General features: G+C 39.1%; 1 protein-coding gene and 1 long non-coding RNA gene across 4 annotated transcripts; one reads left to right on the forward strand and one right to left on the reverse strand.

Annotated features, from left to right (window-relative positions):
* Window positions 1–24580: 24580 nt before the first annotated feature.
* On the reverse strand, window positions 24581–43635 carry LOC142361566 (uncharacterized). Its single transcript, XR_012764178.1, has 3 exons — window positions 43394–43635; window positions 39672–39826; window positions 24581–26012 (listed from the first exon to the last, which is right to left on the reverse strand). It is a non-coding gene; the product is annotated as an uncharacterized LOC142361566 (long non-coding RNA).
* Window positions 43636–45989: 2354 nt separating this feature from the next.
* On the forward strand, window positions 45990–119821 carry OLFM3 (olfactomedin 3). 3 transcript variants are annotated; one of them, XM_075422265.1, is made up of 6 exons: window positions 45994–46343; window positions 100804–100950; window positions 103488–103643; window positions 107515–107734; window positions 116512–116618; window positions 118473–119821. In XM_075422265.1, exons 1-6 carry the CDS (start codon window positions 46275–46277, stop codon window positions 119148–119150), a joined length of 1377 nt encoding a protein of 458 aa, XP_075278380.1. In that variant the 5' UTR covers window positions 45994–46274; the 3' UTR covers window positions 119151–119821. The 3 variants fall into 3 exon arrangements, with proteins under 3 accessions (XP_075278381.1, XP_075278380.1, XP_075278379.1); XM_075422264.1 differs by lacking the exon at window positions 45994–46343 and adding an exon at window positions 95165–95334 and having other exon boundaries at window positions 100815–100950; XM_075422266.1 differs by lacking the exon at window positions 103488–103643 and having other exon boundaries at window positions 45990–46343.
* The last annotated feature ends 11432 nt before the right edge of the window (window positions 119822–131253 follow it).

Below are 131253 nucleotides of genomic sequence, written 5' to 3' on the forward strand. Positions count from 1 at the left end.
CCAGGATCATTATCACTCGAGTGAAAAGGTTGTCACAGCAGCAGCAGGTCCAGCCTAGAGTAAGGCATGACATATTAAGCTAGCAAATTAAACACAGTCCGAGCAAAGAGGTTTTCTCATTTTCAGGAATGCCCAATCAGGTTATGAGTGTGATAAAGTATATTAAAGCCCCACAAATTCAGTTTGCTATAAGACTTTATGCATTTTGTCATTTGGAGTATCTTCTGTCATTAACGTTCTACCCAGCACCTTGTCTGTCAGAGTGTCTGCCAGGTAAATGGTGATGGCTGTTCAGTGCAGATCTAGACACACAAGTTAGAGCACAATCATAGTAACTGGAGTTCTAAAGATGGCATGCACGTGCAAAAGTTTTGATGAACTATCCATTCTGGAGGGGAAACATGGCCTTTGTTTAATGTGCCTTATAAAGAAGTTCAGAAAATAACTGTTTCTCTTCCACTGTAGCCAGCATGATCTGCAGCCAGTTGCCATGATTTATACATTGAATTGGGAAACTAAATCAAGATGAGCTTTCCAGCCCTCCCTTCAGTTGCCTGAGTAACAATTCAAAGAGGTCAAATCATATCTGCAGGGCATGTAGTAAAAAGCCCTCTTAAAACTGCCTCTGCAGTGGAAGAAAACCAGAAACAAATACAGAAGAGAATCTATATTTTCCACAATTTTCCTCTATTGATTTGCTTTAGGTGAAACACCTGACTTCCATGGGCTTGAAGAAGCCAAAAGTTTGCAATAAGTCTGGTCTCTCAGGAGCAAAAGAGAAATAAGAGTGAAAATTAAAATAAAGTTAAAAGGTCATTCACTTTTTCTTTCTATTTTTTTGGCTATGAACACAAAGGGTTTTTCTATCTCAATCTATTATGTCCATAACCTACTATGTTATCTTTTTTCCTAAGTTTTTCCAGCAGGAAAAAAGGAAGAAAAGTCATTCAACAATATTCTTTGAGTTGTTTCCAGTATTCTAACAAGCTTCGCTTGTCTGTGAGAAGTATAATTAATAATAGTACCCTATTATCTAAGTCCATTCAGCTTCTGACACTGCTTTCTACTTTGGAAAGCTTACAACTTGTAATCCAGAGGTACTAAATACATCAGAAATAGACATATAACAACTTCCCAGAAAAGTGGACGTTTATATATATTAATATAACTATACATTAGTAATAAACATATCTATTACTAAGTATGCATATGATGCTTAAATATGTACAAGAGCTCCAAAGAAATTGTACTTGATTCATACACTTTGATAGATGGATAGAAAAATACCTGTTCATAGCAGGAATACAAGGAGGAACATGATTTTATAGAACTCTAGAAGTGAACTATGTATCATGACACAACCAGATTTATCTGCCTTTCCTTGCACTTTCACTACATAAAATTTTACACATCTCGCTGTCAAAGTCATTGCTGGACTGTTTTCTGTCATTCATTCCTGCTATCAGATTAAGAAACAGTTTTGATTGTCTAAATTCCTTGGCTAAATACCCGTTAATTCTTAGATCAGCAGTTCCTGTCAAACTTTCCAAAAAATGGCTGATCATTGCAAATAGAAACACACTGCAAGACATGAAAGTCTTTTCTTCATAGAAAAGCGATCAGTTATGTAGCTGTATTCACAGGCCTGAGTAAATTCTTAGCATTTAAATATAGTACAAATAATCATTATGCTTTAGAAACTGAAAAAATCTGAGTTTAAAGACAAAGTCACCTTTTCCTTTATTCCTGAATATTACTCTCAAAAATATCTGGGAGCTTAATGGAGCTTAATTTAGGAATACAAACAAGGAATTGAAGTTGAAACTACGAATCCAGAAGACAATGTTCGTAGGATTTCATAATATATGCGTATGCATACACAGTCCTTGCAATATGCTCTAGTAGATCCTTTCTGATGCAAGTGGTGGAGGAACCAACAAGGAAAGGAGCGCTGCTGGACCTTGTGTTAACAAACAAGGAGGGACTGGTGGAGGATGTGAAGGTTGGAGGTAGACTCGGCTGCAGTGACCATGAAATGGTTGAGTTCAGGATCCTGCGTGGAGGAAGCAGGGCGATAAGCAGGATCAAAACCCTGGACCTCAGGAGGGCTGACTTTGCCCTCTTCAAGCAGCTACTGGGAGGAATCCCGTGGGCCAGGGCTCTCGAAGGCAGGGGGGTCCATGAGTGCTGGTCGCTCTTTAAACAACACTTCCTCCATGCTCAGGAGCAATGCATCCCTCTGAGAAAGAAATCTAACAAAGGAGGCAGGAGACCTGCATGGTTAAACAAGGAGCTTCTAGCGGAGATCAGGCAGAAGAGAAAGGTCCATGGAATGTGGAAAGAGGGACAGGTTACTTGGGAAGAGTACAGAAACGTGGTGAGAGCATGCAGGGATGCGACGAGGAAGGCCAAGGCTCACCTGGAATTGAAGCTGGCAAGGGATGTCAAAAACAACAAGAAGGGCTTCTTCAACTACATCAGCAGCAAAAGGAAGGCTAGGGACAACGTGGGGCCGCTGCTGAATGAGGCGGGTGTCCTGGTGACGGAGGATGCGGAGAAGGCAGAGCTAATGAATGCCTTCTTTGCTTCAGTCTTCAGTGCTAAGACTGGCCCTCAGGAATCCCAGGGCCTGGAGGTAAGAGAAGAAGCCTACAAAGATGACGACTTTCCCTTGGTCGAGGAGGACTGTGTGAGGGATCGCTTAAGTGATCTGGACGTCCACAAATCCATGGGCCCAGATGGAATGCACCCACGAGTGCTGAGGGAGCTGGCGGATGTCATTGCTGAGCCACTCTCCATCATCTTTGAGAGGTCCTGGAGGACAGGAGAGATGCCCGAGGACTGGAGAAAGGCCAATGTCACTCCAATCTTCAAAAAGGGCAAGAAGGAGGACCCAGGGAACTACAGGCCGGTCAGCCTCACCTCCATCCCAGGAAAGGTGATGGAGCAGCTTATCCTGGAGGCCATCATGAAGCAAGTGGAAGAAAAGAAGGTTATCAGGAGTAGTCAGCATGGATTCACCAAGGGGAAATCATGCCTGACCAATCTGATAGCTTTCTACGATGACATGACTGGCTGGGTAGACGAAGGGAGAGCCGTGGATGTTGTCTACCTTGACTTCAGCAAGGCTTTCGACACTGTCTCCCATGATATCCTCCTAGGGAAGCTCAGGAAGTGTGGCCTGGATGAGTGGTCGGTGAAGTGGATAGAGAACTGGCTGAATGGCAGAGCTCAGAGGGTTGTCATCAGCGGCGCGGAGTCTAGTTGGAGGCTGGTGACAAGTGGTGTCCCCCAGGGGTCAGTACTGGCCCAGTCTTGTTTAACTTCTTCATCAATGACCTGGATGAAGAGTTAGAATGTAGCCTCAGCAAGTTTGCTGACGACACCAAACTGGGAGGTGTGGTAGATACACCAGAAGGCTGTGCTGCCATTCAGTGTGACCTGGATAGGCTGGAAAGCTGGGCAGAGAGGAACCTGATGAGGTTCAACAAAGCCAAATGCAGGGTCCTGCACCTGGGGAGGAACAACCTCATGCACCAGTACAGGCTTGGGGTGGACCTGCTGGAGAGCAGCTCTGCGGAGAGGGACCTGGGTGTCCTGGTAGATGACAGGTTAACCATGAGCCAGCAGTGTGCCCTGGCTGCCAAGAAAGCCAGTGGGATCCTGGGGTGCATCAAGAAGAGTGTGGCCAGCAGGACGAGGGAGGTTCTCCTTCCCCTCTACACTGCCCTAGTGAGGCCTCATCTGGAGTACTGTGTCCAGTTCTGGGCTCCCCAGTTCAAGAAAGATGAAGAGCTACTGGAGAGAGTCCAGCGGAGGGCTACGAGGAGGACGAGGGGACTGGAACATCTCCCCTACGAGGAGAGGTTGAGGGAACTGGGCTTGTTCAGCCTGAAGAAGAGAAGGCTGCGAGGGGACCTAATAAATGCTTACAAATATCTGAAGGGTGGGTGTCAGGAGGATGGGGCCAAGCTCTTTTCAGTGGTGCCCAGTGACAGGACAAGGGGCAATGGGCACAAACTGAGGCACAGGAAGTTCCGTCTGAACATGAGGAAGAACTTCTTCCCTCTGAGGGTGACAGAGCACTGGAACAGGCTGCCCAGGGAGGTTGTGGAGTCTCCTTCTCTGGAGATATTCAAGACCCGCCTGGACAAGGTCCTGTGCAGCTTGCTGTAGGTGACCCTGCTTCGGCAGGAGGGTTGGACTAGATGACCCACAGAGGTCCCTTCCAACCCCTACTATTCTGTGATTCTGTGATTCTGATTCTGTTAACTCCACCTACAATTTTGGAATGCTGCTGGATTCCATACTGACATAATGTTTTGCATAGTTACAATCAATTACTAATAAGTTATCCTTTCTAATATTCCTGTTGGTTTGGAGATAGTCCTCATCCTAGTGACTGATGATCCTTGTTTACTCATACCTCTGTCATTTTCCATCTGGATTACAGAAATTCAACAAATCAAAATAAGGCACAAACAACCCTCAGGAAATTCTATCCAGGAAAACTGTCATTCTCCTCCTCTGTCAGGCAGGATGCACAATCACACCAGACATATCCTGAATCTTTTTATATACTCTACACAAGATTTTCATAGGACATATATTTAATTTCAAAGCCTAGTCATGTCTTCAGATTACTCAACAGCCTGGACCAAATGCGTCAATGAATCAGCTGTTTGAGGCTGAAGGCTGTGATAGACCTAACTAACCCTAAGCCAACATCAACAAAGCAGGAGACTGAACTTTCTTAGGAGTCACATTAAAGCTGTGGTACCAGCCGCTACAAAGCCACGTATGATACGGATGCCTAGAAAGCTGCCTCCCACCAATTCTCTTATTTAACACAAAAGATATGCATACCTACAAAAAAGTCCCTTGTTCTCAAAAGATGAGACAAAAAGCAAAACCCTTTAAAAAAACCCTTTGTATTACACAAGCTTTTCTCCCCTGTAGAAAAGAGAAAATAAACTACCCGTGGCAGATCTTCATTCTGCTGTTTCATCAGTGATTTATGGAAGTGATCCCAAATGCTGTAGAGATGAAGCAGAGGGTGTTACATATTTCTGTTTTGTTTCATTTTACCATGTGCTGTTGAAAACATAAGACTAAAATTGCCTGTACTTTCTCAAGAACCCAGGACAGGTTTTCCTCATTTACATAAAGCTGAATGTAGTCTTTGGGCACTGACAAAGCCAACAAACACTCACCCCAACCACGAAGAGTCAAGAAGAGCTAATAATGAGCCACACTCACTGTCCTCTTTACAGATATATATGAAGTGAATTTTTAGCATATATGTTGTATGGGGTTAGAAAAGAGTTTAAATCTCAGTACCAGCTGTCTGCAGGACAGTTATCACAGCTAAGAAATTTGTTTACAGTCATTTTAAGTATGAAATCCACCAGTAGCTGTTAGACTCATCTCTGGTAAAAGATTGTTTACTGTCTTGCCAGATTAAAACTCTGTCTAGCTGTGCCTATCAGATATCACAATTTAAAGAGCATCTGTGTATGTCAAGACAAGGCAAAACTGTAGTAGCTAATGGTGTTCTAGAAGCATTAGAAACTAATATCATAATTACCAAGCTGCAAAATTACAAGTAAATGGAAATAAATACAAATAGTTTCATTTCAAAAGAATTTTACTTTCTAATGTATTTTGGCCTTGCTCTGATACAGAGACAGCTTTTAGGATAGTACTGAACACTGTGAGCGTGAGGACACAGTTCAGAACAGCCCTGATTGCCCAACACTACCTATATTACTTGTGCACTGAGCAGGAGCTATGTATTTCATACACTATTCACAACTTGCTGCAGTCATTTAGCAAGGTCAGTACATGCATATCCCTACCGTACAGTAATGGAAAAAGTTGACATGTATCTAGGGAATAAGACCATACAAAAACGTGAGCTGTTCTTCTCTGCATCAATTTCAAAGCCTCAAATTGCTCTTGGAGCCTGGTTCTGTGAATGATAGAATGATTACAATGGATACCCAGTAACAACCTGCGAGTGACTGGTGGGTGAGTCCGTTGATCTGACTGATGGGGGTTACTGTTTGTCTACCAGCTCCAGGCACTTAATAACAAGAATAACCAAATACACCCCAGTTATAAATCAAGGTCCACTTACATACCAGGCAATAAGTTCACACTGTGCTATACTTTTATTTATACTTTAATTCACTTCTATCTGATTTCGTTCTCCAACGTCCTTTGTTACTGTAGGGCTCATTCTAACCTCAAGTACTCTCTTTATTCTCCTGCCAGTTTAGATTTACACATATTTTTCTCAGAGATCACCAAAGCATTTTCTACTGTCTTCCCAAGTTCAAGAGAATTCCGATCTGCCTCTCCCAGTTTCTTCCAAGTCTCACTTTCTGTCACACCTAACAGGAATACAATACTCTTTACCTGCCAACACATCTCAGCTTTGAATCCTTAGGGGTGAAAGGATACCCTGATCTCACTGGCTGTTTCAGAGTGAGGATTCTGCTACCAAAGGAACTGATTACCATCATTTCTAGTATAGTTTCACTGTGATGAGAAATAACAAGTGGAATCGACTGCTGCAAAAATGACCGATTACATATCACGGATGGAACAAGACAGGTTCCTTTTCCCTCACTTCTAACATTAATACATTTTGTTCAGGTATCTTTTCAGTACTTTAAGAAATTTCAAAGCATAAAAGAGGACAGACTTTTACATGGCTTAACCAGCATGCTTAGCACAGACTATGTGTCACCACTTAATAATAAGCCATTTGAGCTTATCTGAGGTTGCAACGGGAGGTTGAAGTGAGTCATAAGTACTACAACGCATTCTGCAGACTATACCAGAAGGGATTTTTATTCAGAGGTTTCTGGGATTATTACACGAGCTGTCTCTTAACTGATAAGCAAACTTTTAAAATAAATGAGAGAATAAGTTTACTAAAGAGTTAGCATGACAATAGAGACAAGCAAGAAAAATCAACCCCATCCTCCACTTAAGTCGCCTCATGTGTAGTGAGGTGGATGTTTGTCTCTTCTCCCAAGTAACTAGCAATAGGACAACAGTAAATGGCCTCAAGTTGCATCAGGGGAGGTTTAGATTAGATATTAGGAAAAAGTTCTCTACTGAAAGAGTGGTCAGACATTGGAACAGGCTGCCCAAGGAAGTGGTGGAGTCACCATCCCTGGAGGTGTTCAAAAAACATGTAGATATGGCACTTCAGGACATGGTTTAGCAGGCATGGTGGTGATGGGTTGACAGTTGGATTTGACATTCTTAGAGGTCTTTTCCAACCTTAATGATTCTATGAGTCTACGTCTTTCTCTTCAGGGTGAACTTCTGGTAAACGCATTTTACAGAACGTTGTACTATATGAATTCCTCCAGGACTGATTTAGAGACGGTATATTAATGCTTTGCAATTTGTAGCAAGAGTACAAAACCTGAGACACTTTAGACTTCAGAGCATAAAGTTTTTTGTGTGACCTAACAATGGCTATTATTCTGAACTAACTTTTTCATAGGAAATATGCTAGTTGCATATTTTAAGTTTTGAAAGAAAAACAACCCCTTTGACTGCAAGCCTACTACCACCACTAAATTTTCCTTTAGATTGTTGTGTAGTGTTTTTTATAGACCTGCTAATTAATTCTGCATGGATTTTAATTCTTAAAAGACTTCAGAAGATACACTTTCCTCTAAAACTTCTCTTCATGTAGCAGTAATTTCCCTCCTATTTATTTCCACAATTTCTTCATTTTTATACAAAAATTTGTATTTTCCTAATAAACCCTGCAGAGCTAACTCTTCAGGCATTATACCACCAAATAATCCATAAGGACATATTCTAGTTTTCGATAAACTGACGTAAATCTGGAAGGAGTTTACTGACAGCCTTTACTTATATTTTGTACCTTCTTTACCCTACTATCGTGATTTTAAGAACCTTCTTAGACACACTAAATCATTCTAGTTTTATCACAAGTGCATTTCTTTCAAACAATAGAGTTTGTATTCAAGGTGCATGTGCAAGTAGAACTGATATTATATATACATATGTATATATTTGCCACGGTCCATCTTCTCTTTTCTCTTTCTGTTCTCAGAGGGTAAGATCCACCTATGTTCAAAGATCCATGGTCAAACCTAAAAATTATTTATAATATATTTGAACTTAGATCCACTGCAATAAAAACAAGAACGAGGAAAAAAAGCCCAAACAATGCAAGAAATTAGAAATAACATTTTTGCAGATCCAAACAATGTGCTGAAATTAGATCAGGCAAATAAATGCCAGTGCAATTCCAAATAAGATAAGCATCGAGTAAAAGGATAAAATAAAAATGACTAAAGTTTCTTCAGATTGCCCCTTTATTTTTACATTATTATTTCCTACTATTATTAGTCCTGCAAGTTTAATTAGGAAAGGCATGATGGTGTCAGTGCAAGGTTTTAAGAATATGACATAAACTGATGTTAAATCTTTAAAAATACAATACTTATTTTTCAGGCTAGATATTTCTCCACAATATTCTACAACCAAAATAATTTTTGTTGTCAAAGAAACGAATATTAGCTGAGATAGATAGTTAAAACGCTGCCATATTATAGTAAAGTAGAACTGCTCTTATAAATAGGATGGATACTCGCTTAACAACTAACTGACTATTTTTCTAAGCTTTCTAAATGACATGTGTTGTCCTAAAAAGTGGTCAGTACATTAATATATTATTTCCTGGGATATAGGCATTTAAATGCAGGCAGAGTCGGTGTTCTGGAAGGCAATAGAGCACTGTTAATTAACCTCCCCAATACTAATGAACTTCTTGGACAAAAAAAGGACTTTTCTCTATTTTCTTCACTTTTACTCATTTCTACATTTTTTTCTGTACTATGAATAAGCATTACTCCTAGACAGGTACAGTACCACAAAGTCCCTTCTTTCCTTCTATCCCCAGGCTCCTGGGCCCAGTTCCAACGCAGTTCCTGCTGCGATAATTTGTGCAGCTTTCACGTAGTATTTTAGTGTGGACAGAAAAAAACAGCTATAGAGAAAAACACTTCCCAGCATCTTTGAGGAGGTTCATTATTGTTGCTTTAAAATTATTATACGTTACACAGGAAATTGAGGCATTATGAAGATTTTAAGTCAGATTTGATATGCTGTTATGTCACAGAAGGAAGACCTGAAGCACATTTAAGTGTCCCGTACGACTCAATGCTAACGGGAGTGGTGCACTCTGCAACACATAAAGGGTAGCTTGCTTTATGAGAGTTAGAGAACAGCTTCTTTGGCACATTTTCTTTTGTCTTTTGAAAGAACACAGGAAAAACTACTTATAAAAGGAGGATACAAAAAGAACTTCACAGCTCATCCTGCAGTTCCACTACATTTTATGTTTGATTTTCAATTCCACTGCAATTTTGAAGTAATAGTAAAACAAAGAGGAAGTATTTAACATTTAAAATAGAAATAAAAATTTGTTTCAAAATCTACCTTAATTTGTGCTCTATATGTAGACACTGAAACATACAACTGGAATATTACCTACACGATGATAGTCAAAATATCACTATACACATTCTACTGGATTAGTATATCTTTTATCACTACTTTTAAAGGGCTTCCAACAAAGACACCTATGGACTGGATACAAATTTTTTTTTTAAATTTAAAAACATCCCCAGTACTAGTATGCTGCTTTCGTAATTGAGAATATAATTTATTTCATGAAAACGAATAGTGACACTGAAAGACAAATGTTTTATTTTATATAATTTGGTGGATAACTTCAAAAGATTACTAAGCCGTCACTGCATGATCATCTTCAGCTGATATATAAAATAGGTAAACAGGTTTATCTTCAAAGCAGGCGACACTGATGTTGTGACTATATTTTTTCTTTATCATTTTATTTCTACTGTATACAATGACTTACGTCAATCTTACCATTTCTTTAATGAACTAATGCTGGAGCAGTAAAGTGACAGTTGCTTACTGCTCTCTTGTGTCCTGAGTGATGTACAGAACACAAACATCACGGGTGTTTCAGTCTTCTGTATTTTACCTGATTTTAAAAATTACTTTTTAGATTCCTTGTGTACTGTTGTAATGTACTTGCTCTGCCTAAGTGAAGGGGTGGGAGGCACAGTTCTTTTAATTCTTTAGCCCAAATACAGATCAGCTCTCCAAAACTTTGGTGGATTAGATAAATGTCTTTTGGTGAACTAAAGTGATCATCTTCAAGCAGTAAGCCCATGATTTCTTTAGAAAAGAGAGAACGAGAAGATGTAAATGTAAATGACTGCAGGTTAAAAATGCTGATGCCTGTAAAACTAATTTCTACATTTAGTTTTTCCATCAGTGCTGCAGACATTTTATTAACTTAGAATCATAGAATCATAGAATCATAGAAAGGGAAATATCTTTAGAAAATCTCCACAACTAACAAAATGAATGGTATATACAAGAAATCATGAAACTCATCTATGGCAGCATGTTGCTTTTCCAGACATGAGACTCCTGAACAATGGACAACATGAGAAAGATTCCTAGGTAAGAATTACATGTGCCACCGAAGAAAATAAAAATAAATAAAAAAAAAAAAAAACAAATAAAAATAAATTAGAAAAGATAGATGAAAGGTTATTAACTTAGTATTGACCTAATCAAGAATTGAGGTGGGGCAGGGTATTTACTAAACGGAATTTTCTTTCATGATTTTTTTATTGAGAGTTCTCCACAGTAGCCTTTCCTGTCAGTTACACAGACAGTGAAGAGGTCCAAGATGAATTCCTAGCAAGCAGGCTCACTGGCTCTCTCATGCACCAGAATCCCCAGGGAGGTGGTGAAGACATCTGCTTTGCATTCTCACATCACTGTCTGAGGACAGCACTGATCATAATGTAGCAGATACCATTATGCCACATAACCATCTGACTCCAAGCAGTAATACCCCATTCCCTAGCATTTCCATTCAACTCTTTAGCAAATTTCTAGTTAGAAATAACAACATCAGCTCTGCTTTTTTTCAGTCCAACTAGAAGTCTAAATAAGCACTTCACTTACATAAAATAAAATGCTTCATAAAATATAACAAAATCCAGCACAGTTTGCTATGACTGGCCTCCCTGATTCATATAATTTGAATATTTGCAATTAAAGAGCTCATTTACAAAAAATATTTTAAAGAGCATCGCTGATTCCAGTGACAGTGTCACAATATTCTAAAACAAACAAAAACCCAACATATATATGTATATATATAAACGCGGCTAGATATAACACAACGTAATACAGTGGGAAATATACTTGTCAGAAACATTGTGTCATAAGCTGACACATTCGGCCTTGTCACTCTGTTGGTTATCACCCTAAATTACTTGCTATTTCAAGGCATTTAACAACTCATATTCTTTATTGACACCATCATTCCTCTAAAAGGAATAAAGCTGTGATTGTAACAGGGGCCTCAAGCGAGCAGACCACTGACTCCAGTAACATGAATGAGACCTCAGGAAGCAGGAAAAATAAGGCATGTAGCTTTCATATTTTGACATATTTCACTTTTTGCTAAAATGCTCTTTCTCTTGGAGACCATACAAAATTTGGGAAATTTGTAATTAGACTAAAATATGGAAATTCACAGTCAGAACATAATAACAAAGCCTGTTTGTGTTTGCAACAAAATGGGTTAGTTCCATACCTTGACATATTAGCCCCAGGAATGAAAGAATACTATTCAGCCTGACTGTCAGATCTGCCTGCAATAAATCTCACCGACAGGTAAGCCATGAGCTCACAGGGATATGTGTTCCCTCACTGCCTTCCAGCAGTGATCTGAGGTCATGCTAATTGGACAAGCAGAAAGTTCTAAACATCTACATACACTCACTGCACATGACTGTAACCAGAGGTGACTAAAAACTAACTGATTTTCACTGGCAAGTGGCTAGCAAGTGTTCCCATTTTTTTCTAAAAAAGAAACTGAGAGCACATGAAGGAAGATTTTTCTTTGTGATTTCAGGGTATTTGCAGAATTGAAGAATTTGTGGGCTAGGTAAAGTATTAGGGAATTTGTTGCCTCTTTAGTTTTGTCTTTTTTAGCTATTGGTTGGTAATATTGAGGCATTCATTCCTCTTTTTTAGGCTAAAATAAGCATTATTTAAAAAAAAACAACAACATGCAATGACAACAAAAAAATAACCAAAACATTTGGGAAAGCTGCTATTCAAAGAACAGTGATATAAACCACAGAATGAGACAGCCGAGCTGAGAAAATGACCAATTTTTCAGGGGGCAGGTAAGAAAAATGAAAACTGGGAGGAAAAAATAATGGTACAAGAATTAGTCATAGGAAGTACTGAGGTGAAGATCTAAAAATGCATTTGCTGTTCTTACACACAAAAGTTGTGTCTGAAGGTGATATCAAAGCTGTGTTTGCTCTAGATCTCATTTAGCAGTCGTCAAGCTAAAGGAATATAAAACGATCTCATTTTAAAATGTGACAAAGTTCAGGACACTCCATGGTTTAAAGAAGCTTTCAGTTGGATATAGATGAACAAGTCTAAGCAGGTAAAAAATACTACTCCTTTGTGGAACAGCTCCTTCCCCATGTCTTTGCCATACCTTTCTATGTAAATATCTTTACAATGTGTTTTAGGAGAGGCTGTAATTAAAACAAACCAAGTAGAGTCAAAATAATTACAATCTCACCAGCATTTAACACAATTAAGTAAAGTAAGTGATGACCGTAAGGCTAGTAATTTGTATTTATTAAATAAGAGCACTGCATTGGAGATACAATGAAACAAGCAGTAAAAGAAACAACAGAATATTGTTTCAGACTATTAAAATATTCAGTTAGAGGCAATGTTTTGAGACATCTATATCAGAAATACACAGAGGTCAAACAACCATCTGGTTCTGAATTTTACCTCTGTATCCATAAATATCTACTTGTTCCATGGGAAGCCCTTTTTGCATGGATCCAGGCATGGCTTTTGCTAGCTATGAAACATATACTAGAGCAGTTCCTATTATTATTCATCTAGACTGTAAAGTAGCTGTTTGTTCTCTAAGGAAACAGGAGGCCAATTCAGGTGCCAACAGACCAGCCCATGGCAAAATCATTGTTCCTTAGATGCCCAGAAAGCCATACACCAGCAAATTAAAGCCCCCATGTAGTCCAAAACTTCAGTGGTGTAAGGCACTAAGTAGCACAAGCCCATAGAAAGTAAAAAATGAAACACTTCATAATTTAATGAGATTATGAAAGGCAGGAAATATGCAGGAAGACAAGACAAAATGGCTGTTCTTTTCTTGGGACCTAATGAACAAGGTCCAGAATTCAAACTATAATGAGAAGTTAGCAGCACCTAGTGATTCTCAAGGCCTGAGTCTTCTCTTTCGCACTTCCCAGTCAGCTCATTTGAACAGCCTCTGCTTGACAGGGGCTAGAAAGGAGGGGAAATATTTTTTTCCTTCAGGAGTGAAGCTCTTTCCCTGCTTGAACCCAGGGAATCCATGTAGGTCTCCCATGAGGTGTTCCCTAACTATCACAGAGGATCTCTGCTGTTCCCAGACACTGACATCAGCTGAGTATGTACTATTTTTTAAAGAATAAGTACTTAAAAATTTTACATTAGAAAAGCTTAGACTGTGAGAAAATAAAATTTTTCTCATGGACTACATTTGCTAGCTATGAAAATAAATGAAGAAAAAGATGCTACAACGCTGTAGCAAGAGCAGAAGCCTGTTGCACCCACAAAGTAGAAATATATTAAGCAGGATACAATTAATATTTGCTTTTCTTGAATTCAGGCATAGGTATTCTAAATTAACATAAACATACACTGTCATCATGTATAGGCATTTGATAACACAGCTAAGTGTAATACATAACAATAAAAGGGGCAGGGAATACAGAAACACCAACAGTGTGAGAGCAAAAACAGGGAAGAATGGCTTTACCCACAACAATTCTGTCTTCCCTCGGCGAAGAGCTCTGCAGCCTGATCATCTCTACCTCAGTGATTAAGACCAAGGACCATATCCATCAGCACTAACTACACAGCTCTGTGGTACTGCCATTAATCTAGGATAAGCTTGTTAATAAGAATCGACTGCTTTGAAGTGGTGATAATGATTAATAATTTTAAGAACTAACGACTGGCAGTTTGTATTGTTACCAAATGTCAGTCTAGTGCAGTTCTGTTTCGAAGCTTCAAGCTGGCTGATTTATCAGATTCTAAATACTCTCATTGCTGCAATCTCTCACTCTCTTATTCTCTACCTTGCACATACTCACATTCACTTGCAGTTGGGCAGATAAGAAAAATATTGCTGCAAAATAAACTGTGATAATACTGAAGTTGCAGGCTTGGAAACAAATTTTTATCTCACCAAAGTTTACAAGTCTGCACTTCTAGAATTTAAAAGGAATATACTGACGTTATTTACCATTAGCTCCGTCAAGTCTCAATATACCAGTAAGAGACCTTTACTACGTTCTGATCTTCTACCTGCAATACTGGCATCAGCTGAATCTATAACAGAGTGCAGCGGTGTCTCTTCTGCTTTGTGACTCCACACACCAGCAACAGCCACAGCACAAAGCCACAGTACCGTGCATCCCACCAGGGTCTGTGCTCAGAGGAGCTTTGCTGGGAAGCAAAGCCCCTTCCCATCAAACAACCTTACCTCCTTCCTCAGGCATTCCTCTGTCAAACTCCAGGGCATCTTCACACCTCCCCACAAAATGCAGTCTAAAGCACTGGATTCACACTATTGACACATCTGTGCTGTTATTCCCCACAGCTACTGCCTTAGGGCTTGGCATAAAGTGGAAACTTTACATAATAGCCCATCTTGTTTCAGGAAAATATCAATAACATTGTGGGAACAGATTTTTTTTACCAGGCAGGTCTAAGGAATTTAAAAAGAGGAAAAAGATTATTACTGATATAAGCCTGTTAATTTAAAGGTCAGGTTAAGCCTGCAGGATATAGGATATTTACTGTCCTAGACCAGCTTACTTTGCTGCTGAACTTCTAATGGAGCATTTACCATGAGGGAAAAGGAGAATGTTTGTGCAACTGTTTTAACATAGAGCAGTTTCCTTAGAGCATGAAGTTAGACCCCAGACTTATTCTGTGCTACATCGTCAGTACACACTTGCTGTAAAAGACTGGAAATAATTATGTAGTACTGCCCCTCCCCACTGTGACCCTGACCTCTCCATTTCATGAGCATGTTCCTTCAATGTACAGCAGGCAAAATCCTTCCTACAGCAATCAGTCAATTTATTACAGCAGTAGCAAAAAAGAGAAAGGGCAAGCGGACTTATTACTCCCATCTTGGGCTGCACGGTACAGCTATTTGTGGCTCAGACACAGCGTTCTGACAAGCGTGGCCTCTGGATACCTCTGTATAGTGAAGGAAGAACATATGAAGTAGTAAAGAGTTCAAGGACATATGGCTTCAAAAAGTTTGCACTATGGCTTATGCTGTTTCCTGTGGAGCCTGTATTTGATCATGATACTGTTTACCCTTCTGTGCAAACAACACTTTAATGACAACGTTATGAATAGTGAGAGTCATTAGAAGCAGAGAGAATAAATGAATTTAAAAAAATTAATAAAGAAGCAAAGGCAAGAGACCATTCCACTGGAGAAAAAGCAGAGCTTTGCTCACTGATGCCTTTCTTTTCTAGGCGCAAGGAGCTTCTATATCACTTTATTCCCTTTTAAATGGCCCCTGAAACATGGAAGAAAAAAATGCAGAAAAGCTTTACACCGGAACAGTAGTGGACTAGTTGCACAGATGGTATTTATTTCTTGCACCTACTCATCTCTAAAATACCTCTTGCATGTAATGTGCTCAATCAATGCCGTTTACAGAATGCTATTGTTTTATTCTTGATAAATCTGCAAAGAAATTCTGTTTAATCCTAATGACGATACACAGTTCAGCAGCTTCTGCATTCCATATTCCTTTAGAATTAGGATTTCTATTTAAAGCAGAGGAAACACTGTTAAAGAGAATGTATGTTTCCTGCTTTTAGGGGTAGTCCTTCCCATGCAAGGCAGCAGCAATAAAACAACAAAACCCAAACTCAAACAAGCATAAGGAACTGTGGTTCCAATTAAAATTGTATCAGGGTGGCATTGAGAGAGAGTGAGATAGCACTGAGAGCCCAAGGATATAGGAGGTCAGCTTATACATAATTAATTTGTTAGTCTTCCATGGCATTTCATTAAAATGTGTTTCTTTCTCAAATACATCCAGGAGAATGACAAGCCATCTTTTCAAGTGGTTTAATGTCCATGTGCTCTGCATTCCATATTTCAATAATAAATATAACAGGATGACAATGTTTTAACCACTTTTTAACACCTCTACTAGCATTCTGGGATTTGTTTACCCTGTCATATGCTATTTAGTGGCACATTTATGATCAATCAGAATGTTCAATCACGAGAATCTAAATCATCAAATGGCTTCTTTTTCTTCACAAAGAAATCTCAGGAAACTGACTCTTCAGAAGTAATTCAGTGTGATCCTTCATGTGTTTGATGTTACAGAAATTTTCAGTGCTTGGGGTTTAATTCAAAGTTCAAGGGTAAAAATACAAGCCTTTTGATTAATTTAACAGATCTGCATTTTTTTGTTTCACTAATTATAAACTAAAATTTGTTCAAGGTGTGCTTTAAAATGTAGAATTAGATAATCCCTTAATACAGTGGAGTGTTAAAACTATTTTGTGTATTGAATACCGTAAGGGGATCATCACTTATGACGAGACAGATTTTATGAGGAACACTTCAATAAATGCATGCACTCCTGGGCTGCTTTGCTGTTTTGTGTGACACTTTTCTACCTTGTATTTCCCAAACACTCTCTGAGAAAAGAATAATTATCAAGATGCTTTAAAAAAAATAATCTCCAAAGAGGAGCCATATTATAAAGTGGTTTTACTCAGATTGCAAATGCTAAAACACTTATTTAACTGAAATGATACTCCAGCTCAGAAAGCTCTTGGTCTGCATGTGGTGTCAAAAGAAATATCTTGCTACAAGTACAAGAAGCAAAGCCAGTGCCTCACTAAATACTGTGAACAATATTAACAGGAAGAACTTGATGCTGACCTTGAACAGATAAAAACATCCAGTGCTGTATGTCAGTGCTGACTAGTGTGATATTGTTGACCTACATTAACATTTGATTACCTTTTGGCACTGTTTTTAAGCTGAGCCAAGGTAACATTCAGTTGTTACTAATTTCTTTATTGTGCCTGTTTAAAATAGAGCCATCCAGATGAAAATCAGATAAAGGAAGAAGAAATGAAATAAACAACAAAATGTACGTAAATTTAGATTGAAGAGGTATGTTAAATATTCATCATGGAGAATTTATTTATAATAACAGCACATTTTTCTACTGTCAGCTGCTGTGATCTTTAGTTACACAAAATGTGAAGTTACACAAGATTTTCATTAAATCTTTACCAAGTAGCTATTTTCAGTATTCCCTACAGCTAATACCAGAAGGTGAAGGTAGTACAAATCATTTCAAAGACATATATATCTATATATATATGGAGAGAGAGAGTTTCAGGATCATTTAGTATATTACCTCCTTCTAAGGCATAATGTTTTGGATTCTGCAGCATCTTTTAACTGGTTTGGTAAATTACCAAATGACTTCATACCTAGCATGGCAATTGCATTACTGCCAGGCTGTTAAGAAAGTGAAGAGCTTCAGGAAGCCAGAAGTCAATGTCCTCAAAATCAAACAAGCGTTTCAGCAAAAGGGGGAGTCCAGTGGGCATAATCTGGCCATTGTCATATTCTTAACCTAACAGTTTCCTCAGCCTTCAGTCCAATGTCAACAGCAGAAAACTGTCGTGTACAGACTTTCCTCCTTCCTCACTGAGCTTGCCATCAAATACTCATACCATTCTAGACTCAGAAAACGAAAAGGAGATTCAAGGAGCAAACTAAATAATAGTGACTAGGGCAAGTATATCCACCAGACATAGAATCCTAACCTAAAACCCCAAAATACTCAACACTTAGCTTCAACAGCCAATTATCAGCTCCCCTGTTCTTTCAGTATAGCTTTAGCCCCTTCCGTGTTGAAACCATTTTTGTCCCACTACATTTAGACCTGCTTATTTAGGACATCTATAGCTCCAATGTGAGAAAGTGAACTTAATCTATAAAAGATACTTCATAAGCTTTTAAAAGCCTGTGTACAGAAGAAAAAGGAACAAATGCTTACATTGAGAAACTCTTTTGCAAAGGGAAGAGCCAGTTTGAAATTAACATTATTATATCCATTACACAAGGAATTACAATACTAAAGCTTCTGTGATTGATGAATAAAACCACTACTACACTACTATAAACATATAAACATTATTAGAAGTGAATTTTTCTCCTTTTTCTTTCTCTATCTAAAATTAATTTCATAAGCAAATGGATTGTATTTAGAAGGGAAAAGGAGTAAAAGTAAAACTACCTTTGAGTACCAAAGATTTTCAGTCTTTGTTGATGAAAGAGCAAAGAAGATGGAAGACAAGAAGAGACAGGGGAGAGAAGGGGAAAGGAATAGTTTTATGTTATAACAAATAAACTTTTAGACACAATAATATAAGCTGATAGGTGTTGAATTTAAATACAGGCAGACACACTGCTTGGAGCCCTGTGATCAGCTTCCAAATGATATGGTAGAATGCTAGGGTGAAACAGATATCAAAAACAATGCTCGCATAGAGAAAAATCAATTCCCCTGTAAGGACAGACCTATTACTTAGTAAACTTTCTTTAAAAGCCCTAGAAAGAATAAAACGATAGTTCTTAAATTTCTGGATAATAACAATCAATATTTCAGTACACAGAATACAGCACTACAAAATACAACTATCTTAAAGCTCATTCTTTGTTTTAGTCTAGTCTTGTGTCCTGGGTTTGGCCAGGACAGGGTTAATTTTCACCGGACTCCAGGAAGGGGCACAGCCGCGGGGTGGGGGCTGACCCCACCTGGCCAAAGAGAGCCCGGTATTCCATACCATGTGCCGTCATGCTGGGTTCCAGTGGGGGAGGGCGGCGCGGTGGGAACTCACTCGCGGCTCGGGAGCGTGCGGCGCCAGTGTGGTCCGAGAGAGAGCGGGTCTGTTTTTGTCGTGTTTTCTCCTTATCTGTATCGTTGTTGTTCCTGTTTCCCTCTGTTTGCTGTTCTGTTAAACTGCCCTTATCCCGACCCACCAGTTTCTGCCTCTTTCTTTCCATTCTCCTCCGCACGCCGGCGGGGGGAGGGGCGGCCGCGTGGTGCTTTTGTTGCCGGCGGCAGCCGAAACCAAAACATCTTGAAATTTGTAACCAAGCTGTTCCTTTCTTCACGGCTACAAAAATATTTAATTTGTGAACTATAGTTTATGTTATTGTATGGCTGCTAAGGAGCTTTTTTAGTTGGCCTTTCCTACTGATGATACCACAGGAAAAGTAAATTTCAAGTCACCTAATTAGACTTGAACTAGGTTGTGGACAATTAAACAACTCTAATAAAGTAATTTTACCTCTTCTCAGCCTGAAGACTATTTCTTCCAAAAAGATCATAGAGAAAATGACCTTTAACAGGTATTCCCTTCTCTCAAATTTACCACAGTTGCTGTGCTTGTTCAGCAATGTCAGCGGAGCTGAACCAGAGATAAAAATGGTACACAATGGAAAGGGAAAAAGATTGGCTATGCACACAGAGAAGCATGACTACATCTTGCAACTTTTTAATTTATTTACTGTATTTTGAGATATCTACATGGCTCGTTTAGTATCCACACTCTTTTTTCGTAGCACACTACACTTACAATCTTTAATCTTTACTACAGTACTGGTGGTGTTATAGGGAGTTGGTTCAGAGCACACAGCATAAGTATCCTTTGAGTCTTTTTGAACTGGTCCTCAGACCGTGCCTATGTCTATAATTTTGAGCACTAGAATTGATGCTCCCTTCAAACATGCTCACTTCTAGTCCTGTGTTCCTATCAAGTACAAAGAAATGACCGAATATAATAAAAACTATGATGTATGATTTTATCCCATCCATCTTCTATTGTTTTATCCATGTTACATCTATGATTTTATTTCTTCCTTTCAAAGTTCAAAAATTATTTTAATAATTGTAAATGATGATGGGAGAAGAGTAGGAATTTGAAACAATTTGCACCCCAGAAAGTTTTGCCACTTGAGATGATCAGTAGTTAATATTTAAATTATAGAAGAGATGTATTCCATATACAAACTAATTAAACAATCAACACAGAATTAAGTTTATAATGAAATAATGAGAAATTTAGAAGTAAAAAAATCAATACAAGAGAAACAGAATGGCATTTAATAAAAAGAACATTCTCAATACTTATCCAATAATTTTTCAAGCTCAGAGACAACTATTCTGCCATGTATATTGTAGTTCAGAAGTCTGGTATATCACAGCCCAAATGAGAAGGAAGACACTGAAGCATGGACACCACAGTCAGTTTCTGTGAATGGAAACTGCCAGAGAGAGAAACCTGGAAATACTTGGGCAAAGCAAATGAGGCAGGGAGATAAAGCAGGGGCACAGACTGAGAAATGCAAGGATGACTGACAGACTTTAAACCCTATAGTATGTATAGGAATTGCCTAGGGTGACCACAGGTATTCCTGAACCCCACAGCATTGTTCCTACAGGCAAATAAGCTGCATGGTGGTATGCATCTTGTGGAGGTCACTGTAAAGCACACAGTGCCCCAGTCTTGTATAATCTGGGAATGGATCTTCTTCTACCTAACAGCTGAGTTGCTCCAGAGCTACTACAGAGAATCCTCCTCCAGAAAACAGTCCTGGCCTCAGGCCTGGCTTTGTATCTGCACAAGCTGCCATTGTAAATGACTCGACAAGGATCCAGGGAGATAGTGAGATGGGAAACCAAGAGCAGACAGGGAACCTGGAGCTGAAGAAAAACTAGAATTCAGGCACTAGCAAGTGGAAGAAATGCAGTTATCCAAGAAGACCAAGCCCCGGAATGAATACAGCTTAGGTAGCAGTCAAGGAAAGAGAATAAATCTAGCAGATGACTGTAATTCTGGAACAATGGATTTACCCCTGTGGAAAAAGCTCAAATGTGAGAATGTGCAAGTCACTTCAAACAGACTGCCACATAGCTAACAATTGCATACTTTGTATATTCTGGGTATATAAATGCTCTGTCTTGAGATCTGCAGAAGTGCCAAATTCTCACAGCTGCAACTGAAATTAATGGGAGTTATGCTTTAAGCATACTAAGTGATCATACAATAAGAAGTCTGAAAAACAAGACCCTAGACATACAAATTAGACACCTACAGGAAGCGCAAATTTTTTACTTTCAAATTCTATATTGTCTCTGCATATCTACAAAAATAAGGTTAACTCTGCTACCCCACTCTGCAAGCACATTGTGGAAATGTATGTAATTTTTAAAGCACTCATATTTTAGTTATGAACATCATTTAGAAGCTCATAAATAAATTAGTAATAAAAATGCCATGTTTAAGTAGTGTGCATGATGTATTTGGGGGAAAAAGGTGCCAAAATATTAGAGAAAATATTAGGCAGATGCTCAGTGAGTACTGTCCATATTGCACCTTGAACAAGGAATGTGCTCTGCAGCTGGGTAAAGGAGCATAATGGGCAGGCGTACCAAGCTCGGGCTATGCCACTGTTGGTAAGTTCGTCAGGTAGCAATATTGACATTTCCCAGCATACTAAATAGTTGCAGTCTTACAGTCTTCTTTCAATGTAATTTCTAGGGTGTGTCCGCACATATCATTCATACTGCACAGTGCTTCTTCCTCATAAGCACACCAGTGACACTCCAAGAAAGGACCTCTTCACATCCCTCTCCGATAGACAGAGATCTACCTCTCCAAAGCACTTCTAACCTCCATCATTTCCATGACACGGTACAATTTTTAAAAATAATGTATTCAAGAAGACACTGCCAACAGAAATGCTGATTCAGAACACTGAATAACAATACAAAACTTTTCTGGAAGAGAAAACCAGGCACACTACTATGCATAATACCATAATTCTGGAGGGACTGGGAATCTTTTTTTAATCTATTAAACTGTAGAAATTAAAATCTAATGAATTTTACATTTCTGAATGGGTCATACAGGCAACGAATCAAATGCCTTGTTGCTTTTCATGTCTTTAATTGTTGTGAATTAGTGGGGTTAGATATCCCGTTAAAAACATAAAACCTGGTTTGATTCAGTGAACTGTCTGCAGAGAAAAAAAATATAGAAAGGACTATGCATTTCATTTTACAAGCTGCCCTAAACAAAACAAACAGAAAAACACAGTCCACCACGCATGTTTATCACATGAAGATATTAAGGCAATTTCCCACAGGAAAATTTTTCTACCACCATCTACCCATACACACAGTCCTATGCAAAACTCTCTTGTAAGGAAAGTGGTATAAGTCTGCACAAAAGCAGAACTGGGAAGCAAAAAATCACACAACAAGCAAATATATATTGATATGGCATTGGTTCTTCCATGTAACACTGAACTAGCACAGCTTTAAAGAAGTCTTAAAGACTGTACCTCACAGTGCATCAGAAATGTCAAAGAATACCAATGACAGAAGTAATTAGAAGCAGGGTAGTTTTTGTTAGCAGGTAGAATTTTAGAAATGACTGCATGATCAGTAGTCAGTATGAGGAGTATTAGTATATAGTAGTATTAGCAGCAGCAGTAGCACAGTATTACTATATCGTAGCAGACAATCTCAGTCAGATCAGTAGTATTTTCATCATGGGTGGATTTCAGCTTGAACTACCACGTGGCAATCAAGCTAAAGAACTGTATTGCACTCAGATTCTGCAACATAATATTTGTAGAGTATATGGTTTTCAGTATTTGCTCACATCTATGTAAATCAATGTGCAGGCTGCTATTTGCTTCTTGGCACCCTTCAGTTGACCTCTTAGGCATAATTATGATCACTCTAATCAACAAACATAAAAAGCACTTTCAAGACCTTAACACACGCTTGCAGACATTAGGCAGAGAGCTTAGCTAGCAAGTACGCACTATGGTCCTTTAGGAACAAAGTCTTAATGTTGAAATACAGAAATTATGAATCAGTTTTAAATTAAAAAAAAAAAGAATACTAAATGATAAAAATACTACCAGAAATAGCACAGGTTACTTCATTAGTAACTCAGAGTTACAGTCAATGGCTTGATGTCCAGGTGGAGACCAGTGACGAGTGGTATGCCTGAGGGGTCGATACTGGGGTCGGTGCTGTTTAATGTCTTTGTCGGCAACATGGACAGTGGGACTGAGTGCACCCTCAGCAAGTTTGCCAACAACACCAAGCTGTGTGCTGTGGTTGACACGCTGGAGGGAAGGGATGCCATTCAGAGGGACCTTGACAGGCTGGAGAGGTGGGCCTGCGTGAACTGCATGAAGTTCAACAAAGCCAAGTGCAAGGCCCTGCACGTGGGTCGGGGCAGTCCCAAACACATGTACACACTGGGCGGAGAGTGGCTCAAGAGCAGCCCTGACGAGAAGGACTTGGGGGTACTGGTGGATGAGAAGCTCAATATGAGCCAGCAATGTGCGCTTGCAGCCCAGAAGGCCAACCGTATCCTGGGCTGCATCAAGAGAAGTGTGACCAGAAGGTTGAGGGAGGTGATTCTGCCCCTTTACTCCGCTCTCATGAGACAACACCTGGATTACTGCGTCCAGCTGTGGAGCCCACAACTTCAGAAGGACATGCATGTGTTGGAGTGGATCCAGAGGAGGGACAAGAAGATAATCAGAAGGCTGGAGTACCACTCCTACAAGGACAGCCTAAGAGAGTTGGGGCTGTTCAGCCTGGAGAAGAGAAGGCTCCAGAGTGCCTTCTAGCAGCCTTCCAGTACCTGAAGGCGGCCTACAGGAAGGATGGAGAGGCACTTCTCACAAGGGTGCGCAGTGATAGGACAAGGGGGAATGGCTGTAAACTAAAAGAGGGCAGATTTAGATTAGATATTAGGAAGAAATTCTTCACCATGAGGGTGGTGAAACACTGGAACAGGTTGCCCAGAGAAGCTGTGGCTGCCCCCTCCTTGGAAGTGTTCAAGGCCAGGTTGGATGGAGCTCTGAGCAACCTGGTCTAGTGGAAGATGGCCCTGCTTATGACAGGGGGGTTGGAACCAGATGATCTTTAAGGTCCCTTCCAACCCTTACCATTCTATGATTCTACGATTAGTTAAACCTCTTCTCACATTGCGTTCAGTGTGGCCACCATATATTGGGAACTGAATTTCTTCTGCAAGATCGATTCAAAACAGCTGAATATTTGACTGGAGAAGATCAAGATTTTAGTCAGGAATTACTTGCATTGTATACCAGATGCATTTTCATAAGAATTAAATAACATTTCATTACTCGTAAGTGTACTTAAAACTACTAGAAAAAATAGACATTAATTTGTATGAGATATCAGCATTTAATGGTGTATTCGGTCAATAGACACTTAGGGGAGGTTGGACAGTTGCACTGCCTAATCTTGCATACTTAAATTAGGCGCCCAGTTTAGCAGGCTAGCCTCCAAAGTTCATGTACATATTGATCCAATCCAAAAAGGCTTCCACAGAGGACTACGCAAAAAAAAAAAAAAAAAAATCAGATCAGCATAGATTGTTATTCCTTATGCTGATTTCCAGAAGTTTGCCTTTAATACAGGCCAACTTCTGATAAAGGCTTTAAATCATCCACGCAAACATCTGGATTCCTTAAAGTGATGTTACACCATATTGCTCACTAAAGTCCTGTGCAGATTCCTCTTCCCATCAGTAGTTTTTTTTCTGATTTCTCAGGTGTTGTACAGCTGGTCTGCTTGAAGTCTGACTAGAAACCAGTATTGTCTTCAGTGCCTTGAGCATGGTTCATGAACAGCCAGCAGAAAACAGTGCTGAGGTCTACCATGTGAGCTACTGTTAGGTAGGAAATGAACAGAATAACGATTGGCCCTCAGGGGGACAATAAAGCTAAAAATAAACTATAGTGGCAGCTTGGGTATATTTTATAGCTAGATTGTTTAATGTGCTGCAAGATGTTGGTGTCTAAGTTTCGATCAAGAGAACACACTTTGAATATATATGTCAGATGACATGAATACCTTTTTCTCGTCCTTGGCAAAAATAAGAATACTGTTATCGTGGGAGGATTTTTACTCATAAAGTTTTCATTACAGAGGACAATCAAAGATTTCTTCTCTGTGGTTTCCTTCCTCTGTCTGTCATGAATGTCAAGCATTTCAGAGTCATTATGAGAATCAATAATATCCTGCAGAAAAGGCAGCTAAGTGTGTTAATCACACCACCTTCCTCACTCAGTGCCTCTTGATGCCTTCAGAGATACCATTCAATTACAGGTTTTTTTTTTTTGTTTTGTTTTGTTTTTTAGGAGAGGCATTGTTGTGACTGTTGCTGGAATAATTAAGTGTTGAGGAAAGAGCCCGTGAACTCCAAAGGCATTCTTTCAGTTGAAAAGGAGGCAGCTGGTACATGGTAACTAGGTAACTAAGAATGTATGAACATTAATTCCAATGATTCCATAATTTTGGGTAACACAACACATACTGCTTTAAAGCAAACTGTCACTGTAATCTCTTCCTTATTTCAACCTAAAAATGCTACTACCTGAATGACTTCTGTTTAGTCGTTATTTTTACATTCTTATTGTATACGTACTTCTTATATGCTTCAGATATAACATTTCCTTGCAGACAAGTAGAAAAAATGTGTTATTTTTTTCATAAAAGTGTATAAAAATCACTTTTAAGCTTCTCAAAAATTTATCTTAGGGCTGTCTTATATCTGGACCTCTGATTAAAATTGTCACTTTGGGGAATAATGTTAATGATGATAAGCTTCTTTAATTTTTCCAGTATGTTCCTTCTTTGCTTGGGAAGTTTTTTCTTCCTGCATAAGAAGAGAGATGGGGATGAAAGGAGCAATATGATTATATTTAAATAATTGTTTGTATGAAATACTGTTTAGGGAAGTATGACAAAAGGGATTTTCTAAATAATTAAGTTACTCAATTAAAAATAACTTAATGTGCTGGATTAGCAGGGTGTTGGGAAAAGACTGAAACAGTAACCTGGCAATTGATCAAGGAGCCTTGTCTTATAGAACAATACTAGCATAAAAATAGCTCATAAATCTGAAAGGCTGATTACTAAAACTGTTGTGGGAGCTTTATTTTTTAGAAGAATATTGAATTAATGAGAAATAATACAAAGAGGGAATTCAATGATTCTGAATAGAATATTTTTCTACACTAGCATCTCAGGATGGGTATGATTATGTAGGTCACATATCTAAAATGACTTTTATGCATATTTCATTAAAAGCCACATTTTTTCATGAAGGATAGCAAGCAATAAGCCCTCTTCAGACAGGACTCTCTCTATAGTGCCTTCAATAGCTATTTCCTTTGTGGTTATGGAGCTGTTAAGATGAGCAGTCAATAAATTCAAAACCATATCTTATTTTTAGGTTATTGTTTTCACATAATAGTAAGTTGTTTTCTTTCTCACTCCCTCTAAACTCCCACCATCATTCTGAATATATAGCTGTGAGACACTGGCCAGGATTCCTCGTCTGCTTGTCTGGAGGGTTACTATCAAACTGATGAGAATACTAGATAAGCATTTTCACATTCATCCAAGCAATGAGATTCTGATTCTGAGTTGCTTTGTAAGATTTCAGAACAAATTTTACAAATGCGAATGAAACTAAAGAACATCAATAATGAAATCACTGATCAAAGACATTGAATTTTCTTTGTTGGCACCCATTTTTGCTGTTTTCAGATAGGAAAAATTTTTACATCTCATTTTAGTACACATTTTAGTGTTTTTCTACTTTATCTTTTAACTAGATTACAGATTTTTTTTTCATTGTAATAAAACATTCCTTGCCAGATTTACACATGTAAATGCTTTCAGTGTAATATGTGCACAGTCTTTTAGTCATTGTTGTCACCTTTTCTTAGCTGCAAGACTGAGATTTAGTGTATTCTATGTACTTACAAGGAATGGTAGAAATATTTGGTCTGTTAGCATCAGAAAGACTAATTACAATTTAAATGATCATTTGCTGCTTAATCTTAAAAAGCTAATGTGCATAGGGCAGGATCAGAGGGTTTATCTGGTGATGTCATACATAATACTAAAATTTAGATCTCTCAGCTCAGTAACTGAATATGTATAAAGTCCTAGTTTATCCAACGTATTCTACTGGTGAACTGAACTGTACTTCATTGCATGTCTTCAGAAGAAAGGTCTATGTATCGATTTACTACACTACCATGTCTACTCAGAGTACTAAATAATTGCTTGTAATACTTTAGGAGAAATAAATTCCTGGATATTCCTATACTCCCACTTTCATATACACGCAAGCCTAGATATAAATAACAATAAAGATCAAACTGTGTTCTTGTTCAATTATGAAGACAATTTCTATCACATTTTGGTATATGTCTTGGCTGTAGTACTTTTGTGTCTGAAATGTTTGATGGAGCTTCTGAAGCATTCTTCCAAACTTCAAATAATATCAAAATTAATTCCATGGCTATTTCCATAGCTGAGTTATTTTGATCTTCAATGAGTAGTGGATGAAATAAACGGTTGTTGGGGTTAAACTGTTAACCAGACATGAGAAAGCACAACATGCAAGGGATATTGCTTACCTAAGGAGAAACATTATCAATTGACCAAGGAACTGCTCAGCACTGCCTCATACAGCACAGATCATGGTTTATTACTTGATTGTTTCCCACGGTTAGAGAATTGTCATCATTCCCTTTACCCACTGCCAAGACTGAGCAGCCCTTCCCTTGGAACTTTTTACCTTTGTTTTTTCTTCCTCAGTGTACTGACTCTACTTGCCATCTTCTTTAATGCCACTGTGCTCTGGCTTATTAAGGCTCCAGACCCCTTCTGACCAAACTGTGTCAGCCATCTGTTACCTGATGAACTGTGGCATTCTGAACTATCCTTTTACCACACCAGATAGTGCTTTGGTTGGTGTGAAGTTCCAAGCTGTACTAAACTGGGCATGAGAGGAAAAGCCTCCCATTCTCCAGCAAGGCTAACACACTTGCAGCTGACAAAAAACCCAGGCATACTAAATCAGGAAGAGGAAGGGTGGAAGCTACACTCTTAGTGTGGGATAGATCTCAAACTAGAGTGTATACAAAACCTGTTTTGTACACACTCCATCTTGTGTGCAGAAACTTATTCGCTTATATCAACAACATTATTCTGCTTCCCCACACTACCAACTCCTGCAAAGTCAGAGTAAAAAAACAGAGAAAATGTTCCTTATCTACCCCTGACATCAACGACATTTTTGACCTTCCTCCTACAGGTGCATGCTAAAATCTTCATGTCTGGAAGTGTAAGAGCCCCTGGGACTGGCTCCCAAGCAAGAAGTGACATCTTCCAAAGGACCCTGGCATCCTTCCACAAGAATTCACAGAGCAAGAATAGGCAGTGTCTACAGTTGAGTCTAATACAACCAAGATACGCTGGATTCAGCACTTCTCCGGACCTATTTTTTCCCATAGGAATTCATACTACTTCACAGATCCCATACTAGCACAGCCCTGCAATGATTCATATACAACACAGTTGGAACAGGCAAGAAATATGAACTGCTTCAGAGTTGCAAGTGATTCACGAGCTAAAGCTTGGTTCCCCTAGGGCCATTAAGCATCTATAAGAGACTGAAAAAATGTAAGGATTTTCACACGTCTGCTAATGCAAAGACTCTAATGCTATGTGCTTAAGCTTATGAATACGTTGTGCTTAACTTTCCATTTTGTTTGGGATAATAAGCTTTTTTTTTGTTTAGTTTTCATATGCTGTCTGTATTTAGGGTATTTAACCTAGCATAGAAATTACTCCTAGTCTGCACAAGACCATATGCCGCACTTACAGGGCACAGCAAATACAAATAAGGAGCTTTCATTTAATCTCTTGTTTTAATTTCATTTGCAATGATCTAGATCACTGTAATCTGGAGTACCAGACCAACACCAACATATAAAATCAGAAAAACAGTACAGAGAGCACACCTGCTACATCTACAAGATTGTGCCTGACCTCACCCATATATAAATTGTGACTGGACATGATATGGACAGCTTACCACAGGGGTCATAGAAAATTAACATTTTTCCAGCAATTGCTCCTCTGAAATGAATACAAGAAACAAACTGATAACCAGGATCTGTGCACTCCACTGTTTTTAACTGGCAAAAGCTTTCCCCAATTCTTATAAACAGACTAAGTCTCAATGTTCCCAAAATATTAGTTGATAGCTGTTCGTCTGAGCGTAGGAGAGAAACCAGATGACAAAACTGCACTGCTCTTATATACACAATTATAAATGCAGAGGTAAAATCATTAGCTTGGTACCACAGGTAAAAAGTAAGGATTGAGTAAACTTTACATTGCCCAAGGAAACTGGGTAAATTCCAGCTAGTTATTCTTTGCTACACCTAACTGAGGTTCCTTCTTTGACAGTTTAGCTCATACATATTTTCTGACACTACTTCATGATAGCAATACAGCGGGTGTGCTTTTGTGCAGAGCAACTGCTGCTTCAAGACATCTTCTCAAACAGCATTTGTACCCTACGAGACAGTCTTTCTTTGGTTCTGACTATGACTCAGAGGCTGAGACATAACAGGGACAACAAAAACATCAACACTGGAATATTTTCCAGTATACCGGGTACTTAATCATCATGTGAGCAATTAAACTAACTTTTAAGATCATTGTAGATGGCGGGGGGGGGAGGAAAGGGGGGGGAAGAAAGAACCGTATTCTAAGGGTTTGTTTCCTTCTGTCTGAAAGTTAAGTGACATTAAACATTTCTAAGTCGCTGTGTTAGTTCCACAATAGATAGAGCTCTCTTAGCCATTTATGCATGTTATATATGTCATTTACACCGAGTGACAGTGACTTCAATGTAAGCAACAGGTGTATGAATACAAGCAAACCAAGATTCTTGGGAACAGCATACTACAAATTAATGACACGTAACTATCAGAAGGTTCCTAAATTTCAAGTCAGCTCACCATTTATAATTATTAAACGCCTTATACATAGAAAAGAACTATGCCTATGCAACAGGGTTACATCACAATACAGTAAGTCCCTTCTTAATCAGAAGAGAGTTGATTAAGAGCTGATTAGAAATATTATAAATACAATGCTATGGGAGTATTTTTGCATTTTCAGTTTTAGTTAGTTGAAACTCAAAATGTGTAACAACTCAAAATAATACAAATTTAGTAAAGCATGTGCTTTTAGGATGTGCTTATGGCTGGGGCTTTTTAGTCTAAGCAGGTAAGGAGAAGTTAATTTTAAGTAATTGGTTTCGATTTGTTTCTTTTTCTATATTGTTTTGTGACTCAACATTTTTGGTTTAGTCACTTTCTCTCTTTTTACACCTCTGTTCACAGTCGCTCCCCTTCTTTTACCTTCATTCCACTTCCACTGCTACATGTATAATTAATAAATATTGGCAACGTAAACATTTTCTAAGCTACCACTCCAAACTTTCAAAAAATCTATAACTGACCAGGTTAGAAAGTATCAGGACCAGCAGAAAAGATTTCCTTAAGTCATATTCTCTTAATCACCAAACAAACACCATTTTTTCTTACAAAGATTGAAAACTGTTTACCAAAAACTGTTTACCAAAAACAGGAAAACTGTTCCATTTAGTCTTCTCTGTGTGTACGTAAGTTCTACACATACAAAAACAAATTAATACAAACAGTTTCATATGCAACTTTTCAACCAAGTTTACTGAATATTATTCTGAACACTACAGTTTGAAGTTCTAAAATACACATAGCAAAATTTTACATAAGCACTTCTAATACCTTCCTTTACTAGCCTGGATAGCTGTGCCATCTTTACAAATCTTTATCGTCTTGTGCAAAGCTTCTTGAGAAAGCCCCTACTGCTTATATCTGATTTTTCTCTTGTATGAGTGCCTTTGATCCTGCTTTGATCTTCTTGTTTCAGTCAGTCTCACAGAATGAGAGATTCAAGTCACATTGAAATGCTTAGCATTTTTTTAAAAGCTATCATTTAATACTTTGGAAAGAGCAAGACTGTTAAAAAACTTTTAGCGAGATTTCTATAGAGCTTTGATTGAAATTTCTTAATTTTTAGAGTAATGTCAATATATTTCAAAGAATTAATTTCCTAAATCTATTTAGGCAAAATATTTTCTCAGTTTAGAAGGCTGAATAATAAAATAAAGAGCTTCTAGTTTGATGTTTTCAAACAATCAAACTCTGCAGAATGCCTTTAATTTCATTTAGGTGAAGACAATTCATCATGAAAGTATATTTTAGAACATAGCTAACCACTTTCTGCAGAATCTAACAGAGTAAGGGAGCCGTGTCTGTATGCTAGCCCAGTCAGGCTGCTCTTCCAACTGTGATGTTACTCTTCTAAAGTATGACTTAAAAGCGTTTGAACACAAATTATAGCTACAGGTCTACCAGGTAATACAATTTAGTACTATATTCTAACATATTTTGTCACAGAACTACACAGTACACATACAGGTATTTATCTGTGTGAAAACTGGTAAATTCCAGATATTCTTCTTCCAAGTTTTTGTACATAGAAACTGGATTACTCAACAAGGAACCCTCAAACTGATGTCAGCTCTAACTGAAGATTTTCCTGTCTGGAGACATCATAATAAAAGATTCAGAACCTTCCTCTTCTCAAAGTATGCTCACCTTGTCCAAGAACTTCTAAATATCAGATGTGCAACAGATTCCTTTGGCCCATGACTGGTTCAGAAGTAAAGATATGCTGATTACGTAGCTAGCAACTGAAACAGAACTGTAAAATACAAGACCTGTTCTCGGAGGGCAGTGCTAATGTAGGTCTGTCCTCTGTACCACCACTAACTACTTTTTTCCCTAAAGCCAGTATGAAATTAATTTCTTTGACACGTCTATCCCTCTCTTGAATTTGGATAAAATTAGCCAACATCTAATTTCAAAAAGATAACAGGAAGTTGAAGAAGTAAGCAAACATTGTGATTGCTTTATTTCCCCCTGTAGGAAACAGGATCACAACCAGCTAGTCAACCCAAAGACCTTCCAACATAGTTCATCTCTTGTCAGTCTGTGACTGTCAAAGCAGTTCTCCAAAAAGCATAATTTTTTTTTCCTAGACAATTATTTTCAAGTATTTAACATTCTGTTGAACTTAAGTCTCATATCGTAGCAACAGAAGCCCTATAAAAACAACATCTTCTCAAATAACGATTCAAGGTTTTATCTCTGCCCCTGTCAGAAGTTTTGTCTGGAGCCATTATATTTCTTCTTTGTGATGTCTAGCATCCGGTTATTAAATTAAACCAACAGATGCCCACAGCAAATATTTTACTAACACAGTAAGCACCTCAGTAACTTTTCAAATAACTAATTCACATACAGAATTTGTAAGCCATTATAGATTTATAAGCTTTTATCATTCTCTTCCTGTTTCATCTCACAGTTCTATCCAATCAGAAATTTTTCTTCTTTTCCATACTATGCCTAACTGCATCAATGTATAAAACGTCTATGCACAAAAACCGACTATAATAATTTTTGACAGTTTTTACCACTTCTATAAGGTAAACAGAATTTCCACTGCAATGGATTTATATGCAAAATATTCAGTACTTTTGCCCTAGACAGTGCCAATAACCTGTGATTTGATTGTAAGCATCTCAGCACAGCTGAGTGACAGCTATAATGGAATCAAATTGAAAGCTTACAGTGGTACGAACTGTTGGTTTTCTTGGCTCAATGAATTAGCCAAACCTAATGTTTAAAGTCTGACTCTGAAAAGACTTTAAGAATTCCTAGCCTACACGTAATTGTTTTTCTTTCTTCAAATTATTCTTCTAGTGCTACGTTAATATTCTGAGCTGTGGTTTTACATTGGTATTTATTTTGTAACAAGCTCAAATATGAGAAAGCAAATGTTTGCCTTTAAACACAAATAAAAGAAAAACAGAAGTTATATGAATAAAGCTTTCCTTTCTCTCCAGTTTTCTTTAATCAGTTAAGAAACTAATACACTTGAAAAAAGACAGGAACATTGACTTGTGCATTAACCAAATCCTGTGAAATATATCATAATAGTTTGTTCTTGACTTTTACAGAAGATCCACCTGAACTCACACTCCATATTAACATCAGAAATCAATTAGTTGAGAAAAAAACAATACATCCTATATTACAGGAGTACAGTTCTCAAAGCACAGGTGTAGAAGGGAAGCGTCCATGATATGAAACAGAACAGAATGATTTTTTTATGACTGTGCTGGTTTTACTGGAGGATGGCAAGAGAGCATAGGCCCTATTATAAGTCTGGCAGTAAAATCAGGCTCTTTTTTGATTCAGGCTGAAGACTTCAATTATAACTAGATTGTCTGCTAGATAAGGAGAGATGTGAATCAATGAGCAAATTAGTTGAGCCACTGCACTGCCAAATTGGAACCAAGAGTGACCAAGTGGAGAAGTATATTACAGTTGAAAATATCTTCTGCATCCATACTTAACATGAAGAATCCGCCAGATGCAAGTGACTGCCAACGCAAAGATGCAGGCTGTTCATGACAAAAATAGTTATCTCTACTAAAAACAAAACAAAACAAAAAGAAAACCCAAACCGTATTTCTTTTTTGTAATATTGACTGGAAATTTAAAAAAAAAGAAAAAAAAAACAAAAAAACAGTATTACATCATTATTTGAACTGCAGTAGTGCTTAGGATCCTGTGATGGTTCTAAATGCTATAAAGTGCTACAGTATTATTCCACTTCCTAAATCAGTGAACTCCAAACTCAGTGTGTTTTTAGAGTTGGTTGAAATATAGGGAAAAATAAATTGCTTTTTAAAATGCATACTCAAATTAATTATTTAGTTTTTTTCTTTTTTTTAGGTACTAGTTTCCATTTTATAAACATGTTTTACTCAGAGTTTGCAGGGTACTTCATGTTTTTGCTTTGTTAGGGTTAAAAACGTCACTTAACAGAACTTTTAAATAAAATTTTTAAATAAGTCACAACTTGACTGAAATGAACACTCAAAATGTACCACAATCTAGCACGCCAGATTAACAACATAAAAACTTAAAAATATTCTGCTGACACACAAAGTAATTAATCCACTGAAAGCTTTCACTAAAATCTTTTAAGATGGAAAATATTATTTTAATATTTTTTTTAAACAATGCTAACTCAAGAAGAGTGATTTTGACAAATTTCAGTAAATAGCTGTTTCTTGCAAGTTCAACATACATATTTCTCAAAACGTTTATAAAGATTTTCAAAACACAATGCAGATTGTTACTTGTACTCATACTGTCAAATTAGACTCAAATTATTTTTTTAATATAATATTCCTTCCAAGGTCAGTATTTAAAAGCATGATATAATAGCTGGTTTTTAAATCATTACAGAGAAGAACTATTTCAGCTATTCTTCATCTTTTCACTCAGAAATATGTCTGAGAAGGATTATTAAAATTACAAACTTCACTGGAAAATTAAGGAATTAAAAGGAAGTGCCTAACAATACAAATTCCATGAAAGTTATTCATTAAAAATCTTCAAAAAGTCTCAGGAATATCAATAATAGTATAAAATTGTACCTGTTTGCTGAAATGTAGTTTTGAATGAAATGTTTTGCATAAATTTTGACTGATTCAGAATGAAACAAATGTCAAAAATATCAACTCTCCATGAAACAGAAATTTAAAAGTTTCAATTTTTTCTCATGTAAATGTCAGTATTTATCACAGAGTGATAGTAGCAATGCAGTAACACACACGGATTTCCAGAGTGCTCTCAATTACTTCACTCTGAGGTCACTGGCAGATCAAAAACTCATGTATTACAAAAATATCATTATGTCCACCATTTCAATGTTGCATTTTCAGTACCAATTGCAAATATTGAAGTAGTAAACAGTGTGATTTACAAAGGAAAGGATATTAAGGTTACACACATACACAATCACAAACTCACAAAATCAATTTATATCCTGTTCATCAGGACTTCATATAGTCCACATACTTCTTCATGATTGTTGCAAAATGCAACCATGCTCCAAAACAAGAATAAGAGAGTCATTTTGGGGTCATATTTTCTCCTGCAACTTCAATCTTCTATTTGCATACTATAGAAAAAAAGTTTAGGGATGAAGAGCAAGCAAATACAAAGTGAGTGTGAAATTCAAAATGTAATGTAAGTAAAACGAAGCTCTTCAGTAAATCATTCACCTACCACGTCTCTTGTCTAACATGTTAAATTGGATTTAAGAGACATGCTACTCTTTAGAGATATTTAATGTTTAGAATGGATTTCTTAGAGTCTATTACTTTATACAGTTCCTCCTACGTTTTGAGAGAGATCATTACAGTAGTAGGCTTGTATTTATCATCAAGCTTCTTAATGTTGCGGAGAAAGCCAGTTGACAATATAAAGAGAAAGCAAGGTAAACATAAGTAATAACTTAGTATGAGACAAGCATGACTTTATACAAGTGTAGAAGAGTCTAGGACTAATATAAATCAAGACGAAACAAATACCTTTTTATCTGAGACCAGAAAATCATATAAAATTGTTGGGAAAAAATTGTTGGGAAAAAAGATAATTGAAACTTGCTTTTATGTTTAAAGAAAATAAAGTATTGTGAAATTAAAGTTTATGTGGACCCTTTATTTTGTAAGGTTCCACAAACAACATAGAACTAAGTGTGTCTAAGAGTCAGCAAAGAAAAAGCAAATTAAATGAAGACCCTATTTCCCAAAGAGCTACAAACACATTTCATTTGATACATAATAAGCGTCACAACTTCACACTGATGGAAATACAGACAAACAACATTCCTACCAACTTCAATGGATTTTATCCATGTTTATAACTATGCATATAAATCTCTCCAGGATCGGGAACTTAGGCTGCTGCAGAAAGTGCTTAAATTCCAACAAACAATTTTTTCAGCAAATTACTGAGCCAAATTAGCATTTTCCTATGTTGCCAATTATCTGTAACTAGATAATAAGATCTACTCCTTGAGAAATTTTCACACAATTTTATGAACAAATTTTAGCTTTAAGATTTCTTGTGAGAAAGAACTAAGCAATATACACTAATAAATTAATAGTAGCTTGTGTGATTGGTTTTTTAGATCACATGATAATGATCCTTTTTTGGTAGATGATGCAATATTTCTTAACCTTTCTTAAAAGAATGTAAGATAGTAAGATACCAATTTCTGTTCATATTTACACAAGTATCATCAATAGGCCTTAAAATTCAGTTCCTACAAACTTACACAGATAGAAAAAATGCTGCTTGAATAGTTAGAAAGGAATAAAAAGAAACACAGATAAGATAAAATAAGACATAGAAAATAATGGCAAATTCCATTCTTACAATATGTTCAGCTCTAGATAAAGTCCAAATTTTCAATATTCAGTAACAACCAAAAGCCTATCACATTTTTCACCCATGTTCACTTTAAGAGCCCTGGCCAAAATTCAGCATAGCTGAAAAATTCAGATAGCATTCTAGATTTTGTCCTCAGTACCCCATTATTCATACTTCTGCAAGTCTGATAAGAACACTACCATGGAAAACATCATCCTTGCAATCTCCTGTGTAGACTGGAAAATCAAGGTTTTTTTCTACCTGACATGGCAATTTGTCTTACGCAGTTATCATATGCCTTCATTGCTCATATTCAGGGGTTTGATAATATGGCATCTACAACACACTTGATCTGATATCAGAAAAAAAAATGGCCAAATTCAAACGACAGGAGTATTGCTATTGAAAAGTCCCACACAAACATTTGCTTGGTCATGGCATTGTTTTTTTTTTCGCATGACCTTTCATGAACTAATCCTCAGGCCCTGATCCTTGTACCACTCTCATACGCACGTGAGGAAATGTTAAATCTGTGCTTTAATGTTTTAAACACCAGGGTCCTGAACTGCACTCTGTTGGTATTATATGTTTTCCTTCTTCTAACACAGTTGTATTCTAGGAAGAAAGCAACAGAATTCCACAATTAATTCCTACCTGCTGTGACAGTGCCCCCTCAGGGTAAAGATGATTTTTTACATTAACACACTGAAAGCTTCCACTGTGATTGACCTTAAAGACACTGACAAATTAATTACTTTGCTAGTCAATATGGCAGCTTAAAGATTTGAGCAGATACCCAGCCAGTTAACATGCATGCTGCCATCTGCTGAATATGACAGCAAGGGATTTGTACTACTCTCTCTGAAAGAAAAGCTGTGTAGAGCGTTCCAAGAAATATGTTACCAAACTCCCCATTCATAGCTTATTTCACAAAGACTTTCATAAGGACTGCTCAGGTTCTGTAAGAGAACTGGTAGTATCTTACGTTTCTTTGACCCACAGGTTTAAAATTAAAAAGGAGGCTATCCCAAAAAATTCATTAAAGCTTTGGTTTTGAGCCCACTGCTTCACAGGTGGAGCTAGGGTATATTCAAAAAGATCACGAGATTTATGTGAACACTTATGCAGAGCATATGTGAGCAAGGGAATTCATAGTTTATGTACCTCACCACAAGACTCAGTGTTACCCTGATTTATAGAGCTCTCCTCTGGCTTGACCCTAAAAAAGAAGCAAAAATGTATAATCTGAAGTTCCTCCAAAACAACGGTCCGGGTCCAGCACAGAGAAGTGACTTTAAAAAAAAAATTATGAGAAAGCTTGATAACATTCTTAGAAAGGCTACAGCTATCTTCTGAAAAAAAATGAAGGCCTACCAAAACTCCATCCATATTTTTCTTTCTGATTTTCAATAAAACCACATCAAATTAGAAAATGGAGTAATTTGTACACTACTGTTCCTGTAAATAAAAACACACAAACTATATACATATGTATATACGTAAAACTATATAATATACATCACATTGGTCCAAAAATATGTACTGATCGGAAACACAGCACCTATTTTTTCTCAGATATGTTGAGGGCTAAGATGCAGACTCCAAGTCCCACACATAGCAGAAGAGGCAAGCCATTTGTGCGGATCACAGGATAATTCAGGTGGTCTCCAGTCCAAACGGCTCTCAAAGCAGAGTCAGCTGTGAAGTCAGACTTGGTTATTCAGAGTTTTATTCGATCTGGTATAGAAAACCTCCAAGGATACAAACTGTACTACCTTGCTAGGCAACCTGTTCCGCTGCTTGACTGTCCTAATGGTGAAAAAGGATTTCCTTATGTCTTGAAACATGTGGTATTTATACCTTCTATGCTTCGTAAATATCAGATATTGTAGGTATGATTCACTTTTCAGATATACTAGTTCTAAACGAGGGATAGCTGTTCAAAAGACCAACAAAATTACTGGAACGTAAATCACAGTATGAGGGAAAACAAGACCTTTTTGCCTCAAAAATTAATTTTATTACGATTATTTACTATGAATGAACTAATCCAGTTATTCATTCTGGAATTTACATGCGGGCTGATATCCCACAGAAAATTGAAGAAAAAATTGATAAATTTTCTTCTCTATACAAGAGATACCGTGTTTACTTTGACTAAGTATCATAGTCAAAACTATGAGTGAGTGGAATTTGAATGAATGGAATTATTTCATGTGTCCCTCTGTTGCTGCGTACAACAGGATAGGAGTAAAATCAAACAAAACTAGAGGCAACTCTCAAGCATTTGGGGTAACACTAGGCAAATCAAATATGATAAAAAAGGGATAATATGTCCACATGCAAGCTACAGTCTCCTAAATTTTACATTGTAATTAGAAAATAGAAAACAAACAACACCGTACGTTGTGGAATGCAGAATTTGCTCAGCTGTTAAGACTACCCAGTGCAACTCTCAGTAAGCACACCCATGCAGCTTCAAGACTTGGACAGATCTAGTTTGGAGGTCTCTTCCATCATGACAAATAGTGTACAACCTGGATAATCTCTTCACAGATTAAGAAGAGTAGATACCATTTGATAATTCTCAAGAGACACACCAACTTACTTTTTAGAAAGACTTACTTTAGAACCTAACAAATGCTGTATGAAGTAAACTGAAATAGCTTTTTAATATTCCTCTTCCTGAAGTTTACCTTTTAAAAGCTGTCTTCCTAGTTCTACTGATCTCAGAGAGAATGCTCACACATATCTTTCACAGCGACAATCCCACATCAGTATTCAAAATCTAATTCTACAAAAGCACCAGGGGAATATCAGTAAGCACCAGCTTAGACAATCACTTTTTTTCAGATCAGTTGTATTCTAGCATCCAGTTGGAATTAAAATATCAAATACATGTCACCTAACAAAAAATGATCATAACAGTGCCTGAGTCTATGTCATCATCTATAACAAGTGTCCTTCTTGGCCATATGTGACAGAATCACAAATATTGCAGTAGTACCACAAATAGCACCATACTACGAAGTTCTTTTGAAGACTGAAACTGATCAAGAATCAACACAATGAGCTACCGTATTGCAGAAAATACCCACCTCTTCAATTGATTTGTCTTTGTGGTAAGTTCTTACACAAACTTTTCTTTCTCCATTCCAGCAGAAATTTCTGCACAGAAGACAGACATAAGATACTAGATAACCTGATTCCTCATCTGGGGAAAAATATCAGGTATGAAGGTAACACTCACAACCTTAAAACAGAACAGAACATTAAATCCATCAGACTGTTTGCACCATAATCATGACCTAATCTTTCTTCTAAGTACTTGTGCCCTGAAGTGATTATGACAAAAGCTGACATTGCAATTGAACTTTTAGTAGTGATTCCTTGTTATTATTTATATTCTGAAAGCCAGTTCTGTGGGGTGCTGAGCCCCAGGAACTCCCCAATGATCAACGGCTGAGGATACTCAGGTCCTTTCAATTCCCACGAACGTCATATTGTTACACAGGAATATTGCAAGAAGCCTCTTTACTATGACACTCTGGTCAATAAATATCCATATACATGGTATGAGACACAAACTACTTTTGCTTCCATATAAATGCTTAGAGAATTAAAATTACTATAAAAATAAATTCATAAATGTGTCACCATACAGCACACTGTATGTATTTGCAAAGTCCATGATGTTCTAAATTAGAACAAATATTTACTATTAAAACATTCTACAGAGTCCTAAAACTTAGCCAGGGAATTAATTTTCTGATCATCAGCAACTTAGATCAACTTTAACTACAACTTGACAGGCTGCAAATGGTGTATTTTAAGAGGTAATATTCAATTTTAAATTATGCCAACTGAATATTTTACTGTTTAAAAATAATATTGTTCCTAAACTTACTGAGTAAAAGTATCTTCTTTATTTTCAAAATCTGTCAACAAAACCAAATTTCTATTAAACATATGACTAGATTTTACTATCTGCACTAGAATTCTGAAATAAAACATATTTCAACCTTGGTTCTCCAAGTTTCAGTTATTCTACGTGATCATGCAATTTTAAGAACATCAGAGAGTTCATCGAAAATACATTTATTGTCCTTGTGATCTTTCAAAAAAGATTCTTAGTCCTTAAGTTTTATGATATTTAAAATTGTATGAGTCACACACAACCAATGATACACTTTAAGGCTACTCTGATGGGATATGTTGTATTGTACTATATTGGAAAGGTAAATATCAGAAAGTTTGTGAGCAGAGTTCCATAATCTTCCAGGAAAAGCATTTTTGGTAGATAAGCGTTCTTCATATGGGCTCTCACTTTCATGAAAAATGCCATTCCTACATTTCAAACTGATGTAATCTTTAATGATGTGTTTTCATTGCTATTTGTCCAGTAATTTATATTTAAATATAACTGATCTGTAAATCTGGAAAGACTATAGCCATGCGGTACTCTGAAGTAAAGATGATGTTAACTCCCAAAAGGCCAGAAATAGAAAGAGGATTTATTTTACTAATTTGCTTTTGATACATAAATGAACTCCTGAATAAAAAAAAAAAAGCATAAATGATATCTGAAAGAAAAACAAACCAAACCGATATTTATAAATATTGGTATTCATATTAGATTTATATACAACTTACACTTCCACAGAGCTAAGTCTTTGTTGTATTTCCTACAAACTCTGAATACCGGGGAATACTTTACTAGGGTAGTTTCTTCACCAATTAAAATTACAAAATACAAAAGTAAACTCTAAATACAGATCAGTTTTAGAGACAGAGTTGGAGATCTGAAAGAGGTGCCTAACTCACTAGATCTCTATTAAACCTGTCCACTTCATCCAGTACCTAAATATCCAACCCTTCGCTGCTAGGGGTTTGGACTAGATGACCTTTAGGGGTCCCTTCCAACCCAAAATTTTCTATGATTCTATGATATTTCTGTACATCAGTCATGACCAACTTTGTACACCTCATAGAAGCCAGGAACAACAATGCTGATTCAGAGCCACTTGCATCTACAGTACACATCACATTGGCACTGCCAGTATGCTCACTAGGAAATAAAATTGGTATTGCAGTTCTTCAGAAACTTCAATTTTAACTATTTTCATAGAATCATAGAATGCTTTGGGTTGGTAAGGACCTTTCGGGGTCATCTAGCCCAATCCCCCTGCAGTGAGCAGGGACACCTTCAACTAGACCAGGTTGCTCAGAGCCCCGTCCAACCTGGCCTTGAATGTTTCCAGGGATGTATCCACTACCTCTCTGGGCAACTCTTCAGTGCCCTCTTGCAGAGATATATACAAAGGAAAGTAATTTTCATAGAGAACTTCCTAAAAAAACCTCTGAGTAACAAAAATTCTTTTAAAATATTCACTTTAAGAGAGCAGGGAGTACGAAAAACATCAACTGCTCTATTTCTTTCCAATAATTATTTAGTCACCTTTCAATTTTGATAATGTACAGAAAAACAAAATACATTTTTCCGGTATTCGTAGGATTTAAAAAAATACTCCATGCTGACCTAATTGTACAGTTCTATTTAGTAATCATCACTAGGACAGTTACACTGACAAAACATGTTTCTAAAACCTCATTTCAATATTGTAATTAACTAATATAGCAATGTGGGTTAGGAAGTGAGGTTGTAGTATTGACAAATTCCAAAAATCACTCTCCTTACATAATTGATAACTATAAAGTATATTTCAATCTGATGGCAAAATCTATCCATATATAAGCAAATTTAATAATTTACAGTAGTCCTGAATTATGTCCCATACCTGCAATATCCCTGTATTTTATTTAACATCTACATACTCTTCACTGGCTAAATTAAATGAACTAGTATTTTTCTGATTTTCCTATTCACCTGATTTAAAAACACTTCAAACATTGTTTCTCTCACATTCCTTACAAATATAATCAAATACAACTTCTATCATAAAAGTGTAGCTTCTATATCATTGATAATTTTGTTTTTATCTTTTTCTCTCTCTAGTCTGATTGAAATATCAAAACCTCTTCTGTAATGAAAGACACATTTCTGCTCTCCAAGGACATTTCAGCTCAATTAAAGTCACCAAGTGTCAGTGTTCAACCCCTCCTCCAATTCCCTAAGCTTTTCATTCTTAAAATAGATACAAAGAATGCCTAAAATGCCAGGTCCAGACCACCCTCCTAACTCAGTAAAAAATTCAACACCCACAAAATATTCAGTGTAAATATAAGATTGACTTAATGAAAAAATTTTCTTCTCTAGAGAAAATATTTTATAACACTTCAATTAAAAATACAGCTTTCAGATGTGACCTGCTTCCACAGACATACAGGCATGTTGTCTTTTATCATAACTCCCATCAGTATTTTCAAGCTGTCAAACTCAGATTGCAGAACTTGGAACTTTTTTATATATAATTCAGCACCTACATCCAATTTATCAACGTCAGTTTCCAGTGTACCCAAGTGAACAAGTGTCTGCCTTAGTCCAACTGCTAGCAATACATCTTGCAATATGGTATGAAAAAGAAGTTGTTAAAACTTTAGCCACATACTGAGAATATCTTTCACTATCTAGACAAGCTGTATTCAGCGTGCCTCCATTTTGCTAATACTCTGTCACTGACGCCTGCAAGAAATCTCTTGATATCTCTTTCTCTCTCATGACTGAGTATTTTACCCTGACTGCAGCCATCTCCATACAAAGAATTTAAGCAGAAATGTCATTCACATAGAATTCCATAGGTTTAAAGGATGATTAAAAGCTTTGCTAGAGAGACATCTTCAGAATGAGGAATTCCCTTACCAGTTTGGGGCATACAGCAGAAATAAAAACTTCTCGTATGGACTTGAATTTTGTTTAATTTTTCAGATAGATTTTAAAAACCCAATTACTTCAGGTACTAATTGCTAGTGATTCTCACCATTCTTCAGACAATCTTTTGTGACAAAAAATGTCTTCTCAGGTTGCTAGAACGGGTGGAGGAGTAAGTCTTTTACATATTTTCTTTTTCTTCTTGATAGACTGTTAAAATCAAGCAGAATAGAATTGGGTCATTTTATGCCATCCTTTTGAAAGACGTTTCGGTACTTTTTCATACATCAAACAAATTACTAGTTTGTAACACATAAAAGTATCTCCGGAGTTCAGAAGGCCTGAAGTCTCACTTTTTTCAGTAGCCTGGGGAACCACTGGTTTTATTTTCACCTTGCATTCTTCAATATTTTACTGATTTAAATGACAGATATTCCAAGAAGCATCAGGAAGAGGACAAACACACCGCTTTGCTGAAGCTCTTCAAAAAGTTTGCATTCTACAATTAATTTAATAGTTCACACATTTTTGCCAATTCTGCGTACGATAGACTGGAAAAAGGCAAGGGAGAAAAGTGTAGGGAAAATAAAAGAACTAGTCACGGAGGTAGTCTAGAAAAGATCTAAATACCATCACACCCGCCTTTGCGGCTTCAGAATCTATGTTCTTTTTTCATAAGAAATTGTTTCTTCTGAGAACACCATTCACTTTGCCCTTTGGAGAACCTCAGAATTTCAGTGCTTTGGTACCATTACTTATTATTGAATCCATATTAATACACGCAGCTGTTCCTTTTTATATTTTTCTTATTATTATTTCACAGAAAATGGACCTTTTACATCCTTTCTACTGAAGAAAAATAATTAACTAAACTAGTCCTCTTTCTGTATCTTTTATATTTTCTTTGGGAAGGAAATTCAATAGAGTCTGTGTCAGAGGGGATTCTCCTTCCACTGTAGACCCTGGAAAGTCAATGGAAGCTCATTCATAAATTCTATAATTTCCTTTTCTTGTCGTAAGGAACCACACTTTGTAGATCTGCCTTCCATGGAAATTAAAGACTATATCTGTGCAAAAGACACTGCTGACCAAACGGGGACTTCTCTATGTCATCTTAGCACAAAATATAAATTTTGATTCACTCACAAAAGAAAGTCTGGTTATTTTGATCCTAGAAGAAATTCAGAAGTCAAAAATATAATAAATCACTGCAGGAAAAAATGGCATTTTTGATCTGGGAACATTGTGCCACACATATGCAATCTAGCATGTTTCTGCTCCATTTGTCTTCAAGGAGGGGTCTTAACTCTTGAAGACAAAAGACACCAATCTCATAGACTCGGAGAGAGTAAGTCAGAAAATCATACCCTGTCCATACTCATCATAATAGACACTCAGCCGAAATACGCTCCCAAGCTTGGGTCTTAATGCTATTTTTCTCTTTGTTAAGATTACGTAGCACCTAAAGATGCACAACAGCACTGACCTTTCTGTGCTAGCTGCTGAAAAAGTACACCATGTAGACCCCAGAGAATCTAATGAAGACAAAAAAAGTTGCCAACTATAAAGCTATATTTTTAAGGTGCAAAGCTGAAAAACTCATTTATAATAATCTCAGCTCTAATCTTATAGTTACCCTAAACATAGAGATCACGAGCTTGAGTTTGTAAGGGAAAATAATTCAAACTTTAATGTACTTTGCCCATGCTGATAGGATGGTGCCGTCAGAAGTGTGATTTACATCCGGGCCATATTCAGCTGAGCTGAGCGTGCAACCCTGAGGAAGCCAAATCGCATTTCCTGTCTGTGCTTCCTCACCTGTAGCTGTGGAAGAGTAGCCATGAGCTGCTGCACAGGCAGACAGGACCCCACCCAGAGCCTTGGCTGGCAAAGCAGCACAGTCTGACTCCAGACATACTGGTGGTGTAGAGCAAAGCGAACTCCTCATGGCATGCTACCTTGGATGGGCTCCCAAAAGCCTCCTTAACCAACGACCTCCACCAGCCTTCACCTGTACGGGCCTTCCCGCCACAGCCCCAGCCAAAGCACGGAGACGCCATGGTCCCCCGCTGGCCCACGGCCTAGCTGGCAAGCAGCAGGGCGGCTTTCCCCTCGGCTGGGCTCAGCCAAACCTGGACTTCACCGCCTGGGTGCGGGGCTAAGGGCGGGACACGGCAGACGAAACCCCTCTCCTCTGACCGTCCCCTCGCCGCTGCGGCTCCCGCAGCCCCCCGCAACAGCCCGCCCTCGCCCCTCTCCCGCTGCCACTGCGCCAGGTGCTCCTCTCGGGAGAGCCGCAGCTACCCGCCCGCAGCCGGCGGGAGAGTGGTGCCCGGCTGCACGCTGCCCTCCGCGGAGGGAAGAGCCTCCGCCCGCCACCGCCGGCGGGGAACCGCGCACGGTCTGGGGAGCCACCCGGTGAGACGGGACACCGCAGCCCGGGCCGCGACTCGCCTCAGCCTCAGGCTGCCGGTGCCCGCCAGCAGCGCAGCCCGCCGCGGCATCCCCGGCCGCTCCCCGCTAACGCTCCGCGGCTCCCTCATGGTGGCGGTGATGTCACATCCGCTGCCCGCGCCCATCCAGCCGCGCTGCCGCCGCCGTCCCCCGGGCCCAAACTTTTGCAGTGGGCTGGCCGGGGGCGGAGGGGAGGGGCGGGGGTGGGACGGGGCAGCGGAGCCGATCCGGCAGCACGGACAGCGCCGTCCTCGCCCGCCCTCCCCGCGGAATGAGCGTCCCCCGGGCGGCTGCCGCTGCCGCCTCCACTCGGGCTGCGGCGGGCGGGCACAACGAGCGGCTGCCGGCGCGGTCGCTGCAGCGGGAGCGGAGTGAATGACCGAGCGGAGCGGCGCGGAGAGACAGCCCCGCGATCAGGATGCGGGCGTCCGCCGGCATCCTCAACCTCCTGCTGCTGTCCTTGCTGGCCGGCCTCGACCCGTCCGAGGTAGGAGCCGGCCGGGCGCCGCGCCTCGGGCGCCCCCGCGGAGGGCGAGCTCTCCCGGCGCCGCGGCGGCGCAGCAAGGCAGGCGTATGCGGCAGCGGGCGATGCGGAGCTGCCGGGCAGCTGCCTGTCCTTGGTCGTCCGCGCGGTCGGCCAGGCGGAAGAGTTCGCGGCGGGCGTGGCCGTCCCCGGTGCCGGGCTTACCGGCTGCACGGCGCGAGGCGGGGAAGCGCGGATGCGAGCGGCCAGAGGGGCTGCGGGCGCGCTGCAGCGGGGCCCACGGCACCGGCGCGCGGAGCTCGCGCAGCCCCAGCCTCCCCACGCACGAGTTCTGTCAGCCGCGCAGCCAAGAGGCCGGGCTGCGGGGGCGGCCGGGGCAGGGCTGGGGGAGCGCCGGGCGGGCGGGCGGCCGGGGCAGGGCTGGGCTGGACTGGGCTGGGCAGCGCGGCGCTCGGCCGCAGCGCCAGGCCGGCGGCCGTCCGGCTCCGGCGGGCGCGAGCGGCGGTGCCTGCGGCCGGGGGCGGGGGCGCTGACGGTGCTCGGCGGCAGCGGCGGTTCCGGGGAGGCAGCTGGGCGCTGGAAGCGGCGATCGGCAGCTTCCGGCTGGGAATAAATTTGCTTGGAGCGGAGCCGGAGGCGGCACGTGAAGGCGCCGATTTCACCGCTGGAGCCACGCTCCCAGCTGCTGCCGAGTTTCGTTATTTTCAAATGTGTTCGGGTCGTCAAAAGATCACTTTTGATATTGAAATAATAATAAAAGTAACTAAGAGGTTTTAGCCGTGCAGCCTGGCTTGTGAAGGTGATTTTAGATGAAATCGTTTGAAAAATCCGAATTGCAGTACCACCCTTACGAGGGATGATGCCTGAAACCCCCTAGGCCTGCAGATGTCTGTAGTGCTGTGTCTCGGGGACAGAGAACTTGTCTTGTTTGTCTTTCTGTGGTACACGGTCTTGTAACTGCGAGCGTTATAAAAAAAGTAACGAGAGACAAAAGATTCTTAACAGTATTGCAGTCCATTGCCAGCAGTGGTTCATACCATGTTGCCACAATTTATGTTGCGTGTTGAGGAATATCATTTAAGTGATACCGCTTAGGTACCGAACAGCTGTATGAGGCAATGTGCAGCTCCTCTGGCAGTTTTTTTCCCTTTAAAATAAAGGAATTAATCATATATATTAGTAATATACAAATATGTACTGAATATCCAGTAATATGAAAGGGATGCTCCTCTTTAAAAATATAAAGATAGAACTTAAAAAGCAGTTCAGTGGAAATCTGATTTATGGCTGCAGTATTCTGATCGCTTTTTAATCAGTAAGATACAGTGACAACTTAAAAAAGCAGGAGGTGATACAGGATTAATAACATTAACTTAAATAATTAATTACATCAATGTTATTAAATACAAGCTATTTTAAGGTATTAGCTAGTGCTGTGTCTGTAAACAGATTCATCAGGCAATGCACAGGAGTTCCACATCTGTGTGAGTAGCAGCACATGGTCACATTACAATTACAGGTTTACACACACTCCTGCTTCTTTATTTTTTCAATCTTCTGTTACCTTAAGGACATCTGTTGAAGTTAAGAGACTTAAAGAGACTGTGTGAAAGCAGGAAATGCAAATTTTGTGTCACTGTCTCTCCATAGAAGAGTAAAATCACTAAAGAAGCAAATGAGCTTCAGCTGGCAGAATGATTAATTTAGTTCAGGTGTCAGAGATATGCCCCAAAATAGCAGTGGGAAGAAATGCTCCATCTTATGTGTCTGTCACCATCCAGCACTGAAAAGCAGGATGAGCCACTGGAATGAGATGGCATAAATTAACTTTTGAAATTTTGCTTTTAGCCCTTTTTTCTGTGGCGTACTGTGCAGAGGGCATAAAAATGGCCTTCTATTCATTACTCTGTGTGACATTTTCAGGGATATTAAAATATTCATTGCAGGCTCTTTCAACTTTGTGAAGGGGTCAGGAGCCAGAAAGTTCAAAAGTCCTTAAAATTATGAAAAAAGAAGAGCCCTTTATCAGAGTCTGGTGTTTATCAGAGCTAAACTGGGTTTTCAGAAATGAAAACATGAGATCAAGTGGTTACTCAGATCTTTGGTTAAGATGCTACACCACAGTAAGCATATCAAAGATGCCACATGGCAGATAATCATTTAGTTTTGTTGACTACTAACAACGGATTTCATATTTCTGTGAAAAATGACAAGTAGTGTTCAGTTATTTATCTTGCTTTATACCAAATTGAAATGGAATAATAATTTTCTGCTTTGCAGATTGGGAAGCAAATATATCATATGAAATTAACTGTAGGAAACAGAGGATGTTAAATTCTTTCTTTTCCAGAAAGAATTGTGCAATATGCTCATGACTAGACAGACAACATTTTACATGCCCTTGACACTCACAGACTCTTCAGCTTATGAAAATAAATCACATCAGACATTTCGAAGTATACACGATACATTCCTCTTCGTGTCCTACATAATTAATAGTCAAGTGATAACTTATTTTACTGATAAACTGCTTTAAAATAATGCCTGGGAAAAAAAGCTTTGAATTAGTACCAGGCCATCACTGACTCAAGACTGCTGTCCACAGGCACTCATTATGACAGGGCTTTTATGCTAAATTTACTAGGTTATTTACTGATTGTAAAGTGTTTAAGTATCGCCATCTTATGGTACAATATGTAACAAAAAGTATATATAGTTTATTCTTAAATCTCTGGAACATTAAGATTTTATTTCAACCATAGTAATTTATTGCCCAAGCTTTTGTATTTCTTTTTCTGCTAGACATCATATAGAATATTGAGCAGCTCTGGAAATTCTTTAACAAATGGAAGACAGCTCACTACTGATTAATTTTAAACACTCTTAGTGCTAATTACAGAATATCAATTTTAAGAGACTTATTAAACGTTATATCTATTAAATTGATTGTAATTTTTCTCTGTATTTACATAGAAAAATACAAGAAAATATAATTATTCATGGTAATAAATTTCAGTAAAGTTTTATTCCCAGCAGGGTGGCTAGATATTCAGGAGGAAGCCAGCTATAGAGAAAGGACTTGGAATATAAAAACCTTTCCTTTCTCCTACACTTAAGTGCAGTGTCTTGAAAGAACGAGCTATTAAATATTAGGAAATTTCTAAGAGTTACTGCTAGATGGCATCTCTGTGCTGCGTTTTGACAAGCCTGGAGTTTTCTGTAATGACCTTCATAGTATGTAAAGTGGACTTCTACTTTTGCTGGCCATCATTTGATAATCACGGTAGTATAACCAAGTAAGAATTTTAGAGTGATATAATGCTGGTCCACATAGAAATCAAGCACAGCAGGTTTCAAAGTCTAGATGGCATATTTTAAGTCTAATTTTGAAAATTTAAAGGGGTCTGAAAAATACGTTCATTTTTCAATGCAGTTAATGAACTTTATGCCTTTCTTTAACTTTTATAATGGCTCTATGTCCTATAATTATTGGGTTTCAATTTACTTGAATTTTGCAAAAAAATAATTCAGAAGAAGACTGGCAAGTACAGTCCCAAACAGAATCTAAGTACAGAACCATTAATGACAGTTACAGAAAGAAACTGTTATCTGTATTTATTGCTTGGGATAATAGGATGTATGGGAATTATAGCATTAAAAGAAAAAAGGAAATTTGTAACCAGTCATCTATTTTTGAATGGTTAATTAAGCTTTACATTTTGATATTTGGAATGGCTGTGTTTCTAGATTTCAAAAATCTACAAATTTCACAGATGGTCAGACTACATAACTACCCAGTAAAATCTTTCTTTTTCCCAGATTTCAAGAACTTGTCAGTAGGAAGAGTGTGCTGCTTTAATCCTGCTTTCCAATACAAATTGATTCATCCCTATTGTGAGATGTTATAACAAGGATACTATGTACAAACAAGGGTTTCCACAATACACATTTTTGTTGGAAATATCACTTGCAGTACTACAATACACTGCAAAATTAAATAGAAATCTCATTAGTGACTTAGAAATTAATTTACCCGGTTTCCTACAGTATTAGTAGTTAGTCAATATGAAAATCATATTTAACTATTTAGCCTGCATGACTTAAGAATGCATTAATTGCCAAACGTGGTCAACTCTCACTTACTGTCTGCTCTTGTACTCTGAGCAACATGATTCAATAGCCATTGAAGAACATCCTGTTGCTATCAATATATCCTGGGCCCTCTCCCAGGTGTCATTCAAGTTATGTTACTGTCACCCTAGTAACTTCAGTCAATGCGTAGAGACCAAATGCTGTTGTTAACACTACTGGTTCTTCCTGCAATGGTCAATACAATGCCTTCTAACCTTTCAGTCTCAGAAAAAAAGATGCTTCGTGTATTTCCTATTCATCCACACTCAATGACACACATCCACCACATGTCACATAAAACCACAGAAATGTATTCACTATATCATTTTAAGTAACATATAGAAAGATGTTAGAAGAGACTGTCAAAACACACGTGAGTGACATCTACATGACTGCTAACTCTCCTGGTGCTATCAGACATCACATAGTCTTTAAGGGCTTTTTAAAACTGTTGATGCCATGTGAAAAGACCTTTTTTTTCCTCTAGCTAAAAGTAAATTCCTTTATTGTTTGCTACTAATATGACCGCTACTTCTTTGAATGCACCCATACACTGATTATATACATTATATATAATCTTAAAAAAAAAAATTATACATGTATACACAGGCTCTAGTATATTTTGGGCACTGAAATCCCCCTTTTCAATATTGTAGTATGACAGAGATGCTTCAGGGCATCACTTAGGCATTCCTACTGGATCTTCACTGAAAACCAGGTAAAATTCAAAAGCCTTGTGTAAATCTTTGCAGCAGTAGTCAGGGAGAAGTCCTCTCAAAGACCGACTTTTACAAGAAGAATACTCTATCCTATTGCTTCACACCACAGGGCAGTGGATTTCTTGTCTGAGATGAAGCCTAGAAAAAGTGAGGACTTTTGTGTGCCTGGTTTGAGTACAGGATTCTTTTCATGAGGGAGCATTCAAGAACAAGTGGAAAACTTCTCTTACTTATAGAACTGAATTGAAAATTTCAGAAATTCTTACATTTAAGCCGAAGTGGCATAACAATAGAAAGAAAGAACATACCTCAGAATTCCAGACCAGCTCTATTATTCACATGTTTTTAAACCAAGATGTGTGACACAAGCACATATTTCTGTACACGTTAATCATACTAGCCAGCAGAATTCTTGGTCCTTCAAGCCAGTAAAAAATAGAAATACAGTAGCGGTACGTATTACTCTTAAAAATATTTTGAGCAGTCTACAGAAAAATATTTAGGGGTTAAAGGTTTTTATGTATTTTCAGGGTATTTATGTATTCTGAAAGAAGATCAAAGAGCTTAAATTGTACTTGTTTAATATAATGATACGGTGTGCACTGCTTCCCACATGGTCATCTAATAAGTGTGCACTGGTCCACCTGCAGAACAGAACAATTTACTGTTCGCTTGATCTGACTTCATTTTTCATGAAGGAGTTCTTTCACAAAAGAAAACCCAGCTCCAAATTTGTCCCCCTTCAGTAATTCTACTCACCTTTTTTTTCTAAGAGGAAATTATCTTAATGCATTCACAGGGAGATCTCTTAAGAACTTTTAAAGTACACAGCATCAATCTTCATGTACTTTGTCCTGGCATTAATGATGTTTTTGTTGAGTTTGCTAAAGACTAAAAACAGGCGATAAATATCTTAACCATTCCTTTATTCAGTCAGCTGGGAAATTTTCCTAACACTAGAGAGAAATCCGTTTTCTAGAAGACACAATTCCTCTTACTTCAGTAGTATGTTATCTCTACCACCAATTCAGAAAGTTGATTCTTATGTTATCATATTTGCACTGGAACACATTGAATATTCACCAGAAAGGACAGTGCATGTTATCCAAGAAGTAATAATAGAAGTGAAACAGAAATGTAAAGGTGGCTGTTTTGAAGTGACAGCTGCATAGAACTCTAATTTAGAAATAGATAAAAAGTTGCAACTTTAACGATTATGATTCTCTGGCACATTATTATCTAGCAATCTGAAGGACACCCATCCACCACTGATGGCCACTTTAGACCTTTCAGTCTCTGAAATAAACGAGATACCCTCATTTCAAGATTCAGGAATGAAACATGAGTAGTTCAGTTAAGGGAGCACTTGTCTCTTCATGAATTTAAGATTCATATTACAACATCTGGATGATGGTGAAGCCCAAGCAAAGACAATTCTGAGATTATTTCTTAATGTTGTGCACACCACAGTGTCAAGAAATGTATCTGAAAAAAGAGGAGACTGAACTTGGACATAGCCTCTTGTGTCACAGCATTACTTCCAAGAATCAGTGGCAAGTTTCACTGCAGGCATGGACTGCAGCTTCAGATTTTTTCGTTAGTGACGCCAATCTTAAAAGCAACTGAACTTCTATCAGCAGTATAATTTATCAGGACACTTGAAACTACTTCAAAAACATTACTATTTTTATTGTCACTTTTTTATTCCTGTCATTAAAGGTTTTTGAAGTCTAGACTTCATTTTGTTTGAAATTGGAGAATTCATATTTCTATCTGAAAGAGTCACCAAGACACCAGAATGCAAAATAACAAGGCCCCCTGTATGGATTATATCTCCATTTGTAAGACCGTCTCATTGGTAATACTACTGAAAGATTTTTTAATAGATAGGGAAATAACCTGTGTATCAGACAAAGAAAGTGCCATTTGTCTAGCTAGCTCTGTGTTGACTAAAACTAAATGATCTCTAGTCTTCGTCTTTACTGGCCAGCTTCTAGAAATTGTTTCCTAATAACTAGCTTTTCCAACAATATGACCGATTCATGTTGATGAACTAAATACACCACAAAATGTGTATGCTTAGGGAAGGAAACACAGAGCACAAAATGTTGGTGATACAAGCAGTTAACAGTGAGGAGGTAACTGTATTAACGGATACCAGAGTATACACAATAATTTGCAACTTTCATGGTGATATCGCACACAGTACCTACTTTTTTCCATGCTGTCCTATGCCCTCTTCAACTTTGTGACAGAAAAGCTAAAAAAATAACCAGGCATATTTTTCATAGGTCAGTAAACAATCATAGATTGGAACTTGAGTTCTGCCCAAAAGTAGGTCGAATAGGAAATGCCAGGCCTACTGATATGGAATTTTGTAAACTCTTAGCTAGCTGCTTCTGTATCTATGGTTTTTCACAAGAAAGAAAATCATATTATGTATTTATTCACAAAATATGGACTCTTACTTATTTAAAACTATTTTCCTCAAGAGAAATTAAAGTAATTTTAATATTCTGACCCCTTCTGAGCCTTCCTCAGACTTTTAAATCACTTAACGTAAAGCAGCCCAAGATAACACAGATGTAACTTTTTTGTCCTTCATTCCCCTCAAGAACAGTCATTTGCCTGCTGCGCTGCCTTCGAACCAAACAAATCCTTGTAGCTGTGAATGCAGATTTAATATTTCTATTTACTTATTATTTCAGTGAAAAGCATAGATCAGTCAGCATAACAGCAGCTTAAGCAAATCCTGAAAGCAGGCAGCCCTCGTCACTCCTGTGGCTTTGGGAAATAGTGTTTACATCTTCCTGAAGCTGTAAAGTAACCTGTAAGCGGGGAGCCAGAACACCTGGATAAGACTCGCTCAGTTTAGAGGACTGCAGTTTCATGAACTCTCTTATTAAGTGCCAGGCACAACACTGAATAATATTATTCGTAAATTATTGGTGCATGTTACTAAACAACAGAGTTTTACAGAGATTTGCATGGGCCTCCTTCTTTAGAACTACTCCTTTAGGAAAATACTTTAAAATGTGTTTCAGTATATCCCTTTCAAGGAGATAACTCAGCACTTAAATAATTTTCCATATCTGAAACTGTAGATGTTATTTGAGTTTGGACTTCAGTTTTAAAACTGGATTTACCGAAATATGAACTTCAGCACATTTAGAATACGTTAAGACCTGTGGTGACAGCAAATATTATTGAACTGAGATCTCATTATGAACACAAACATGTCACACACTTTCTTACTCCTACTAAACGGTTGTTCAATCTCAGCGTCCCTACTGCAATTATTTTCTTCCTATTCAATTTGTATAATCTCTAACATATTGTTCTAACAAATCTACCTTCTTATAATAAGATTCTGTGCATTTTCAATATATGTATTGAGACTTTTCCAAGAAAATACGTAGAAAACAGTTGTAACTCTGAGCTACTGTACTGAGTAACAAACAGTACATAGAACAGATGATGGTATAAAAAATTTAGATACAGCTGTAGTTATATGCACTCTCAGTTCTCACAATAAGTGTGTGTCAGGTTTGAATTTATAGTGAGATCTCAGATCAATATTATTTGCTGTTATCACAGGTATTCCTGGGCATGTGAATAAAGAATACAGAGGTGCATGTCAGGCAGAGCAGCAAATGAGCATGTTATAACCAATATGCTTTCTTTCATAAAGTAAGGAACTTTGAATATTTAGTAACTAATCCATATTTCCAGAAATCGACTATTGGTTGTGTCTGGTGTCTTGTTACAAAAAAGTCAGATAAGCTCAGACATCACAAAAGTCCACAACTATATTAAATAAGAAAAACCATGGATATTAAGTAATATTCAAATTATTCCATCAATAAAATCATTGTAGAAATGAATGACAAAATACTGGTTAAAGAAATCAGAATTGCCAGGTTCTTAAGTTTTCTCAGGGAAATGTGACCTCCTAAATTATTTATCATATGCCTTGAACATATTTTACTCAAACTGACAATGAATTGAAAGTTTTCTGGGAATACCTTATTCAGAGAAAAGGTTTATGCAAAGCAGATATAAGCCTGAAAGTTACTTCTGTCACCTCAACTTAGCCATGGAATTATTTTAAAATACATGGTTCAAAGAATGTTCAAAATTGTGGTTGTTTACTTCAAGGTAAAATTACATTCCATATGGGATCAGCAACATTCAACAGATTATTGTCTTTTGAGTTAGCCTTTCTAATACACTCATTGATTTAATTTTTGAATCAGTAGCTATTTTTCAGATTAAAAAAAAGCCTTGTTCAATGTGTCAGTTACAAAATTATGTTCACTTTATTCAGCCTGGACATAATTTCTATTCTGATAACTGATTTATGCTGAACAGCAGTTACTTAACATACTTTCAGGAATGAATTTAACTAAGAGGAGTAAAGGGCTGTGGAGACTTCCCCTACAATCAGTCTCAGTGCATTCCCAGGATCTGTTCTATGGCGCTGGCTCCCCAATCAGGACGTCTTCATGACAACAGTACAGTAAAATCTTCCAAAATCAGAACCTTGAATAACTCTTTTGGGGGTTATCCCTCCTGGTAATTATTTCAAGACATGCCTTTATAGGAATTCAAGGAAAAAAAAATAAAGTGCAACTCAAAAAAAATCATGGTGAAACATAGCGTAATAAAACTTGTTTTCTTGAGGACAAACACAGGGAATGATATTAACCTTTCATTCAGTCAATACCAAAATAAAATAATACTTGGTAGTTGCTCATTCATGGCAAATACATCCTTAAATAGATGACAAAAACCTTTTCATGAACTCCTTAATGGTCTGAAGTTGTTTTATACAAAACAGGTCATGAAACTTTATCATCAGTGCAATCAGAGATCTTTGCAGGTCTCCTAGTCCATACCTCCAGCATTTCAGAGCCCCTCTGAACAGCCGCTCTGACCTTCAGCGATTTCCACTAATTTGGTGTCGTTCTGCTCCATCATGCTAAAGATGTTAAATAATAGCAACCCATCAGCAGTGCCTCTCACTGCCAGCTGCAAGTTCAACTTCAAACCACTACCCTTTACCAGTCCAAACAGTTTTCTGCCTGCCTTGTAATCCACCCATCCACTGCATAACTCCCCAGTTTGACTACAGGAAGAATGCTGTAGGATACCGTGTCAAAGGCTCAGTATGCGACATCCTCTGCTTATGGCTCAAGTAATCTGAGGTATCAGGGCCACAAAAGTGATCCAAGGGCTGGAGCACCTCTCCTGTGAGGACAGGCTGAGAGAGTTGGGGCTGTTCAGCCTGGAGAAGAGAAGGTTGCGGGGAGACCTTATTGCAGCCTTTTAGTACTTAAAGGGGGCTTATAAGAAAGGTGGGTACACACTTTTTAGCAGGGCCTGCAGCCATAAGACAAGGGGTAATGGTTTTAAACTGAAAGAGGGTAGGTTTAGACTAGATATTAGGAAGACATTTTTTACAGTGTGTGTGATGAAACACTGTAACAGATTGCCCAGAGAGGTGGTAGATGCCCCATCCCTAGAAACATTCTATGATCTAGCAGTTTCTTTGTTTCTGTTCCTGTTTTTCAATCAGACTCTGATGGATATGGTTAAAGTCCACTCCTAGAGGAAAAAATAGATTTATTCAGTGTATACAAAGAGTAATTGTGAGTTCATACAATTTTGTTTTGGAGTTTGCTTTCACCAGGTCCTAAAGTAAAAATTCATTGAATACTGAACTTCATAAAACTCTGTCTCAAAAAGAAACACTGGTATTTTTATACAAGGATGATTTACATCTAAGTCATTTTCTCTATATCTTCCAAGTGCAGTATTGCCATAAATAATAGTGTTCAGCTGAAAGACTGTAATAACATAATCTTATTATTTGCTTTCTTATATTTTTTATCAGGAGATGAGATACTCATTTTTCCACATCACAGTACTTATCCTAAAGCCATTAGGACTGAATTTGTATTTCTTGATTTTTTTCAGCAGCAAGCTACAGGCCCCAAGCATAGACTTTAGAGAAGATGTAGAATGATTGGAAAATTTAATAATTTTGTTAGCGAGATACTGAAGTATCTCCTGGGCATTTTTTTTTCTATGGGAGATGTAGAAACATTGTACAATATACTATGATCCACCTTCTTTACCATTTTGTCCACAGCAACTTCTAGTTAACTGATAGCCATGACTCTTAGTTAAACTGATTTCTACCTAATAACAGTGGGTTTGTATTATTTTTTATATTTGAGAAATAATTATATATTGGTATAAATATCTCTTTTTGAGACATAGGATGTAATATCCTTGGCCACTTGCACTACAAGAAAATTCAGTAAACAAATTTACTTTCTGTAAATAATTTGCTATTCTTATACTTCTCAGTCTGTCCCCTTTCTAAATAAATTTATTCTAGTACTACTATTGTCTCAGTGCTCCAATACATTTTTCAGCAACTCTTTAGTCCCCACTGCTTATTCTGCTTACTCCTTTTTGAGGTATTCTGAGAGAAACTCATTAGAGTTTTTAAGATACTCTTTAGATCACATAGGGAGAATTATTCATATCAAGGGGGACATCTGGTTCATGGATAGGCTTGTTCTCTGACTCGCAGCAATAGTCAGTCCTGTTTGAATATACCCTAAAAACAGCTGAAGATACAAAGATTGTCACTGACTTGTTTTCCATCCTGTCTCTGAATACATGCACAACTATCAGAACATCATAAACATATGTGTTAACAATCTCCCATGAGAGTCAGCTTTAGCCACAGGGAAAGAATATGGTCTCCTGCATTTTTGTCTTTTCAAAGCCTCAAGTTCCCCTCTGACTCTCTAACCTAAAGGCTAATACCAGTTCTACCTCTGCCTGCCACACAACAGGCAGGAATTTACTGACTCCCAGACACCTCGTTGGTCCCCAACACAAATTTTGCAAGTGCTCTTGCTTTTGTTTCTCTTTGTGATTGGTATGTTGAGATGAAAATGATATGGACATTACCGTTTAAAAAGCTCAACGGTATGTATGTTAGTGACACATGCAATTAAACCAGATAGGCAAAAACGCAGCTGAAAGGCACATGAGTGATCTGGAAGCTATATTTCATAGAATGTCACACAAAAATCAAAGTTTGCAGTCTTACAGAAGTCTTTCCTAGCCCAAAAAACTGTGCTGAAACCAGAAGCAAAGAATAAAAGAAGTTCCTCTAAGGTAGGAAGACATGTAATAGTGAGATTGGCTATATCTCTACCCCTTTACTGAGTTTGCACATCAATCTTCTGGAGTTACATATGCACTACATATTTCTACATTCTGTGATATTACAGGCTCGCTTACAACATCCGTGTGTCAGTTGTGGTTGTCACAAGGTTGAATAGTTGATTCTCATTCTTATCCTTTTTAATAGGAAGTTTATAGAAATAATTTTTAATGACCTTCTGCTATACTAGTCCTGCAGACACGGCTCAGATAAATAGTTCTGTATTAGCAGACAGTATAGCAATACATGTCTACTTCGTCTCCCTTCCACACTTCCTGCTGTGATTGGCAGTCTATGTAGCACAATTCAAGGAGTTCAAATTTCGGTGCTGTAGTTGTCATCTTTTGCTGATCTTTCTTTGCCCTCTGGACTTGCTTTCTCATAAAAACATGTACATATTCTGTTAAAATTCAAGTCATCGAATGAGAATATCTTCACTGCAGTGACAGAGTAAAATCCGTGTATCTGAAGTTCCAGTTACTGACCAGAAATTTACATACGGTACCCCAGTGGCTTTAATTATTGCTGCTGTTCTTATCTAGAGTGAATGTTGCTGTTGCAGTTCTCAGAGATCTTTAGAGTTTCTTTCAATTTAAACAGATTTTAAATATTTCTCAGCAACGCAGCTGGAACATTCATTCAGGTGTTTCTTATGAAATAATTTTATATGTAAGTCATTTTGATTAGCGCTGGTCCAATGCATTTGATTCAGGAGAACTGCTAGAAATTACAAAGTACAAAGATCCCTACCACCTCACTTTCATCACAAGCTCTTCAAAATTTCAGAAAATCTACTTTTAAAGCAAATTTCAGCATCCAGAAAAAAATTAAAACTAGATATATAGTAGTTTATGCTCCCCGTGATTATTTTCCTAGATCTAACTTTTGCTGAAATGTTACAAATTTATTATTACTTGTGATGATCTGAGACATGAAAATTGTTGTTTTGGAGAGACAAGAGACTTTTTACAGAGAAATGTTCATGAAAGAATAACACCACAAATTCTGTTTAGAAAAGCTAACCATTAGCCTATGGATTGTGGTTCTTTGTAAGATTGTGGTTTTATCAAAAAATGGAATGACAAAAATGCTGGCCCTTTCTCTGGAAAAGGCTAAATTTTTACTTAAGAAAAATAAGATCTCCATCTCATTTTACATTATCCACTCTATGTCACCAATCAATCTTTTTCATAATCTCTCATTTCCAGGGACAAATTATCTTTATTATTTCTAATGTTTATTTCCTGCCCATACATGAAGCATGTTTAATTCACTGTATCTATTTTCATTGATTCAGTAGATCTATTTTTCATTGATTGTTAGGAGGACTGACCTCCTGACAGAGTTGGGTAGGATTTCATTAATTTTCACTACATCTGTTTTCATTGATTATATGTATTTTCATTATTTATCTATTTTCCTTGATTTATCTATTTTCATTGATCATAGAAGGTAGAAATTGCTTCTATGTTAAATATTAATTTCTTATAAAATTATTTCTGTTGAGGAGTGTGAAGGATTAAGGACTAAGGGCGGAGGAAGTGGCTAGTTTATTTTGGGTGTATAACCTTTCTATAAATTAAACCTTGAGCACTTCTATGAGTCCTTTCAGTCAGAAGTACACCATGGGAAACATTTGTTTCAGAAGTGCAGCATCCTGCATTATGTCTGTTGTATTTGCTTTGGTGAAAAACACTGCTGGACAATAAATCATTCGCACAAGAGCAGTAATGTTCTGTTCTTTGTTTCAAGCAACAAAATACAGCTTTAGCCTGAGAACATATATGCTTGTTCTCCTCTTAGTGAAAAGGAGGATGCATTTGGAGAAAATTATTGAATGGAAACATTGCCTGCGTCAGTGTTCTCAGGATGTCCCCTTTATTTAGACCATGGTGATTATCTTTTTTACATACTAGGCACTCCCTTCTCTAAGGTGGTCTTTCTCACCATTCACCTCATTCAAGGGCTCAAGAATGAAAATCTGTATTGGCTGGAACACACAATCATCATTAAAAACTATTTCATGAAGCAATAACTTTGCTTTTGTGAGTGCCACCAGGGACTAGATTGTGGAATTTTGGAGGGAAGAGAAATACAATTCCTTCTCCCAAAATGCCTGTATTTGTACTGCAGTCAGCAGTCGCTTTGCCCCTCTTGCTTCTCCTGCTCTGAGCCACCAGCTCCAGAGAGCAGCACATGAGGAAGAACACAAATGTTATTCATATGCTCCTCCAACTCCTTCAACATCATCTGTGTGTGGAGGACTGTACAGGCAGATCTAGTCCTCTACTTGTTGGACTAGACAATAAAATTATCCCTGATGGGTGTGATGCACAAGGAGAGGGAAGGTATGTGTTGGCTTAATTTGTCTTTCCACTGGCCTGAGTAAGAAGTGAAGAGGCACTCTTCTTCCTTTGGAGATTTCAAAACACTCTCCAAAGACAGAATGGCATGGTTTCCCTGATTCTCTGATAAGGGCACTGTACAAAAAGCCACCAGGCAAAACTGACAGCCTTAAATTTTAAATTTTTTGAGACAATGAAAGAAAAGAGATTTTTATGCAGTTTGCCCAGTTCTAGATTTGTCAAGCAAGAAAGCTACACTAATGGCTAAGGTTCACTTCTGTTGTTCGTACAGAAGCAAAATTTACCCATGTGCTACTGGGCATTCATATTACATTCACTGGTGTCTCTCAGGAATATAATAAATTGCTCTTGCTTATGAAGCTCTCTCCCATTTAGAAATACCACAGAAATTAAATAAGGTTAAGGCTGGTTAGGTCGTCAAGTCCATCTCCACACAAGGGACTTGACTGGTTCATGTTTTCTCGTGCAGTACAAATCACGTTCTAAACGGATGATAGTAGTGATGGTAGTTACTGAAAAAAATTCTTGATAAGCCCTAACCACCTAGTTCTTCTGTTAAGTAGAAACAAGGCTGCAATGTTTTCTCCCTGCGATTTTTCCTGAACCACATGCAATTAGATACTGTCTAACACTTACCTTCCCCTTCTCATTAGTATTCTTAGGCATATGCTATCTGTATTTTGTGATTTTCCTGTTTTAATAGACTTTAACACTTAAGAATGACTGATGTTATAATTTCACTTTTTATTAATTCTGGACCCCTACCTACAGAAACTAATCTTTTACGCAACTTTTTTCACGTTAAAATATCGCTCTTTTCTTATCCATTGTCATAAATTTCAATTCCCGTTCTAAAGACTTACTGCATCATGTCATCATTAGTTTCCCAAATATGTGCAGTTTTTAAGAAACTAGTAAATGTAGTGTCTTTCTTTTCTAATATTTTTTCTTCCTCTGCAGAAAATATGTATTCTTAGCTAATTTCATACCAAAATCCTTAGGCTTCTCCTTTCTTTTCCCTCCAAAATGCTAATTGTTATTCTGTATCCACACACTCCTAGTTTGAAATCTTGGAATGCTTTCTGACTAGCTATGCTCCTTATAGATCCCCTTAACTGCTAGGCATTTGCTTTTGCAATATTCAGTTGTCTTTAGAGGATGGTCTTTTTTTCCAGGAACCTTTTTGATATTTTTCAGTTTTGAGAGATTAAGAGTTTTCCTAAGTTTTGACAGATTCCTCCACTCCCTCCATATCTTTTCGTATGCTGAATTTTGTTATTTATATTCTTATTTTTGATAATAATTTAAACCAGTTCCTCTGAGCTGCAGTTAAGTGCATTTCAAGCCAAATGCACTGTTCACTTAAAGAAAATATCCCAAGATTACAAGAATTCACATGATTGTGGTCCGTGCACTATATATGTTTCATTTTACTTAAAAGTCCGTAACAGACAGATCTAGTAATTTGTTCATTGGACTGGAAAGACTTTCAGCTATCCTTCCAAGGGCATATATCTAAATTCTGGAACAGTTACTCCAATTAGTATCAGTTTAAGTAAAATGCTTCATGACAGGCGTGGGGGGGGGGGGGAGAAAAAAACAACCACTGCCCACTGCCTGAAGATACCCTTTTTTATATATTGGTCATTTTAGGGAGGCCATTTTTTAACACGTCTGCTCAAAGACAGGCCAACAAGGAGAGGTGGTGGAGTGGCTCTGTATATGAGGGAGCAACTGGAATGCATTGAACTTTGCCTGGGGGCAAATGAAGAAGGAGTTGAGAGCTTATGGCTTAGAATTAAGGGACAGCCTCATATGGGTGATGTTATTGTGGGTGTGTACTACAGGCCACCTGACCAGGAGGAGGAAGTTGATGAGGCCTTCTACAAAACAGCTGCAAGCAGCCTCACAGTCACAGGCCCTGGTTCTCATGGGGGACTTCAACCACCCTGACATCAGCTGGGAAGACCACACAGCTAGGCAGGTGCAATCCAGGAAGTTCCTGCAGAGCATCGATGATAACTTTCTGATGCAAGTGGTGGAGGAACCAACAAGGAAAGGTGCTCTGCTGGACCTTGTACTAACAAACAAGGAGGGACTGGTCGAGGATGTGAAGGTCGGAGGCAGACTAGCCTGCAGCGACCATGAAATGGTGGAGTTCAGGATCCTGCATGCAGGAAGCAGGGTGATAAGTAGGATCAAAATCTTGGACTTCAGGAGAGCTAACTTTGGCCTCTTCACGGAGCTACTTGGAGGAATCCCGTGTGCCAGTGCACTCAAAGGCAGAAGGGTCCAAGACTGCTGGTCGCTGTTTAAACGTCACTTTCTCCATGCTTAGGAGCGGTGCATACCCCTGAGAAAGAAATCTAGCAAAGGAGGCAGGAGACCCATATGGATGATCAAAGACCTTCTAGTGGAGCCCAGGTGGAAGATAAAGATCCATGGAATGTGGAAAGAGGGACAGGTTACTTGGGAAGAGTACAGGAATGTGATCAGAGCATGCAGGGATGCAATGAGGAAGGCCAAGGCCCACCTGGAACTGAATCTGGCAGGGGATGTCAAACACAACAAGAACGGCTTCTTCAACTACATCAGCAGCAAATGGAAGACTAGGGATAATGTGGGGCCGCTGCTGAATGAGGTGGGTGTCCTGGTGACGGAGGATGCAGGGAAGGCAGAGCTACTGAATGCCTTCTTTGCTTCAGTCTTCAGTGCCAAGGCAGGCCCTCAGGAATTTCAGGCCCTGGAGGTAAGAGAGGAAGCCTACAGAGAGGACGACTTTCCCTTGGTCGAGGAGGACTGCGTGACGGATCACTTAAACAATCTGAATGCCCAGAAGTCCATGGGCCCCAGTGGAATGCACCCACGAGTGCTGAGGAAGCTGGCAGATGTCATTGCTGAGCCACTCTCCATCATCTTTGAGAGGTCCTGGAGGGCAGGAGAGGTGCCCGAGGACTGGAGAAAGGCCAGTGTCACTCCAATCTTCAAAAAGGGCAAGAAAGAGGACCCAGGGAACTACAGGCCGGTCAGCTTAACTCCATTCGGGAAAGGTCATAGAGCAGCTTATCCTGGAGGTCATCATCAAGCAAGTGGAGGAAAAGAAGGTTATCAGGAGTAGTCAGCATGGATTCACCAAGGGAAAATCATGCCTGACCAATCTGATAGCTTTCTACGATGGCATGACTGGCTGGGTAGATGAGGGGAGAGCCGTGGATGTTGTCTACCTCGACTTCAGCAAGGCTTTCAACACTGTCTCCCACAACAACCTCCTACGTAAGCTGAGGAAGTGTGGGCTGGATGAGTGGTCTGTGAAGTGGATTGAGAACTGGCCGAATGGCCGAACTCAGAGGGTTGTCATCAGCGGCGTTGAGTCTAGTTGGAGGCCTGTAACGAGTGGTGTCCCCCAGGGGTCAGTACTGGCCCAGTCTTGTTTAACTTCTTCATCAATGACCTGGATGAAGAGTTAGAGTGCACCCTCAGCAAGTTTGCTGATGACAAAACTGGGAGGAGTGGTGGATACACTAGCAGGCTGTGCTGCCATTCAGTGTGACCTGGACAGGCTGGAAAGTTGGGCAGAGAGGAACCTGATGAGATTCAACAAAGGCAAGTGCAGGATCCTGCACCTGGGGAGGAACAACCCCATGCACCAGTACAGGCTTGGGGTGGACCTGCTGGAGAGCAGCTCTGTGGAGAGGGACCTGGGTGTCCTGGTGGACGACAGGTTGACCGTGAGCCAGCAGTGTGCCCTGGTTTCCAAGGAGGCCAATGGGATCCTGGGATGCATTAGGAGGAGTGTGGCCAGCAGGTCGAGGGAGGTTCTCCTTCCCCTCTGCACTGCCCTAGTGAGGCCCTATCTGGAGTGCTGTGTCCAGTTCTGGACTCCCCAGTTCAAGAACGATGAGGAGCTACTGGAGGGAGTCCAGCAGAGGGCTATGAGGATGGTGAGGGGACTAGAGCATCTGTCCTATGAGGAAAGGCTGAGGGAGTGGGGCTTGTTTAGGCTGAAGCGGAGAAGGCTGAGAGGGGGCCTGATAAATGCCTATAAATATCTCAAGGGTGGGTGTCAGGAGGATGGGGCCAAACTCTTTTCAGTGGTGCCCAGCAACAGGACAAGGGGCAATGGGTACAAATTGAAGCATAGGAAGTTCCGTCTGAACATGAGGAAGAACTTCTTCCCTCTGAGGGTGACGGAGCACTGGAACAGGCTGCCCAGGGAGGTTGTGGAGTCTCCTTCTCTGGAGATATTCAAGACCCGCCTGGACAAGGTCCTGTGCAGCCTGCTGTAGGTGACCCTGCTTCGGCAGGAGGGTTGGACTAGATGACCCACAGAGGTCCCTTCCAACCCCTACCATTCTGTGATTCTGTGGTACCTACCACCATCAATTTAAACACAAGCTTCAAAAATATCTTAAATAATCTACTTTGTTATTTTAAATTTACAAAAAAAATTATCCAGTCATTCATTTCATATTTGGAGATCAGGCATATTACTTCAGAGTCTCTGCTTTTTCTGCTGAACTCTTCTTTGAATTCAGCGCATTTTAAAATTGGCAACATCCTGTTTGAGACATCTTTACGCCAAACAGAGCACTTCCTCCCCATGTTCAGTCAATAAGGCTTCACACTTCTGTTTTCATTAGGACCGCAGTCATTGTTTCTGGGGGAATTCTTGCCTGACAAAATGACAAGGCTGATTCCACAAGTATAGGTGGGTGTGCCATGGTGTCTATTATAAGACTCTGCTTGAGATTAACTTCCTTGAAGAGTAACTGGCTGAAAGACCAAAGATAACACTGGAAGTAATAGGAACTTCAGAAGAAACCCTTAGATGTCTAACTGTGGATACAGGCTGTACCACTGCTGGCTTTTAAAAGCAACCTCTAAATCCAATTCAAAGTCAGATGCTAGACCACCTGCACTGTTTACCTTGAGGCATGCTAGAGAAAAACGTTTCCAGCAAACCACTGCACAGTCATGTACCCACCTGCAAATGGACTTTCCCATAACCAGGCAACCTAGGTGTAGACCAGAAGGAGCCATACAGGCTTCAAAACAACTGTGCATATATATATGGATTGCTGGCCTGGAGTCTTTTTTGTTGTTGTTGAGAGGCAAGCACATCATCATTTTCACTGGGCCTTTCTTCTCATTAGTTTTTTGCACCCCTGATTCTGAAGTAAGAACCAATATGATAGGTATAGTTTCTGGCATGTTTCCCTTACAAAATCCGTCTTCTACAAGTGAAACATCTCTTGGTGACAAAGACTGCCTCTAGACTGAGCAGTAGTGCAGGCTAGGGTACATCTGGAGGCTTAACTTGTTCATTGTCCCATCAGGCTCAGTGGGCACTGAGACTTCTTTGCAGGTCTGCTTCTTTCATGGGTTTGTCTCCCACTGAATCCAAGGTAGGGGGAACGTGGTTACATGCCCAGAACTAGCCTTATATGGACTCATAGCCAAAGCCTGTACCCAGGGCTAACAGCTTGCAAGCACTCTCAAGAGCCCAAACTTAGAAAATCAGAATTGAGCAGACAAATGCATCCATATAAGTTTTTTGCTACTTCAGTTGTCACATGGCACCAAAATTGTTTCTTCTGAATTGTGTTGTTTGGAACAATGCCTACTGAATGCATGAGATATCGTCCTTACAGGATAAAACACAAAATGAGTCTCAATTGAGCAGACAATGATACAGTGATAGCTTCTGATGGAAGAAGGATGGCAGCAATAAGGACTTAGCAGACTGTTCCACATAGTGGGCACATTGTGAAAATGTACTAGGTACTCTGAAAAGTGGAAAGAATAGTCTTAGGAAGGGAAGATAACAGGAAACCCAAATTATATGATGTGATATTAAAACAAATAATTCTACTGGGAACGCTGTTGAAACATTGACAATGGAAGTATCTGAAAAAAAGCATGATAGTATCTTGAGGACTATTTTGCCTTTCATAAAGTTACTGACTGTCCTGGGTTTGGCCAGGACAGGGTTAATTTTCACCGGACTCCAGGAAGGGGCACAGCCGCGGGGTGGGGGCTGACCCCACCTGGCCAAACAGAGCCAGGTATTCCATACCACGTGACGTCATGCTGGGTTCCGGTGGGGGGGGGCGGCGCAGCAGGAACTCACTCGCGGCTTGGGAGGGCGCAGTGCCGGTCCTGTTTGGGAGAGCGGCTGTCTGGGTCGTGCGGTTCGTTGTTGTGTTTTCTCCTTATCTGTATCGTTGTTGTTACTGTTCCCTCTGTTTGCTGTTCTGTTAAACTGCCCTTATCCCGACCCACCGGTTTCTGCCTCTTTCTTTCCATTCTCCTCCGCACCCTGGCGGGGGGAGGGGCGGCCATGTGGCGCTTTTTGTTGCCGGCGGCAGCCGAAACCAAAACACTGACCTATTAATAAAAAAGCACATTAAAAACAAGACTAACAGTATCAAAGTAGATTGGGACTGGGATATATTTCATTAAAAAATACACTGCTGTTTGCCTAAAGAAAGTTCTATGGCTATTCCTCCTTCTGCCTTCCACCAAGGCCAAAATCAAGCAATCTCCAAAGAAAAAATAATGACCACAGAAGCAAAGCTAGGTTCATTTCCGACTTGCAATATTAATCAGTTGTGAGTTACAATGTTACCATACCTGTGACTAGGTCAGCAGGCCTATGCCTGTCAGAGATTATCTCTTACTGGACAAGCACATCAGTGCAAGATGCCTATGAAAAAAATCAAATGATTCAATATTTTTCTTTCCTAATGCACTGTCCTCGGTAGATAGGAAAGAAAAGAAATAAAATCTTCCACAAATAGTCATTTCAATTTTTCAAACAAACGTAGGTTGAAAATTGTTTGTACTCCTTTTCTAGCAAGCAAAATTGATGATGGAGCAGAATGTTAGGTGAATATTGTAACATCTTTTTGAATATGAGTTTATAATTTGTACTTGCATTTGTACAGGATAACAAATTTTGCCAACTCATTTAAGAAATACCAATATATTTCATGGCTTACCAATCCAAAGTAGCTCAAATTTTAGCATTCATGTTTGTGAATTATTCATAAAATAGCTACACACCAGGAACTATTTATAGAAATGTTGCTGAAAATAGTACTCTGTCTGTAGACTGATTTTAGTAAAAGAGGAAGCTAATTTGTTAAATTGTTTAGATCAAATTATCTGCATAGCTTTATTGTTGAGTATACAGTACAGTCTATTTTTAACTATGCAATGGGGCTCTCAGCACTTCTCAAAAGAGTATAATACAGCCTACCACATTCCACGGCTGCATTTTTTTTTCCAGTTCTTCATACTCAGATTCAGTATAACAAAACCACCCAGAGTTAAGTAATGCTTACAATGCCGTACCTGTTTTACTGATCACTGGGGAGGAGAAATATATGCTCCTGTTGTACTTTCTAAAAATTAATTCCATACAATTATGAAAAATTAGAGAAAATAGGCAAAGGATCTCTGACTCATTGTATAGACCCAACAACAAAAAGGGAAAGAAAGGGATCAGTCATTGAAGCCTTACAGAAGAATATCAAGTACTATTCAATGGCAGGGAAAAGTAAAAGACTAAGAGATGATCGATTTTCCTTCAACATGTGTCAGAGAAATGTGTCAGAAAGCAAACAAAGCAAGGAATAAGCTACTATATATTTGAAACAGAATCCTACACAATGTGATTTACAGCTGTTCCCAGGGTTTATCACTCTTTAGCTAGCCATCAGTCTCAAGTAGTTGCAACAAAGAAAAAAGCTCTTTTCTGCTAGTTTTATAGTTTCTTGCAACATCATTTACTAGATTTTGAAGTCATTTATTCATATCTGTAAATAATGAGCATGATTATATAAATGCATTTTGAAGGATAAGGGGGAAAATTGCATGCTTACATTTTTAAAAAATTTTTCATTTTTATTTGCCTATTTTTCCTAGTATAAATATATAGATCTTTGCAAGATGGGCCTATATAGATAGGTGGATGTGCATGAATAGAAGTCATCTTATTGGTTATCATCATAAATGAGAATATCAATATTATTCTAAGGTGAGATCACATTTTCTGTGCTGCTACCAAGACAGAAAATAGCATTTCTAACTCTTAGTATTTTCTCACATCATATAAAGACTTAAGCAAATATTATCAGGATATTCCAAGCAGATTTTTAAAAAAATAAAACTAGTATCATCCATACTTATGTTTTCACTTTGTTCATTTTCAAGACCATTTTTTGTATTAGATTTTCAATAGCATAGATATACATACAATTTTAAACTTACGAGCTGAAGTATTTTCAGAAATTCATGTTCTTAAATTCAGACAAGTATTTACACTGGAAATACTTTTTCTGCCAGGATTCAAAAATAAGCACACATGACTAATCTGACCAGTCAAAATTGTCCATATAAACTGGAATGCCAGATGCTTTCAGAGACAGATTTGTGACAAAACTTCAAGACAAGGTTTCAGGTGGGTCAATACCACAGCTTTTGCCAACAACACTTGAGGACATCAGTCTGGTGTCAGTTACTCTGTGGTTAGACAACAAGAGCACATGATATTTTCTGCAAACAGTCCACCCAGCTGCAATAGTGTCTTTCTGACAAGTAACAGATACAGTATACAATGAGTACAGAAGGTGCTTTACAGAATTTAATGAGATGTAATAGCCTTTTAATAATATAAAAAATGTTACTAAAATTTCTCAAGGTAATGTCCATGTTTTCTTGTCTATCTGGGAAACAAATGTTGTTCTGTAGGCCTACTATGAATATATAATTATGAATGGATCCAGTGCATGGATTTGCTTTGAACTCTACTATTCAAGTAAATCTTTCATTGTGTTCCTGGGAACTGCTAAGCCATCCTCTTCTGCTTCTGTCCAGACTTTTTTCTTTTGAGGAAATCATACAGTAGGTAGAAGAAACAACAGATAACTTCCATATGAGAAAGAGTAAACAGAGAAAGCAAGGTGACTGTTATTATAGGGTTCACAAGGGAGTTATGTAGCACAATCTCAAGGCAATAAATTTCCTTATTCTATAGCTAGAAAAGGAATGTGTTGAAGCTAAGTTAGTCTGAGGTACAAATAAAAGCATTAAGACACCTAGGCCAATGTTTCTTCTCAAGGATCAATGTAGTTGCAGACAATATCTGCACTGCAGCAGGGAAATAGAGGCAAAGACTAAGGGCTGATTTATGACCAAATAACATCAGAGAGGCATCTGATCCTAAAAGGTCTGTCTTACAGAACCAGTTTGCAGTTTTTATTTATGCATGCTGCAGAGTTATAAAGACATTTTACCAGCAAAATACAGGCAGCATATTGCTTGGATGATTCTATGGACTTAAGATATTTCAAAAGAACAAAACAGAATTATACTGAGGAAGCCAGAACTCGTAACCCTTCTGACAAGCCCTTTTGCTGTTACCATTCAGATTGTATATGGTGCACAAGGACAGCATGATATTACCTTATCTCCGGTGTCTGCTTCTAACTGAGAGATGCTGCAGCCCCTGAGCACTGTCAGAAATCATACAGGCAGAGTTATACCAGTTGAGGATCTGATCATAACTAAATTCTTTATCATAATTTTGTGGTGTTACTGAGTCCTAGAGTGATCCTGCCATCACCAAGCCAGTAATTACTGGCTATTCCTGGGACTGACACCCACAAAGCAGTAAAAAACTAGGGAGATGAGACAGGATCTGGCCACCAGTATTTAACATCCTTGCCCCCATTTTCCTCCTTCCCTCCTCCTCACTGAAGAAATCCTAAGTGGAAATAACAAGACATTTTTTCGACTCATTTCTGTCACCAGAGGTTTTTGGAGAGGTCAGGCTGAGTCAGGAACTGGACCCATTCTAGTGCTTAAGAGAAGTCTAACTGCTTTATGTGCAGTGCAGTTCTCAATTGCCTGCTCTCCTCTGCTTGAAATATTTTTAACAAAGAAAAGTCATGTGGCTATTTACTCCCTGTTCATCATTAGCTAAATAATACTGCTGCATAAATATTTTATTCTGGTAAGACCTTAATATTCAAATAGATCCACATACTCCAACAAACACGTTCATTATTACAGGCTGCTCTGAGATGACCAGGTGTGTATAAAGATTTTTTTTCCCCCTAGACAATAAACAGAAGTATTGTGCTTTGGAAAGGACAGATCACCCTGAGTGTTTTCATTCTATTTATCTCGTGTACTAGTGAGCAAAAGCAGTGTCCAGAAAACATAATTCTGACATCCCTTAAACTGATGTAAACAAGGTACTATTCTGAAGGCAGTCACTTCAGATTGACTCCTAGATATCAAAAGACATAATGGGGCTTAGTACTTTTCGAGAAGACAGCTAAACTTACATAATACACTGACATTTAATCCTCAGAGTCAGCACTAACAGCCATCTTAAGGTAAGGTCAGAGTTGCATTTCATACACAGAAAGGCCTATGGAGCTCAACATGATTTATACTCCGTAAGGATTTTGCTCATCATTTTTCTGTTAGTTATCATGCAGGCGCTGTTTCATTATTTGCTGATACCAGGACTGGAAATCTACAAAACACAGATATGGTAGTTTTGAATTCTTCTCTTTTTTTTTTTTTCCAGCTCAATTTTCAGAGGCTATTTTGAGAACAGTGCAATAGCAGAGTGTGAAAAACAGAATGGTATCTTTTGTTCTTGTGCACAGTAACAGACAACACAGTTTCTTTTACCATGCACACTTGCAAACAAGTAATTATGTTTGGCGAACAGACAATATGGAGCAAAAGCCTTAATCCTTAACCTAACTGAATAAGAATTTAGGGATTTAGCTCTACGTAACAATTCCTTCATATTATCAATATATGATTACCTTTACCATGTTTAATGGCGAGATAATATGTTGTCACCTAGTGTTTAGTATTTACTGTACATAATCTAGAAATATGCATTGTGAAGTAGCATGCAGACATGCTACTGAGAGTCATACAGGAAGCATATTTGTGTCATATATAGGATATCCTTTTTATACCAAATTTACACCTTAGGGGCTAGATTTCATCACAGGAGTATTCAACTACAATCAACATGTGTTACATTCAGTTCCACCCCTCTTGCAGTCAGTCCAGGGTTTTAGCAATTTAACTGTAGTTTCATATCCATGATAAGAACACACACTGTTCATATTATATGGGAGGTAACCAGATTTTAGAACTCCTCTTTTTTGCTGGGCTGGACAGACCATGTTAAAATACTATGGCATCCTTAGATTAAAGTCTCTGTCTAAATTAAAATAATTACTATTTCCAAAGAGAAATTAAGGAGCAATTTGAAAGGCAATGAAATGGAAAAGAATTCAGTCAGATTTGTTCCAGACTTAAATACTTAATGGCAAACTGAAATTTGGTTGAACAAAGAACCTGAGCTTGCATAACCTACGATTAACCCTGTCATGGTTTAAGCCAGCAGCTGGCAACTAAGCGCTAGACAGCCGCTTGCTCACCCTCCTATTTACCCCCCCAGGAGGACTGGGAGGAGAAATAGACAACAGGTAAAACTTGTGCGTTGAGATAAAGACAGTTTAATAGGACAACAAAGGAAATACTAATAACAATAATAATTACGCAGAACAAACTACATACAATACAATTGTCTCACCACACAGTGACTGATTTGCAGTCAGTCACTGAGCAGCGATTGCTGAACCCAGAGCTCATGGATTTTGCGATTTTTGGAAAACTCCCGAAAAAGACTGAGCTCCCAGAAAAGTTCGAACTCCCAGGGCAGAGAGGATTCAAAATGGAAAGAAAGAGTCCTGCCCCTCCCAGACAACCCCCATTAATAAATGGAGCATGACATCTATGGTATGGAATATTTCTGTTGCCCAGCTTGGCCTAGCGGCCTTGCTGTGCTCCTGCCCAGCTCCTGCACACCTGCTCAGTAGCTGAATATGGGAGACTGGGAAAAGTCCTTGATTTCTTGGCAACAACTAAAAGCATCAATGTTATCAATATTCTTCTTGTACTAAATCCAAAACACAGCAGATACTAGCGAGAAAATTAACTCTATCCCAACTGAAACCAGGACAACCCATATGAAGTAGTTTTGTGGAGTCCCTCTGAGGAGCTCCTGTGGCAGTTGGGAGATGACTGATAAACTGCACTGCTGGGACAGCTTCCACCTCCATGGAGTTTCCACAGCATGTCTATCGGGAAACCCTCACTGCAAAATTAGTCTGCTCTTTACTGACTGAACCTAAAAAGATGAAAGTGCAGTAGAGTTATTTGCCAAGTGACACAAATTGATTCTTTGCCTTAATGAAAATTCTATTCCAAACCCTTCAAACTTTTCTAGTGTGTAGAGTACAACTCATTTCCAGATGATCTAAGACCATTCTTCCTCTCTTTATAAGATTAAGTAAAAAGCTGGCTAAATGGCCGAGCCCAGGGAGTGGTGGTGAATGGAGTTAAATGCAGTTGGTGGCCGGTCACAAGTGGTGTTTCACAGGGCTCAGTACTGGGTCCAGTCTTGTTTAATATCTTTATCAGTGATCTGGATGAGGGGATTGAGTGCTCCCTCAGTAAGTTTGCAGATGACACCAAGTTGGGCGAGAGTGTTGATCTGCTCCAGGGTAGGAAGGCTCTGCAGAGAGATTTGGACAGGCTGGATCGATGGGCTGAGGTCAGTTGTATGAGGTTCAACAACGCTCAGTGATGAGTCCTGCACTTTGGTTACAACAACCCCATGCAATGCTACAGACTCGGGGAAGAGTGGCTGGAAAGCTGCCCGGCAGAAAAGGACCTTGGGGTGTTGGTCAACAGCTAGCTGAACATGAGCCAGCAGTGTGCCCAGGTGCCTAAGAAGGCCAACGGCATCCTGGCTTGTATCGGGAATACTGTGGCCAGCAGGAGCAGGGAGGTGATCATGCCCCTGTACTCGGCACTGGTGAGGCGACACCTTGAGTACTGTGTTCAGGGCCCCTCACTACAAGAAGGACATTGAGGTGCTGGAGTATATCAAGAGAAGTGCAACAAAGCTGGTGAAGGATCTGGAGAGAAAGCCTTTTGAGGAGCAGCTGAGGGAGCTGTGGCTGTTTAGTCTGGAGAAGAGGAGGCTGAGGGGAGACCTTATTGCTCTCTACATTTACATGAAAGGAGGTTGTAGTGAGGCAAGTGTTGCTCTCTTCTCCCAGGTAACTAGTGATAGGATGAAACAAAATGGCCTCAAGTTGCATCAGGGGACGTTTAGATTGAAGATTAGGAAAATTTTCTTTACTGAGAGTGGCCAGACATTGGAACAGGCTGCCCAGGGAAGTGGTGGAGTCACCATCCCTGGAGATGTTAAAAAAACGTTTAGATATGGCACCTCAGGACATGGTTTAGCAGACATGGTGGTGATGGGTTGATGGTTGGACCTGATGATCTTAGAGGTCTTTTCCAACCTTAATGACTCTGAGATTAAGCCTTTGGAAACTATATAGGTCATCTACCTCCAAATTATGCCCTGAGGATACAATTCTTATTAGATTGTTTTACTATTACATGAACAGCACAAAGAAAAAACTGTTTCCTCCTTTCCTCCCAAAGATGTTAATTATTGCTGTTAACGTAACAATGTATTTACTATTCTTGTCATACTGGCTTATTTGCAGTGGCAGATTTTCTTGGGAAGACAAGAGGCAAGCTTATATCTGTTTTTGTGTTCTTCCCTGCCCTGAAATTCTGTATAGCTCTCTGTGGGAAGAACAAAAGAAAGGGACTCATTCTTCCCTCTTTTCCTCAGCAGTCACACAGCTGGGTTCCCGTGGGGGGGAGCGGGGCGGCGGGAGCTCCCTCACGGCTCGGGAGCGCGCAGCGGCGGTCGTGGAGGGTGGCTCTCTGGGTTGTGCGGTTTCTGTTGTGTTTTCTCCTCATCTGTATCATTGTTGTTCCTGTTCCCTTTGTTTGCTGTTCTGTTAAGCTGCCCTTATCCCGACCCACCAGTTTCTGCCTGTTTCTTTGCATTCTCCTCCGCACCCCAGTGGGGGGAGCGGCAGCCGCGTGGCGCTTTTGTTGCCGGCCGCAGCCAAACCATAACAGGGACACAGGAGGGGCCCTTCCTTTGTTCACTCTGACACTTCCTTGGCATTTATTTTATCTCAGTTTGGCAAAATTGCATTGCAGATGTCTGGAAGTGTTATTTAGTCTGTTGTGAACTCTGCATGAAGTATTTTTAGATTTGATTTTGTTGAGCCTCCTCTGTTTAGTGAGTTATTTCTAATTCATATGAGTTACACGAACCTGAGAGCTCCATTAAGTTCATTATGCCATCTCTGGAGTTAATAGGCCGAGCTCACATACAAACACAAAGAAAAGATATAAATGAACCAGTGTCTTAAAAAAGATTAAATATTTATCAAACGAGTTACTGTTTTAAGGAGAAGCTAAGAGACACAGCTAGCTTATCTTTATGAAGATAGCACAGTTATTCTGTTTGATTGTTTTTAGTGGACCAGAGCCTAGTTGATAGTTTCTGACTTTTGTGTCTTGGTTTCTTGTCAGCTGTATCAGAAGAGCTCGTTTCCTGTCACTCTGCTGCCCTCAAACAACGTAGCTCATTTTACTGGTATTTTGGGACATTTTTCCCCACTTTAATCTCATATGAAAAGAGAAAAAGTCTCTGAGGTACTTCAGAAACTTTTCTCCTTCGCAGTTAACTCCCTCCACCCAGAAACAAATCTTGTGCTCCCTACCTTCATCAGAGTTATCACAGAAAAAATATAGACAGAAGCAGCATTTAATCTGTTCCTCCAAAACAGAATGATTTAACATACTTGCATCATAAACTCTCAGCCCTGCATGATCCCACCAATACAGCTGAAATTAATGACCTTTGAATGCTTTATGCTGACAGAGTGGTATAGGTTTACATGGCAGGGTTTTGGTAGCACGGGGGCTATAGGGGTGCCTTCTGTGAGAAGCTGCGAGAAGCTTTCCCCATGTCTGATAAAGCCAGTGCTAGCTGGCTCTAAGATGGACCCACCACTGTCCAAGGCCAAGCCAATCAGCGACAGTGTTAGCGCCTCTGTGATAACATATTTGAGAAAGGGAAGAAAAATCTCTGCAGGGGAAATGGCAGTGTAGAGTGAAGAGTGAGACAATGTGAAAGAAATAACTCTGCAGACACCAAGGTCAGTGAAGAAGGAGGGGGGAGGAGGTACCCGAAATGTCGGAGCAGAGAGCCTTCCCTTGCAACTCGTGATGAGGACCATGATGAGGCAGGTTGATCCCCTGCAGTCCATGGAGGTCCATGGTGGAGCAGATATCCACCTGTAGCCCGTGGAAGGGACCCCACGCCAGAGCAGGTGGATGCCTGAAGGAAGCTGTGACCTCATGGGGAGCTCGCGCTGGATCAGGATCCTGCCAGGACCTGTGGACCTGTGGAGAGAGGAGCCCATGCCGGAGCAGGTTTCCTGGCAGGACTTGTGACCCCATGGGGGACCCACGCTAGAGCAGCCTGTTCCTGAAGGACTGCACCCATGGGAAGGACCCACGCTGGGGCAGTTCGTGAAGAGCTGCAGCCCGTGGGAAGGACTCACGTTGGAGAAGTTTGTAGAGAACTGTCTCCCGTGAGAGGAACCTTCATGCTGGAGCAGGGGCAGAGTGTGAGGAGTCTTCCCCCTGAGGGACAAGGAGTGGCAGAGACAACGTGTGATGAACTGACCGTAACCCCCATTCCCCGTCCCCCTGTAACGCTCAGGGGGAGGAAGGAGAGAAACCGGAGTGAAGCTGAGCCCGGGAAGAAGGGAGGGGTGGGGGGAAGGTGTTTTAAGATCTGGTTTTATTTGTCACTATCCTATTCTGATTTGATTGGTGATGAATTAAACTCCCTGTTCTCCCCAAGTTCAATCTGTTTTGTCTGTGACAGTAATTGGTGAGTGATCCCTCCCTGTCCTTGTCTCGACCCTCGAGCCTTTCATCGTATTTCCTCTCCCCTGTCCAAATGAGGAGGGGGAGTGATAGAGCAGCTTTGGTGGGCACCTGGCATTTATCCAGGCCAAACCAAAACACAGAGGATGTCATGAGACCTTTTTCTTAAATGGGAAATGAACATATTTGTCTCAAACTAACAATGACTTCAGGCCATACAGCTCTTCACTTTTGCACTAAAGTCTACAAAATCACTTACTGAGTTTATCATCTAAGCATTACAGAGTTCTCACTCATGACTTGTGACTACTCTGTCTTATGGAACGTGCAGGTGAGATTGAGTAGATCTAAAATACTGTGCTATGGGCAAGAAAGGAAGGAAGTTATCAAGTCAGTGCCATGAAAGGTGTCGCAAATTACATGTGGTCTGTAGTTCAAGAATGTTATTCTGAGCATAACTGGCATGCCTTAAGTTCCCTTTAGGCTTTAAGTCACTTCCAATTAATTTCTTTGTTAGTGTTGCCTCAATTACAAAAGATGATAGCTTATACTGTGTTTTTTAAAAAACATATTACAAAGCAGTGACTTTCCCTCTGTTTCCCATGAAAGTTTCTTAGAGTAGTTATATTTCAATTGATAGGACGTTACTTGTATTAAAACAACCTCCGCCATTCTCACTGATGCATCCTCCCTCCTACAACACTCTACGAGGTCTTGGTCAGAAAGTGTGGGTGTCGCTGTGCTCTGGAAGTGCTCTGCTCTTTCACAAGGGACAGGACACATTGGCCTGGAAAGGTTTACCTCAGTGCTCTTCTTTCAGAAACCCACTAAAACACAATTACAGATCTTTGAAGTTAATGATATTTGATCATGTAAAGTTGCAAGTACCAATGTACTAACTGATGGAAATGGTGACACATTTTTAGAAATTTGTATTATATTTTATAAAATTCCTTAAAAAGTTGCAGTACAGTTTCCTCAATTCTAAGTGTTCTTTTCAATTCCTGTGAGAAATGAGTGACTTTTATATTACTTCAAGAGCAGAGGCAGAAGCCATATTGGCATTCTTGTGCATATTCCTTTAATTACAGGATATCCATGAACCTGTATCATGAGTGGGGAAAAAATAAGTGCTAATATAACAGTCAGTGGTTCCGTAAGGTGAAAGAAGAAGTTTTCTTTCACAATTGCATTGATTAAGTAGTCAGCTTGTAGCAGGAATTTCTCTCCAGTTGTTGACTGGAATGAGAGATGTTTCACCAGGTAATAGTCACAGGAATTTTTATTCATTTGTACATTCCTTTGTGTTTCAGTAAAACTAAATCAGACTTGGGTGGTGTGATTAATTCACTCATGGAATAAAAGCCATCAAAAAGCATCACCATATACAGGATTTTTTAGTGATATGTGCACACTCCTTTACTGTTGATAAGGAACTTCGAAGAAACAGTAACACACCAGTTCTTGTCTTTTATAGCTGTATCTCAGTACTAGAGCTTGTCATTTCTGCCCTTCAACATCTGAGAAATCACATTCTTCTTCAGGGGTGCTTTTCTTTTCCAAGATACTGATATTCCCAGCTGTCAGCCGCTTCAGTTTCTATTTCATTTTTAAAGGGTCTGTGTGGTGATCTCAGCCACACTGTTTTCTCCAGATTGTCTCAGTGACAGGCAATATGTCTGATTATCTTCTCTACAGGTATCTAATATTTAAAATTTTATTTTTTTCACATAGAGTCTGTAGGGCCAGTTTTCTCTCTTTTTCTGTTCAGTAAGTTCCTGGAGAATTGTTTTGTCTAATGGATCAGTACTTGCATTTTGTGCTCTGAAACAATGTTGTTTCCAATTCATTACATAAGGAGAAATGAGGCGTCTTGTGAAGTAAGCATCAGAATATGAAGTCAGAAAGCCTGCATTGCTAAGCCAGATTAGCCTTTGGGGAAATTGGATGTTTCCACCCCACTAAAAAGCTATTATAATCACTTTCTTTTGACTGCTAAGCAAGCTGCACTAGAGACTCCATTTTCTCCCTCCTTAATGCATGCGACTTCTAATACCTCACTTTTGAGTCAAAGCAAGAGATTTTACCGTTCTTCTTGTGAATATCCTGCACCTCCTGATTCCCAGCTTTCATTGCCATACTGGTTTCATTAGATTCTAGCACCCTTGCCAAGTTCAGGGCAACATAAACTTGCAGCAATACAGGAACAATATTTTCTGAATTAAACACTAATTCCTCCAAGGCCCAAAGCGCAAAGAGGAAGAGTAAAAACAATAAATGGCATTTATATCTATCTAGTATTTTAACCTTTCTACATTCAACCTTAGCTTTCCAGCTTTATCACTAGAGCACAATGCAACTGAGGTAAAAGCTGAGGTTTCTCATCTGCTATGTAAACCAGTCTTTTTATATGTCCTCTACTCTGCATCCTTGCTCTGGTATGTTTGGGGTAGAACAGTCTGTGATCCCACGTTTCAGGCTTGAGACAAGCACTCCATTCAAGGCTGCAGGAGTCAGACATACTTGCTTCTGTCCTCATGATCAAGCCATTGTTAGTTTAAACCACTTGAAGCAGTTTGCCTGGGCCTTACCTTTACCTCCATTTAGTTTCCTGTACATTTCAAGTTAACGATATGCATTGAGAAAGGATAGCATCACACAAATGAGCCCATTTATATATCATACCTCACTACATTTTGAAAGAAATATTTACAAATCCAATATATTCTGTATGTTTCTGGGACTGCTGATGAGCTCAAGGGATTTATAGCCATGGCATTTCCCATACATCTGGGAATTTATAGCGGGAATGAAAGTCATCAAGGAACACTGCTTGGGATACCGCTTTGCGTTTTGCTACCTGTTCTAAACATACTGCACAGTCAAAAATTTATTTGTAGGCAATTAATCATACCTTTAAGGAACTACTAGGAAAGTCCGTACTAGGAAGGTTTAGACCTTAGGCAAATCTAACTCTACAGTCTGATACCTCAATTTTTTAATACAGTTACCCTCAAGCCACAATTCCTACAAAAGCATTTAACCCTGCAAGGACAGATGGAAAATCTGGAGCCAGATTACAGAGTTCTTCTGAAAAGAGATCCAGATCTGGGAATCTGATTCTGAAATCAATTCTTCTAAACCCAGAAAGCACACTGTAGCACGGAAAACTAATACATGTTAAGGGAGTGTTCTGCATCCATGTATGTACATAAGCCATGTAAAATTTTCAGGAAGAGGTCACATCATTTATTAAACCAACAGATGGAATTAGAGAAAATGGTTTGCTAAGGGAAAAATTTAGCAATTATATTGCTTAAGAAACCATAACCATGAGTTCTGAAGGATCAAAAACACACAATAACTGCAAACAGCTTCTGTACAGCTCAGACATGTATTTTAACAATAAATAAACAAGAAAGACTGCCAGCAGCAAAACATTTGGTTAGATTTTAGAATAAAACAAGATTGCTTGGATGTCCCCAGTTAAGTGTGGTTTTGTAGTGTGCTTTCCCAGGCTCGAGATCGTTCCCATAGGCTTTTGGAGTATGGCTATATCCAATACCATGTTAAACAGCAAACTAAGTATTTTTGAAGTCTCTATCAATTTTTTGAAAGAGTTAAGGTGTCTAAGCTGGTATTTATTCTAAACCCTTTGAAATGACAATTTGTTGTTTAGCCCAAAATACCTGTTTTTGTTACTAATAAGCCATTGAATTTATGTACAGTAACTTGATTGACAAGCTTTCTGTGGATCAAAAAGTCATTTACAACCCAGGGACTTGTCTCTTTCACATATTAACAACTGATTAAAAGGAAGCGTTCCAAAATGGGGGTTTTTGTAACAAAATCTCCAGTGACAAGTCTAATATTTTAAACTCCTCAGAATATTTTTAATTCATCATTCTACAGATGAAAAACTGTGTGTGCTACTAACTTTATCTACTGAGTTTCCCTTTAACTCATTAAATAACTCATCTGCATCCTTAGTACACTGAACAATGAATCAAAAATCTCACATCCAGAGCAGAGCTTAAGAACGTGAGCAAAGGTAATCTATTCAAACCAAAAGAATTGGGATATACCTCTTGTACAAATCATGCAAGTCACGCTTTGCCTTTAAAAGGATTTTGATTATTTGACTATAATGAGCAAAAAACCATTTGCAAAGTGACTATCATTTAATTGAGTTACTCCAGAGCTAAAATTTAGCACTTTATTTTAAAACTCCACTTTAATTCTTCGAGGAAAACGTGATACAAATTCAAGCTGGGTTTTGCTGAAGTGCTCTTCAGGAAATGGCTTGTATTATCTGGAAAACATGCATGCGGTAGTAAAAGAAAAAGAGCTCCTAATGGAGATAATTTAGAAAAGTATTATTAGCAGTCTTCAGCCTCAAGTAGTCATCCCTTTCTTCAGATTTCAGATCTGCAGAAGTCTGTTTCCTGGACAGTCTTAATAGGCGAGAAGCTGCAACAAGCTAATTATTGGTTTATTGGGGTTTATTTCTATTGACAAAGCCAACGTGTTTAAAAATCTGTTACTGTCTATACATTAGGCAAGTTTTCTTGTTATCACTGACTGCGCACTGCTGAAGTCATGCATTAATATTTCTACTTAACTTGCTTCTTTGACCCTTTCCTTCCCCTTTGACTGTAAGAAAGCTTATGAGAAATAAGAACAGGCAGCAGGCATTTCCCTCCAACAACCATGTTTTCAAGCTAGAGAATGTATTTTCACCTTTTTTTTTCTGTGTTATATGTTACATTAGAGAAAAAAACCACCTAATTCTTGCAAATAGACCTATGGCATCCCATCTGGCCCAAAAAAAGACAAATGTTTTCCCTAAGCACTGGGTGGGGTGGGTTCCATCGGAATCACTTTTCTGCTTGTTTGTGACTGACTATGTGTTATATTCCTAAGAAAACAAAGAAACAATAACTTGCTAGTCCATTAAAAGCAAAAAATCAATTAAAAAAGAAGTATATGTGAAATGCAGCTTCTTCAGCTTTCCACTTTTGACCTCTGCAATATTTTCTTCTGCAGCTTCTTATTTCTGTCAAACCATCTCTTTTTATATAGTTTTTAAATCATTTTATTCTAGTTATAAATTTTAAACTGATTTCCAAGACTAACAAAGATGGACCTTAGTGCTTTCTTATTGCTATTTAATTGCCTTAACACCATCGGCAGTTTGACAAATTGGCTAAGATGTATCCACTTTTTTCCAGTCTCACCTTAATAGTTTTTACTTCTATGGTTTAATGCCTTGGTGTTTTTTAAAAGTCAATGTGTAGTAATATGTTCAATGCCAGGAGATCTGAATCTTGGCTAGGAACACACTGATGCAAGACAAAAACTCAGAACAGAATTTTTGCTTGATCTTGACAGACAGCTGTAAAATACAGAAAAGAACTGTACGGTCGTAATTATTTCTGCATTACACTGCTTAAGCAGCAGAGTGGCAAGTCACACGCCTTAACATGAAGAGTAGCTTGCCTGCAACTTGCAGGTAATTTTATTAGGCTTCAAATAATGAAAGGAAAGCTATGATAGCTTTATTAGCTTTCAAAAACTAAATATTTCAAGCCCACCAGAAATCATCAACCTCATTATATTTAGAAGTGTCTAGAAACAATAAGCGTTTCATTGTGTTCTTGAATCATTTCTCTATGGGATATTTTGGAAGTACTGAGTGATTCAAATATGATTCAAAACTTATAACCCTAATATGCTTTAATCAGCTCAGGATGGAAGGTAGGAAATAAAATTCCAGATATGGTATGGTCAGATCTTTGAAAAAGACAGCTCACCAGTTCGCTTCTGAGGCACTATCTCCAGCGTTCTCAAACTGGATTAAGATTTTGAGCGGAGAGAAAAGCAGATGAATTTTTTTCACATGGATTGTTCTGGAAATTTATAGACTTCATCATTTTCTTCTCCCAAACTACATTTGAAAATGTAAGCTCTATTTATTTACAGCATTTCCTACCTCTCTCTTGCTATCAAGATGCTGAAAAAGACCGTTTCACCCCTCTAAGCAATATGTCACATAGAAGCACACATCGCATCTCTGATGTTTTTATTAAGAAGGGCATACTGGGTTTCCAGGTGAAAATTAAAGTGTTTCTGCTCACTATGAAGACCAAAATTATGGTGCTGTATTTGTTTATGAAAGACATTATTATGACTCATGATAGTAAATGATGGTTCACAGAAATCATACAACGAAATACTTTCCCATGATTAAAGAAGTTCGCCTTTAGTCCCAGCAATAATGACAACAGAATTTTAACAGCTTTTCTCTGTTGACAACCAAAGTATCAATATTCTCACTTACTTTCAATGTATGAAGGACTGATATATGAATGGTTTGTGTGCAAGAGAACTATCTCTATTTACCTGGACCTTGAATACTATATTTTGTAGTATATTATAGAAGTGATGGGGTTTTTTTAATTTTAAATTACAGAAAAGTGCATACCAGATAGTCTGGAACTTAAGTTTTCATGAAATCCAAATAAGCATCTCAGGTGAACAGTGTAATTGGCTGTAGTTTAGTCATCTCAGTTTTAAGGTATGGTGATATCAAAGAAATATCAAAGTAAATTAAAGTAAAACTTTTCCTTTGCAGACATTCAGCTTTAAACAGACCTGAAGACTATAGTGGTTTTGCTTTCAAAATGCTGTGTATTGTTTGACTGGGGGGGGGGGGGGGGGGGAGGGGGAGGGAAGTGTCTTACCTTCATGACCTTTACAGTAGTTTGGATTGACTGAAATTTTCTTTTCTTGTTTTGTGATCCTGCAGATGAGTTTGTGCATGTTTTTTAAATAATCTGTTTGGACTGAAAACACTTTTCAGGAGCTCCAGCACAAGCTGTGTGTCCAAAGTTACTTTTTGCCTTGTGCAAATAGTTCCTTCACTTTGTGCTGCAGAAACGAATTACAAGATTTAGTAGAAATCTTTTATTAAATTTCTCTATCATTTGCTAAAGAGTTACATCTCCCTGTAAAAATAATATCAAATCTCAGAAGTTATGTAATGCTTTCGTTAACCAAAATCTTAGCCCTTTTCTATTAATTAGATCTGAAAGCTCACGTAAAACTTCACAGGCTTTGCCTATGAATTTTATTCTTCACAATCACATTGCTAAGCAGTCCTTTAAAGACTCACTGACTTTGTGATTCTTGATTGGTGAATTCAAGCTAGAAAGAAAAGTGCCTGCATTGAACTTCTTGTCGGCAGAAACCTTTCTCTCTGGAAATGAAATCTTTGCTTCTAAGCTATTCATTGATGCCGACTCCTCACACATCATACTTTTCTCCTGTGAGATAATAGTCATCTCTACAGTTTTTAATTTTGATACTGTAATCAGAGGATTATGACTGCACACAGGGATTAAGTGCTGGAGATGATAAAAAATAGCCTTAAACTGCTGGAAAGACATTTTAAAAATATAGGTTACAGACTGTATGGAGAGTGTCAGTAAACAGAAGGCTTCTGATGTCCTATCGCCTGAGTCTTCATCATTTCTACTCCTCTGTTGTCAGCTCACTAAACCCCACAAAACTGCAAAATTCATGTCATCTTGTAAATTGGGAGTGACTTTGTTTCCTTTGGTCATAAAATGCAACTATAAAAGAAGGAGTGTAATGTGACATGATACACACCATTATTTTTTTAGAATACTTTGCATTTGGAAGCCGAAATGTGAGCCTTTTGCATGGGAGAAGTCATTGATCAGTTTGATGTCAGAACTGCTTACTGTGCTGTAAAAGCTTTGTTCTCTTTCTCTACCATAGCCTGTAGTATCAGTCATTCCACTGCACAACCGCAGAGCAACACAAAGCCCAACCATTTTCCACTATCTCCTCAGCTGCTGCAAGCATGTTCTGTAATAACTGAAAAATCACTCATCATTAGCCCGAGACCACAGCTTTCCAACTTAGAGAATAGGATTCAATGCCTGCTTTAGAGACACGTGAAAAATGGGGTAAAAGATAACACATGACAGGGTGAAGATTCACAAGCAGTGAAATGCTGAACCTTTAAGTACCACCATGCAAGCCACATAGTTATACTATGAGCATAGTTGTTTAGACTGTCTCTCCAGTTTTTATTTTCAGTGGTTACATTGGCTCACAATTTTCTGTGCCTCGTTTTATGAGAACTTTCAATGTACACCACTCTCTTCTAATGAAAAAAACATGGCCTTTCCTAACAGTTGCTAACTATTGCATATATGGATTTTTCTGAGCATTGTGCTAATACTAAAACTCTGCAAAGTGGTACGTCAATCACATCTAAGTCCAACTGCTGGTAGAAATGGAGGAAGGAAAGTCGGAATACAAATAACTTATTTCAAAACAATGTGGATATCCTGTGGTTGTCCAGCACACTTGCTGAGCCTGGGATCATGGAAAATCATAAGCTGTATCAACTACAGTAGCCTTATTTGTCCCAAAAGAGAGGCCACTTCCTATATGAAGAAGATTAATCCGTTCAGGATTTTGCTAATTCTCGAGGAAGGATATCAATCCTCACACAGCAAGCAGTATACCCAAGGTGACAGAACAACCGTGCTGAGGATGGGCACACTAGCATGACTGCCACTGTCCCGTGCATGAACACTAAATTTATAAAAACGTGCTTTGGATTGTTTCTCTTCTAGGCATCTTTACTTTGTTATATTCAAGTGACTGACAAGTTAGGAGCAAAGAGGCAGCAATCCCTGTTACCTCGCCACTAAGTATGTCTCAGTACTTACAGCTCCATTTTTTCCCCCCTCTATGTCTCCCTGCAGCTTTCTTTTCCTTTCTTCTACTGGTTTTACAAAGTTACTGTAAGCTTTCTGTGTTCAAACTAGCTTTTACAACCTTGCTTCTCACCCATATGCAGAAATCTCAATCACCCATATCAAAACTTACAAAATCGTCATTTGTCATTTCGGGAAAATGGTAGCCAAGATTAAACCACGTTTTATTTAGTTTTCTATTTATTTGTACAAGCCAGTGTTACCACACAAGAGGTAAGACCACTGATCTTCACATCATCTTTATTGATTTTTTTCATCTTTACGTTTGTTTTTGTTCACTGCCACGCATTACAGAAGTGCATTTCTCGCAGTACTATCTTCAGAAAACAGCACCAATTTAATAAATTTCTCTTTTTGCTCACTAGGGGCTGGGAACAGAACCTTGAACCTTCAAATCTGACACACAAATTCCCCGTCTATGAAAAGCTTTGATTCCTATCAGCATCCCAGCCTTCAGCAGCATTGCAGAGGGCATCACCCATCCCTGTCGAGGATGGACCTAGCTCAGCCACCCAGAGCCTTACATGCCTGTTTTGACAATCTCAGTGAGAAAAAAAAAACACAGAGTAAAAGGGAAGATTCATAAAAATAAGCAATTGAATCCTTTAAAGTGAAATATGCTTTAAAACTTTTATTTCTGTTCTGTAAAATATAAATAGGAAATAAGAAGGCAGCTAGAAAAATAGCACATCATAATTTCAGTGAGGTCTGAGAGATACTCTATATTATTTTTCTGCAAGTAATACAATTTTGATTCATTTCCAATTAAATATCTTTAGTTCTCAGCTTTATTCAAATCAAACTTTCAGGATTTTTATAGCCTTACAAATTAACAAGTTTTTGCTTTCTATATCCTTATTTAAACATAGAAGTATTTTATAGAAGTATATATTTTACATACACTTTATATAGTATTTTATAGTATTTTATATAGCATAGATCTCAGATCACGCATTGTAGCATATACATGGACTATTTTGCCCACTACTGAAACGCAACCATCTCTCAGATTAAACACAACACCTGTTTGATTGTATTCCAAGCACTATAGCAATTAGAATAGATTACAGTATGCAACTGAAACTGCAGGAAACTTTTTGCTAGACAGAACATAGCTAAGTCTGTTAGAATTTGGCCGTAGCATTCAGATTAACACTCTGTCTTGTAGGAAAGCTCACCTATGGAATCTTCTCAGTATTCACTTGTACTCCTTGTAAGCTTTCATCCCTGTTCAGAAGGAAGCTAGTCCTTCCAGAATGGCATCAAGAAACAGTATACATTAAGAATGGATTCGCTTGCCCTGAGACATGTTCACAAAATACTATTTTTTGAGGATTTTGCAGGAAACACATGCAGTGCTTTCTGAACAGCCACATAATTTTCCTTCTCGGTCTTTCTTCCTACTGAAAGAGTTCTTCATGTCTCAGAAGGGAAATATGGTTAATGCCACTGTTTTTAGAAAATCCTAACAGGAAGATGCTACAGACTTTAAATGCCATTACCAGTGCCATGCTGGTTAAACCTATACATTTTTGGTTAGTGTCTACATGTACTGTAGCCTGTGGGGTGTCAGACCACTGGAAGTAAGCACTAGTTTAGAATTCTGAAGAATTTTCCCTATTTCATCCTTATAGAGGATACGACAGGGATTTGTTAGCAGGGGGAATCAGTATGGCATGACAGTTTGAGAAGAGACTTGCCAAAAGAATGTATGAAACATGGTGGGATGAAGGGCAAGTCAGTAGGATTACCCTCCCCATTTCACGTTTTCATTAGTTGTTCATAGAGTCTAGACAACTATTTGCATCAGGAAATAAAAGGAGGATAGAGCCAAACCTTTCTGTAATGCAAAGCTGTTAATTTACAAAGAACGTACAAAGGCCTGTTTGTCAGAATACAGCAGAAGTCAAACAACAGTGGATGGTTCCTTTGCTCTCAGTTCCCAAGACAGCACTTAGCCAAATGTGAATACAACCCTGCTACTAAATAAAAAGGAGATAAGCTGCTCTCTTGAGCCCGAGGCACAGGTCCTTTCCACACACCAAAACTACGCACCTTCCTCCTGAAATGCTGCATCCGTGTCCAAGCCTCTAACTCTGAATCATGCCCAGGCATAAAACGAAAAGGTAGTCAGGGACTGTGTTAACAACAAACAGAATGGTTTGCTATGGGCTGGTGTCCAACCCCATGCCCCAGCCCTGTTGTATTTATAAGTACAGACGTAGCCCATTAGTCTTTCCCCAAAGCCAAATTTTGCCTTTTACAGGGAACTTTATTTTACAAAACTTTTGTACTTTCTTCATTTCTGTCTTTTTCTCGCTCACAAAGAATCAAGGAGATTTTAAAAGGGTACTGAACAGATTTACCTGTGGCTATTAAATGTGACAGTCCACAGGCAACCTCCAGTTTAGGGGTCTGTAACCACTGACTGCCAAAAGCTGTAAGCGTGCGTTAACCAGAGGAAGGTTCAGTTATACTGGCCATTTTCACAGAGTGTAAATGGTCTTCTAAGTACCTTGTATCTCTGTTTTGACATCTAGTTGCAGTCAGAGCCAGCCGAAACCACTTATTTTATTAAATTACAACAGAATTCACTAATTTTGATGGGTCAGGCTCTACTCCAGGATTATATATGATCTAACTTCATGGTGAATTTCAGCTTCTAGACATGTTAGAAGAACAAGTTTCCTTTTAAATTTATCCTCAATGAAAGCCAGCTCACCTGCCTCACATGCCCTCAACAGAATAATGCGTATTTTGAGGATGAGAAAAAAGACAAAATTACATATGGTTAAAACACTTAAGCATGAGAATTACTCCAGGAGGAATTATACATAAAATCTTATATCCCATCCCTACAGTTTTCAAAAGAACATCAATACTACTGTACTGTGCAATGCCCAACCTGTTCCAAACCCAGGACCATCAAATATTGCACCCTGCCATTCCGTAGATGTTCACAGCAAGAGCAGGAATCACAGGATCTTCCAAAAGCACGCAGATTCCCAGGCTCCACTGAAGGGAAAAGGACTCTCCGCGCAATCTTTAGTCATTCTCTACTAAACAGATATCTCTCTATATTTCAGAAAAGAAGTTTTTTGACTAAGTATGAATAAACTTGATCACCCAGAGAAATAAAGAGAACAGAACAGGAAAGGGTGATTTCACTAAACTCTTTTTCTCCCATTAGATCCATCATCCTATCACACATTTGAGGGAAAAAGCTTATGAGGATTTACTGAGTATCTGATATAAATGTTACTGAAAATTAAAATGGCAGGAAATCAACTGAAGACATTTTTGTTTTCATGTCAGTCCTTCCCTGCCCATTTTGTTTTTCCCAGCTGTGTCAATTAACTGCAAACTTTCCTAAAGCACACTGCCTAGCCTGCTTCTAGTTTCAGGCAATTCTCATCGTGAACTAAGCCCGCTGTAGACACGCTACTTTGCTACTCTGTACACTTGGGAATTGCTAACAGCAGAACACAAGAGAACAGGTGGGAAAAAAAAACATGAAAATGCTCTCTAAGAACAATGTCTTCCTTCATTCAAAGGAAGCTCCCTGAAGCCTGAAAAATGAACAAGCAGATAGCTAAGACCACTTCAGAAAAATGTCACCCCAACAGCATTGGTGTATCAGAATGTAATGGACGACACACTTGAAAAAAGCCTTGCTCAATACCTTTACTATTAGTGGAGGTGCCTGACTGAAGAATGTCACTGTGTATGCACAGATGAGCTGGTGAAAGAATATTCTCTAGAAAGGGCACATACTTCTCGATCTGCTCTTACAAAGATCCTGGATATTGCTACTCACAAGTAACAATGAAAAGCCAGAGGGTTTTTCTGAACAAAAACAGTTAAGATGAAGTTAATATTTTCTCAGTGTTTCTAAATTCAGAGAATTGGAATTGAACTGAAAGGGCAAAGATGTACTTGCTCAGTTCACCTGCAGCTCTATGAATTTTAATCGCTATTCAAATTCTGAGAACTTTGCTTTATATATGCATTAACTTTATGTGAATTAATAATAATGCTCAGGAACATGACTAATGTACTGACACCCATTTTTTAAATCAGTATACTACTGAGTCACTATATCACATGAAAAAGAAGTCTATACACTACAGAAGAATACATGAACAAGGGAAGCCTTGACGTTTATGCATGAGCTTACTTTCTAAACCTAACCTGTCAAAGTACAAAATTACTGAGATTTAAGATTCCTGATTTTGCTCTGCTTCAAAGGAAGCTATTCAAGACAACTGAGCCAGGAGTATGCAATTGCTTGCATCTCAAACTGCATAAAATGAAAGGTTTTAGGCAAAGCCTGTATAGCATTTATCCATGAACATGATTTTGGATTGTAAAAAATATTTGGAAATGAGGTAACTTTTTTTTTTTTTTAACATACATGAGATAAGCTGACATAAGGGTTAAGTGACTGCTGCTGAACTTCACCATTTCCTCTTACAATCACTGCTTCTTCTCCTCCAGCCAGGAGGTAATTAGACATTTCTGATGTATTTATGTGTGCGTGTGTTCACAGAGCACTGACTCTCAGGACATTTGCTTTGTTGATATTCCTGACACTGACATTATTTACTTTCTATAGTGCAGAGATTATTATACCACAGTTGTGATAACGTAATATTGGGCTGTATTTCTCATTTACATTAGACTTCATTTAAGCCATATCAAAATGTAACAGGATATCAAAGTGAAAGTAAATACCAGAGACTGGAAGAGCCTACAACTTCTTAATAACAATCAATAAGGGCATTCATACTATAGCTTAATAATAGCTTTAATACCCCTAATAATATATAATGTAGTAAAAGAATATTACAGAACTGGTGCACAGTAACTCTGCTAACAACACTGAAATTGTTAGATTCACATACTTTTACATCATATCAAAATATGGGATCTGTAGTCATTCTGTATAAATGTTTTCACTGTTACTGACTTTAGGAGAAGTTAGCTATGAAAAGAGGATGTTATCAGGGTAAAAAGAATGATGTTCAGAATTTAGAACTGCTGTTGCTTTCTAGCTTTTGTTCAGAAAAGTGCTCTATAGCAGTTTATCATAGACTAAAGATGTGAAATTGTACCTTTTTAAAAAAACAAAAGCAAAACACAGAGCTGAAATGAAACACAGATAATAAGGTTTTGTTTCTACTTCCTAAGGAGATGGCAATAACTCTTCAGATATTCTGTGGTTTCTGTTAAGATCTTAGATTTCAGATGTGTTTCTCACAAAAATTTTCTACTATTTGCTTGCCATTTTTTAATTTACCCAAATATTTATGAAAACATGCATCTAAATTATTTTAAAGTTTTAGCTCCTTAACAGAAAGGGGTTTTGGACATTTCCACAGTTCTGATAAGAACACCAAATATGGTTCCAGTGAATATTTCCACTATTCAGAAAGAAATCTTTTCAGATACTGTCTCTGTTCCCACATATGTCTTCGCTCCCAATACTACTCTGAAGCAAGTATTTGACAAATGGGTGCGTGAAATCAGGAATCTTAGATACACAGAATATTGACTGAATGTTACACTGAACAAGTAACATCCCTGTCCAGGGGAAAGGTGTAGTCTATAAATAAACCCAAGCTTAGCATTAAATTTGCAGAAGTGTGGGACACAGCTGCCACATACTTATAGTCCTAGAAGAATGGTTTTGCAGCTTGCTTTCCAGTGTAAGCTACACTCCTGTCAGTCCCTGGGCTGGGGCTGCATTAGCAGACTCGTATATACCTTTACAGCTGACCATCATCCCTGCGCTGCAGTGCAAAAGTGCTTTAAAGCCCGTGTGCAGTTACAGGGGATCTAACTCCAGCACCATGGGGATACCAAACAGATACCAACTGTACGGTAATTTTAAATTACATAACCAGCCAAAAGTACCAGAGGATTATCTCCTGCTATGCTCTTTAAAGATGTATCTAGCAGTGATAGCATGGATAACATGTCAGCGGCTTTTCTCTTTAGCAGGTAAACTAGTTGGAAGAAAATTAAGTTATAAACTACATTAATGAATACTCTGTCGCAAGAACCGAGCAGCATGTCATCTGTTAGGAATAATCATAACAACCAAACAAACAGCGTTCTTTGCAGGAGTTGACAATACACTGGGTTAAGGATAATCAGCAGTAATTATTCATCTGGACTTCAGAAAAGCCTTATATTGTCTTTTGAATGTACTGTGTTCAAGGTTAAAACAGTCAAGAGGGGACTGATGACATTTTGTGGAACAGAAAATGTTGAAGAGAAGAAAACCAAAAATATTAACAGCTGCAGCTCAATGTGGTAAAAGAAAAAATCTGTCATTACTTTAAGGAAATGTGTTGGAACTGGGGGAATTAGTGTGCTTATTAAACTTCTGAAAGAAGGCAGGAACAAAAAAGGTCATGAAACTGGTGAATGACAATCTTTTTTGTGTTAGGTCTAGAGAGGATGCTGAGGTACTTCAGAAGAACCCATTAAAACTGCAAAATCATGCAACATTCCCGAAAGTTACCTAATCCATATTGGAATTACTCGGTGGAGTTACTCAGGAAATTGATAAATTGCCAGAGAAATGCAACAGTTCAGCCTGACTCTTGATGTAATTCTGGATGGTTCAATATGCATATCAGTGGACAACTTTGAGCCTATCCCCACAGAAACACAAACACTGTTTCAGAGACTCAAACACCTCCACTCGCTTCGGCCTTTGTCATGCTGAGGTAATGCCCAACTGACCTCTCAGTCTCAAGGATGCCATATCAAGTGGATCTTGCCACAGGGTCTCTGGCTGCAGAGAAACATACGTAGTGGCCACCATCACACAATCCAAGCTTTTATGAAATTTTCTTCTGAAATACAGAAAATATGCTGAGTAAAAGAGCTGCTGTTACAGAATGCAGGAATGTGAAATGCAGGAGTGCTTCTGAAGCTCTGGATCCAGCAGCACATCCCCATACCACTACAAGCTCATACCAGCCTGAGAAGTGGCGCATACCAGCCATCTTTTCACTCTGGTTTTCACATTCAGGAAATCCAGATGCCTGGCTGGAGCCAGTGTATTGCAGCAGTTGCTTTACTCCAGACAAGGAGGCCAGGGTCCTAGAATACACCCCAGAGGGTAAGCACACACCCCTACAAAAGTTGATTTGTGAAACCTAATGCTGCTATTGACTTCAAAGGAGTCAATAGAACAACAGAAAGTAGAATCACCACTGGCTCTCAGAATGTATCAACAGTGTTATGAGATTTAACAAAAGTGACTTGTTTCATGAGCTTGATTACTGTATTTGCAGTATCCAAATTCATTTATGAAGGGTTTTTTCTGTTAAGTAGCTGAAAGCAATTCTGGTTGTTGGAAGCACATAAAGGTTATAATTTTCAAAAAAAGGATTTTCAGTAAAAAATTGCAGATTTGGATTGAACACAGCATTTGTCAAATTAGCAATTTAAGCATGGCTTCTGGTAAGTATGTTTTTCACACGAGACATAATTAAACTGTGGAACTCCATGCCAGTGGATGTTGTGCCTCCTAAAAGTACAGATGAGTTAAAAAGCTACTTGAGAAATTCATGGAAGAAAGCATCATGAAGGACTATTGAACACAAAGTTACAACCGCTGGCCCAGTAAGTACCAGAGTTTGCTGGAAGGTTACACCACAAACAGTATTACTGTATGTTTGTTCTCTTCTTACACTCCTCTTTTAAGTATCCACTGCTGGCCATTGCTAGAGAAAGGAGACTGATCAAGTGCAACATTATTTTACTGGGATATTTTTTTTGGAACTGAACAAAAAAACATGGTTTCTTATACAGACATCAGCTTCGTCAACTATCAGTTCATATTTTGAAAGCAATTTGAGTTCTCTGGAGAAAAAGGCCCTTGTGTGTTATTGTGTCCCAGGAATTTTAGTACCAGTTAGGCAAAGTATGTGCAATAAATCTAAATGAATGCAAACAAGCATGTTCATTCAACATGGTACAGGCAAATAAAACTACAGTATGTTTAGTATTTAACTGGTTATTGTCATCTTTAGGTCTTTTACTGCAATGTCTGTATATACAGAGAAACTAGCAAAAAAAGTTATTCTGTGCAGAAGCTGTGTATAAGCAACTCAGATTCTTTCATTGTTTTCAAATGCATCTCTTCAGTGAGTTAGGTTTTCTGAGTACTTGAAACATTTCACAGCTCACCTTACTCTGTAACTCCCAGAAAACATTGAATACTTGGATACACACAACCTCTGTCTGTATTCTGTTGCTGGAAGACTCCTTATAAGATAATATAATAGCTCTCAATTCCTTTTAAAAAATTAATTTTCCATATGTCTTCATTAAAGTGCAGAGATTTATTGAAATAATTCTGAATGAATGTTGGAAGAGAGAAGTCTAGCCTTAATTTGGCGTACGAGCTCTGAGAATCTGAAAAACTCTTTGCATTAATGATCACACACTCCTATAAAAACACATCCCTTCAGCTTCACTGCATGTTTCCTTCATACAAACTGTCAAAATTCCTTAAGAAAAATATAGTCTTTTGAAAGAAAATTCAGAAACAAAGTCCATAACTGCCTCTGGGAAAAATACAGTAGTCTATCTCTCTGCAAACTTTTAAGCAAGTTATGTCCAAAATAATCACTGCTAGAAATCCTCGCTCAGCATTGCTTTTTAAAATAATTTTAAAAGTAAAACTACTCCAACGGCACAATGATTTCTACACTCTTTTTGTGACTGGGATTTTTTTTCCCCCCTGCATTTTCTAAATTTATGAAAAAGGTAAATTTCTACTGAACCAGGAGATCATTCTGCAGCACTAGAGAACAGTAGATTTAGCAGCAGATTAGAGCCAAAAGAAGTCCCATGTGCTACCTGAGCAACCCACAATTTGTCTTCTGTTCCCATCCAAATGGCAATGAAGATGTAGACTGTGCCAGCCCTGAAAGTAATGCAATAACTCTCTGTATAAAAACTTGTAAACTAACAAGAACACTGAGAAATGTGACTCCATACTGCTTCAATGTTCTTTGATGAACAACAAACACCTTAATAACAATCTGTACAAATTGTAACATCACTAATGTTTGCAATTTATTTGAGATCAGCGAATCAAGGAAGGGTCAGAAAGGTTTCTGGTATTTTCATGGGCAGGCTGACAGTTCTCCCCCTTCCCCATCCACTTGGACATGTACAGTATCACACTCAGAAACAGAGCTGAGCAGATTTCTATCAAAGCAGTGATGGGGAGTGGGGGGTTATTTGGGTTTGGGTTTGTAGCTGGGCTTTTGCATTTCAGACAGGAACGCATATCGCTCTGCAAGGACTGAACTAATTAAATGCTAAGTGACTCTCTAGCACCTATAAAGAGGTAATTCACCCATGGCATCTCCCACTGGAAACTGCAAAGATTATTAGCATAGAAAGGACTGTGTATTTAGTGGTCAACATAAGACAGTCAAGTATTTGCTAGTAAGAACAGAAAGACAGAGGGCAAATAAGGATAGGAGTATTTTTAATAGACGATTAAATCTGAGTAGCTCGATCTCCTTTCATGCTGTGGATGTTGTGTGCTGCAGTCACACCTCTCACTGCCAGCCTGCACTGGGATGATAATCAGTCACTATGAAAACTCATTAGCTGCACAGCAATGAGTCCTCCACTGCTGAAGCTTGGTCCTGTTCTTAGTACCATGGCAATGATCACTAACTGGATGTCCCAAACTCTCCCATCTCTGGTCGGACTAAACACCACCAGAATAACCACTTCAGATACTCTAGTAAGTAGCTGTGATCTGTTGCAAGCCATCTTAATGCTGAAGTAGTATTTAAGTGTCAGCAAAAGCTTTAGTTTGTTACCTCTTTGTAAATCGCCTTTTAAGCTACTAATCTTCTTATCATCACTTAATGCATGTTTCTCTTTGGGCTTCATAGAACTGCACATTGCTGTTGTGGTCTTACTACAAAAGGAAAAATTTTAAAATAGCATCCTTAAATTTAAGAACAAATGCCTTCATCTTGAGTGTGAAATGCTAAAAATAGTACAGCAATGTCATTTGATTTGTCTAGACTTTTCTTATGTTTAGTGTTCCAGAGAAATGTATTGCATTATTAAGAAAAAAAATACCTGGCAGTAGGTTTCATTTTGTCTGAATAATGTTATATATTAGCTACGTATCACTACAATATGCAAAGAGTCCAATTCTTTCCTATTTTTCTTTATTGGAATACAGTTAAGCAAATAAATAGCTCTTAGAAACAAAGTAAAACTGAGTACCAGAATTTTAGAAAGGCTGATATGGGAATAATACAAATGACACAAATATCACTTTGTATCATTGATGTTCATGTACAGCAGCCTCTGTTTATGAAGACCTCCAGAAAAGCTGTGATTAACTACTCATGAGAAGCCTAAAAATTAAAGTAATATTTTAATTGAACAAGAGGTAACACTGATATTTATAAATTAAACTAGAATACCATTTTCCCAAATGTTTAGTGAAACACTTTGTGTAACTTTTTGTATAACTGCAATCAGATGTTTATATAATAGTATGTTATGTAAAATATAAATTTAACTATTTGTACAGTAGTTCACTATGCTCAGAACTTAGTTTTTTATTTATAACTAGAAATGATGCATTTACTAATCAACATTTAATTAACTGAATATATGCATGCAGGAAAAACATTACTGCAGAAAATAGCTGCATTTAGACTTTAAATATTACTACTTTAAAATTAATTGAATGATGCTGTAAGAATGAATTCTATTGTGTTTTAGAGCAGCAAGAAATTGAGAAGACAAGGAAAAGCTCTATTTTATTTTCCTTAAATGTAACTTGTGCTCATCAAACCACAGTATATATTGCTAGTTCTTGTGGCAATATGATACTATAAGCAATAAAGTTCCCTATCACATTTAAAACCAAGTTTAAAGTTGCAGCTGAGTAACTATGAGATGCACGCTAGTAATTATAACATGCACATATATATATCTATTTATACACACACACATATTTATGTCTTTATTTATATTAACACGTTCAGATTCCAAGGGGTGTAAACTGTCATGCTTCCCTTAGCTACAACAGAGCACTGCTGATATAAATGTCTCCTGATTTCAATCATGCTCTTTGCACTCATTGAGCTGGAGTTATATGCATGTTTTGTGTTTCCAGAGGGGTAGCAGGAGTGCCAGCAGAGCTGGAGAAACAATCATAAAAAACTGATTAGCTGAGCTTGGCAACATCTGCCAAGTAAAAAAAATATGAACTTCGATCACATGGGGTTCTTTTTGCATAAAACCAAGCACTGCAAATCTGCAACCTTTCTCTAAACTTTAGATGTTGGCCAAGAGGCTTTATGCCCCAGGTGCTCGGTAGTACTGAGGTGATCACAGACAGGTTTTTAACTGCCGTTGAGAGTTATCTACTGGCACCTTGTCCAGTGAACAGTGCAGCACATGGACGTCTCCAAAAGTTCTCTCCTAGCACATACTCAGCTCATAAATTGTGTATATTGTACCAGGAAAACAAGAACAAAACCTCCCAGATGGAAGGTACAGGGAGGTGGGGTCGGGGAAAAGGCCTCCTCTTTTGAGCTCTGTTCGAGTCCCAGGATTGAAATTGCAAGATAAAATGAAAAATGCTGTTTATATTTAAGCAACCGTATTAAGTATATGTACTGCTATTTGCCCTGTCACTACTAACAATGGAGGTAACTATAACAGTTTTATCAGAATATATAAAAGTACAAGTGAAAAAATAAATCTTTTGGAGGGAAGTGAAGTGAGTCTAGCACAGCAGCCTGACGAGGCGATGATTAATACTGATCTTTGTATGGACTCCTCTGTTTTCCCCAGATTTTCGAGAACTAGCATAATTTGTTATCGTTGCTGTTCTCCACTTGTTATTTCTTTTCTTGTTTGTTTACTAAGGCCTGTCAGCTTGAAGCCTGCATTTGAAGAGTAGATTCAGTAGCTTCTGTAAGGTTTTGATGCCTTCTAGCTCTTTCCCTGCACAGCACAGCAGTTTCTGCTTGAAGTAGGGATTAAATGTCAAACTAAAAAAAATAACAGGGGGGATAAAAAAGCAAAGAACATACACACGTGTGCTTGTTTTTCCCTGTCATCACTCATATTACCCATCCTAATTAATGAAGGGACCCTAATCACCCAAATACAGGGAACCAGAGAATAGCGCAAAGAACTGTAGCCTAAATTATAGGAGTACTGTGTGAGCGCCTACTTACGCATGGGCGGTCAGTAGCCATGCACTCATACTGGGCCTGAGAGTCTCTCACTGTGAGAAATACTTTCCCAGACAGCAGTTACTCTTTTAAATCAAGCCGTATCTTAGACGCCATAAGAAAATCTCTTCTAAGTTAATGGATAGGTTTTTTTTTTTCCTGAAATAAAGCCAAGAGAGACACTTGTGACATCAGTAGAATATATAAGTACCTTTGATAGCACAGCCTGGATTGTAAAGGCTTTACTATATACTGTACATGATCCTGGTATCTCTTACATTTTCCACTGTAGAAAACTTACTCGAATGCAGTAAAACCAGTTGCTATCAATATAGATCTGGCAGGTATAAGGCTCAAATATCACAACTTTTCATAAACTCGTATTAAGTATTTCTGTCCTTAAAGGAATTATAATCACAAGCTCTTCAACAAAAACTCTGTTTACTTGTTCTTGCATGACAACATTGTCTGGGTTCCACAGACAATCGTGGAAACTACTGGAGTGAACACAGTTTACACTTTGCAGGGGTTACCAGCCTTGATAGGCTTCACTTGTTCAAGCTCACAGTTTTAGCAGCTGCTCAAAACCAATTGAAATTGTCTCTGCAGATGCAGTTTTGTTTGGTTTTTCTTCTTCTCCGTGTCTTAAACTAGATTCCCTTTGCCCTAAAAATCAAGATGAAGAGAACACGATAGAGGCAGTATAATTTAGCACTGAATTCTGGATACGCCTTTCTAAGAAACCGTAAGTCTAGTTCAGCTGTCCTCTTTTTACAGCATTCTACATCATGACACTTCATTTTTCCTTGCACAACAGGAGAACAATACAATTTTGATTTTTCAATTAACTGCAGTAGAAGAGGTCACTGCTATCTTCAGTGTCTTCTTCAGAAGAGTCATTGTGAAAAGTCTGTGCTCTTTTCTAACCTCAGTCTGCAGAGATATCACACCTCTTCTGACGTGAGGAACTCTGCAACTTACTCTGCACTAAGCTGCCAGTAAAGCATCAATATCAAAGCTTGCCAGTTTAAATAATCACTCTCTGTGCTGACACTGAATACAATTTTATAATGTAGCTAGTAATTGATTCCAACTGTGTCCAGACCAAAATGGCATCCATTAGCATCTGTACTATGAAATTCAGTAGTCAATATTATATTATCAGGAAAGAATAATGCACAATATGAACTTTAAAATAAAGTTTAAAATAGAAAGTAAAAAAATTACTTCTTGTGTCCATTAGTTTTAATTCCATCACCTGAATCTTTTCAATTATCTAATTATATCTTTTTCTCTCATTCTGATGCTGTGTATTTCTGTACGTCCCTTTAGAGACATACCGAGTCTCACAAGGTATCACACAAACTATAAACACAGTGCAATGTTAGCCTGCTTTGCAAGCAAACGTGATTTTTTGCTTTTCTTTCTCTGTCGTGGTTGCTGTAAAGAAGAACGGGTTGGGAATGACCTGGATGAAGAGTTAGAGTGTACCCTCAGCAAGTTTGCTGATGATACAAAACTGGGAGGAGTGGTGGATACACTAGCAGGCTGTGCTGCCATTCAGTGAGACCTGGACAGGCTGGAAAGTTGGGCAGAGAGGAACCTGATGGAATTCAACAAGGGCAAGTGCAGAGTCCTGCACCTGGGAAGGAACAACCCCATGCACCCATACAGGCTTGGGGTGGACCTGCTGGAGAGCAGCTATGCGGAGAGGGACCTGGGTGTCCTGGTGGACGACAGGTTGACCGTGAGCCAGCAGTGTGCCCTGGTTTCCAAGGAGGCCAATGGGATCCTGGGATGCATTAGGAGGAGTGTGGCCAGCAGGTCGAGGGAGGTTCTCCTTCCCCTCTACACTGCCCTAGTGAGGCTCGATCTGGAGTGCTGTGTCCAGTTCTGGGCTCCCCAGTTCAAGAAAGATGAGGAGCTACTGGAGAGAGTCCAGCGGAGGGCTACGAGGATGATGAGGGGACTGGAGCATCTCTCCTACGAGGAGAGGCTGAGGGAACTGGGCTGCTTTAGCCTGAAGCAGAGAAGGCTGAGAGGGGGCCTGATAAATGCCTATAAATATCTCAAGGGTGGGTGTCAGGAGGACGGGGCCAAGCTCTTTTCAGTGGTGCCCAGCGACAGGACAAGGGGCAATGGGCACAAACTGAAGCATAGGAAGTTCCGTCTGAACGTGAGGAAGAACTTCTTCACTCTGAGGGTGATGGAGCACTGGCACAGGGTGCCCAGGGAGGTTGTGGACCCGCCTGGACAAGGTCCTGTGCAGCCTGCTGTAGGTGACCCTGCCTCGGCAGGAGGGTTCGACTAGATGACCCACAGAGGTCCCTTCCAACCCCTACCATTCTGTGATTCTGTGAATTTCCAGAATTACTCTGTCCCAGTGAAGGATGGGCAATGTCTTAATTGCACTGTGCCATGCTTGTCATGACCCCCATTCACCTAAACTAAGCAGACACTTTTCAAGACTACCTTGCAGCAAGGCTCTCTTCCCTTCGGTGTATGTGCTGAAGTCAAGGGAGAACAGTTTTCTGTGTGCTAGATCTTTAAGAGCAAACCTGCCAACCCACGTCCCGAACTGCTTCTGAGCCAATTCCCAGCACGAGTCACACATATTTCGCTCTCTCTTTGGAGTTTCATATTTGTTCTTTTCTGTCTTAGTTTTTTCCATTAGTCTAAAGTAAAAATCACTGAGGCTGAAAGGACACGTTTGTTCTCTGCTAATGAAAAACTGAAACATCCTTTTGCAAAGAATTTAATCAACTAGTTTGTGCTGTATCACAAGCAGAAAACTGTTCTTGTCCACCCTGGAAAAAATGGGTGCTGGACACTTCCGGAGAACTATTACAAAGGCGTGAGATACGACAAAATTGCAAAACTGCCCGTCTGATTAGTTAAGACCGTAATAAGTGTTGACCAGGAGAAACCTCGTTGCAACTTTATACTGCAAAAATAAACAAAAATATTCTGAGGTAGTGGTCTTTCAAACAACAGACAAATCCATTCAGTTCCCTGTATTTTTATTATTTTGTTGTTACAGACTCAGATTAGCCCCAAGGAAGGGTGGCAAGTTTATAGTTCAGCCCAGGATCCTGATGGCCGCTGCATTTGCACTGTCGTGGCACCTGAACAAAACCTATGTTCCAGAGATGCCAAAAGCAGGCAGCTCAGACAACTGCTAGAGAAGGTAAGTCTTCCCAACAAACTCCTCCTTTTGATCACTAAACTTCCCACAGAAATCCACTCCTTTCCATATAACTTTAATATGTAATTGAGTACTGAAGAGTTATCTAATAAAAATATTTCTTCAGCTTATATCCCCTACCTGTGTTCTCACCACTGATCATTATTTGTCTATTTTCCTTATATCACACCTTTCCCAACTCAAGCCACTTATCTAGCAAACTGAAGTTGTATCTTCTCTCTTGTTCTCTCCTTCCAAAATTCTTCCTTACACACAGCCAGGACTTATTTTTCTGTGTAAAACCAGCTACAAATCCCACCACAAACTAGCTCGTTGCTGTGGGATTTAAACTACAGCTTCTGCTTCAATCATATGAGACTTTTGAAAGTCATTTCTTGTCTCTTATCAACAAATAATGAGATACAGACATGACAGCATCTGCAAAGCAGACTGTATGGAAGAGAATCAGTTCTAATTTTCTTTCATTTGTTCTTTCCTCAAATAATACTATTGATTTATTCTTGCATGGTGCAAATTTTCCCCAAACAACCCAATTCTTATTTCCAGTATTATCCATATTGCATATATAATAAATCCAGTGAAGTGTTATTTTGCATCAGTGACGGAAAAAAAGCTGCAACCATGAAAACACAAGCTATTTTTCTGCATTTTCTGTATGAGTAACCAAGGTTACAGTTATTGTGTCACAGCTAGTGGCACAGAACCTGAGGCCTGAGAGAGTGTTTCAGCAGCAGCAGAAAGCAACATAAAAAGTAGACTTAAATATACATTTTTTTAGCATACAATTTTCAGTATTTTTCTAGCTATAGAAAAATCACTCCAGTGTTAATATAGTACCACATCCCCGCAGGTTTTTCCCTCCCTAAACCTCCATGAACTTCAGCAGGGACTCTGTCAGGTTGTGACAGAGCCCATAGTGTGAGATGCAGGGAGAGGACATTGATGAACCAGCACACGGAGGAGGAGCTACCGACCCTCATGCTGTCTGTTTGCTTAACAGAGGAAGACGTCAGTTCCCAGAGTGTTTGCTCTAGCATATTTCCCAAACACTACAATATTAGTGTCAAAAAAATCTTACTTTCCTTTGGGGTGGGGGCTGGAGAGGTATAAGTTAACATAGTTTTTGAGCTGCCACAGAAGAGAATCTAAATCATCAGTCTCTAAAAGCTATTTTCTTATGATTAGAACTGTGGTCATTATGGGTATGTAATGTTATATTATTACTTCCCTAAGGCCATGCACAGTCATTTAATTAGAGCCTCTGTGTTAATGCATTTTCTGCCAAATGGAAACACTCAACGTTCTTCCAAGTCTCAAAGGACTTTATTTGCCTACTTTCAACAATTAGAAATCATTGAAAAAAGAAACATTACTTCTTCTCATTAAAAATTCTTGCTAAGAATTGCTAATGGCAACTGTGCAATAACTAATGTATTACTATTTTTATGAGTATTTCAAGAGTACTTCCTGAATCCACACATTCTGTAGGTCACAATATATTACTTTCAAACATGAATATCAGTTCAAACATTGCATATTCTTGCAAGCAACAGGAATACTCTGCTAGGTTTGTCTTTTATTAGGAAAGCAGATTTTTTTTTTTTTTTTTTTTTTTTTTGCTTGAGCCAAAACTTCAATATGGTGCCTAATACATTTACAGCAGTCTGCCTTCATGTTTTGGGAAAACAAAATACTTACTGAAACAGAGTACCTACACTTGCAAAATGTGTCAATTTTATGACTGGCAAAAGCATTGCTTTTATAACAGATGCTTTTAAGAATATATATAATTTACTCTAGATGACAGTTATTCTTGCCTCATTGTGGTAACAGTGCTTGCTATAGCTACAAAGTCACTTGCTCTACAGAAGTTACCTGAACATTCACTACTTCTCATCTGTAAAAAAAATGTGATTTTCTACCAACAAGACAATTGGTTAAATTTTCTAATTTTATATCTACTTACAAAATCATGAGCAAACACCTATTTGATGATGAGCACACCTCAGCTTATCTCTGGATAGTGTCGTGAATTTCGTATACTGAATTAGTATATAAATGCCTACTAGCGATGATAATCACGCTCCTCATACTAAGCAAAATCTCCAAATCCCAGTTGTGTTCCTCCCGAAGTGCCTGGGAGGAAACATGCGCTATATAGCACATCCTGCAGAGCAGTCAGCAGCCGCTACAAGTAACAAAGCAGACTCCACTGCCTCGCAGCCTTTTTTGAGCCCATTGATAATGGTGCTGAAAGGATCTCTCTCTCGTTACCTCAAAGAAGCTAGTCCAGCTCATTTGTGGCTTCAAGGTCTTGCTCCTGATAGTCCTCTGTTAGCCCTGTTCCCCAATTTTTGTCCTGTCATGCAGTTATAGAATTTAAAATTATACTATGGTATATATGGCTCACAACTAAAGCATTGACATGAGCACATTTTATTGCCTAGCATTTAACTATCTAAACAGGAAAAAAACTAAAGCAACAAAAAGTGCATTTAGAGAGTGTTCTTCTTTAACAGGTTCAGAATATGTCCCAGTCTATTGAAGTTTTAAATCTACGGACTCAGAGGGATTTCCAGTATGTTTTAAAAATGGAAACACAAATGAAAGGGCTGAAGGCCAAGTTTCGGCAAATTGAAGATGATCGGAAGACATTAATGACAAAGCATTTTCAAGTAGGTTTTATTTTAACAATAACTTTGAAAGCCTGCTGGAAGAAATGTACTAAACAGCAATGCATGGACTGCTAAGATCTCGCTTGAAATGCTCATACAAGAGCAACATGAAGAAGAAAAGCATAATAAATCTTCCTTTATGATTATAATCTTTTGCTCTGTTCAATTTAATTGTAAGAGTGTATTAATTATTAAGTCATTAGAGAAATGTCACTATAAACAGATTCCTGTTTTTTCTGTATCAATGTGCATGTCATACTGGGAAATTTATATTCATTCAAGCTCCAGTGATAAATGGGGAGATACAATTGAATTAATAGCAAACAACTAGAGAGTTCTGCACTTTTACTGTTGCCTGACATTTGCTGCAGTTGAAGGGAAGAAAGACTATAATAAATCAAATTATTGTACTTTTTATCCATGACAATTAAGATCTAATTTCATGTCTGAAGGTTTGCTATTTTGAATTTGGGATGTGGAGGAGGGCAATCACTCCCACTCACATTTGTATGATTAAAAAAACACTTTCAGGGAATTTTAATGACAACAAAAAACACAAGTCAATCTTTTTTGTGAGGAAGGAGGGTTGCAGAGATTACAAATTGTGTATTCTGAAAAAGCTATCTGAAGTACTCTTAAGGAAAATATGTTACAAGAGCATATTTAAGTTCTTTAAAGATCAAGTCTGATAAATTGAAACTGCAAGACAGCAAAATAGGGTCTAGAAAATACTTCCTGAGGATTACATTATTTTAACTAAATATGTATTTTTAAAGTGTTTATGAAAGTTCACACAAAATGGGCTTAGTTTTCTGATTGGTGCTAAAGTTAGATACCTAAACAATTACAGAGCTAAGAAGCCTTATTTATTTTTCCAAGACACCAAATACGTAATGGGTCTTAAAAATATAAGGAATTAAGTACACTAATGATCTGACTGCCAAACTTTATTCTTTATGTCATCATTCTTAGTTTAGATTAGAGTTTGAGCACATACTTCCAGTTATTTTCAGGTAGTGAGAAACATTTCCACCTTTTTTCCCTTCATCACTCATTGCTACAATAACAACGCAGTAGTATAATGCCATTATATATTCTGTATGCTTGTTATAGTTTTCCTTGGGAACAAAATACCAAAATTTGAACGTCTGATACACGACATCAAAGGTAGCAGATTTCTGCAGTACTCTAACCTTTTAAATATTCGATATTTGTATTGGCTAGTCATTTAACTTCAGTTTGACAGTTTGCCAGGAGTATAAAACAGATTTCCAGCCAATCAAGTTACAGAGTAATTTAAAAGGTCAACATAATACAATATGCTGCTGGCTTTCTGAAATTTGATCTACTAACATTCCAGTGCTTTATCTTTCCTGAGACAAAGAAACTCATTCGGGATATAGCACAACCCCTCACATCAGCAGGCACAAAGTGCCAGAATATGTCTACACCTGTCCATGCTGCAATACAAATGAGTTCTTGTACCACTCATAACAGCAACCAGCTAGGAGCATCAGCAGAAACCAATAAAATTATTTTCTTTATCATGAAAATACCAAAACCATCTTTATAGCATTTACTGAAGTGAGATATTCTAACACTGTAGTTCCATGTTGATGAGAACCAAAGAGTACAGCTTTGATCCATATCACACTTGAGCATATGGTCATCCATCAGTCAAATCAGCATTTATGCCAGGCACGTGATACCTGATTGCCACAAAAAATTACAGCAGTTTGCTCAAATGGTACTTCATCTGGCATAAATCCTATCAGGAAGAAGTTACCTTCACTAGTTCTCTTAAACACACTTTATCTTCCAGAGTTTTTACAAGCTTTGTGTTTTTTTCCCTCATGGTTTACCCATGACTTTTGGCAGTTCACTGCCCCACAGAACCAAAGCCAAAGTTCATAATTTCAAAACAAAGTAACAAAAACTTTGGCTTCTGGAGCTCTGCTTTCTACATCACAAAGCATACTCTCCTTGACATCAAAAATAACTATTAATTGTAACAGGCATGGAGTAGATTCAAATTAAGTTTTTGATAAAAAGTCGAATAAAAATAGTTTTGCCTGTAGACGAGAAGACTCCCCACTTCCTTCTGTCCATTTCCGTAATTCTGCTACTATCATGTAATTGGAAGACACCTTGAGAATAGAACCAACAGAACTCCTAATACTCTCAAATCCATTAATAATGACATATCTGCTTATAATTGAAAGTGCAATATTCTAGCTGTTAATATGACCTGTGTGCAAAATATACTTCCAAAGAACACATGTAAGTCTTTATTTTGAGTAAATAATTCCAGTATGAAAGCAATTGTTAAAACAATATGGATCTATTAGCTAGGTGATGAAGAGATACTGCAGAACTCTCAAGCTGTCTTAGAACATGTTCAAGAAGCAAAAATTCAGGGGTAGATCTTCGAGCAGCTCAAATGCTGACCCTGCCTATCAGCTTCTTTCACATCTCCTTAGCAAAAAGTGCATTTGGCGTCATCATGTTATTTATTTTGGGAATGTCCTACCCTGTTTATTGCATCCTTTAATGTAAGTGATGTAACAAACTGCATGTGCGTGTCTTCACCCACCTCAGTAACCATGCTGGCCTCTAACCATGTTTGCTTCTGCACATGTTTCTCTTACTTGGGCTTCCATCTAGTTCTCTTCTGCTTTCCCTTTTAACTTGCTGACTGCTCCACCTATTCTTCAGGACTTGATTTTTCAATAGCCTCTCCCTGCATGTCCTCATCCATTCCCAGTCTCTGTTACCACCTAATACTAGTACCTAACAAATCTTTATTTCCATCCTTTGCCTTATTTTGTCCAGGCTTGCATTTCCTCATGCCTCGCTGGCATTTGCTCATGGAAGTCCTGCTGCTTCCTGAAATTATAAAAAGATATGCAAATCTTTATATACAGATGATGTATCAGGGAAAAACCTGTCTGCTTTAATAAAACAAAACCTTTTGACTGCAACGATTCTTTGAAGTTTTCTACAGAATAATAATAAAAAAACCAAGCTCAAACAATTAGCCCCTATGATTATTGCATTTAAAAGAATAATAAGAAATGAAAAATGAGCAGCCAATATAAGTTACAAGCTGAGGCAAATTCTCAAAGTATGAGACTCAACTAAAATCTGAGAAAGGGGCAATCCAAGATTCCAAAGTGGAGCCTTACTTTATTTAATCAATGTTTAAGAATAGGATTGGCAACACAACAACAACTGCACATGACAAAAAAACGATTTGTGATAGTCCAGAAGAAAGATCAACTGAGGAAGTTCAAAGGCACCTAGTGATGTAGCAGGATGACAAATGCAAAGTGCAGTTAAGAACCATGGATTTTTTGCTTCAGAAGAAAGAGGTATATATCGCTCGCCAGAACAGAACTAAACAGTGTTCAACAGCCATTGAGAAAAAAATGAATTCAGTATTTCTAAGGAGTGATTAATTAACAGCTGACATTTACAGCTCACCAACTATGACAGCGCTATAAAACAGGTATGATATCCCTGAAAATCGCTGTGTTCAGGCCTAATGGCCTTTTCTTAAGGACACATTTGGCGGGGGTTTATATCCTCTGGATGGAAAGTCAGGCCTTCAACAGGTTTGGTTTAAATCACTTGAAGGTAGTTGCATACTTTCAGTAGAATAACTGTTCTCTCATGCATTTTGTGTACTTCTTATTACCATTAAGTCTGAGGTTTCTGAGGCTTTCATAATACACTAGTAATAGACCTGTTACTAAAAACAATAATGATTTTCAAGTAATTTTAATAATCAGGCATAAATATTACATTAAAGGGAATTAGGGGACTGAACTCCTTTAAACTGCTCTAACACACATTTGATTGCCTTTAACAGGAGTTGAAAGAAAAGATGGATGAGCTTCTGCCACTGATCCCAGTTCTGGAACAATACAAAACTGATGCCAAATTAATCACCCAGTTCAAGGAGGAAATTAGGAATCTGTCTACTGTCCTGACTGGGATTCAGGAAGAAATTGGTGCTTATGACTATGAGGAACTACACCAGCGCGTACTCAGTTTAGAAACCAGACTTCGAGACTGCATGAAAAAGCTCAGTAAGTTAACAATTGCATGGCAGATTTGGTCCCTCGACTGTATATTGTTAGTTGTCTCTCTATGAAATTTCTTTTTTCTTGTTTGATGAAAGACTGAGTTGTAGTCTGATCTGTGCTACCCTAATAAAAGTCAAGAGAAACTCAGCCTAAGGTCAGTCACATCATTCTAAGTTTGCACTGGTGTATCTTATATAATGAGCTGCCCTACCATATACGGAAGGAATTAAGATAGAAAATTGTAAGATGGCAACTTTAAAATCTAGAAGATTTACAAATAGTTGGAGAGCTACAAACACTCTTTCAGAAAAGCTGAGACAGGTATTGCTAGTTGGGTCATGTTTGGAATGTCAGTGTGAACAGAAATTTGGTGAGAAGTAGACTGGAATCCATTTCAAGATGCCCACAGCATAACCCTGTCATCTTTCTGTGACACCCGAGAGGCCACTCTGACTGTACTGTCTTCAGACCTCTAAAACACCAAAGCATGATTTTTGTAGGAGGTACAGCAACAATCCGGTGTCAGCACTGCACTAGATTTACATCAGGCAGCCTGCATCTTGCTTGCTCACGTACTGGCTTTAGTTAGAAGAAGTCAAATATTAAGCATCTCTGAAAATCAGAACTAGCTCAGAATCAGCTACCAAAACCAAAAGCCTGAATTAACATTATCAAGTGTCAGCCTTAACTTCCATTACCCAAAGAGGGAGAATTAGTACCTACCCACTTTACAACTACAATGCAGTCTCCCCCCTCCCCACCTATCTGTGCATTCTGAGACTCCTGAATGGATCACTATTGCAATCTGGATTGCAACAGCCAACAATCCAGCCCCTCTATGAGAAATAAACGCTTTGTAAGTTGACACTGAACATGAATAAACTAGACATTCCAAGGTTCAGTCCTGTGATCGGTGTCTCAGTTATCAAGTGTGGGATGTTTACTTTTAAATGCTACACATGACATCAAATATGTTATAAGCAGTGCCTCTCTGTTTTTGTGAGGCAATGGAATGAGAAAAATCTAGGTTAGGTGAGCCTCTTAAATTATTCATTTTCAATTTTTTTTAGTTTACACTAAAAATAACACAGTGATGGTGGGCTAAAATACATGAAAGACTTCTTCAAACGGAAATTTCTTATGATCCTATTTTCCCCTCAGTACACACACATAATAGCACATTACTGCATTGAGAGGAGGCAGTCAGGAGAAAATGGCTGTATTGCAATACCACAGCAAGCAAGAAAATTCATATAAATAGACACTGTTTTCTGATTGTGTTTCAGTAAGTTTATCAGACACCAAAAGATCATCAGCTTATTTTTAACGAGTATCTTGTTTTTCTTTGCTTTTATGGCACATTCTTGTAAAGTTGATCAGTGAATTGACTACAGTACAAGATACATTTCATAAATCAGAATGACTAGGTGTATTCACAGGGGTTATTTCTCTATTTTTCATCCACATTTCCACTCCTATCTGTCCTGAATTCCTGCAACACATTCTATTTCTTTTGATGTACTAATGTTAAAAAACCCCTATTATTATTACGTATATTAACAATATAGAGAATTTTTTTGTATGAAAGAGATTACTAGGCACATCCATTATTAAAAAGGGGTTGGCCTTCTCAAGCTTCATTACAGATTTATTCGTCCTTATTGGCATTATTCCCTGGTCTTGGATGCTTAAGTGACTTTTATGCTTACCTACTAATGGACTGGCTGTATTTCTGCCCAACCCCTGTATGCCTTTTAAAGTATGCCTTTTAAAATGCCTTTTAAAACCAGCTTCAGTTAGGCTTACTGCGGGTAACTCCTGAAAGCTGGTACTGTGTGTTCACATCAGAAAGTACGAGGGAAAACAGCTTTCATGCCTACATCTTCTCCCCAGCCACATTCACCACGCTGGAGATGATCCAGCTGTGCCTGACCATGCCAGTCTGATGGCCAGAAGCCTATAGCAGCAGAAGGCAGACTGGCCCCAATGTGCCACAGGATCTGGCTTGAATCTTCACAGATTTTGTTGCATTTTACAATAGAATTATCTAACCAGCGTCTGTAATAGCTGTTTTCCAGTCTTCTCCTTACCAGGTGTTTTTCAGCAATATAATGCATTATTTATATTGTTCTGGCCACTTAAAAGGAATCTTCCATCTGCACTGGCAACACGTTCAACACTCATTAACATACAGTAAGCAGCTGTCTTACTTTCGCTGAGGTTTAATGATTACCACAGCAGTTGTGATGACTGAAACTCGCTCCTTCTTTCTGGAATAAGAAAAAATTCAGGCTGAAGCTGTTGAGAAATTTATTTGCTAAACTTTAAAAGGGTGCATGAAATTAAACACACAGGAATAGAGTGCATATGATTGCACACACTACAAATTCACATAGTCATGCATGTATGGCTCCTTTGCAGGTAGTCATGTAAGGCATGTGCATTTATAAGACAATGCAGGTTGCACAGTATGCTTGGGACCCGCCTATTCTTGTCATAATGTGTTTATGAAAATGGAAAAAAATTATATAGGTAGCATTCATAGAAGCCAATATTCTGCCAAATGTTGCTTATGAATTATGGAGAAATAATTAGATTAGATAGATATTGGATTAATTTGTAACTACATCTGATTATAATGTAGAATCTAAACAATATTTTACAGTGACATTTTTCGTTAGAAATTCAAAAGTAGAATAGTCTGTGTATCCAGAGAAATGCTGTTACATGAGTGGCAGAAGAGGTATTAGTGCAGGCATGAGATTACTTTATTGATTGCAGTGGTACGTGTAGTTCCAAAGCATCCTTTCTTTTGGGATTCGAAGAACTTAACAAATATCATTTAGTACAAAGTGGTGCAACAGCGATATATATTGTTATCCCCATTTTGTAGATGAAGGAACAAGCAGCCCCAGAGGATAAATGACTTTCCCAAAGATTACATGGCAAGTCATTGCACACATGCAGAAGAATCCAGAGGTTTCCTCTCAGCAAGCTCTAATAACTAGACTATAGTGCTTCCTGGATTTGTATTATGTAGAACAACAGACATATGCCCATTAAGTAAGCACTAATTCTTCATTCCCTCACATTACAATGTTATGACAAATTTGACCGTAAGCAGAAAAGTGCAAGTAGTAAAACACTTGGAAGACATTCATGCAACCACTGAAAACAATACTCTCTTAATTTTCCCCTATTTATTACCTACAATAAATAGAATAATGATACTTATGAACACTTCAAGAGAATGTTTTTATTTCCCTTGAAAGTTCTTCTATAAACCATACACTCGCTTGGTGTATATATATATAGCTGCTACCAATATTCATTGGCATCACAGAGACTGGGACTATCAGCTACCTATTCCTAGCTATCTTCAAAAGAGCTCCTGTCCAGTTGGTCTATCACAACCTTCTCTGGCTATTTGCTCACTTTGGAGCAGCTTTCCAGATGTGTCCTGCCCGTAGACTTTTCCAGTCTACAGCAGTAGTACATCTACCTTCTTTTTTAATGGTCACTTTGTGCTCCACTTCTTCCTTAATATAAATTAATACAGGAAATCACAAACAGACTTACTAGAGTCCAGGGTACAAAACTGCTACAAGAGATGAATCAAGCCATAAACACCCAGATTATGCATGGTACCATGTTCCTTGTACCGTTCATTTTAGGATGGATAAACACTCAGAGGTTTGATTTTCCAATTACTACAATCAGTTATGGTTGGGATTTTCTAATGTAGGCAGCTGCTTCTTTCAAAGTCAAGGGAAGGAGTCTGAGTGCCTCTGAAAATCCCACTCTTGTTCTGTGTAACCCCATTTGAACCTCATAGTGGTAGAAAAAATGCCTAGAAATATCATTTTTTTTTTCTTGGTGTTCCTGAGCTTCCTGACATTTGGTAGTGTGGAGATGTATTTGACCTACCTTCTCACTAGCATCTGGTCCTCCTTTTGTCAGGGAATTAAAGAGCAGAGGTTTGCTATATACCAAAATTTTTCAACCAGTAAAAAAAACCTTTCCTGCCATCTCACAAGAGTTATTACCACAATCTCGTGTGTTCCCTTCTGCCAGGAGAAAAAGAAGAAAAAAAAAACAAAACAAGAGGAGTTCTTGGCCATGTTAAAAACAAAAATAACACATAGGCCAGTTTTAATACTCAGCCACCTCACTGCTGTGGAAAATTCATAGCCCAGAAGTGTTTCACGTGACATTTGTCTATGTTCTATTTGCCTATATACAAAATGAGCTAAAGAGAAGTCTCAGGTGGAAGTCAATTGGAATTTTTAAAATTTCAGACTCCCAGATTTTCCGTTCCACAAAAGTGTTATGTAAATGATCCTGCGTTTCAGTATATTGGTATCACTATTCCCTAGCAAGAAACATCAGCGTGCAAGATCAATTTTAATATAGCCACACAAACAATTATAAGGTTCATTCTGCAGCTAAGAATATAGACTGGGATTGGATCAACACATTTTACACTTAAATAGACAAGAAGCTGTTTCCAATTCTGATGGAGGAGTGGGGAAAATTTCTTGTGCTGAATGCAAAGTTGGAAGTGCTTACAACCACACAGAAAACTCGCCTTGCTTTGTCAGTGAACTGTTAAACATGATATTGAGTTTTACTCTTGAAAGAGTTGGCACTCTTTTAACTTCTGTATCAAATGCAAGATTAGGCTTTGGCAAGCTATAAGGGAATTATTATGTAAGTATTGCTAATTGTTTCAGTGTTGAACAGATTGATAAACTGCATATTATAGTAACATGTCATAAAAATGCTGTGATATTCATCTGGAATAAATTGTTTAGTTGTAGTAGCACATCAATAATACTTCAGCACAGACAGCACACTTACCACTTTACGGTGAACAAAACATAAATGATCCCAATCCTGCCAATTTTTATAGGTCTGCTGCAATGAATGGGCAGAGGCATTTGAAGGTAGGGCTCGAAAAGACAGAACTGGAGAAAACAACAACACCTGTCTTGAAGAATAAGAAATCAGTTTTACTGTTTTCTTAAATGCATTCACTTGATTCTTTTAACTTCCAATCAAATATTGGAAGCAACACTGCATTAGAGGACTGTCTGAAGGTTTGACAGAATAAAGCATGAACTGAATTTCAGAGGGATTTCAGTGAGAAGGGAAGGACAATTTGGCCTTAATTACTTTTTCCTGGTCTCACATTTCCCTGTATCATCAGTCAGCAATAGGTTCAGTGTATTCACAAGACCAGTGTTGAGCAAGCCAGCTGATTTGTGGAGTGCTTGGGACAATGTACTTCTACAAAAGTTACTTGTGCAGCCTCAAACAGTTCAAAACAGCATGAACTGTTGACCATTCGGCCAAGAGGTGCTGTGGGGCCTTGTCCTGTTATTTCAGGCGATTCTTTCTGAACTGAGAGGAGTCTCAATTGATAAGGGGTTCCAGTTTGCACGTGTCTGGAAGCTCTGGATTAAGTTCTGACTACTCAAAAGAAAAGAGAGACAACACCCATGTACTTGGCCCTGAACATCTTTCGGATTAACAGAAGAGTGAAATTCTGAAACAATCTTCAGCTGGAGTAAGGGTGGGCAAGTGCAAACAATATTTTCCCATTTTTTAAATCATGTTAATGATTTTATAAAAAGACTGTCTGCAATAGCAGGATACTAGACTTACATGACTAGAATTTTGGCAGAGACTTTAAGCTCCAGTGCCTGAGGATCTCCCAGATATGAGGAGGCTGTGATGACAAGACAGAGGTGGGCACTGACAGCTCTGCTGCTTCCTTCAAACTGCCCACACCATCAGCCAGCAGGCCAGCAGACCTCAGGTGCTGCTGAGGTTTACAGCAGAAACCTGCTGATGGGATAGGAATTACCACTACAATGGGAAAGGCTTACCCTATGCAGAAAAAATATTACTTCTTAGTTTTAAATACCAGTTCCATCAAGTTATATCACAAATAGGCACATGTATGGGTTTCTGTTTAATGAACAAGGAAAAGAAAACACGGGACATACTATAGGGCAGGAGAGAAAAAAAATCCTCATGGCTCTTACAAGATGCTCTGCTTTGTTACGTTGAAAAGAGAAGCCTCTTGTCACTTTTTCAGTCAGCTGTATAGCAACTCTCCTAACAGTTTTCTTTTCTTGATCACTACATAAATAAGAATTTAATCACAGAAATGTACCCCTGACCCCTCTTGTGGCTGAAGTTCAATGTCATCTGTTTTTTCACGTTGAACCGTATTTCAATACATTTTGGAAGATCATTCTCTAAAAGCATCTGACTCGCATCACAGGAGAAAGCCGCTTGGTTCATATAGTTTAAAACAAATCAAGACTGAAGAGGTTTATTAGTTATTAACAACATGTAATTAACTTGAAATCAGTGAACCGTACCTTCAGGATCAATACAAGTAACACAACAGATGAACCATAGTACTAGACACTTAAAAAAACTTTAATAAACCTACAAATCTCTGAACACCCTTCTCTAGCTAGAACCAAAAAGCTCCAGTCACACATGGTGTACCCATGGAGTTATCTGTGCACACCTCCACAACAGCCAGCACGGGCTACAAGCACAGCCCAACTTCTGCACCTCTCCTGATGGAGATGTGGGGCCGTGAGCTGGATGCGTGCCTGCGCTGCTCCCCACCATCCGCGCACACGCATGCTGGCGAGAAAGCCCCACAGTTCACCCATACGGGCCTGGTCGTGGGACCTGGCTCGCTGCCCCCATAGCCAGGCTCTGCTGGCCGGTGCCCGGTGGGGTGACTGCTCCACCTGGCCTCAGCACAAGCCAGCAGACAGCTCTGCAGCCCAGCCCACACAGTGCCTGCACCCATGCCTCCCCCAGCACATGGCGTTGCCCAGGCTCTGCACCCAAGGCAGGCTCTGTGAGCACCCCTGCACCTCTACCATGGGCTCTTCTTTCAGTTTTGTCTGTTCAGAAGCGAAATTTCACAGCTCATTTTTGATTCCACATTTAGCTTCCTGGATCTTTTTTAAATAGAAGAAATAGTGTTTCAGAATTCCAAAATCTGTGCTTATGTTTTCCTACTAATTTCAATATTGTATTTTAATGGCACCAATTAGTATGTCCTTTAGCTCATAAATTCATTGTATTTTAATTATCTTGAAAACTACAAATTCAGGAGTAGTTAATTTTTTCCTGATTTCTTTCTACTCAGTTTTCTGATAATTTTTTCCAAATTAAATGTTCCCAATTCCAAATTAAACCTCTCTGAAGGTTTGAGTTTACCTCATGCCCATTTCTGAGACTGTTTACTAACATACCACCTAAAAATAAAAGCCTTCACCTTGATAGGATATAGTCCTCTACTTCCCAAGCTAATAGCAGTTCAAGTTCATTGCTGTAGGAAAACAGCACTCAGCACACAATCCGAGCAGCCTATTTACAAAAAATTCCAGAATGAAAAGTTATGTACTATTGTAACCAACTAGAGAAACCTATACAATTCTTTAAAATGGGAAATTCCAAAATATCTGAAAAAGATTGTAAGATAGATAGACTGAGATATGCAAATAATAGTGCCTTTGAATTGACCTGGAAAATAGACACAGCTTACTCTGCTCATTGAGGTCTCAGCATGTACTCAATTATCTTCATTTCCATTCCACCCCACTTCCCTGGCAGTGATTGAAATCCCCGCAAGCAGCCCCTGAGTTGTCACCACAGCATTAACCTCCTTCTAATTGACTGAAACAGGCTTGCACAATACCTTCCTTGCCAGTTACATAAAGTAGAAAATGCAGGCTTGATGTGACCTTCTCTTTTGAACTGAATAAATTCACTCCCAACACCAGATACAGTTTGCTTTCCATGTTTCCTAGATAGACAGGGTTATACAATATAGCACAACTGTGTATCATGGAGAAGCACTTATTTTTAAAGGAAAAAAATAAATAAAATGTGTCACTTTTTTACATTCTTACAAAATAACTTTTCTTCAAAAACATGCTGTTTCACCTAATCACCTACACACCACTGTGTGATATCAAGTGTCTTGGTAAACATATGAATTCCACCAGGGACTTGTTGCTAATAGGTATGTTATTAATGTCCCTTAAAATTTAGATTTTTGGACTGTTAGGAAGGTCAGCATCCAAGATCGTTTAGACTTTCATTGTTTCCTCCCAGACAGTCTAATATGAGACATCCTAATGGATTAGAAGCCAACCAACACGTCCAAGGTTGCTGAGGTATTCTGATACTCACTTTCTTAACTTCAGACAGGCCCTCAGTTCTGGAGCAGCTACGTGTGTGTAACCACAGGGCAGTCAGGCGCAGGCATTTGCATACAGCTATATGTTTCGCATACAAGCTCATTCTTTCTCGTCTGCCCTTAACCTCCTTGTTACCCTGGTCAATGGAAAATTGAAACATCCATCAATCCTAGCCTCACAGTGAACTTTCTGAAAGCAACAGTCTTCTTTTCATTCATTGTTAAATGTTATTCACTTCAGCTCAGAACATATTTTAATAGGTTGTATTTTTCTTTCTGCCCAGAAAAAGTAACTATTCTTTAAAATATATAAAAATAAAAATATACACAAATAAATTTTTATTTGCATATTTTACATATCTATATTACTGCTTGAAATGGAAAAGTTCATGTGGTGAAGATGACAGTCCATCTTCAACATAAGCCTGAATCCCCTGGAGCCACTATTTAGTTTAGAGCAATTGGTCTTGTGCTCTGAATGATGTCAAGAAGAGTTGTGTAATTACTTGCATTAATGCATTTGTTTTTCTAATTTCAGCATGTGGCAAACTGATGAAAATTACAGGCCCCATTACAGTCAAGATATCCGGAACCCGATTTGGAGCCTGGATGACAGATCCATTAGCATCAGAAAAAAATAACCGAGTATGTTAAGGCACTGAATATCTTTGTGTTCTTCTGGAGTTTTACTTGCTTTATTTTAATCTTTAAAAAGATATTTTCCCCCTAGGAGGTCACACTTGCAAGCATGTTGCTTCTACTTCCGTCATCTTCACCATTAAACACCTTCAGAGAAAAAGCAACAGTGTTTGTGCAAAAATATCCAAAGACAAAAGTTGGCTCAGCACCTTCAGCTGTTTCGGGAATGACACACACCTACCTGAACCAACTTTTTTTTCCTACCATATTTAATCGAGTTTGGGTCTTTGAGAAACCAAGTAATATAACACAAACATCAACACTTTTACCCAAGAGCATAACCCATAATGCAGCACAGTCAAAATCTGCAGCATTAGGCCCCCTATAAGCTGTATTCAGACCACTTGAACAGTCTCAGATCTAAGTTATGTTATTGTTTGGATCTGCAACAGGATCTCAGCTTGGCCACAACCTTGAGGAGGTGCTCTCTCCAGCAAAGGGCTTGTAAAGTCCAAAGGCCCTCACCTCCAGATCCGAGGGCTGGAGCACCTCTCCTATGAGGACAGGCTGAGAGAGTTGAGGTTGTTCAGCCTGGAGAAGAGAAGGCTGCAGGGAGACCATATAGCAGCCTTTCAGTACTTCAGGGGGGTCTATAGGAAAGATGGGGACAGACTTTTTACCAAGGGCTGTTGTGACAGGACAAGGAGTAATGGCTTTAAACTATGGGAGGATAGGTTTAGACTAGATATAAGGAAGACAATTTTTTACAGTGAGGGTGGGGAAACACTGGAACAGGTTACCCAGAGAGGTAGTGGAGGCCCCATCCCTGGAAACATTCAAGACCAGGTTGGACGGGGCTCTGAGCAACCTGGTATAGTTGAAGATGTCCCTGCTCACTGCAGGGGGATTGGGCTAGATGACCTCTGAAGGTCCCTTCTGACCCAAAGCCTGCTATGATGCTCCCCCAGTGCCTGTTCCTCACAGCAGCCCCCTCCCTGCACACCCTGCACTCTGTCCCCAGAGAGTCTCCACATTCCCCCGCTGCCCGCCCTTTACAGCAACACGAAGATTACCCGTGCGTGTGCAAATTAGAACAAACCATGTTCTTCACAGAATCTCAACTAATAAGAAGATGGGGCGCTGAATTGGCATTTATACAAATATTTAGTTTAATGTCAGTTTTGAAATCAGCACAAAATACTCTGTTCTTTTGTTAGTCAGGACTTGCTTTATCCTCTGACAAACTAAAAGCAGAAAAGGCAAAATACATGGAGGAAAAAACAGGGGAATGGAAGTTGGCACACAGAACATTAAAGAAAAAAGTATTGATTTTGTTTTCTTTTGTTTTAATGTCAAAAAAAAGGTTCCTAAACTTTACTGGTTCCACTGCTATGCTATTTGGTTTCTTTACTAAGAATACGCTGGTTTTCACTGATTAGAGGTTCAGCTGAAGAAAATTCAACCAAATTTATTCCTAAGCATAAATCCAAGCTTAGCTCACATGCCATTTTCCAGCTCTCTCTTTGATTATTAGTTTCTGGGAGTATCTTTAAGCAAGCCCCATATACCAGAGACCCAAACACTCAATAATGCAAAATTAAATTTCTCTGAAAACGCAAACGTTGTAGTTCATAATAGTCTTCTCAAGAGTTCACCTGTATAGGTAAGTTTTGACTCAGAAATTCAAGAGTTCCTCATGCTTCTATAACAGGAATATGAACAATGTTGTACTTACAGCCTGCTGCACACCTGAAACCTTTTTTCTTTCTTTTTCTGCAATGTATTCATCATGCCATATCATGTTTGTGCACCACAGATTGTATTCCAAGTGCTTACTCCCAATCTTTGTTTTCTTTCCAGGTCTGGTACATGGATAGTTACACAAACAATAAAATTGTCCGTGAATATAAATCAATTGCAGACTTTGTCAGTGGTGCTGAATCAAGGACATACAACCTTCCATTCAAATGGGCAGGAACCAACCATGTTGTCTACAATGGCTCCCTCTATTTCAACAAGTATCAGAGCAACATCATCATCAAATACAGCTTTGACACTGGGCGGGTGCTTGCACAGCGTAGCCTTGAGTATGCTGGCTTTCACAATGTCTACCCTTACACCTGGGGTGGCTTTTCTGATATTGACCTGATGGCAGATGAAATCGGGCTGTGGGCTGTGTATGCCACCAACCAGAATGCAGGCAACATTGTCATCAGCCAGCTCAACCAGGATACGCTGGAGGTGCTGAAGAGCTGGAGCACAGGCTACCCAAAAAGAAGTGCTGGAGAATCCTTCATGATCTGTGGCACCTTGTACGTTACTAACTCTCACTTAACAGGAGCCAAGGTCTACTATTCTTATTCCACAAAAACATCCACTTACGAGTATACAGACATTCCTTTCCATAATCAGTATTTTCATATATCCATGCTTGACTACAATGCAAGAGACAGAGCTCTCTATGCCTGGAATAATGGACATCAAGTCCTGTTTAATGTTACCCTTTTCCACGTCATTAAAACTGAAGATGACACATAATTTTCTTTCCTTTCCTTTTCCCTCACCTCCCTCCCTCAAAGCAGTGTCATTTGTGATAAATTCTAAAAGCATCCATCTCTTTCAGTTCCTTTTAATTTACATTTCTTTTTTCATTAAGGAAAAGCAACATTTTCTACCATATAATGCATTTCAAATACAGCTGAGCCTGTTGAAAATGACCTGTTGGAAATAAAATCATTCTAACTCATGATTCTAGAAGGTCTGTTAAGACCTTGTCTTGAAAAGCACTAAAGAGGATTTAAGTGGCTAAAGACAGTTTTAAAAAGATTATGATCTGCCTTATTTTAGAGTCAGAGACTAATGGTGGCTTAAATGCATGAATGTCTTTTTTTACCTCATTTTTGTTCTTAATCTATTGCTTAACTTCAGGAAATATTTCGGTAGTGTCAGACACATATCACACATTGTATTTTTTTATTTATACCAAAAGAAAGATTTAGGAATTTAATTTACTTGGACATGGAGTATGATTCATTTTGCCATCACCCAATTTCAGATGTGGTGCTGTACAGTATGTTTTTAAATCTCTTGCAAACATTTTATCAACAGTATGTATTTCTACCATTGTAACCACCATTGTGCAATTGTATCTCTTCACTTATGTGAAAGTAAACTAAGTACTATTTTTTATAAAATATATTGAAGCTTAATTGCAGTTCTGGCTGTGAGTCAATTGAAAGGGGTAAAAATCTGAGAAAAGGTTCATATTGTGAGAAAGACCAATAGTTTCTCAGGTGCATGATTCCTATTCTAAGCTTTGCTTGGTAGACCCATTCTTATTCACCATTGGTACTTACTGGCAAATTTGCAACTTCAAAGCCTCACACCAGTCCCATCTTTACATCTGTTTGCCCTGCCCAATTTTTATCTCATGCTGCTGGCTTCTCTCTCAATTTCTTTTTCTCCTACTCTCTTTCCTGCCACCATTTTATGTCCCTGGTTTATGCTCACTCCCTTGATCTAGGTTTTACGAGAGAGAATCTGAAAGCAAGCTGCTGCCCACACCTCGAGCCCAAGCATGAGAGTGCATGCCATGTTTGTGCTGTTCTGGGGCAGTGAGGAACAATGTTAGAAGTGAAGTTGTTTTTGTTAATCTGCCTGTCTTACTCAAGATAGAACATTTATCCATTGACAAAGCTCTTCTCTGGGATGACAGTAATCAGAGAGAAAATACAAAGCAAAAGGTTCAAAGCCTAAATGAGCAGTGTGGCACCTGGTAGCCACCTCATTGCTTGCCCTTGCTAGAAAACAGTCACAACACTAAGGCAAACAAAAGAGGTTTGGGGTTGCTAGCAGTAGTATTGTTACTTACTGCCAAAACTGATGCCTTCAAGAAACAAGTATTTCTGAAAGCTATGTGACTTGCTACAACATCTCATTAGAACTCTAGGAGGAGTGCAGAGGGGGATATTTTAATGAGAAAAAGGAATGAGGTGCTATTTATTTACTTTGGCATAAATGGAAAAAACTAACATTAATAACAACTTTTTATTACGCTGGGCTATCACATAATGCAAAAAGACAAGTATCTGAAAAATTGTGTGAAAGCTGCATTCCTCGCAAAATCTGATATTCTCCTTTTTATACTCTTTGAAATTGGGCTCATAGAAAAGCAAGAACATCTATGAAAATGTTCCTATTTGAGAATGGGAAAAAAAAATAAATGCACTGACACTTTGCCAGATCTATTTTGAAGACATTTGATTTGCTGATTCTTCCAACATACCAGCTAAGACCACCTTAAGTCTCATAAATGTTTTCATTATTATAATATATATGTGTATATACATTTATAAGTCTGCTTTACAATATAAGCCCACATGAAGCCAAACAACAAATTGCCTTATTTTTCATACTGGTTGCAAAACAGAAAACTACTAATTAGGTTTCAAGAACTGTTAGAACGGAAAACCCCTAAAAATTACATGACAAGACCAGAGAAGGGTTACTTTCCTGCCTCCATTTCACCTTTCCTGCCTAGCTGAAATGATAGCTGTTATCCCTTACAATCAGTTACACAGAATTTGGAGACACTGAGTTCAGCTAAACAGACAAATTAAACCACTCCTGTGACCAGCTTTCCTATATTCACAATGAAATCTCTGCTGTGGCACATGAAAGTGTATATGAGTACTTATTAAAAAAGATACTTTTTGTCATACAGAAATGTTTTATGAAAGTGAAGTGTGTTCAGATTTTTATCAAAAGCCATAAAACACACCCCAGCCTTTCCCCACACACAGAGTAACTTCAGCAAAATAGAATTTTTAAATAAATACAGCATTCTTAAAAACATTAATCATTAGATTGATAAATTAAACTTCTTTCTACTGTATCATCATAAACTAGACTAATAGTCATGACATGAAGATCATTTCATCTGAAAAAAATTGTTACTAACATATTTCTTCATAAGAATTTCGTACTGTATAATTAGCATGCACACAGTCATACGCTGATAACAGTTCTTAAAGTAAGATTAACCTCACCTGGTTTCAATGCCATTTAGTTAGCCATCTAAAGGGTAACAGACTCCTATTAGCCAAAGGAAAGACAGGGAGAGACGCTCCTACAGGGTGTTAGAGATGGGTGGAAAAAAGGAGTAGGAACGGCTGATGAAGCTACTGTGCTAAAGCATAGGACTCATATGTAGATAAATCCTGTCCTTCTAAATTAGTAACGATGGGTTGGATTCCAATACCTTTAAACACAAAATAACAGCTTGCACAGCATCAATACAACAAAACCTGGTGAAACATTATCAAGTAAGTAGCACTGCTTCCTGCTAAGGAGTGTTCGTTTTTCTGTGAATCAGTGTTGATCACCTGTCTCCTCCAATTGGAAATGCTAAAGTCATATTCCCAAAAGGGTGAAAACACCATGCCTCAATGTAAGCAGATTTGTGTTACAAGCTTTACCTTCGTAATTGAGCAGCACAAGCAGAAAATCTTCATAATATAGCAGCAACATACATATCAGTCCAGTTGTCTCAAAGGGGGAAAAGGATTCTTGGCCATGAGCTGGCAGGGCTCATTGAGAGGGCTTTAAACTAGGTTCGAAGGGGGAAGGGGATATAACCAGGCTCACTAGAGATGAGCCCAGGTGTGGCATGCCAGTGTCAGGGGTGAGATCGATAGGCCAGCTCAAGTTACACCAATGCATGCAGCATGGGCAATAAACAGGAGGAACTGGAAGCCATCACGCAGCAGCACAGCTATGACTTGGTCGCCATCACAGAAACATGGTGGGACAACTCCCATAACTGGAGTGCTGCGATGGATGGCTATAAACTCTTTAGAAGGGATAGGCGAGGAAAGAGAGGTAGTGGGATGGCTCTGGATGTTAGGGACTGCTTCAATTGTATAGAGTTCGACGATTGCGATGACAAGGTTGAATTCTTATGGGTAAAGATGAGGAGGAAAGCCAACAAGGCAGACATCCTGCTGGGGGTCTGTTATAGACCACCCAACCAGGATGAAGAGGTAGATGAAGTTTTCTACAAGAGGCTGGCAGAAGTCTCACAATCACTAGCCCTTGTTCTCATGGGGAACTTTAACTTACTGGACACCTGCTGGAAATACAACACAGCAGAGAGGAAACAGTCCAGAAGGTTCCTGGAATGTGTGGAAGATAACTTCCTGACGCAGCCAGTAAGTGAGCCTACCAGGGGAGGTGCCTCGCTAGACATGCTGTTACTAACAGAGAAGGACTGGTGGGAGATGTGGTGGTCGGAGGCCATCTTAAGCTTAGTGACCATGAATTAACAGAGTTCTTGGTTTGTGGTGAAGTTAAGAGTGGGGCCAGCTAAACCACCACCATGGACTTTTGGAGGGCAGACTTTGGCCTGTTCAGGATGCTGGTTGAGAGGGTCCCCTGGGAGAGAGTGCTGAAGAACAAAAGGGTCCAAGACAGCTGGACATTCTTCAAGGAGGAAGTCTTAAAGGCACAGGAGCAGACTGTCCCCATGTGCCGCAAGACGAACCAGTGGGGAAGACAGCCAGCCTGGGTGAACAAGGAGCTCTTGCTGGGACTCAGGAGAAAAAGGAGAGTCTACCACCTATGGAAATAAAGGGCAGGTGACTCAAGAGGAGTACAGAGGTCTTGTTAGGGCACGCAGAGAAGAAATTAGAAAGGCAAAAGCCCATCTAGAATTCAGGCTGGCCACTGTTGTCAGGGACAACAAAAAATGTTTTTACAAATACTTTAACAACAAAAAGAGGGCCAAGGAGAATCTCCATCCCTTATTGGATGCGGGGGGGGGGGGGGGGATATTGCCAACAAGAATGAGGAAAAGTCCAAGGTGTTTAATGCCTTCTTTGCCTCAGTCTTTAATAGTCAGACCGGTTATTCCCAGGGTATTCAGCCCCCAGATCTGGGAGGCAGGGAAGGAGAGCAGAATAAACCTTCCATAATCCAGGAGGAAGCAGTTAATGACCTTCTATGCCACCTAGACATTTACAAGTCTATGAGGCCTGACGGGATCCACCTAAGAGTGCTGAGGGAGCTGCCACAGGAGCTGGCCAAGCCACTCTCCATCATCTATCAGCAGTCCTGGCTAACAGGGTAGGTCCCGGATGACTGGAGGATCACCAATGTAACACCCATCTACAAGAAGGGCTGGAAGGACGATCTTGGGAACTACAGGCCTGGCAGCCTGACCTTGGTGCCAGGCAGGATTATGGACTAGTTCATCCTGAGTGCACTCACCAGGCATGTGAAGGACAACCAGGGGATCAGGCCCAGCCAGCATGGGTTCATGAAGGCGGGTCCTGCTTGACCAACCTGATCTCCTTCTATGACCAGGTGGCCTGCCTAGGGGATGAGGAAAAGGCTGTGGATGTTGTGTACCTGGACTTTAGTAAGGCCTTTGACACTGTCTCCCACAGCATCCTCGTGGAGAAACTAGCTGGCCGTGGTTTGGATGGGTGTACTCTTTGCTGGATAAAGAACTGGCTGAGTAGCCGAGCCCAGAGAGTTGTGGTGAATGGAGTTAAATGCAGTTGGTGGCCGGTCACGATCTTTTTCCCCCAGGGCTCAGTATTGGGGCCAGTCTTGTTTAATATCTTTATCAATGATCTGGATGAGGGGATTGAGTGCTCCCTCAGTATGTTAGCAGATGACACCAAGTTGGGTGGGAGTGTCAATCTTCTTGAGGATAGGAAGGCTCTGCAGAGGGATCTGGACAGACTGGATCGATGGGCTGAGGCCAACTGTATGAGTTTCACTGAGGCCAAATGGCAGGTCCTGCACTTAGGTCACAACAACCCCGTGCAGCCCTACAGGCTTGGGGGGGAGTGGCTGGAAAGCTGCCCAGCAAAAAAGGACCTTGGGGTGCTGGTTAACAGCCGGCTGAACATGAGCCAGCAGTGTGCCCAAGTGGCCAAGAAGGCCAGTGGCATCCTGGCTTGTATCGGGAATACTGTGGCCAGCAGGAGTAGGGAGGGGATCGTGCCCCTGTACTTGGCACTGGTGAGGCTGCACCTTGAGTCCTGTGTTCAGTTTTGGGCCCCTCACTACAAGAAGGACATTGAGGGGCTGGAGCGTGTCCGGAGAAGGGCAATGAGGCTGGTGAGGGGTCTAAAGAACAAGTCTGATGAGGAGCAGCTGAGGGAGCTGGGGCTGTTTAGTGTGGAGAAGAGGAGGCTGAGGGGAGACATTATTGCTCTCTACCTGAAAGGAGGTTGTACTAAGGCAGGTGGTGGTCTCTTCTCCCAAGAAACTAGTGATAGGATGAGAAGAAATGGCCTCAAGTTGCATCAGGGGAGGTTTAGACTGGTTATTAGGAAGAATTTCTTTACTGAAAGAGTGGTCAGACATTGGAACGGGTTGCCCAGGGAGGTGGTTGAATCACCACCCCTGGAGGTGTTAAAAAAAACCTGTAGACATGGCACTTCGGGATATGGCTTAGCAGGCATGGTGCTGCTGGGTTGGTGGTTGGACTTGATGATTTTAGAGGTCTCTTCCAACCTATGATTCTATGATCAGCAAGTGAAGTTTTATTCTTATAGTTGAAGTATAGGCTGTTTGTTATGAGGAGGTAATGATACTAAAGGGGAAAAAAAAATCTCTCCTTAAACATAAGAAAAATAATTATGGAGTCTATTTTAATGTCTTAGTGACCTCCTGCTTCAAGGGATAAACACATAAAAGGACCACATCATTCCTGAACCCCAAAGAGAAACCGTGGATTTCACAAAGCTGCGCTGCCAGGAGAGAGGGATGCCCACAGCCACAAATCCAGCACAGGAAGCAAGGTCTGCCAGTCCACCAGGCATGCCTCTCCTGAGGGAGCCTAAATAATGTGAATGATGCATACCGCAAAGCCCACAGCTTTCTCCCTGGAACGAGCTAACCATTTCCCACAGCAAAACAGGCAGAATAAACCTCCCCACAGAAAACCTTCTGAGCAGTAATAATCTTTTATAGTCACTTTCAATGATTTTTTCCAGTGAGTAACTACCAAGACTGTTGTTATGCACGTGGAGCGTTCAGCCTGCCCTGTCACAGTGTGCCAAGCAGACCACTGGCAAAGTGACTCTGTGAAGCCTACTGGGCACTGCTGTCCCTGCTAGCAATTTATGGTATTCAATTTGAAAAATTAAAAGAAAATAGTTGAATGAGACAGATTGATACAATTTTTTAATCACAGATTGCTTACACATAAGAATACTCACTTCCAGACAAGTTCAGGGGCACTAACTCTCCCTGGGCTCAGCAGGCTGGATCCACAGCAAAGGAAGACAGGATCTTTGTTTCAAACCACAGCCCAAATAAATCTGTTACCTCGTAATTCATCATAATAAACAATTGCTTTGAAAACACTAGAGATGAACAAACCACTCACAGCAGATTATTCATCCAGTAAATTGTATCCTTTTCCAGTTGAAGAATTGCCAGGGAACAGTCTTAATTTGTACTGATTTTTATGCTAGTCAAAATGTTTTTGGAAATAATTTGGATGGGCATGTATCTTCCTGTAAATCATTCAAGCATTCCCTGCTGCGCATCTTACTCGATGTTCCCGGCATTTGGGAAGCCATGCTGAGCATTTGTGCATCTTTTCCACAAGAGGATGGTGAGGACTGCAGCGGCAGAGCTTTGGGACAGACCCACATCCCAGCCCATTGCACTGACAATCTCCCCACTGCACTAATTCTGAGGAGAGCGACACCCACGCCTTGACATCCTGCAACAACTGCATCCCATCAGAAGCTCGCGCTCAGAAGGACTTGAGCGTGCAAAGACTAACTTCCACAGATCAAAGAGCCCTGTCCTGAAACTCACTTCCCCACCAAGAATAAAGACCATCTTATTGCCAGAACAAAAAGTAGAGGCCATTTTCTAAGCTGAGATTTCCTCAGTAATTCTCCCAGACATGACCATATACACGCACATCAACATGCAAGCAAATAAATTAACTATAAACTAATCCTAGAATTACAGAATAATAAGGTTATTTCTCCCACAGAAAACAGACCATTTAGGTTATGCAAAGATCATTATTACTGGGGTTTCTAGATTCATTTATGGGGAAACTGAGGAGAAACAGAGTTACCCAGCACCAAGTTGTGGAGTCTATACGAAAATGAAGGGTTTGTGCAGTGTGGCTTTTGCTGGGCTCTAGAAAACAGACGTATTACATTGATGCAATAGCTATGACCACAGGTTCACAAAACAAATATGCAGGTCTGTTCTACAAACTGCAAACAGATCATTCTGGTATTATGGTTAATTACCACTCTTATAATCTGTGAACTCCTGTAGACCTTCAGTTGCTGTCAATCTGTGTGGTTAGTAAGCATTCCAGGACAATTTCTAGCTTTCCACATCTCTCTTTTCTCAGAGGCCTCTCACGTAAGTAGGACACATTGTGTCAGACAAGCTGCAAGGGTGATGAACACAAGGGACACATCCCTCCTGCAGCTCGCATTCAAGTCAGCAGGGATTATTCATAAGTGTAGAGATTAGCCCCAGGTATCAAAACTCTGTATTTCCTCTGAAATCACCACATGGAGGAAATCTTCACTCTTAAAATACAAATCATGTTCATTGATTTTATATCAACAGGAGTTACACAAGCTTCCCATAAAAGTGTTCAGCCTCTTTAAGACTAAGGATATTTGTTTCTATCTCTGAAAGGGAAGCAGGGAAGAAAATTTGTATTTTCTTCAGACTCAGAAATTTCTGCTAGACTCATATGCAACTTGCCAGCTGAGCTTCAGAAGCAGAGCCTGTGGAGTTGTCCTGTACCTACTGCTTTGGAACGCTCAATTAAAATAATTGAATCAGAGAAACATTTCAGCAGTCCAAGTGAAACAAAACTTCTTCAGGATTTTGTTTAAAAAATGGCAGAGTTTCAAACACAGCCCAATATAAATACAGATAATATTTGGATCAGCTGCATTCTGCGCCCACCTTTGAGTCCACTGTACTGAAGTCCCATTTCCCCTGAAGGCTGTGCAACTGATATACCATAGCAGCACAGAAGAGCATATGAAAACACATGACAATGACAGCTAACAAGTCAGATTTGGCATCTCAAAACACACTCTATTTTGCTGTGCTTTTTATACAGAAGCTTGAATTCATATTTACACAGTTCTTATGGTGAACATGAACAGTAAGAATCTGGGTCAGAAATACTTATTTCAGCCTGCAATGACATAGTGCAGTGCTCATGTTACTTCATGTTGTGGGCTCCACATCCCAAGCAGTTATTCCCAACATTTGCTCCTAGCAGAAAACACAGTCGATACCTCCTCAGACAACCTATATCGAAGACAGCAGCAATTCTCCACAGCCAGCTGCATCTTTCTGAAGCTCACCAATGGTTTTTCTGAGCTTTACACCAGCTCACTATTCTAAGCCCTGTCCATCTTGCAGTAGAAATTATGTTCCTGATGTGGTGCCCCTGAAGGTAAGCCAAAGACTCTTCTGGCTCCGGCAGTCAGAACATGCTGGGGTACACGCACTTACAGCTCTCCACTGAAAGAGTCCGAGTCAGCTCAAGCTGATGAGGGTTTCCACATTGCTGCAGCTGCTTGTTTATAGACAGGTCAAGTATCTTCAAGCGTTGTTACGCTCAAAGGCCCTACTAACAGGTACAGTTACCTGTAGCCTTTTATGCTTTGTGTCACTAAGGATTATTTTTGTTCTTTATTTGAAAGAACTCACAATACTAAAATTGCACTTACAGTGGCATTTATAAATTTAAGTGATTGCTGTATATTTTACTCTATACTAGGTTTCATTCCATGTCTCTTTTTTTTTTGTTTGGTGCTCTTTAGGGTTAAAACATTTACTGTTAATACAAAGCATCAAAGAAGCCACTAATTTCAGACTTCTGTAAAGAGTACTTGCCCAATATTCTCTGCTCCTGTCTGATCCCTGTGTAGAGCGTAGCTTATTTTAGGTTTCTAGCAAGTGCCACTATCCAAGCCAGGGCATCAGGAGGTGGAGCAGAGAGAGACAAGGATCCGGAGCAGGGTGCTGGGCAACTATCTGCAGCCAGAAGAAATGGAGTACTTGCATGTTGGTAATCGATGGATACTCCTTCCTTCTGCAGCTGCACAGGCCTGAGTCCACACTGGGCGGCTTAAGTAGGTGCAGTCAATCTGCAGCCAGTCATTCCAAATCTAAGGCAATGAGATCTTGTGTACACAGACAAGAACTCTTCTACTCCAGAGACGTGTCAGCTTTAAGTCTCACTGCTTTGCATTTCTGGGACAAGAAGGAAAATGTATTTTTGTGCAAACAGGTGTCAACTACTATACATGCTTGATGTAAAATAATACATTAATTTAGTTTGAAAGTTGACCACATGAAAAACATTTGGAGAGGAAAATACCTGTACAGCAAAGTTGTTGTTTTAAAGTAATCTGAAAGAAATGTACCATATTGTGTTACTGAATTGTGTAACGCCCTTGATTTTCTTAAGCTTCCTCAAGTCATTCCCTTAGTTTCCCTCACACCTGTACAAACACATATTGTTCTTTGCATTTTCTCTTCTTTTGTTTCTTCTAATCTTTTTGATCTTCACCTAAACCTGCCCCAACCTCCCTTGTCTTGCAGTGTGAATTTCAATGAAGGGCTGTTCAGACAGAACTCAAACTGCACAGAAGATTTACAGCACAGCGAGCTTCATCTGGAGAATGCCTAAATTTATTTTACTAGTTATGTAAAATTTAGCTCTAGTGTGCCCATAAAACTGCCCACAAGCAGTACTGATTGTATATCATGGGTTACACTGCAGAAATAATTTAAAACAGATTTAAGATAACTTTCTTCCCTTTTATTTTTTTAAGGAAATATTTTGCTTCATATTTGCAATGATGAGAAATTAAATTTGAATCATCTTTGTCCAGAGCAGGTTTAGACATCCATTTCTCCCTTCTGGATCACACCCTTGAGGTGGTCAGCAACACTTCCATCTCCAGGAAATCAAACATCACAGTAATCGAGTGTGGATCCTGTCAAAGGTGCTTATGCCTTTGGACTTGAGCTCCAAGTCTGTGTCACAGCATGCAGACCATTTATTCAGGCTTCCCTCATCTGGGTAAACCGGGCTTACTGTCACCTTGAAGGACATCGCAGATTAACGGTTACGCAGGACCATCACTGTCAGTGTAGCACTTCGAGAGACAAGTGCCTGTTGGAGTAAAGTGCAGAAAAGGACAACTGCTTTAACTCACTACTACAGCTCCAACAATAGCTCGTTCTGGGAGAAAGAGTGCACCCCACCTGACATTTGTGTAGCAGCCACCTCCTCAGGAATGCAAGGCAATTTACAGACGCTAATTAACACAGCTTCCCACGCTGTCAAGAAAGAAAGGAAATTTTTACAGATCTCATTCTTCAGGCTGAGCACTCTGGACAGAGAAGAGCTCAATTTAAGCCTAACAGGATTTCTGTGGCTCACCAGGAGCTGATGTCAGACTGCCATTATCACAAGTCAATGTGTCATTCACTAGCTCTCCTGCAGAAGGAAATATCTGTGCCCAAAAAGTTCAGTTCTCACACTCTTACACTGATTTTCTAATGGCTTTTCCTATTTGTTTTCAACCTAGTAAGGAGGCCTTTGTTCGTTGGCAAGGTGTTAATTTTAACTCAAGAGTCTCAGTCTCAGTGGCATGTATGGCATAGGTGGCTGGTTAATTCATAATTGTGGCATATCTGTCATGCTAAACTACTTCCAGTGATTTCTGAGGAAAAAAATGTCACTTGTATAAGGAGTTACTTTGTTTCCCTTCATAGAGAAGGAATCCAAAGGGTGCTGTATGGGGCTACTTTAACGCTGCCCATATTTTGCATACCTGCAAAGGTCTATCTTTCCTACGGACTGAGTTACAGTAACTCCAATACTGCTAGACTTTACCAGTTCCCCTGGGTCATGAAGGGGATTAGTGGCAGCACAGAGCATTTTATCCAACCCAAGATGCTCCCATGGCAGGGCAGGGTAAGGGATGGGCTATAACCTCGCGCACAGCCCTCAGCAGAGCTCTGCGCTGACCCTCGGTGCTGCACATACGCGCTCAGAAAGAACAGCAGGTACCCACTTAAACATATTTTAGTCTCTTATGTCTCTGGACTAGCTCTCTTCGCTTCAGAGCACAAACCTCATCAAAGTATATACAAAAGCGGTTCTGTTCACCAGGCCAAATGAGAGAGGGAAACATGACAATTTTTATGTGCTTTTACACTGATTTGAGAGCTGAAACAGGACTTGGGAGATTCACAGGCCTCATCCTGGCCCTATGCCCAGGAGCAAACTTCATTTTCAAAGACTAAACTGCACTCTCATGGCGAATGTTAATATGCTGTTATTCTAACAGTATGGCAATAGCATGATACAGAACGTAAAAATGACACCGTATACAGCAGAGCCTCTAATCTGAAGGACAATAAACACCATAAAATATAACATTAAAATAAATAAATTTATCCACATTTGTTTCACAAAACATCCTCTAGCTTAATAGCACTCAGTTGTAGTTATTCAGTAGAATATACTAAATAAATAACTCAGCCAATTTTATTATTATTATTTTATTTTTGTTTACTGAATGTCGATATGCATGGCATG

This window comes from Opisthocomus hoazin, chromosome 6, assembly GCF_030867145.1.
Source record: "Opisthocomus hoazin isolate bOpiHoa1 chromosome 6, bOpiHoa1.hap1, whole genome shotgun sequence".
Taxonomy (NCBI): Eukaryota; Metazoa; Chordata; class Aves; order Opisthocomiformes; family Opisthocomidae; genus Opisthocomus; species Opisthocomus hoazin.

What these genes read in the sequence shown, in the direction of transcription:
- OLFM3 (XM_075422264.1), top strand. Translation starts at nt 95,165, where the DNA reads ATGAGTCCTCCACTGCTGAAGCTTGGTCCTGTTCTTAGTACCATGGCA. An exon ending in CAAGCCATCTTAATGCTGAA is followed by an intron (nt 95,335 to 100,814) that starts GTAGTATTTAAG and finishes GACTCAGATTAG; the next exon opens with CCCCAAGGAAGGGTGGCAAG. An exon ending in CATCAGAAAAAAATAACCGA is followed by an intron (nt 116,619 to 118,472) that starts GTATGTTAAGGC and finishes TTTTCTTTCCAG; the next exon opens with GTCTGGTACATGGATAGTTA.